The 144,179-nt window shown below is 37.2% G+C and overlaps 6 protein-coding genes across 15 annotated transcripts; 2 read left to right on the top strand and 4 right to left on the bottom strand.

Moving 5' to 3' along the window:
• Positions 1-3,432: 3,432 nt before the first annotated feature.
• LOC149925393 (uncharacterized) lies at positions 3,433-5,476 on the bottom strand. 3 transcript variants are annotated; one of them, XM_090160371.1, is made up of 5 exons: positions 5,130-5,476; positions 4,939-5,070; positions 4,544-4,865; positions 4,027-4,398; positions 3,433-3,965 (listed from the first exon to the last, which is right to left on the bottom strand). In XM_090160371.1, the coding sequence occupies exons 3-5, from the start codon at positions 4,785-4,787 to the stop codon at positions 3,886-3,888; spliced, it is 696 nt and encodes a 231-aa protein (XP_090016497.1). In that variant the 5' UTR covers positions 4,788-4,865; positions 4,939-5,070; positions 5,130-5,476; the 3' UTR covers positions 3,433-3,885. The 3 variants fall into 3 exon arrangements, with proteins under 3 accessions (XP_090016497.1, XP_090016498.1, XP_090016499.1); XM_090160372.1 differs by having other exon boundaries at positions 4,544-4,862; XM_090160373.1 differs by having other exon boundaries at positions 4,939-5,063.
• A 45,344-nt stretch (positions 5,477-50,820) lies between these two features.
• Positions 50,821-57,671, top strand: blp (mitochondrial import inner membrane translocase subunit Tim16). 4 transcript variants are annotated; one of them, XM_090159866.1, is made up of 7 exons: positions 50,824-50,905; positions 50,994-51,072; positions 52,872-52,926; positions 54,747-54,831; positions 54,904-54,992; positions 55,105-55,227; positions 55,396-57,204. In XM_090159866.1, the coding sequence occupies exons 3-7, from the start codon at positions 52,924-52,926 to the stop codon at positions 56,224-56,226; spliced, it is 1,131 nt and encodes a 376-aa protein (XP_090015992.1). In that variant the 5' UTR covers positions 50,824-50,905; positions 50,994-51,072; positions 52,872-52,923; the 3' UTR covers positions 56,227-57,204. The 4 variants fall into 4 exon arrangements, with proteins under 4 accessions (XP_090015994.1, XP_090015991.1, XP_090015992.1 ...); XM_090159868.1 differs by lacking the exons at positions 50,994-51,072; positions 55,396-57,204 and adding an exon at positions 57,490-57,671 and having other exon boundaries at positions 50,821-50,905; XM_090159865.1 differs by lacking the exon at positions 50,994-51,072 and having other exon boundaries at positions 50,821-50,905; positions 55,396-57,203.
• Positions 57,672-58,191: 520 nt separating this feature from the next.
• On the bottom strand, positions 58,192-67,340 carry wap (DDB1 and CUL4 associated factor wap). Of its 3 annotated transcripts, none has more exons than XM_090160908.1 (8): positions 67,055-67,129; positions 66,134-66,337; positions 64,313-64,513; positions 62,977-63,090; positions 62,097-62,229; positions 59,655-59,806; positions 59,460-59,577; positions 58,192-58,836 (listed from the first exon to the last, which is right to left on the bottom strand). In XM_090160908.1, the coding sequence occupies exons 2-8, from the start codon at positions 66,287-66,289 to the stop codon at positions 58,664-58,666; spliced, it is 1,047 nt and encodes a 348-aa protein (XP_090017034.1). In that variant the 5' UTR covers positions 66,290-66,337; positions 67,055-67,129; the 3' UTR covers positions 58,192-58,663. The 3 variants fall into 3 exon arrangements, with proteins under 3 accessions (XP_090017034.1, XP_090017033.1, XP_090017035.1); XM_090160907.1 differs by lacking the exon at positions 67,055-67,129 and adding an exon at positions 67,180-67,340 and having other exon boundaries at positions 58,193-58,836; XM_090160909.1 differs by lacking the exon at positions 67,055-67,129 and adding an exon at positions 67,180-67,336 and having other exon boundaries at positions 58,196-58,836; positions 66,143-66,337.
• A 12,124-nt stretch (positions 67,341-79,464) lies between these two features.
• On the bottom strand, positions 79,465-82,229 carry LOC149925390 (uncharacterized). The gene is made up of 2 exons (XM_090161364.1): positions 82,190-82,229; positions 79,465-80,298 (listed from the first exon to the last, which is right to left on the bottom strand). The coding sequence occupies exon 2, from the start codon at positions 80,291-80,293 to the stop codon at positions 79,895-79,897; it is 399 nt and encodes a 132-aa protein (XP_090017490.1). The 5' UTR covers positions 80,294-80,298; positions 82,190-82,229; the 3' UTR covers positions 79,465-79,894.
• A 9,628-nt stretch (positions 82,230-91,857) lies between these two features.
• LOC149925388 (Golgi-associated PDZ and coiled-coil motif-containing protein-like) lies at positions 91,858-129,959 on the top strand. Of its 3 annotated transcripts, XM_090160191.1 has the most exons (11): positions 91,858-92,049; positions 92,131-92,398; positions 112,666-112,830; positions 115,432-115,607; positions 117,443-117,608; positions 121,354-121,449; positions 121,525-121,689; positions 124,240-124,331; positions 125,448-125,684; positions 128,394-128,447; positions 129,421-129,959. In XM_090160191.1, the coding sequence occupies exons 2-11, from the start codon at positions 92,183-92,185 to the stop codon at positions 129,458-129,460; spliced, it is 1,407 nt and encodes a 468-aa protein (XP_090016317.1). In that variant the 5' UTR covers positions 91,858-92,049; positions 92,131-92,182; the 3' UTR covers positions 129,461-129,959. The 3 variants fall into 3 exon arrangements, with proteins under 3 accessions (XP_090016317.1, XP_090016316.1, XP_090016318.1); XM_090160190.1 differs by having other exon boundaries at positions 91,858-92,398; XM_090160192.1 differs by lacking the exon at positions 128,394-128,447 and having other exon boundaries at positions 91,861-92,398; positions 129,421-129,956.
• On the bottom strand, positions 101,218-106,852 carry LOC149925389 (uncharacterized). Its single transcript, XM_090160189.1, has 2 exons — positions 106,345-106,852; positions 101,218-103,438 (listed from the first exon to the last, which is right to left on the bottom strand). Exons 1-2 carry the CDS (start codon positions 106,448-106,450, stop codon positions 101,808-101,810), a joined length of 1,737 nt encoding a protein of 578 aa, XP_090016315.1. The 5' UTR covers positions 106,451-106,852; the 3' UTR covers positions 101,218-101,807.
• Positions 129,960-144,179: the final 14,220 nt, after the last annotated feature.

Here is a 144,179-nt window from a genome sequence, read left to right as displayed (position 1 = left end):
GGTACCGTAAAGGTCGGTTTCCTTAGCTACGTCAATTCGTTCAGTATTCTTGTTGGGATACCAAGTTTCCAAAACCGAAAATAATTTATGTGATCGTTCTAGCCATATATGCGAGATTGCTTTCGACGCAGTTTACAACTAGAATTAAAAATAGCCCTGTATCCAGAAACCAAAACTAGGGGGCGCTGTAAATTTAAAAGAGGCGTCTTTAAGGGTACCTTAAAATTTCAATAATTGAAACTTGACCATATATTTGGGAGCGTCTAAGTTTTTATTTGGGGGCGCTGAGCGTCCGCTTATATATGGGCCTATTTTGCACAAAATCTCACTGTGCTGTTTTGAGCCATCTATACTGGTACCCCAAACTACAAATAAGAATTTGTATAAAACTAATTATTTTATAGTACCTATATAATTCTTTGGAATTCTTAATAATTTTTTATAAAATCTTTAAAATCACAATATTTAAAGATAAGTCATATATATAAAATAATGTAATGTAATGTAATAATAAATTGTTAATATTCAATAGATTATTAAGTGTACTATAATTTTCGCTCTAAAACTTCAATTAGTTCCACTAGCAGTCGTTGATGGCGAGACGAGACACAAAGAAAATTACCCCTGTATTACCCCCTTTAGCCCACCAAAAGCGGACGATGCTTTTGATGAACCGGTAGCACTTATATGGAAGAGATAGGGGAGTGCTCTGACCTTGAGTTTTTGCTCCGCCATGGTTAGCTCCAAGGAAATGAGTCAATTTTTAGAGACGCCGCACGGATATATAACATCTGGGCAACTTGACTTCAAAACGGTCAAGTGTTCTCTCAGAATACCAATTCTTTTTCTTATAGAAGCTAAGCTAATAGCGAAATTGCATTAATAACCTTGAAATAAGAAAAAGAGACGCTCGCGCAGTGCCTTTGCAAAAACAGCGCAGACCCTTGCAGACAGGGCGGCTTTAAAGGAATATCTATGGACTATATTTCTGGACAGGTGCCGATAGCTTCGCAAATCGTCTGAATCCACGAAAATTGATGGATTTCACGAAATGAAAAACCTGGCGCCAGCGAGCCGCCGGAAGTGTAGTCGATTTGCTCACCTCCAATATCTAATGATATATCGATATATCTACTTATGATTTTCACGGAGAAGCCGTTAATGTACACTAAAAACGTGTGTGTTGGGTCTCTTCCGGGGACTCCGGGGAGTGTCGTACTGTGGTCAATATTAAAGATATTAAGTTTGTACGTGCACTCGTGTAGTCTAAAGCCTGGTTTTCACCACCGCCACGATAAACGGTGACGCAAAAAAATTGTATTATGTCTAACGATCGTTGTGGCATTTTGGCCAGAGTGAAAAGTTTAGGCTTATTGAGCGGAGACTAAACCATAAAGTAGAAGTAAGAAAAAGTATTGTAAAACAATTTTAAATTCAGGGGGTAAAGGGATTGACAAAATAAAGGTTTAAACACTGGTTTTTGTTTAGCAAGTGAAGCAGCGTGGTGACGTCAAAGCGCAATAAAATTGTTTAACATCACGAACCTTTGTTCAAGGCTTAAAGGGAATATAACCTCTGGTATTTCTGTCGCCCTCCGAGGGTTCCAATATTGTCCGCTGCATCCCATGGCTTTTCACCTTTGCGGCGCTGATAATCGCTGATTGTGAAGGGAATAAAGGAAATTTATGGGGTCTTCCATAAAGAACGCGTTGGAGGTTCTATTCCCTATAAGTTACAAATTAGTATGACACTTAGGTAATGGTTTTACTACATCCTAACTTAACAGTGACGCAGGGGCGGATTAACCCTTTCGGCGCCTCTAGGCACAGAAAAATTGGCACCCCTTGGCATTGTCTAACGGGTTGGTCAGCTAAGTAGGGGCAAGCCAAGTACTTCGACCGTAGAGCTTTATCAGTTTTGGCGCCTCTAGAAAAATGCAGCCCTAGGCACGTGCCTACTCTGCCTAATGGTTAATACGCCCTGCAGTGACGCCAAAAATATCTAAATAGCCCTACCCGGTAGTGACCTCGTGAAGTATATTTTTGCGCTCTGCAAACGCCTCCTTTCCTTCATGACCAAGCTTTACGAAATTTAAAACGCTTTGAAAATAAACCTACCGCTTTCCAAATAATGATGAATAATTGAATCAGAAAGTAAAATTTTATTCTTTTTACTTAAATGTCAACGGCGGATAAAGGTGGTAATCGGAAAAATGCGGGGAAAAGGTTAAAAGTGTCATACATATTAGACAGGTTAAGCACCCAACGAAAAAGTGTAGGGGGAACTTGTAGGATTGTAGACGTACCTGTGCGTGTGCAACCTGCAACTTCTACAAGTTCCGTCTTCACGTTCTCTGGACATTTTCTGGTGCTGGCTTAACCTCTCTATTGCTGTTACGTTACTTATTATTCACGACCGAAAACTATCGCTACTCCCCCTTTGGTTCGCCATTGAAAAGTAGATAGGTAGTGGTAGTGGCTATAGCAGACGCTATTAGTTTTTCCTCATCATTATTCGCGACCAAAACGATTCTAGGTGGCGTAACGGCGCTAGCTTCTCCGAGCTAGCGCCTATTCGCTAACGAAAACTCCGGCAGCGCCCCCTATCCACACTGCGTGTAACTGTATAGTGGTGATCAGCATTCAGCAAATAGTGGTGTGCTACTGATGAGATGGTGGTATTATATACGTTTTAACAGCGAATTAGTGTTTTCTTGGTAAGTAGGATTGAATGTCAAGTTTAAAGACATAATGTTTGGTTCTAATTATATACTGTCATTAAGATTTGAAGTCCTTTTGGATTTACTTAAAACATTGTTAGAATAGGCCTTGGAGCAATATTGTTCAAATAAAAGATGACATCTCAAAAAGGTATGCTAACATTTAATTGGTATTCTATTATATTATCCTATTTTAACCTTTATTTATTCCATAATAGTGAATCTCACCATGGTTGAAATTTGGAAATACATTGGGGAAAAGCCAAGAGCCTTAGAAGAAGGAGAACGGATGTTTAGAGAAAGCCCAAAAGGATCAAAATGGGAACAAAATGGAGAAAGTTGCTCGGGCCAAATTTTCGTGGCTTAAAAAAGTACAAGTATTGGAATATGGCCTCTTAATTAACTTAAATAATCCATTTCTAGCTTTTAGTCCAGATGGATTATACATGGAAAATGGAGAGATAAAATTACTCGAGATTAAGAAGAAAATATCAATTGAAGATGCTGTCGCTCAAAACAAATTTAACTTCTTGAAAATTGGAAAAGACGGAATTTATTTACCAACTAACGATTGTAGAAGCTACTATGCACAAATTCAGCTTGGCCTTTATGTGTTAAACATAAAAACATGCTCATTTTTCTTGTATTCTCCCAAGGGCTATCTTTTAATTGATATTCAAAGAGACGAAGATTATTTGAAACAAAACATAGTCAAATTGTGCAATTTTTATTTCAAATTATATTTACCATTACTAGTCAAGAGTAAGTGATTTTTAAAACAAAAAAGTTCCTATTTTGTACTGTGCCAATTAGTATTATATAAGAAAAGTAAAATGAATTTGATCAATTAATGTTATAAATGAATTTTTACTTGAAGTCTTATTTATAATAAAAGATTTTTAAACTTATTTGATAAAAATTAATAAAATAATCATCATCGTCATTAAATAAGATTTAAACTTAGTCATCAAATTTATCATCTGCTAGAATTGGTTTTAGTAAATTTACTAATCCACATATGACCTTCAGAATTTCGTCACAGTAGGGAACTAAATCAAGGTCAAATTTATCATTTAAAATTTTAAATAATTTGATTCTTTGAATGGCTATCTCCACGTGAACACGAGCTGATGCAATTTTTTTGATTTTTTACACTTTCTTCCTTACTAAACTGTTATTTTTCTCAAAAATGGAGGGATGTGTAGAGCTATGCCATTGGCCGCACATTCATCTTCAATAAGGAAGCCTAAATTTAAGTTGAATGAGTTTTAAAATATTTTTTTAGCATATTACACTTTTATGCATACCTTTGTCAACCATAATTCCATCAATAAATTGTTCACAAAGATTTATGACCCCACTCTCAATGGTGACTTCCTTGTCGCTTACTTTTCCACCCCAGGGGTCGCTAACGAGCGTGATCATGCCAGAAGGTGAAATTCCAATGAGAATTTTTATTGTGTGAGTTCCTTTATAATGGATGTAGGTTGCCACTCTGTCGTGAAATGTGTTGGGCTTCATCATAGGTACTTCTGAGCAGTCCAACACAATGCGAGTATTATTAAACTCTTTAAAACATTTAGGAAAGTTACTTCTGATATTTTCCATATCCGGCCAAAAGATAAATTTCTTCAAAACTTCAGCAAGGGCACAAAGGGTTCTTTTGAAATATGTTGAAACTGTTCGATTCGAAATGACAAATAATGAAGCCAAAGCGTCAAATGTCAAATTTGACTTAAGCTTCATTAGGGTTAACAGCACCCTATATTTTACAGGCATTAGAAAATTAGAGCTTGCTCTGGTTTTCAAGCCCTAAAACCTCACTTGAAAGGCTTTCAAATAGTTCTTTCCCAATGCCAGTAAGAGACACAAAATCAGCATTTTTCATTCCATTGCTTGAAATTCCAACTCTTGACCCAGCAAAATACTTTCCATGGTCCAAATAAACTTGAACACCAATAGACGCATTTATTACTCTAGATGGTTTGTGAGATTGGTCCTTTCCTTGAGCTTCAGTTGTTACTTCAGATAGCATAGCTAAGTTTGATAATGACAAAAACTTTATCATCCGGAGCTGGTTCACTTGCGCTTTCAACAACTTTTGGAGCAATGGAATCTGTTATTGGTGATGTTGAACATAGAACTGCTTGATTTAAAATTAAATTTGTGTTATTATTCTATTTATTATTTCACAAAAGTTTACCATAAAATAAGAATACCTTTAGAACGCTTTACGTAACGTTGAGCTCGTTCTTTTAATCTAACTTCGGTTGATTCTTTAATTGGCTTACATGGCAATTTTTGGGAGGGAATGGCGTTACATTTCAAACGTCTTCTTACAGATCTACCATCTATTGATGAGTTTTTCGATTAATTTATTTTAAAAAAATTAATATTATTTGCATCTCACCATTTCTTTCCAAGAAGTCATCAGCTGTAAAATGGGCGCTACAAATCTGAGCCCACTTACTAGGCCTTTTCCCCGACTTTATCTTTGTTAACCATACATTTAAAAGTTTCTTACAACTTGGGAATTTATGAAATGATAATCCTGGCTTTGGTTCTTAACTATTTTCTTCAGTTTTACGTTTTTTAAGCGCAGTATTATTGCAAAAAGGGACCGCACAACTTCTCCCACCTCTAGCGTTAATGTGAACCGCCATATTTCTTGGATTTGTTTTGATTTGGATCACCACTATACGCTGGAAAACCAAGCTGCAGGGGTAGCGACGGCAGCGCCACCTATACCCGTTTCGCTAGCGAATAGTCTAGCGTCTGCTACCGACAAATTAAAAAGTCTTAAGTACGTTTTATCTCAAATAAACTTATCAAAATATAAGCAAACGCCGGGAGTAGTGGCTCACTCCTGTAATCCCAGGCGTCCGGGAGGCAGAGTTTGTGGAAGGCCGTGTGAGGACGACCACTAATCCCCCATCGGGTGGTTGTCATACTTCCGCCACGGGTGTCCCAACCCTATCCCCAAGTATCCCCCCGTTGGCGTGGCCGTAACACATATCTCGCACCTGATTAATCAAGTGGACGAGCGGACTGTATTGTCCCACCCTTCACAATAAAAAAATATATATATAAGCAAAGATATATTACAATGCAAATATCATTATTTATAAAGTCGCAATGTAACCCGGCCACCCGTTTAAAGGCATTAAATGTCTCTCGATTACTTGGGCCTAAAGTGGTGTCTTGGGTATTAACCTAGCTGATTAGTATGCCTGCTTAGTGGTTTGTTGTTGAGGTAATCAATATACTTGCTGGGGTCTTTAAATATTATATAATTTATATATTATATCCTTCGCATATTACATTACATTACACCATATTATATAATTGATATATATTAACGAGAAGTTATTTATTTGTAGTAGAAATTTATAATAGAGGTTAAGTAGGACGCTCTAGAAGTTTGAACGACAACGTCGGGAGTAACTAGACATTCGTGAAATTAAATTCTTTAAAATCAGTTAAGCGTGCTTTCACTTTGACTGCTAAAGAAAACATGAACAGTTTAGCCAATACTAAAATGCGCCTTATGTATGGCTGTGAGCATTGTCTAAAGACAAAACATTTGTTTTCGCTATTAACAGCAAACACAGCACCCCACACGAGGAGAACGCAGTTCTAGCATTTAAAACGCTAACGCAGTGTTGTGTACAAATTTCATTGGACGAGCCTTTACGCTGAACGTTTTACGGAAAGGGGGAAGACAATTTCCGAATTTCCCCCTTCCGACGGCAGCAGGCGTTAAAGCGTCTAACCAATGAAAATTGTACACAAGAAAATGCATGACTTTTGACAGGTTGCTAAAACGCATGAATTGCTAGAAAAGGAACAACCTGCCATAATTATCTCTCGTTTAGTTGAGATAGAAATTGTAATATTCATTATTTTTATTTAAACGCTATATAAATTATACTAGGTGCAACATTAGCTCAACCGAAATATGACATCGTCTGGTCGCGAAAATGGAATTTCCCTTTCTGACCCCTGAAATTTCCTTTTTCGGACTAGCATTTTCCTAATTTTCCGCACCAAGACACTAAAAACAATGTTATTTACGTATAACAATTACTTGGGAAGTTGTAAATAATAATAACAAATGTCCTGAAGAAAAGAATACTTTATTTTCATCTCGCAATGAATAAAAACTAGGAACAATTTTACCAGTATAAAAATCGTAGTTTGTACTTGCACGGCCAACTTTGATCTCTCGCGCTACAGCGGCCAACCCATTCGTCGAAATTCCGTGATCAATGATTTTTCCCTTATAAACTGTACTATAAACTGTAGGAGTTCAGCGCCACGATCGTTTTTATATTGGCTTCAATGCAAAAACTATTCTAAAAATAATATTCCGCTAGGGGCGCTCAAACCATACACATATCTTTTGCTCATAGGTTAACATAGAAACTTCAACGAATGTGTTGGCCGCTGTAGCGCGAACAGCTCGTGATAAAAGTCGGTCGTGGTACTAGGGGTAGAGCGGATTCGTTACTTTGGGCCAGTTATTTAGCAGATGATTTTCCAAATTATCAACAAAAAAATTGCAGGGGTGCCAGCTAAAGCGAATTCGACAAATTACTTATGATTGTATTAGTTGACGCTTTCATAATAAGTAAATTTAATGAAAGTGTGCCATTTTTTATGTTAGCTTTGAATAAAATTTCCCTAGATTTAGGTAATTTTGGGTCGGATTTCCTTTTTCCCTTTTTACCGTTTTTAGCGGTTAAAATTTCCCTAGATGTGGGAAAATTCCCTAAATCTGGCATCACTGTATTAAAGGTTCCGACTCCGAACGTGGCCCTTCTATGATCCGAAGCATAAACGCGAAAATAAAACAATTAAGAATAATCACGTGACTCTCGACGTTGTCGTTGAAAATTCTAGAGCGCTCTCATACGAGAGAAGATAATTCTAGGTCATTCAAATGAAAAAAGTGTACCTTCGTAGGGTCCATTTCTTCGCTTAAAGAACACAAAATTTTAAAAATTTCGCTGCGTGAGGATATTCACTATTAATAAACCATATTTTATCGATAAAATAGTATTAGAAAATCAATATAAGACGGCCTTCGCCTGGTGCTATTTTTGAAAAATCAACGGCAGTCGGCGTAGGTACATGTTTCAATTGCAATCCCTAGCCGGGTTATAATTATTATATCATCCGCTTACTAACTCATTTTCTACAGCGTTTAGTCATTTTTAATGGAATATAGTCCTTTCAATAAATGATCATTCAAAGCCGATTATAGAGTTTGTGTTGCTGCGACTGGACATATAACTGGTTTGTCTATGGTTTCTCTTTATACTGCCAAAGCTGATGATTTTCTATGCATATGTCTGGCAGCATTTTGCAAAAGGAGGGCAAGACAGTCAGAGAAGGGGTTTATTTAAGCGCCTATTAGCCTAATACATTTACGTCATTCCCAGAACAACAAAGACGTCATTTGATGCGGAAAAGCCGAAAGAATGTCTGAAATTCGGCGGAATTTATAGCAAAGGCGGAATGACCCCGGGCTAAATTGCACGAAAAAGAAGGCGAAAAGCCAAAAGGTTATTAGCTGTCATTCTTGACCTCGTATAAGTCCTTAACAGAAACGCGCAAAGCGAACTTCTTCACGGTTCGGCGAGCAACAAATCGCGCTTGTAATTGAGATATGCAACTTCTTGGCCCAAGTGTAGTCCGGACTCCAGAAAGGTCTTTTCTTTCGACTGCCGCTATTTTATGGAGTCAGCTTGAAGGCAGACGCGCTCGTTTTGACGGATGAATATCCTATGGCGCTATTTCGGGGCTGAAATTCGAAATATTGATCCTTTCTCGAAATTACGCTTTGATACGATTTTTACGATAAGAATTCGTGGCCGTCTTTCAAATAACGGATAAACGCTATGAAAATATTCCATAAAATTGGTTAAAACGGAAATTATGAAATTTCGATGAACCTTCGCGGGCTTCTCTGAGAGTACTTTTCGGAATAAAAGTATTAGGGAAAATATGGTTTTTATATGCACGCGGAATATTAGAAGCCGTGTTTGAGGCCATACCTGCGAAGGTTCATGTTTCATTTTAATGGCTTACCTCTAGTAAGAGGTATCTTATAACCACCTGGTTGAAATAAATTCTTAGATTGGTAATAATCAAAATTAAAGATGCTAGAAACCTCGATTTACCAAATAATGTGGTTAAGATTAATCCTCTATAATAATCAGCTAAGCCATAAGTAACATAATAACAATAAGTATCACAATTAACGAGATTGCGTAATCAAGAGGTTTTCTCAGCACAGAGCCCTCTAGTGTCTAAAATACGCGAGACTTCCGCTAAGGCGAAATATCTGGTTTCCGATAGATAGGCGGAATATTAGGCTAAAATGATAAAAATTAAAAAAGTTTTTATCGGAGCCACGAGCTCATGTTTTTTTTATCACGCGTGATTCGCACGTGGGCTTCGAAACAAAACCAAAGCCCCTCGCGACTCCAGAACGTGCTCTCCGATATTAGGCTTAAATTTTTATCGAAAAGTAGTCATCCAAAACGGTAAGTCGCGAGTCCAAGTCACACCTTGAAGAGATTATCAGTGCCGAAAAAAGGTTCGTTTAGAAAATTAGCATTAAAGCAATAGGAAGTGTCATACTTATTGTTATTATGTTACTTATGGCTAAGCTAATACCCAAGGCATCGCTATAGGCCTACAATGAGTAGGAGGGAGGTAATTGTAAGCCCTGCATGACACGACATACAACAGCTCCCTACACTCACTATTACCGTTAACCTCCCCATGTTTTTATCCGCTTGTTTACATTTCAGTCAAGGCTTATTGAAATATAAACGAATTTAAAAGTAAATATAAGGTTTTCTTTGTCAAAATGATGAAGCATTATAAACACTCCAATAATAATTATCAAATCTATGACTTAAAAACGCATTTTTCGGTATCAAAATAAAGGTATTTTTATAACCTGCATTGTTTAAATAGCAGCGATATGGATAATGCGCTTAAGAAGTTGAATAATAATACATTTTTCCTCATTTTCAATTTGCAAAAGTCATTTATTAGTTGTTTTATTTTCAATATTATTATTCCTAAACCAATATTTGAAAGCCAAATGTTGCAAATTATTTGAATTTGAAATATTTGGTATTTGTCTAAATTTATCTCCCGAAAAATTATTCTAAGTTTTAAATATTCGAACCAATTTGCCGTGCTTTGCAAATAAATATTTGATATTAACTTCGAAGAAATGGTATTTGAACATAGTGGTCCTACAGGTTAATTGATCAGATTATTCAGGTCATAATTATCAGATATCTGAAAATATTTAGTTAGTCAAATCAAGTTTATCTTTTTTATTGTTCTGATATCATATTATATCTGATACATGGTAATATTTCCTCGGATCAGATAACGCAACTGTTATCTGAGAATCTGTTGGAAGAGCACACGCATTGCGAAATTAAAAAACTAGTATTACATTAATTGGTAATTCAATATATTAAAAGCCCACATTTTATGGAATTTAATATTGTAAGAGAATGTGATAAAATACCAGTAATGCAGTGATAAAGCGTTGCTTCGAAGCAGCTACCATCCCTTCGGAAATACAGAAATATATGGACTGTATAGTTTGACAACTAGCCAGTTGAAACACGAAACATACAAGAACAAATAAAGAAGAGGAGACACTTCTTCTATTGGGCTTTCAAGCTAGTCATTCAATTTCCGGTGACTCGTGTCCATTGTTCCGGGAACAAGACCGTTATTTGTTGTAGCAGTGTCATGTCCACGAAATTGCCTTCATTTATAGGTTCCTGACCAATTTCTCTTTCTTGAAACGACATTCAATTTCAACTTGGAAATTTCCGGTTATTAAAAATGACGCTGATTTTAGAGAGTTTAAAGGGAGTATAACCCCAATAGGGAAAGTCAGTAGCGTAATATGGCAACCATACTTCTATACACCTTTCTGCAGGATGGGAAATTGAAATTTGCTACTACATTCTAGACTGCAGCGTCACGAGTGAGTATTTACGGAAGTTTGTTCTTCCATGCTAACGCTCCGTTTGAATTTCAGTAATCGCTATCACCTAGGGGCAACAAACACAGCACCCCACCCAAGGAGAACGCAACCCGTCAAAAGTCATGGATTTTCTTGCGTACAATTTTCATTGGTTAGACGCTTTAGCGCCTGCTGCCGTCGGACGGGGAAAATTCGTAAATTGTCTTCCCCCCCGCCCGTAAAACGTTCAGCATAAAGGTTCGTCCAATGAAATTTGTACACAACACTGCCTTAGCGTGTTTAAGGCTAGCTGCGTTCTCCTTGTGTTTGTTGCTCCTAGCTATCCCGAAGAAAGGTAAATTTTTTAAATAATTCTGTGACCCTTTATCTTGGAACTACGGAAACTCGCAAATATGTTTATGACGATAAGGTCTTGATGTTTAACCTTTGTAATAATTAGTGGGCTTTATCGTTGACGTTACAGTGCGCCTTTTAACGTAATTAATTAAGACACGTGATAGCGCTACAAGCTTGCTTTTGAGAACAATTAAAAATTGACCCTCTGCTAACACTGGATACTTTTATGCCTAGATTTCAGTTCAGAATTTTAAAAGGACTTTACTGTGGCCAGTGAAGTAGGTAAGATTTTTTGGTAGGTAAGTTACAGAAATAAAAACCTTTCGGGCTATTATAAATAAAGTTGAATTTTTAAAAATTCGTTAGGGCTTATCTTTCTAAATCTGCGAGTTGGATATCTCGTTTCGAAAGAAGGTGACTTTGGTCAATTTGCAAATTAAGAATATCTAGGAACCCGCTAAAATATTTTCATTGGACGGAATTGGCCAACTGGTAAGGGTACTAAGGCCTAAGGTAGGCAATCTTTGCGGATCATTATCGCGTAAAAAGCCAGGGGCTACACCGCGCGGAGGAAGTCTAGGGGAAGTCTTTAGTGTCCGAGTGCGGTACGGGTACCCCGCACTAGGCGTTGAAAGGGCTCAGCCCATAGAAAGGGTTCGCTCTTCGGAGGCTTTCTCTCCGGTCGCTTTCGTAAACTCCGGGATGAGAAGCTAGCCAGTGTTTGCGGATGCTGGTGGATCGATAATTCCCAAAATAGCGCGCACCCTGGCCCGTTGCTTGGCTATCAGTTAGGCCTCACTCTCGTTCAGCGAGAGGCTTTTGAAAATCCCAAGGACGCCAATGTCATTCTTGCCTACATACATTTTGTAACACGTACGACGTGGCTGCCGCTATACTTAATGGGAGACAGATTTTTTTGCTCGCTTTTCGATGGGCTCTTTCGCTAAAGAATACTCTTCTCTGGCGAAAAACAGAAACCCCAAATTTTAACAGACCGGAGCGTGTATAGAAGGCACTTTATGAAAGTCGAGATGTAAGTTTAAAATTGTCAGTAGGGGGTGACGCAAAAATTAATGTTCAGAAAATTAATAGGGACGGAGGTCCGTGAGGGTGACAACGTGACGTTGCGTGTGCTGGAGATACTGGTGACACCAATCCTAGCGACAACACCGATAATTAGGTTAATTTAGGCAAATATATTTTTTCGTTGAAATGTTATACCGTATGGAGTTAATGGACAACCGAAAACGTGTTTATTTTTACTTAGGGATAATGACAATGGTGAGACGATGGTTCAGCGTTGCTCCCAATCCCACCTCACGCTCTAGCAGTAGAAGTGTGCAAATAACATTTCTTGCACACATATTTAGTTTCTATCCAGGTCAAATACCGAAACGAATATCAAATACGTAGAATAGTGAATTAAAAAACAGGGCTATTTAACCGAATAGTATTTCAAATATCAAATAATTTGACGTAAATTCCATCGCGCCCTGCTATGATGACCTGGAAATAAAGAAAAACCGCGAGACCTTATTTCGCTGAAGTAAACTTCGGTTCTCATTATAAAGCTTAGTTCCCAGTTGGCGAATTTTCGGTAGTTTCGCGACTAATTTAATTTTCGCCGTAGCTTTACTCTTTAGTAAATTTTATTCGCAAACGGCAATTCGTCTCGCGAAAACTGAATTTCGCGCCAAGTGGGAATTAGGCTTTAGAGCGTTTTAATTTCAAATAGGCCTTGGCCCCAAGCGAAAATTAGATGATTAAGGAGATTCCTCGCTGACGCTACCTAACAGTCGCACAGAGCTAATTTCATAATTTATTCAATTTCATTTTTCGTTTTTCCGTAAATATTATAATATCTGGAAATTAGGTTTCTTGTCGGCTCAATGTTCATTGGTCTTTATTTTTTTCCCCAAATCTCTAGAAAGTAGGTATTTTATGGTAAATTACGTGAAGATATTACGAATCAAATTGTATCAATGCTATAATGAACTTTTAACCATATATAATTTAACTGCAGTATGCGGCTCCATGTTTATGGTGGCTCACCAAATTTCACATTGCTGTATTTTAGTCTGCTAAGCAGACGCTTTTGTGTTTTATCGCCTGCTTAGCAGACGAAAATCTATGTGCACTGAAAAGGCTAATTCAGTAGGTTGCCGGGAGTAGTGGCTCACTCCTGTAATCCCAGGCGTCCGGGAGGCAGAGTTTGTGGAAGGCCGTGTGAGGACGACCACTAATCCCCCAACGAGTGGTTGTCATACTTCCGCCACGGGTGTCCCAACCCTATCTCCAATTATACCCCCGTTGGCGTGGCCGTTACACATATCTCGCACCTGATTAATCAAGTGGACGAGCGGACTGTATTGTCCCACCCGTCACAATGGCTCATAACGAGCAAAAAAAAAATAAAAAATTCAGTAGGTTAGGGCGATAGTTCATTAAAACTATTCTCAGTTAATAATTAAGATAGATCAGATATCAGATCAGTTGAATGGGTCAAAATACAATCACGATAATTTAAGCCCGAACCTAATCCGAATTCATCTTAAACCGTTAAAACCGACAGCGGATGGCAAAGGCCTCGCGGTTATCGATTTTACATATCTCTTTACTAAATTCCTTAAAAACTTTTAATTTCTGTTTATTTTATTTATTTCCAGAAGATTATGTATATTTTAAATGTAGAAATGTGAAAACTGTTGAGCTAACTACTAATGAGTTTAATTATTGCAGAGCAGTTTAGATAGGTTACTCAGGCGGCTCAGGCCCATATGGGAGGGGAAGTGCCAGAGGATGCTCAGTGCCCCAAATGAATATTTGAGCATCCCCAACCCGATCGACCCAAAAAAATCGATTGCTCAACTACCAACTAATATCATATAACATCGGTTACCTGTATTTTTAATAAAATATTCTGTTTACAACGAAGTCGAAGTTTATTATTTAAAAAATTAACAAAATATAGCCAATTTCGGTACATTTACTAATTTCAAGAGTGGGAGTTAAAAATTACGATTTTTAGTGTCAAGGCATTGGCGCCACCCAAAAAAATTGGCGGCTGGTTACGAACCTGAGGTTACTTAAGATATAATTAATCAGGGGGGGGGGGTATAAAAGATTGACGTGATCTGCATGACTGATTAGCTTCAGATATCTGAAAATTACGAACTGAAACACCTGATCAGTTGGAACATAAGTGTATAATATTGTTACATAAGTGTGACACTTCCTATTCTTCACATGCAAAGGTTTTACTGAGAGCTATTCACAAGACAGACTTAGTGGCGTAGCTGATGGTCCGCAGGGCCCGCTGCGCGGGGGCGGGGGGTCCCCGAGATCAAGGGGCCCTGTTCACCTTAAAAAAATTGAAAAGGGGGCCTCCATTGAGATATTTGCGGGGGGCCCCTGAGTTCTCAGCTACGCCACTGGACAGACTGCATTACAGGCTTTGTCGCCGTTTTGCGTCCGTTTGCTAACGCGTCACACGTAGCCTTTGACACCGCATCACTAGCCTCTAGGGGGATATTTTCTTCTTGTGATGACGACACTCCGTTACAAGCTCTCAGTAAAATATTCCCCAAAGTGACAAAATTATTGAACAATATTATAGACTTATGGTTGGAAGCACCCTCCTACGCATTGTAACACGGCCACTGGAATTAATGGCCTTAAAAGTCACTTGATGACTTAGGCTTAGCAGATTATTATTATTATTACTATTGACGGCTTTTAAAATTCATTTTGCACGTGAAAATACCTCTACATGTTATGGTCAAAAAAGCACGCAAAGAAGACTGTGTGCCCAAACCATGTACCTGTGTCTCGCGCTAAAACGTTATTTCAAAATCCGTCAATTATAAGAAAAAATTGCCAAAAATTACGAAGAACGATGTCAGTAAGCCCACGGGGTCCGAAAATTAAGGGTAGATAATTTAATTTGACAATCCATGTCCTTATTAAATTCTTAAATATTTTACAAAGCTTTAATTTAATATTTGATGATTTTAGGAAATTAACGTAAGGTCTATTCCTAGGTTCCAGTTGGTCAAAATAATTATTGACAGCAATGTGCACCGTGGCGTGGAGTTGAAGTCATACCAAAAGATAAGCGCCTCTATAGCGATAAAAATACTAGTAACAAATTATGAAGCGCTACTGCTCTCTGCAAGCGCTAATTGTGACGACGAGGCAAATAACACTTTATTATTAGGGCAGGCTAGTCCATCAAAAATGCGTTGTCCCTAGTAAGCCTTTCTTACTAATTAAGTTTCTACAGTTATATAGTAGTAGCTCTCCATAGCTTTGGCCATGGCCGCCATTTTGGTCGCAAATTTGGTATGCATAGGACGTCACAGTGCCATTACTATATACTTACTTCTAAAGGAATACTTATGAGAACCTAATTGACGGATTTTGAAATGACGTTTCAGCGCGCGACACTACAGGTACATGTCTTGGGCACACATCCTTCTTTGCGTGCTTTTTTGACCATAACATGTAGAGGTATTTTCACGCGCAAAATGAATTTTAAAAGCTGTCAATTATACACTTATGGTAAAAGTTAAACTCGGCGGAAACTGCGAAGATTTATAAGAAAAAAATGATCAATCGTCTTGAGCGAATACGAAAAAAAGGGCTGAAAATAAAGAATGTATTTTAAAAATACATCAATCTAGCTTCGCGTTTTGCGTCCGCTAATGAGCGAGCGGTCCAATCCTGATGGGCTTAAGAAAATGCTCGTAAACTAAGCGACGCCATTATGTTTTATGTACAGGTGATTTACCCTTTCGATCCCCGTCTCGCTAAGCCTCGGCCATTTCTTGTTTCCATGGTAGCTCGCATCGAGCGGCCGTGACGTCCATCGCGCCGAAGGAGGCTCCGCTCCGAAGCGCTTATTTATAGACCAACACGTAGAGCCGGCTAAGAACGAGCTCTGAATGGCTAATAATGGCGCGGCCGACTTAAAACGGGAAAACTTTTTCGCGTCCCCTCGAGACATTCACCCAAGATAAATTAATATCTTTTCCCAGTTCCCGGGACGATCTTTAGAAGATTAATCCTTCTGGCGCGGGACGTAATCGGGTTTAGGACTGAACAAGAAGTTTCCCGAGTAACGCCAATTGTTGGCTGATTTCTAAAGGCAGCGCGCCAGAGATTGTCTGCTCTAATGAAACAAGTCACCCAAACCGCGAAGACACCGATAGTGCGAGACGGTTTTAGGTGGATCGACTCACAAGGAGAGTACCCGAGATGTTTATAGCCCATTTTATTCAAAGTCGACTTATATGAGGTATGAAATCTCCCAAAAGAAGACATTGCACTACCCATTCGATTTGCCATGACGAATGTTTTTGACTACTTAAATCAAAAAATCTCCATTTAAAAAAGCATGGGATTTTCTCGGTTTCACCTACGAAAATGTAAATTAAAAATAAAAATCACGAAATGGATAATTTGGACCACATTTAGGTAAATTTCATCAAGTTTGGGTAAATTGGAACGTTTTTGGTGTAAAATTGTAACACTATTTGGGTATAAAAAGAACTTATTTTTGTTTTAAGTGGTCAAAAACATTTTCGGTTTCCATGGTAAATCGAAGGGGTTGTGAAACCTCTCCTTTTGGGAAATTTCATAAATCATATAGGTCTACATTACGCCCGACTTTGAACAAAATCGGCAATAAACACCTCGGATTACTCGGGTACTCTCCTTGACAGTTCAGTGGCGGCTGAGTGCGGGGATACAATGTACGAATTTGTACCCCTCTAACATTGCAATCAGAAAAAAATTATAAATCACATTTCAGTCAGTGGCGTAGCCAGGGGGGGCACAGGGGGCACATGCCCCCCCGAAACGTATGGTCGTACGTACAAATATTTTTATTTTTTTACTTTTTTTCAATGGTGTGCCCCCCGAAACAAAATCCTGGCTACGCCACTGATTTCAGTCTATAATTTTTGAAATGAAAAACAAATTGACAAAGCAATTTAATCGATTTTAGTTATTTTGTCGTAAAGTAGGCTGCACGACGATTGTAACGGAGTAAATGTTTGAACAATACTAATCAGTGGATTTTAGTTATTTTTTGATTTTTACTTTTGTACCCCATTGACTAAGTTCTCGTTTTTGCCACCAGGTTTAGTCAGAAGCTTGGACGAACTGATGATACCCTTACGAAAATGACTTGATTCAAAGGAAAAATTTGGATCTTCTGAAATCCAGACACATCCAATTCTGTTTGGATCAAATAAATTTTGATAAAATCAGATATGACGCATTTTTTATTCAAATTTTGATCTAAGTACAATTTGGATCTGCCCAATTTTGAATGTAATTTTTAAATCAAATTTGATCCACCATAGTCGTAACCATGGATTAAATAACCTTACAGGGATAGTTCTTTGGGGTACAATATTTTCTCCAGATGTACCCTGGTGTCCAGAATTGTCAACGACCGGAAGTCTCGATTTACCGATTCACGGGGGAAAAATTGCAAAGGGGGTGCAATCGCGATTTCGTTTTATTCTGCTATTATCTGTACCTTTCAATACGCATGATTGATGAAATTGTTATTTTGGTAGTTTACAGTTTGAAAGCCTATATAGACCATTAAACGAAAAATTAGGTGATATACATAAATGGCTTAAAAACAATATCAAAAAGGTCGCTTACCGTATTTATTACCCACAATTAACCAGGACGATACAGAGAAAGTAAGGAAAATATTAAATTCGCCGAAAACCGCCGCGAGATGGCGACGTATCAAGAAATCTTGTTCCGGATTTGTATCGGTAAAGGGGGTAAAATTGAGGGGACGGCAAAAATATCTGGCAGCCTCGTTTGAAACAAACCTCTTCAATTCGTAGTATAGTAAAATGTATTAGAGAGAACTATCCCTGTAAGCATATGTAACATAATTACTCGTAAGTATGCTACTAGCTCTATTTCTTCACTAACGGTTTGTTTCACAGATATTGCGTCATCCGTACCCTACGTAATATTTGACGTCATATTTGATGTCATATTTGACGTCATCGAATCTCAAATGCCGATAATGGCGTCGCCCAATTAGCTCTACGTTTGATAAACCTACGGCCATTATTTTAGTAAACAAACCGGTTTCAACAAGCAAGGCTTAGGAGCTAAAATGAACTACAATATAGTGTCAAGTTCTGTTATTGTAATTAATTTGCAAATTAATGAAGTTCTCGGAGACTTACGTTCTAAAATAAATTTGCATTGTCAAATAAAAGAAGCAGGTTTATTGGAAAAAATTGTTGAAATTCAGGTTGAGCTTTTCTGGCGCATCTACAAGATTGGAGTCTTTTCAGATTTATTTGAGCCTAGACCTAACTCTTCTAGGCTTGATATGGGTTTAATAACGCTTGTGGAATATCCCACTTCGACGACTTGTTCCATTTTCACTTATGGGTTATTTTCCCCAACCTTTTATTTTTCTAAACTATTCATTATTTAACTTCATCCGCACAAACCGAGCGAGTTTATAAATTTCAATAAAGCTACATTGGGCTGACTAAAATTCCGACGCAAAAAATGCCTTATCAATTTAGAGGTTGTATATTGGCTTAAATACATATTTCAGTAGCCAATAGTGTGACTCCCAAAATTACTAGGATGAATAAAAAGGTTAAAAACTAACGTTGTCCACCTTTTTACTGGTTCGTGGTGAAACAAACCGTTAGTGAAGATTTTTAAATTGAATAAAGGTACAGTGGCATACTTATGAGTAATTATGTTACATATGATGTAAGGTTAAATATCCATGTCGTAACTATAGTTACGCAGAGTATTTCGGGCTTGTAAATTTGTTTTATTTCTAAACATTTTTTGAAAAATGAGCGGAGGCTTGCGTAGGTACCGGTTTCAAAATTATAACATTACCAATATCAGCTAGACTAATACCCAAGACACCACCCTAGGCCCCAGTCATCTAGCGACTTTTATTGCCTTTAATTCAGGTGGCTGGGTTAAATGGCGTAGGAGGATTGTGGCAAGCCCTTCTTGCCACGCGAGCCAACAGCGTCAGCTCCCTACACTTACTATTACCGTAAACATAACCAATATAGAGCAATGGATACTTCTATCTAAGAAATATATTATATACTTTTGCTATTACCTATCAGTTGAATGATCGAAATTTGCGGTCGGGTTGTTCTTTCGAAATGGTCCCGGAAATTGACGATGGCACTGAAGAATCATAATAAGACGAAGATTATTAATAACAAACAACTGATGAATCGATTAAATTTCTATTATCTGCCGGAAATTGTTTTGGGAAAAGTCCATCCAATTCCCAACAGCACTGCAATAACTATTAATTTTCAAGACGGGAATTAATGTGAATTGGTATATTAATAAGATTTCACAAAATGAAAAAGTTAGTCAAGCCTTAATAAAAGTTTCACATCAAGTGTGTTTTTAGCCCAAGCTGGTTCTTAACTCAGAACCAAAAAGGTATTGTATCACTTTCATTTTTTACCCTAATGATCTCGGAAATATTAAATGTCCAAATTATAAATTGGTATTGCCCAAATTTATATATCACCTCGTGTGCTCGATATTTTCTATCGATTAATGTATCACTTACATCAGGAATTCATACCACTACTTGGAATGCTTATTAAAAAAAATCCCCTTTGCGCGCGCTCCCCTTTCACGTTGTTGTTTGTTAAGTCAACATAGTGACGTCAAAAAAACCGTCAGCCACATCAAGATGAAAATCTGCCGCGATAAGCATTACAAGTAGAGGTATGGATTCCTTCTTACATTTATAACTCCAGCGATCTCAGAGTGATCAAATACCCAACTTTGGGGTCCGGATTTGCCCAAATTGTTATTGCCATCCTGAGGGCTTAAAGGGCTTCCGAATGCTTGGAATTTCGGAAATAAAGCTTGAAAATTCCAGAATTTGATTGGTCGTATCTGCTATCACGAGATACTGAAGTGGAGAAGCTAGCTGAAATTGGGCCAAATTTTCACAATCATTCTATGGTCCTTTAATATTTCCTATCTAAGCATTAGCTCAAATAATCTCAATAGACCGATTTCAGAAAATGATATTTCTAAAGATTGCATATCCTTTGAATTTCTTATCCGAAGGATCCGAAAGGAAGCAAGTAGCCAATATTTGCGCCCCCAAAGCACTGAAGCAGCAAATCTTAACCAAAGGTTAAAGAGGACAGATTAAATGTCAACAGAGCCCCGCGGTACGTATGCCAGTACATTACAAACAATGCATTACCATCAGGGCCACTGATAGCGGGCCCGGGCCCTGGTAAATTATAAATTACGGGCCCCCAGAGAGCAATTACTATACTGAAGATAGCTATCCTTTTTCGGATTGAAACCAGAGAGAAGTATACCTCGTTTGTTCAAACACGGGCCCCCGATTCTACACGGGCCGGGTAATTTGTACCGGCTTCCCCCCTCTCTTGTCGGCCCTGATTACCACTACTACAGAGCATGGAATTTTATTCAAAGTTTAAGCCAACAGATGAAATGCGAACAAGAATATCACATTTGTACAAAAATTTGGACTGATAAAATAACCCTTTCACTCTTTCAGATTCTCAGACAACAGTTGCATCTGAACCGAGTTACTAAATACGATAGATTAGATATCAGATATATCACTCGGATATTATCGGATTAGATGATCAATATGGTCCAAATGCAACTAGGCAGTTTCAATCCGAAACGTATCTGAATTCATTGCAAACCGACATACATAATAAGTGGTTTCTTTTCGCTTGTTCTGGGATTTCGAAGTAGGATAAGAAGAGTAAGGCTATGACGTAATTTTACTCCGATTCTGTGGTGGCGAATAGCAGGGCCGGCGGATAATGTGGGTATGGTGGGTAGAAGTACCCACCCGGGAAATTCCGGGTGGGTATTTTACCCGCCCGGAATTGATATCATCAAAGTCGGTACTACGGGGATAGAGCCACGGCCATTGTCACAGAATAGCTAGGTTTCCACAATTTTCCAGGGACTACGTATTTTTCCTATCCCCTCCTTGATTAAGTTAATTCATTCAGTATAAAATCTGCAGAAGTAAATTTGTAAAATAGGTTATTAAATATTAGTTTTTAATTCTAATGAGACAAGCGTGTATAGTAAAATGCAGTCTTCCCAAAAGGGCAAATCACAACTTAAGCATAGACCTTTGACAAGTCTTTTCATTTCCTTCGCGTCCATCCCCTTTCTATTTCTGAAAATACGGTAAAGACTGACTTCTATCGGGAAGTGATGCGGAAGTTAAATACAACACTATCTTTATCTCATGCTTTAAATATCGGTGCTGTTGAAAACTTTGCACGCGGCACTGCCCCGATTGAAATAGATTAAAGTAAATCATCAAAATCAAAATTAAAAATACATAAAATGACAAAAGCATAATTTTCATAAGTGTATTTAAACGTTAATGTTTGTCGTCATTAGTCTCTTTGTATCAAACATTTATATAAAATAGTTATTAGCTACCTCCCGTTGTGAAGTAGGAATTATAAGTGCATATGCATACACTATAAATTTTAGAAGGTAAACGATACTAAATGTATATTACATATATGATATTGAGTTGATTATTTGGTTAGTAGTGGGCTCTAATGTAAGTGTTCAAAAAATAAATAACTGATTCTCCCTAAACTGCTTATTTGACACCAAAGCCATAAAGTCTCCATTTATTTTTTAAATAATTGTAATTTAAATAATCGGTGCCTAATTTTAAGGAACGAAGTCTTCTACCACAAATTGGGGTAGTAAAAGTGCCCACAGTTGTCAGTACTACGTTTTATAACGTTGTCTCTACCTTTCTATATAATTGAGTTTAAATATTAGTACTCAGATCCTTCAAACATCGTAACACGTAGTCATATGAATTTTAATAGCTACATGAAATCACGCGTCAAAATATTTGGAAAAACTGTTGAATCAATTCATTTCCGAAAATGCAAAGCGCAGTACAGTTTTTGCATTGCGCAATTAATACTATGTAATAATAAATTTGAATAATACTAAATATTTGTAGTTTTACCTCTATCAATTTCTCTTAATTAGTATTATAGGCAATACATCCGCCCCCCCCCCCCCTTCTTCTGACTACCCACCCGAGATTAACACGATCCGCCGGCCCTGGCGAATAGTTTGAATCGCAGTAAAAACATTTTTCCAAAATGGCTGCCTCTCGTCTTTTTAGCGGATAAATTCTGGCTATCAGACGACAAAATCCGATTTACTCCTTTACACCTCCTTTTCAGAAAGAGTAAAAAGAGTAGCCCTAATACTCCGGAACAAGCGAATAGTTTACGGGGCGGAGTAATTCTCATCCCCGGAACAGGCAAAAATACAACGTTTTAGGGTTAAAAGAATACACTTTTAGTCCGAGAAGAGGGGAAAAGAAGCAACCAAATGCGAGCAGATTTAAGATACCTCTTACTTATCGATGGTATTCTCTACGCCCCCTAGATAGGTAGCGGCTAAAACAGACGATATTAGTTTTTCCTTATCGTTATTCGTAAATTTTACAAATAATGATACTTTCATTTTAATATATATTTTTTACATCGTTTGCTTATATTTTGAAAATTTTTTTTAGGAAAAAAACGTTCTTATGACTTTTTAATTTGCCTGTAGCAGACGCTAGATCATAGGCGCAACCTCGGAGAAGCTAGCGCCGTTACGCCACCTAGATTCGTTTCGGTCGCGAATATATCCACCGATCAAATTCGATATGAAATTTTGATTACTTGATTTTCTTTCAAAACGTATATAACTGTTCAGATTGAATCTGGTCAGATGAACTAAAGCAGATCTGATTAGATCGGTTATTTGAGTTATAGAGTCAGATACAATTGTAGACCAGGATTTTGGGTGAGGGGAACATTTAAGTTAAATCATCAGTTATCTGAGAATTACTTTAAAAATAGATCTAATCATGTTTTTATTATTAAATTATCAGGAAGGTTTGTTTTCGCAAAACTTAAGTTTAAAGAAGAGTTTAAACTAGATTAATTATTTTTTTTACTTTAATTTAAAAACAGATTAAAATATTTTTTACTTAATTTTTTGAAGAAAAAATTGATTTTGCATAATTTATATTTTGTTCCTCTCCAAAATCGGGGCTATGCACAAGCCAGGATATTTATGCTTGTCTATAGAAAGGCAGTATTTTTTCTTGGGCGCTAGATATAATTTTCAAAAATATAGAAATATGATAAATATTATAATAAGCCAACATTGAGATATCGGTTTTGCATTATATACAAAAATTGTTTTAAAAATTTGGCCGATAAATGATTAGGTTTCGTATTAATTTAATCTAATATCAAAACGCACCACCTTAGACCCGACTCATCTGCGACTTTTAATGCCACACGAGTCAACAGCTCTCTACACTAACTATTACCATTAACCTCAACAAGTTTTTATACAAATTAAAAAATCATAAGAACGGTTTTTTTTTAATTAAGCTTATAAAAATATAAGAAAACGATGCAAAAATTATATTAAAATGCAAGTATCATTATTTAAAAAGACAAATATACCAACCAAAGCGGAAGAGGTAAACAAATAGATCCAATGGAACACTGAAGTTTTTATTCGGACGAAAACTGCGTCCTCTGTACAATAAACCAGCTAGCTTTCTGTTTTTCTTCAATTCCTTTGTAAGAACTAAAACCTTTCAAGACTAACGATCTGCGCTTTTTGTAACAAAAAACCCTCGCAAAAGATAGAGGGGCCTAATTTTTCTTTATATTTTTACCGTACTTTTAACAGTGTGCCCTGACTTCGATTGCGTAAAACAAATTTAAAATACAGTTCAGTGCCACATATTCAACATAATAATTTAAATATATCTTGCATGTTAAATTTAAATTTTGACAAATTTTTAATCACGCACTAAGCATTAACAATTAAAGAAATCTTACCAGAGGGAAAAATCCATTATATAACATTATTAAATAGTGTTGTAAGTCTGAAAATTTTCAGTGGAAAATTTCCCGCTCGGAAAATTTTCCGGAAAAGGCCTTTTTTCCGGAAATTTTCCATATTTTCCCGAAAAAAATAAAAAAGTTTTAATTCCATGATTAGTCTAATACATTGTTTTCATATTTAAATAAAGCGGAATTTTCACATAACTTTTTCGAATCTGAAAGTAAAACTAAACCTCTGGACTAGTTTAAACTGATTAACAGTGTAACACCATTAATTTTTACTGATATTAGACATTTTATATCGATGACAAGTTAAAAACATTAAAAACCCCTAAAAAGTAAATTATGTTTCAATTTTTTATTTTTCCGATTTGCGGAAAATTTTCTGGAAATTTTCCGCATTTTATTTTTCCGGAAAATTAACAACACTATTACGAAATAATTACCCTGTCCATTAATTATTAACAACATTTCAATCGCCGTAACCATCAATTCTGAACATTATTTCAATCACCCTGACCATTAATTATGAAAATTATTTCAATCGCCCTGTCCATTAATTATGAAAATTATTTCAATCGCCCTGTCCATTAATTATGGACATTATTTCAATCGTCCTGTCCATTAATTATGAAAATTATTTCAATCGCCCTGTCCATTAATTATGAAAATTATTTCAATCGCCCTGTCCATTAATTATGAAAATTATTTCAATCGCCCTGTCCATTAATTATGGACATTATTTCAATCGTCCTGTCCATTAATTATGGACATTATTTCAATCGTCCTGTCCATTAATTATGAAAATTATTTCAATCGCCCTGTCCATTAATTATGGACATTATTTCAATCGACCTGTCCATTAATTATGAACATTATTTCGATAGCCCTGTCCATTAATTATGAGCATTATTTCGATCGACCTGTCCATTAATTATGAGCATTATTTTGATAGACCTGTCCATTAATTATGAGCATTATTTCGATCGCCCTGTCCATTAATTAGGAACATTATTTCAATCACCCTGTCCATTAAGTTCTTTATTTAGATAATATAGCTATTTTTCGATAAAGGGAAACGGCAATCGTACAAAAATTATATAAATTAGCTATTGTCGGAAAAAAGGACTTTTGAACTTTTGTTTCTTATAACCTTTCGAAAATCCGAAATTCGAACAATTTAACTACATTTGTCAAACGCTAGAATTATTTAGTTTTCGGCAGTTAACTGCGCGTTACGATGGCGGAAGCTTCGGTACAAGATATAGATGAAGCTACCGAGGAAATGGGCCGCAACCTGGTTTCTTCAAACGGTACAAGTACCACCTGGTTTCTTCAACCGGTACAAGTACTACCTGGTTTCTTCAACCGGTACAAGTACCACCTGGTTTCTTCAACCGGTACAAGTACCACCTGGTTTCTTCTACAGTACAAGTACGGATGCCCACCCTCTCGAGACATTTATCTTTGACTCCAGGCCCTAGGCTATGATAGGGTCTCTAATTTTCTGGTCTGCAGATCTTCAAGACCAGTTCAGCCACTTTAGCGCGACACCTGCTTTATTAATTTGGTGGGTGTTCAGTATTTGAAACATAAGAAAGTTCTTATGTCTCCAAAGACTTCGTTTTCGTAACCCAATATTTAAGGGGAATGTGTCAAAGTACATACATCTTATTTAATTTCTAGCCTTTCTAATTTGAATTCAAAATCTAAGTTATGACGTATTTAAGTCTATGTTATTTGCTTTGAGCCGAAGAATATTGAATTTAGATCTAGCATTATTATCCGACTTTTACGATATATTTGAAATAAATTTAGTCGAGTAATACAGAATTTGGATAATTGCATATGTTTTTTTGTTCGTTTAAATTAGCATTATTTCTATTTGATTTGAAAAATATTTTTGATTAATTAATGACGGTAAAATTGGTTCAAAAATACAATGTTTTCTTTTCTCGGAAATATGTTCAATCTCTTTCTATTACGAACCTATAATCTGTTTGGTTATTTCTAAAAAATAAAATAACAGTTACAAAATTAAATAGCTCAAGCTCTTCGTGGTTTTTCGGGTAAAATATATTTTCGAAAACAGAGGCAATGATAAACTTATGTTTAAAAAACCAATTAGGTTTATATACATAAAAATTTAATCAGCTAAACAATATGAAATTTATTTGAACTAAAATGTCATCGGAGAAACGTGCAAGAGATTTATTCGGAAAATTATCTGTAAATTGTCCGATTATTTATAGTTCACTGAATCATCCGATCGAAATGATCAGAAAACCCCGAGCCCTAATTATGAACCTTATTTCAATCGACCTGTCCATTAATTATGAACATTATTTCAAACGCCCTATCCATTAATTATGGATATTATTTCAATCGCCCTATCCATTAATTATGAATATTATTTCAATCACCCTGTCCATTAATTATGAACATTATTTCAATCGCCCTGTCCATTAATTATGAGCATTATTTCAATCGCCCTGTCCATTAATTATGAACCTTATTTCAATCACCCTGTCCATTAATTATGAACATTATTTCAATCGCCCTGTCCATTAATTATGAACATTATTTCAATCGCCCTATCCATTAATTATGAACATTATTTCAATCGCCCTATCCATTAATTATGAACATTATTTCAATCGCCCTGTCCATTAATTATGAACCTTATTTCAATCGCCCTGTCCATTAATTATGAGCATTATTTCAATCGCCCTGTCCATTAATTATGAGCATTATTTCAATCGCCCTGTCCATTAATTATGAACATTATTTCAATCGCCCTGTCCATTAATTATGAGCATTATTTCAATCGCCCTGTCCATTAATTATGAACCTTATTTCAATCGCCCTGTCCATTAATTATGAACATTATTTCAATCGCCCTATCCATTAATTATGAACATTATTTCAATCGCCCTGTCCATTAATTATGAACCTTATTTCAATCGTCCTGTCCATTAATTATGAGCATTATTTCAATCGCCCTGTCCATTAATTATGAACATTATTTCAATCGCCCTGTCCATTAATTATGAACATTATTTCAATCGCCCTATCCATTAATTATGAACATTATTTCAATCGCCCTGTCCATTAATTATGAACCTTATTTCAATCGCCCTGTCCATTAATTATGAGCATTATTTCAATCGCCCTGTCCATTAATTATGAACATTATTTCAATCGCCCTGTCCATTAATTATGAACCTTATTTCAATCGCCCTGTCCATTAATTATGAACATTATTTCAATCGCCCTGTCCATTAATTATGAAAATTATTTCAATCGCCCTGTCCATTAATTATGGACATTATTTCAATCGTCCTGTCCATTAATTATGAAAATTATTTCAATCGCCCTGTCCATTAATTATGAAAATTATTTCAATCGCCCTGTCCATTAATTATGAAAATTATTTCAATCGCCCTGTCCATTAATTATGGACATTATTTCAATCGTCCTGTCCATTAATTATGGACATTATTTCAATCGTCCTGTCCATTAATTATGAAAATTATTTCAATCGCCCTGTCCATTAATTATGGACATTATTTCAATCGACCTGTCCATTAATTATGAACATTATTTCGATAGCCCTGTCCATTAATTATGAGCATTATTTCGATCGACCTGTCCATTAATTATGAGCATTATTTTGATAGACCTGTCCATTAATTATGAGCATTATTTCGATCGCCCTGTCCATTAATTAGGAACATTATTTCAATCACCCTGTCCATTAAGTTCTTTATTTAGATAATATAGCTATTTTTCGATAAAGGGAAACGGCAATCGTACAAAAATTATATAAATTAGCTATTGTCGGAAAAAAGGACTTTTGAACTTTTGTTTCTTATAACCTTTCGAAAATCCGAAATTCGAACAATTTAACTACATTTGTCAAACGCTAGAATTATTTAGTTTTCGGCAGTTAACTGCGCGTTACGATGGCGGAAGCTTCGGTACAAGATATAGATGAAGCTACCGAGGAAATGGGCCGCAACCTGGTTTCTTCAAACGGTACAAGTACCACCTGGTTTCTTCAACCGGTACAAGTACTACCTGGTTTCTTCAACCGGTACAAGTACCACCTGGTTTCTTCAACCGGTACAAGTACCACCTGGTTTCTTCTACAGTACAAGTACGGATGCCCACCCTCTCGAGACATTTATCTTTGACTCCAGGCCCTAGGCTATGATAGGGTCTCTAATTTTCTGGTCTGCAGATCTTCAAGACCAGTTCAGCCACTTTAGCGCGACACCTGCTTTATTAATTTGGTGGGTGTTCAGTATTTGAAACATAAGAAAGTTCTTATGTCTCCAAAGACTTCGTTTTCGTAACCCAATATTTAAGGGGAATGTGTCAAAGTACATACATCTTATTTAATTTCTAGCCTTTCTAATTTGAATTCAAAATCTAAGTTATGACGTATTTAAGTCTATGTTATTTGCTTTGAGCCGAAGAATATTGAATTTAGATCTAGCATTATTATCCGACTTTTACGATATATTTGAAATAAATTTAGTCGAGTAATACAGAATTTGGATAATTGCATATGTTTTTTTGTTCGTTTAAATTAGCATTATTTCTATTTGATTTGAAAAATATTTTTGATTAATTAATGACGGTAAAATTGGTTCAAAAATACAATGTTTTCTTTTCTCGGAAATATGTTCAATCTCTTTCTATTACGAACCTATAATCTGTTTGGTTATTTCTAAAAAATAAAATAACAGTTACAAAATTAAATAGCTCAAGCTCTTCGTGGTTTTTCGGGTAAAATATATTTTCGAAAACAGAGGCAATGATAAACTTATGTTTAAAAAACCAATTAGGTTTATATACATAAAAATTTAATCAGCTAAACAATATGAAATTTATTTGAACTAAAATGTCATCGGAGAAACGTGCAAGAGATTTATTCGGAAAATTATCTGTAAATTGTCCGATTATTTATAGTTCACTGAATCATCCGATCGAAATGATCAGAAAACCCCGAGCCCTAATTATGAACCTTATTTCAATCGACCTGTCCATTAATTATGAACATTATTTCAAACGCCCTATCCATTAATTATGGATATTATTTCAATCGCCCTATCCATTAATTATGAATATTATTTCAATCACCCTGTCCATTAATTATGAACATTATTTCAATCGCCCTGTCCATTAATTATGAGCATTATTTCAATCGCCCTGTCCATTAATTATGAACCTTATTTCAATCACCCTGTCCATTAATTATGAACATTATTTCAATCGCCCTGTCCATTAATTATGAACATTATTTCAATCGCCCTATCCATTAATTATGAACATTATTTCAATCGCCCTATCCATTAATTATGAACATTATTTCAATCGCCCTGTCCATTAATTATGAACCTTATTTCAATCGCCCTGTCCATTAATTATGAGCATTATTTCAATCGCCCTGTCCATTAATTATGAGCATTATTTCAATCGCCCTGTCCATTAATTATGAACATTATTTCAATCGCCCTGTCCATTAATTATGAGCATTATTTCAATCGCCCTGTCCATTAATTATGAACCTTATTTCAATCGCCCTGTCCATTAATTATGAACATTATTTCAATCGCCCTATCCATTAATTATGAACATTATTTCAATCGCCCTGTCCATTAATTATGAACCTTATTTCAATCGTCCTGTCCATTAATTATGAGCATTATTTCAATCGCCCTGTCCATTAATTATGAACATTATTTCAATCGCCCTGTCCATTAATTATGAACATTATTTCAATCGCCCTATCCATTAATTATGAACATTATTTCAATCGCCCTGTCCATTAATTATGAACCTTATTTCAATCGCCCTGTCCATTAATTATGAGCATTATTTCAATCGCCCTGTCCATTAATTATGAACATTATTTCAATCGCCCTGTCCATTAATTATGAACCTTATTTCAATCGCCCTGTCCATTAATTATGAACATTATTTCAATCGCCCTGTCCATTAATTATGAACATTATTTCAATCGCCCTATCCATTAATTATGAACATTATTTCAATCGCCCTGTCCATTAATTATGAACCTTATTTCAATCGTCCTGTCCATTAATTATGAGCATTATTTCAATCGCCCTGTCCATTAATTATGAACATTATTTCAATCGCCGTGTCCAAATTATGAACATTATTTCAATCACCCTGTCCATTAATTATGAACATTATTTCAATTGCCCTGTCCATTAATTATGAACATTATTTCAATCGCCCTGTCCATTAATTATGAGCATTATTTCAATCACCCTGTCCATTAATTATGAGCATTATTTCAATCACCCTGTCCATTAATTATGAACATTATTTCAATCGCCCTGTCCATTAATTATGAACATTATTTCAATCGCCCTGTCCATTAATTATGAACATTATTTCAATCGCCCTATCCATTAATTATGAACATTATTTCAATCGCCCTATCCATTAATTATGAACATTATTTCAATCGCCCTGTCCATTAATTATGAACCTTATTTCAATCGCCCTGTCCATTAATTATGAACATTATTTCAATCGCCCTATCCATTAATTATGAACATTATTTCAATCGCCCTATCCATTAATTATGAACATTATTTCAATCGCCCTGTCCATTAATTATGAACCTTATTTCAATCGCCCTGTCCATTAATTATGAACATTATTTCAATCGCCGTGTCCAAATTATGAACATTATTTCAATCGCCGTGTCCATTAATTATGAACATATATTTCAATCACCCTGTCCATTGTAGTTATGATCAATATTTCAATATTAAATTAATATGCGCACTATAACAATATGTGTAAATTTCGTAAAAATGAGCACTAATAATAATAATAAGCTACGCTAATACCCAAGGCACCACCTTAGGCCAAAGTCATCAAGCGACCTTTATAACCATTAATTCAGATGGCCGGGTTACAATGCGTAGGAGTGTAGTCGCAAGCCCTTCATGCCACGCGAGCCAACAGCTTCCTACACTAACTATTACCGTTAACCTCAACAAGTCTTTATGGAAGGGGAAACCGAAGAGCTCGGGAAACCAGTGGGGAGAGAACTTTTAAACTCAACGCAGAAGAAGTTATTCCGAGCTTCCACCCAGTGCCACAAACTGGGATCGAACCCGGCTTCTCTTGCTGCGAGGCGAAAGTGCTAACCACTCCACCAACCGACTTTTACTACATCAACCACCCTGTACAATAACTCAATCACCCTGTCCTTTTACATCATTAGGGCACAAAGAATTTACAACCGAAGAATAAATTTACCACAAAGAAAACTAAATTAAAACGCTTGCTCAATCCATAAGGAACCATATTTTAAATACCTTTTACATTATAATGCATTACGAACAATCAAAATCACCCTGTCATTCATCCTGTGAAAAATCTGTTTTATCAATTCATTGCTAAAAGCACCAAAAAGGAAGTTAAGGAACACCTCAATACAGTGAATAAACTGAAAACGTTCTGCAAGTTGAACGACGGAACTTGTAGGAATGTACATTGTAGAAGTTCACGTAGGCCCGTAACCAGCGAGGGGGCCTGAGGGGGCCTGGCCCCCTCAAAAATAATTTGTGCCCCTCAAAAAAATCTGAGTGCCCCGTGGTGCCCCCACAAAAGTCTCGGTGCCCCCTTAAAAATATCATTGTGCCCCTAGAAAAATTTCAAAGTAAGTAAACAAAATCAATAAAATATGTCCTATTAAATATTATATTTAGTTCAATCCAACTGTACAAAATATATTATTACCTTTCGTGTACCTCGCTTTACTATATTAGTTCCCTTCGACGTGCGCCAAGTTGAAAGTTTGAGCTGTAGCAGAAACAATAATATGGGACGTAATCTGGTACAAATATTGATTTGACTATACTAACTAAGGTTAATTTCCCGTAGCACTGTAGTCTAACTGCTAATGGTCGTCGTCGTCGTGTATTCAGTTTATCCAACTATTAATGGGGGCGTATTTCACTTAATTCCTTCCGTGTAGTTCTCACTTTACAACGGCTTTAAAAAAACACTGTCGAAGAACGGACTTACCTTTATTCGATCATGTTGGCAATTTAATCAGTATATAATATTAAATTACCAACGACGTAAGAAGTAAGCAAGAAAAGCAACTTGTTTGTTGTGAAATTAGTCCAAATCGAAAGGCCATTATGGAGATTTCTAGTTGTTTAACAGACTTTAAAAGAAGGAGCTCTTACTTTTATAAAGAATTTTATCAAGAATTCAGCATATAATAATAGGTACTAATCTATTAGGTGTCAGTTTCTGTTACTTAATATTTTTAAAGTTCGTAACAATCAAAACAAAACCCAAATTGGGGCAATCGATTGAAAAGTAAGTTTATATTTGTGCTATTGTTACATGATTATCGTTTATTATAAAAGTTATGATAGGCGATAGCAAAACTATTCAATGTGCCTAACATATTAGTAATGAAAAAAAAAACTAAGCCTTTCACGTTAGTTTTGGTAAAATATAACCAACGGTAAAATTTAGGAACAGTGTTAGTAATAGTCCTATTTATAAATAAAAGTTACAATTTTTAAAAACAGGACTATTATTGACACAGTTCCTAACTTTAAATAAAAGTGTTTTAATAGAAAATGTCTTAACGTAAAGCGAATGGCGATTATTATCGGAAAAGGAAAAGAGATGCCGATGTAGAGGCTTCTAAATCCAGTAAATTCATCGTGTTTAAATCATTTCTATTTATATATAATTAAAGTAGTGTGTAAAGAATACTTGTTCCTAATTTACTTTATTTGGGGCGCCACATTTTGAACCGGGCGCCACAAACCCTCGGTACGCCACTGAGCGTGCCAACTTAGGAATTTTTCAGGCCCCCTCAACCGAAAAATCCTGGCTACGGGCCTGAGTTCACGTTTTCAAGGGATGGCTTAACCTGTCAATTAAGACTACTTAATAGAAAAATAAATTATAACGATTTCTCGATGAAACATGTTCATTGAAACAAGAAATCACGGACATTTAAGTACACACAATTAATACCCCCGATGTATTAAATATAATTTAAATATTAAATTTAAATTTGAACAAATTTTCAATCATCTTGTACATTAACTTAATAAACCCATTAGTAATTTGATCGGAAATGAAGTTTTGGAAATACGGTGGCGAAACGCAAACGCCTTTTTTTTAGAGACAGCACTTTTCTAGTTACCTGGTTTTGGAAATAAGGTAGCGAAAAGCCTTAATTTAATTAAATTTTAGACAAACCGAATTTATCGAGTTACCAGGTTTTGGAAATAAGGTAGCGGCGAAACGTGAACGAGTTAGCTGGCGCCTGTATCAATTGGTACGAAATTCAAATATCACAATAGTGCGTATGCCGGTTATGAGGTCCCGCGAATTGGCCAGAAATCTCACTTCAATTAAAATTCAGTAATGCAACCAACTAAAAATTTAATATTCAACCCAGTCGGTCGGTCTTAATTTTAAAAAAAACTTGTAGATTTAAAGTCGAATATCGCCAAAAAGCACTAAAATGGGCAAATGACCAACTTGTGGACCCTAGATCTCCAAAATTCAAAACGGGCTACCGAGGGCATGATATTTCATTTCGATTCAGATATCCCTGGCCCTTCTAAAACTAATTCTTGGAGAGTCGTCTATATTATAAGGAGCGCTTGGTACGTTGGTCGTCGTAGTCCGAGCTTTCTGGAATGTTTGCTTAGTCTGTCATCAGTGTCATGAAGCCAAAAGCGACCCGCGGAACAGAGGGAAACCAAGACTGCCTTTGGCTTCGTTACTGAGGTGGTTCGACTATCTATTTTCTCAAAATCTGTCGCCCCTGAGATTTGGGACGTGTTTGTCCCAACCCGCAATACACCCAAAATTTTCTCTCTGTTTCCACCGCGAATTTCGGAGGGGGGGGGGGGGAGGATCGTTTGGGTTAGTTTCGGAAACGGGGAGGTGGGAGGCGGGGGCGGGGGGTTTCGGGGTCGTTCCGATTTTAAAGTCCCGTGGCTGCTTTCAACAACTCTAAAAAAGCTCAGCGCTGAGCTCAACGGTGCCATAATACCTGACATAAGTCATGGCGTCTTGAGTATATTCGTGCATATGGCGTGGTCCACCCGTGAAAGATGACGGTAGAATTACTGTGCGTCCCACTTTAGAAGCATTTCCGTCTGTAGCAATAGCATCTCTTAAATGTATGTAATCTTCGACTTTAAGTTTCATTTGATTTGTGCGTACAAAAAGAAGTCTTTCAGTTTCTATTTTGGCATACATATCAACGACAAACGGGTGGAAAAGTTGCCGGTAAAATAGAATGTAATTGAGGCATCCTGGCCTAATCATTAATCGGTACGCGTAAAAATCCATAGCAGAAACCTTTTTCCCATGGATTGGTTGGCCGGTATTTGATTTGACTTGAGGAATTTGGAAATGGTAGCCATCCTCGCCACGACAAAAGAGTAATGGGTATTGCAGCGAATCGTATGAGCGATGAGTTTCATTTACTCTTTGAAGTTCACTGTTTCGTTTGTGAATGATTATATCTCGTCTTTCAAAATCACAGCCAACTATGACAATAGCAACTTCTTTCGCAACAGGAGCGTTGAAGCGTCTTGGGTGCTGACCAACCAGCGTCTTATCCACTTTTATAATAACTTTGTAGTCATCGTTTGGCATTTCTTCCAGTGCGGTTTTAACATTCCTCACGTAAACATTATGTTCATGGAGCATGCGCTGCAATTGCAAGTTAATATCTTTATCTAAGTCAGGTATATTGCTTGTCCTCTGGTTGATTTCTTTTTCTTCGTCACCCATAAAGTAAATCTGAAGAAATTTGGGTTCTTCGTTTTCTAGAGGAAGCAATGATCCAGCGAGGTGGTAAACCTGACCCTGTACTTTAAAGGTTGGCATAAACCCCGGAGGCCGAATAATTTTCGTAGCGCCGAAGGACGTCATTTGGAAACTCGAGTTATATTTTCTGAGACCCGTGAGAAACTTTTTTGATTGTGCGGTATCGGCAGTGAGAAGAGATTTGAGTGGTTCTGGCGGCTCAAGTAAAGTAGGTAGGCTTACCTTACCCGATGAACAACACATGCCAGGAGTTTCGCCTTTCCATTTAGCAGCGCCGCAGAAATTACAAATGAAGGACATATCTCCTATAGAGAGCAATGTGATATCCTCATAACGTTCATCCGCTTGATATTTGAAAGCAGCTCCTTTCATGCAGATCCATGTTTTAGATCTTGAGATTGAAGTTCTATCTTGTTGAGATTGTAGCCGTAGTCGTCGTTCGGAAGACGTTTCTCGCGATCGCGAAGTCGCCGCTCTCACCCGTAGTTCTTCATGGCGCGATTGCGTCTGCGAAGACGTTTCTCGCGATCTCGAAGTCGCCACTCTCACCCGTAGTTCTTCATGGCGCGATTGCGTCTGCGAAGACGTTTCTCGCGATCTCGAAGTCGCCGCTCTCACCCGTAGTTCTTCATGGCGCGATTGCGTCTGCGAAGACGTTTCTCGCGATCTCGAAGTTGCCACTCTCACCCGTAGTTCTTCATGGCGCGATTGCGTCTGCGAAGACGTTTCTCGCGATCTCGAAGTCGCCACTCTCACCCGTAGTTCTTCATGGCGCGATTGCGTCTGCGAAGACGTTTCTCGCGATCTCGAAGTTGCCACTCTCACCCGTAGTTCTTCATGGCGCGATTGCGTCTGCGAAGACGTTTCTCGCGATCTCGAAGTCGCCGCTCTCACCCGTAGTTCTTCATGGCGCGATTGCGTCTGCGAAGACGTTTCTCGCGATCTCGAAGTCGCCGCTCTCACCCGTAGTTCTTCATGGCGCGATTGCGTCTGCGAAGACGTTTCTCGCGATCTCGAAGTTGCCACTCTCACCCGTAGTTCTTCATGGCGCGATTGCGTCTGCGAAGACGTTTCTCGCGATCTCGAAGTCGCCACTCTCACCCGTAGTTCTTCATGGCGCGATTGCGTCTGCGAAGACGTTTCTCGCGATCTCGAAGTTGCCACTCTCACCCGTAGTTCTTCATGGCGCGATTGCGTCTGCGAAGACGTTTCTCGCGATCTCGAAGTCGCCACTCTCACCCGTAGTTCTTCATGGCGCGATTGCGTCTGCGAAGACGTTTCTCGCGATCTCGAAGTTGCCACTCTCACCCGTAGTTCTTCATGGCGCGATTGCGTCTGCGAAGACGTTTCTCGCGATCTCGAAGTCGCCACTCTCACCCGTAGTTCTTCATGGCGCGATTGCGTCTGCGAAGACGTTTCTCGCGATCGCGAAGTCGCCGCTCTCACCCGTAGTTCTTCATGGCGCGATTGCGTCTGCGAAGACGTTTCTCGCGATCTCGAAGTCGCCACTCTCACCCGTAGTTCTTCATGGCGCGATTGCGTCTGCGAAGACGTTTCTCGCGATCTCGAAGTTGCCACTCTCACCCGTAGTTCTTCATGGCGCGATTGCGTCTGCGAAGACGTTTCTCGCGATCTCGAAGTCGCCACTCTCACCCGCAGTTCTTCAAGGCGCGATTACGTCTGCGAAGACGTTTCTCGCGATCTCGAAGTTGCCACTCTCACCCGTAGTTCTTCATGGCGCGATTGCGTCTGCGAAGACGTTTCTCGCGATCTCGAAGTCGCCACTCTCACCCGCAGTTCTTCAAGGCGCGATTACGTCTGCGAAGACGTTTCTCGCGATCTCGAAGTCGCCACTCTCACCCGTAGTTCTTCATGGCGCGATTGCGTCTGCGAAGACGTTTCTCGCGATCTCGAAGTTGCCACTCTCACCCGTAGTTCTTCATGGCGCGATTGCGTCTGCGAAGACGTTTCTCGCGATCTCGAAGTCGCCACTCTCACCCGTAGTTCTTCATGGCGCGATTGCGTCTGCGAAGACGTTTCTCGCGATCTCGAAGTCGCCACTCTCACCCGTAGTTCTTCATGGCGCGATTGCGTCTGCGAAGACGTTTCTCGCGATCTCGAAGTTGCCACTCTCACCCGTAGTTCTTCATGGCGCGATTGCGTCTGCGAAGACGTTTCTCGCGATCTCGAAGTCGCCACTCTCACCCGTAGTTCTTCATGGCGCGATTGCGTCTGCGAAGACGTTTCTCGCGATCTCGAAGTCGCCACTCTCACCCGTAGTTCTTCATGGCGCGATTGCGTCTGCGAAGACGTTTCTCGCGATCTCGAAGTTGCCACTCTCACCCGTAGTTCTTCATGGCGCGATTGCGTCTGCGAAGACGTTTCTCGCGATCTCGAAGTCGCCACTCTCACCCGTAGTTCTTCATGGCGCGATTGCGTCTGCGAAGACGTTTCTCGCGATCTCGAAGTCGCCACTCTCACCCGTAGTTCTTCATGGCGCGATTGCGTCTGCGAAGACGTTTCTCGCGATCTCGAAGTTGCCACTCTCACCCGTAGTTCTTCATGGCGCGATTGCGTCTGCGAAGACGTTTCTCGCGATCGCGAAGTCGCCGCTCTCACCCGTAGTTCTTCATGGCGCGATTGCGTCTGCGAAGACGTTTCTCGCGATCTCGAAGTCGCCACTCTCACCCGTAGTTCTTCATGGCGCGATTGCGTCTGCGAAGACGTTTCTCGCGATCTCGAAGTTGCCACTCTCACCCGTAGTTCTTCATGGCGCGATTGCGTCTGCGAAGACGTTTCTCGCGATCTCGAAGTCGCCACTCTCACCCGCAGTTCTTCAAGGCGCGATTACGTCTGCGAAGACGTTTCTCGCGATCTCGAAGTTGCCACTCTCACCCGTAGTTCTTCATGGCGCGATTGCGTCTGCGAAGACGTTTCTCGCGATCTCGAAGTCGCCACTCTCACCCGCAGTTCTTCAAGGCGCGATTACGTCTGCGAAGACGTTTCTCGCGATCTCGAAGTTGCCACTCTCACCCGTAGTTCTTCATGGCGCGATTGCGTCTGCGAAGACGTTTCTCGCGATCTCGAAGTCGCCACTCTCACCCGCAGTTCTTCAAGGCGCGATTACGTCTGCGAAGACGTTTCTCGCGATCTCGAAGTTGCCACTCTCACCCGTAGTTCTTCATGGCGCGATTGCGTCTGCGAAGACGTTTCTCGCGATCTCGAAGTCGCCACTCTCACCCGCAGTTTTTCAAGGCGCGATTACGTCTGCGAAGACGTTTCTCGCGATCTCGAAGTTGCCACTCTCACCCGTAGTTCTTCATGGCGCGATTGCGTCTGCGAAGACGTTTCTCGCGATCTCGAAGTCGCCACTCTCACCCGCAGTTCTTCAAGGCGCGATTACGTCTGCGAAGACGTTTCTCGCGATCTCGAAGTTGCCACTCTCACCCGTAGTTCTTCATGGCGCGATTGCGTCTGCGAAGACGTTTCTCGCGATCTCGAAGTCGCCACTCTCACCCGCAGTTCTTCAAGGCGCGATTACGTCTGCGAAGACGTTTCTCGCGATCTCGAAGTTGCCGCACTCACCCGTAGTTGCTCAAGGCGCGATTGCGTCTGCGAAGACGTTTCTCGCGATCTCGAAGTCGCCACTCTCACCCGCAGTTCTTCAAGGCGCGATTACGTCTGCGAAGACGTTTCTCGCGATCTCGAAGTTGCCGCACTCAGCCGCAGTTCTTCAAGGCGCGATTACGTCTGCGAAGACGTTTCTCGCGATCTCGAAGTCGCCACTCTCACCCGCAGTTCTTCAAGGCGCGATTACGTCTGCGAAGACGTTTCTCGCGATCTCGAAGTTGCCACTCTCACCCGTAGTTCTTCATGGCGCGATTGCGTCTGCGAAGACGTTTCTCGCGATCTCGAAGTCGCCACTCTCACCCGCAGTTCTTCAAGGCGCGATTACGTCTGCGAAGACGTTTCTCGCGATCTCGAAGTTGCCACTCTCACCCGTAGTTCTTCATGGCGCGATTGCGTCTGCGAAGACGTTTCTCGCGATCTCGAAGTCGCCACTCTCACCCGCAGTTCTTCAAGGCGCGATTACGTCTGCGAAGACGTTTCTCGCGATCTCGAAGTTGCCGCACTCACCCGTAGTTGCTCAAGGCGCGATTGCGTCTGCGAAGACGTTTCTCGCGATCTCGAAGTCGCCACTCTCACCCGCAGTTCTTCAAGGCGCGATTACGTCTGCGAAGACGTTTCTCGCGATCTCGAAGTTGCCGCACTTACCCGCAGTTCTTCAAGGCGCGATTACGTCTGCGAAGACGTTTCTCGCGATCTCGAAGTTGCCGCACTCACCCGTAGTTGCTCAAGGCGCGATTGCGTCTGCGAAGACGTTTCTCGCGATCTCGAAGTCGCCACTCTCACCCGCAGTTCTTCAAGGCGCGATTACGTCTGCGAAGACGTTTCTCGCGATCTCGAAGTTGCCGCACTCACCCGTAGTTGCTCAAGGCGCGATTGCGTCTGCGAAGACGTTTCTCGTAACCTCGAAGTTTGCGCTCTTAGTTTTTCATTATCACGGCGGGATTGTGATATACCATGGGCCAATAAAAGATTTCATCCAGGACATGACTCCTCTATGCTTGAGCGTACAAACGCTTTCACCTCTCTAAAAAAACGGCCTCCCTATATCTGAGGGGTGGAAATAAGGGGTAAACCGGAATTTAGAACAGTTTCCGGCGCTCTTTTCCGGCTAAACATGGACAAGGTTACGTGGCAAGACAGGGTCACGTGGTTTGTTCTAGATTTCCGCTTTCTTTAAATTTAACCGATAGATCGCGCTAGTAGTGGCGGTTTTTCTTGTTGGGTGATATTTCCCGGTTTATCATGTCCTGGATGAAATCTTTTATTGGCCCATGGATATACTGAATGATCTCGAAACAGCTGTCCTTTGGCGTTGCTCAGCTAAACGTATTTCCGTTTGCAAAGGAGTTTCACGTGACTGTAAAGACCTAACACGTTCGAGTCTTAATTTTCTTGCTTCGTCACTTTCGTTGTCCCTTTATCTTTTAGCGTCCGTAGCCAAAGATGTATTTCTACCCAAATAAGGCTTTCTTTTAGGTGGCATGGCTATATGAAATAAATGAGGGGTCATAGTAATGGCTATATGAATTAAAACATAATAAAAGAAACAGAAAAGTTACCATTTGTCCAACGAAAACCGAAGAGCAGATGGGCGAGTAACAAACGCAGCCGAAAGAACTCTGTGGCCCGGGCAAAGTGACAGAGATAGAGAGGAAGGGGGCGGGGGGAGCGAGAAAAAAGAACGAACTCAAACAAAAAGGGTCGAAGGTCGCGCCATGCAGCAGTTAAATGAGGCAGTTAGGCCCGGGCAAAGTGACAAAGATAGCGAGGAAGGGGGAGGGAGGGCGAGAAAAAAGAACGAACGCAAGCAAAAAGGGTCGAAGGTCGCACCATGCAGCAGCTAAATGAGGTAATTAGAACCAGAGGTCCCGAGTCGAGGAGGGCGGGGGGCAACTGAATGTCAGCGTCTCTTTACAGCGCGAGGTCAGGGGTTTCGGCCTTGCGGTCACCGGTTATTGGTCCCGTGGTCAAAAACGACGAAGGTTAGCAATCTCAAGACACCTCTATAACCTGACGCCAAGGGCCACAATGCCACAGTCCAAATTTCGTGCGAATCGGACAATTATCTTGGGCGTGCATAGACGGTAACAAACCAATATATGTATATACAAACATCAGATTTTATTTATATAGATTATTTTAACATGATCCTGAATTAACCGTTTAAAATCGTAAGAACCAACCAGGGTGGACCGTGGACGTTTCTCAAACGTGACATATTTTAAATGATGTAGTAGGGTGCACGACCACACAAGACGAAATAATAATTTGTTTAGGTAATACTAATATACCATGTTACCGTTATACAGGGAGTTTTGAATTGTTCTGACTGGGCATTTTTTGAAAAAACAAGCCATCCATAGAGGCAAAGAAATAACGTTAAAAGATTAAATTCCTTAAAAAAGTACATGTAATTTACCAAAACGCCAATTTAGGCCTACAGTAGCCTAAAAACGTATCAGTAGGCCAACTACGTACTAAGGTCAAGTTTTCAATTAGTATTTCATGTGAAATCTTTTTGTTTTCAACCATTCCCTAACTTTATTGCGTCTAATCAATATGCCACTAAATTATCCTCGTAATCTGCGTGCTTTTACGATCGAGTTATTTTAGGGTGTAGCCAACCGTAACGCGCATAGGGTTAGTGAATTGTTCACCGTTCGATATCCAGAGAGAAGACGAAGCCACAACACCGTTCTTGGAGCTGTTCGTAACTTTCAGACTTACGGAAACGTCAATCCCAGATTTCGTGGACCAGGTCGTCAAAACATCAACATGGAAGACACCGTTCTAGCCTACTTGGTTGCGTATCCTCGAGCAAGCGTCAGAGGTACAAGCAACGATCTCGGATTATCGACGATGTGTGGACCACTCTTCACAATCACAACTTCCATCCGTATCGAGCGACCCTCCACCAAGATCTGCGCGAAGGAGATATGGAACGTAGATTTGATTTATGCAACTGACTAATATCCATGTCTAATGAGAACCCAAATTTCATCAATCAAATGCTGGTGACCGACGAGTGTTCCTTTGGGAGAGATGGGCCTGTCAACCATCAAAACACCCACATGTGGTGACAAAAACCTCACTGGGGTTTTCTTCACCATCATCAACAACAACTCCGACTGAATGTTTGGGCGGGTTTGCTCGGGGATCGAGTTATTGGCCCAATTTTCCTCCCAGCTCGTCTTAATGGACAACGCTACTTGCCGCTTTTGCAGAACGAAATAGCAGACGCTTTAGAAGATATTACGCTGGAAGCTTACAGACAGATGTGGACATGTGGTACCAACATAACGGCGCACCACCCCACATACCTAGATGTGTAGTGGAGCATCTTTATAACGAGTTCGCTCAGCATTGGGCTGGCAGGAACGGTCACGTTCGATGGCCTGCGAAGTCTCCGGACCTAACTCCGATGGACTTGGGAGGGTTGAGAAGATCGAAGATTTACATCACCGAATCATTGCAGCCTTCGAACTTGTCACTCCTGATATGATCAGACGCTCGTTTCAAAACATACTTCATCGTGCCCAAACTTGTAAAATTCTTATGTTTATTTGAATAAAATGTTCAATTAAATCTTTCAGACACTTCTTTCATTTACGTACGAAATTGACCCTATGGACAGCTTGTTTTTTCATCAGCTCATTTCTTCGTGAAAAAGTGTTATTTTCCAATGAAACCAATTTCTTTGAACATTTTTGATAGTACTCTACAAATTTCTCATTGAAACGTTTTTCTAGCACCTACCGGTGAAAAATAGTTTTTACAAAAACCCGAAATTATTTTATTTATTGAAAATAATACTCTGAAAATTTTGCAACTCCATCTCTTGCAGTTTCTGAAAAAAAAATGCCCAGTCAGATCAATTCAAAACACCCTGTATTTATAACCAGTTCAATAAGAATTAAAAAAATATATTCCAAAAGACTGAAAATCATTTAGACCTGTAACAGCAGAAGTCTATAATATTTTAATAATAAACACCTTTAGGGGGGGAGGGTATAATAGAGTTCTGATCAAAGATTTTGGCGCCCTTAGCTTTTCCCGCCCGGTGCGCCTTTTGATGCCCAGTCCGGGCCTGTCCCAACTTATGATTAAAGATGATTTGTTATAGTTCTAACAACTATTGAATTGGCAAGATTTTCCCATATTTAGTTTACACCTTGGTAAAAAAAAATTCCAATCAGTAAAATAAAGAAAATTTACGCTTCAAATCAAACTGGGTCGAAACCTCGGGCCGCGTCCTCCAGCCCCGACTTTTTTTTTGTTAAGACAGCCAGCACCGACCCCGGATACGAGATTTAAGACTGAACCGAACTGAATTTTTCAGACTTTTTACCCCCACGCGAATACATTGCCCCCCGCAACTAGGGAATTATCACATGGGGAAAAGGGGGAGGAAGGGCCTTACTGGGGTACCCCGGTAATTATCACATGGGGAAAAGGGGGAGGTGGGTACCACGGTAATTATCACATGGGAAAAAGGGAGAGGTGGGTACCACGGTAATTATCACATGGGGAAAAGGGGGAGGAAGGGCCTTACTGGGGGTACCCCGGTAATTATCACATGGGGAAAAGGGGGAGGAAGGGCCTTACTGGGGTTCCACGGTAATTATCACATGGGAAAAAGGGGGAGGAAGGGCCTTACTGGGGTACCACGGTAATTATCACATGGGAAAAAGGGGGAGGTGCGTACCCCGGTAATTATCACATGGGGAAAAGGGGAGGAAGGGCCTTACCGCGGTGGTTCGACTATGGGGAAAAGGGTGGCACGGAAATTATCCCATGGGAAAAAAGGGTTGGGGGGGGGGGGCGTACTGGGGTGGAGTGCCTCGAAAAATATAGTTCAACTACGCAGTAAACGCCAATAATAGTGAAATGGCTTTAGAGATATAAACTTGATGACGAGGGGGTAGTAACTTAAATAATCACTTGTACAAATCGTAGGTAATCACGATAAATCACTGACAATCACAGAAAAATTAAAGAAATCAGTAATCAGGTGGACAAACGTTTTGCGAGTGACTACCCCCTCGTTTGTTAAATCACGAAACTGGAGCTGCCCTAACTGAACAGGATTTGCGCAAACGCTCACTTCTATAACCCTTTCCGTTGAGGAGTTTAGTAAAATACGTCCAAATCACAAATATGGCAATGCCAGAGTACCCCTTCCCCGTCCCTGAAATTAATATTGGTATTTGTCCAAATTATTTTGTTATTTTCTATATTGCTAAGGCTATAGTTTTCTATTCCTAACGATGATGTTTAATAATGTTTGGTACACCTTTCAAGAGATGGCGCTCGAGATCTAAAATGGAGCTATAAGCGTAGTTCCAGGTTTATCCTTGCGTATCTATATATTTTGGCGGTACCACAAAGAAGCATAAATACATCAATGACGAGCACAATCTTCTTGAAAGTGCCACTGGTAGACTCCTACTGAAAAAATGAGTGACGAGCTTAAAGGGACACACCGGCTTTTCAAAATATTCGGCCCGGATTTACCACGTGATAGCTGATACGACCAATCATATAAACAACCGTTTGAAATGGTTAAATTCAAACGCCGGTGTGTCCCTTTAATCACGGTTTATAGAATTTACACAGGTTGGAGCTGCCTGTACCTTCGTACATGCTAGCGATTAGGTCCCCTTATTTTCTACTGCCTGCCAACCCTGTTCCAGACTTAGCTATCTATCCGCCACCTGTATGTTATAAAGAGTACTAATGTACTTTATACACAATTTGTTAAAAAATAATTTGAAATATAAATATAACCAAAGCTTCACCTGTTTTTTTATTTAATTTATATTTAAATTTTTTATTTAAAACCATGATTATAGAGAAAAAAATCCACGTGTCTAAGTACGCTAAGGCCTAATAATAATATCATATTTTTAACGGGAAGCTTAAAACACATTCCAAAGTACAATTTTGAAAATTATAAGGTGTTTTAGGATTAAATAATATTAAAAATAAAGAATTAGTATAAACAATATATTTACCTTAGTTAAATATGAAATTAAGAAAACCTTCCATGAGTTGGAGCTTGGATGAAAAATATTTTTCATCCAAGGTAGGAGTCCCGAAGCATTCAGTAAAATTAAATCACTAGTTTTCGCCAGATGACGCTTTCGGCGGGAGTAGAGAGTAAGTGGACCCTCCCATATCCCAAGCGCCCCAACCTGTGTAGATTCTATAAACCGTGCTTTAATATACGACTGTTAAAATTTATCATCATCATCATGTGAAAGCAAAGATAATATGAGCCTCGTACCCTAGATCCGAAATCATTGTCTGGCGCGTAGTCAATAACGTTTACCAACTTCCTACCGGAACTCCGAAAAAATAAGCTCCATATAGCTACCATGGTAACCAAATATAGATAAGACTAGGGCCGTTATAGGATTATGGCAGCTAGGAGTCACAAACACAAGGAGAACGCAGCTAGCCTTTAAACAAGGCTGCAAGTGTCATACTTAAGGGTATTATGTTACTTATGTTTATAGCAAGAATCTATTTATTTTTACTTCCAAGGTACCAATGAGGTTTTATTGTTCAGGGGGAATCAGTAACAAGCACAAGGAGAACGCAGCTAGCCTTTAAACACGCTAATTTTTTGAGTGCCTATAAGCAGCCAGTGGCAGCTTTGGTGCGTAAATAAAGAAGAAGAAGAACGCATGGTTGTGTACAAATTCCGTTGGACGAGCCTTAACGCCGAACGTTTTACGGGTGGGGGGGGGGGAGACAATTTCCGAATTTTCCCCTTCCGACGGCCGTCATTGGCTAGACGCTTTAGCGCCTGCTGCAGGCGCTAAAGCGTCTAGCCAATGAAAAACGTACCCAAGAAAATCCACGAGTTTTGACGGGTTGCGTTCTCCTTGCGTGGGGTGTTGTGTTTGTTGCTCCTAGATGGCAGCGACCGACGGAGGTTGATTTTTCGTAGGTCACGTGCCGAAAGTGTGTAAACGCTTCGTTACAAAACCGTCAATCAGAATTTCAGAAAGCTCTCAGCATTCAAATCTAGGGTACGAGGTATATATTATCTTTGTTGAAAGCTCGGTTCGGCTACAGTCGCTACACAAGTTTAGGAAGCAACGCGAAGAGGGTTCGGCGGGTGGTTACAACGCAAGGACGTATATAAGGGGGGGGGTTTAGGGGGTTCAAACACCCCCTTAGGACTCGATTCCTTTCTTACGAAACGAGCGCAATATTAAGAAATAAACAGTAAGACGTAAAAATGAATTGAAATATCCGCAACGCAGCACAGTTAAATATATTAATATATTAAATATATTAATAGGATCATTAACTAAATATGTTTTAGGACTAACTTGTACATGTTATAACTAAATAAAGAACAGAGAACCACTGTTGTACAATAAACTTTAAAACTTTATTAAAAAGCTATGCTACGGCCGTTTCGGCGCTAAAACTGGCGACGTCGTCAGGCAAAACTAATCTAGATACAATTTTTGGCCGAGAGTTATTGAGAGAAACAGAGTAAACACGGTTCGAGTGTAGGCACAAGAATAACAACAATACATTTTATACCAAAGCAATATTCCCCTGGTTAAGTAACTGTAGATAGTGCATAGCAATCTCCTGGGCGGGGCCATCAATGTTGTTAATAAGTCGATTAGCAATTTTTAATTTCACAATTTCTATAGACTCTCTAATGTTCAATTTTATTGGGTTGTTTTCTTTGGAGATTAGTTTTGCATTATTGGTGTCTATAGTGTGTGAAACCCCCCGAACATGTTCAACAATGGCTTTGGGCCTTTTTAGTCTAAGATCCGCATTGTGGTTGCTCTTTAGCTTGCTATACGTATCGTCATTTAGAGTTTCGTCAACCGCTTTTTCCTATTCACCTTTATCCAAAATGACTGTACACCCCCCTTTGTCTGCTTTACATATTATAATTGACTTATCATTTTTCAGAGACTTGAGAGCTGGAAAAACACAGATCGAACCAAAATAGCCCAAACTTAACACCAGGTTAATTTGCAGCTCTCAAGTCTCTGATAAGTCAATTATAATCTGTAAAGCAGACAAAGGGGGGTGTACAGTCATTTTGGATAAAGGTGAATATGAAAAAGCGGTTGACGAAACTCTAAATGACGATACGTATAGCAAGCTAAAGAGCAACCCTATAAATAACAAATATAAAGAGACAACTTCGGCCATATTGAATAAAGCCGCCAGGAGCCCGGGACGTTTTTTAGGAAAAAAATCCCTTCGATTTCCTGGCCTTCTCTAATACAGCCGGCTAAGTTGGGTGGCGGATACAGCATTTTCTCGCTATTTGTACGATAATCCAGGGAACACGAAAACGAAATAGTGGCTGGGTTCACTAACGCTCAACGGACTCACCGTTGAGTCATGGATTAACTAACTAGTTAGTTGAGTAAACTGAGCGCAGTCAGCGATTGGATACAGCCATAGAAATCGAAGAAATAACTAGAACGATTTTTATATTTCGGTGCGCGCCGATTAGAACCGTTGTCTCGAACACGACAGTAACGCCATCTCCACATCGTCTAACTAAAAACTATCTCTCCAAAAATACCAAAATAAAATGGCGGTCTCAAGCTCGTCGCTAGACGCGTATTATTGGAACCCGAAAACGAAGTTTTTTTAAATTTTGTAACGCGGTTTTTTAATAAAAGTTGAGTTAATGGTTAAAAACTGTGTTATTAAATCTTGTAAACGTAATTTCTCAAACCCAAATATATCTTTTCACAGGTTAGTGTTAGAAATTCTAAATAAAACCACTGGACTAAAATTAGAGAATGTGAAATACTTATTTTACTATAATTTTCCTAATACTCCGATTTCTTGAAGTTTTCACCCCTGCTTCCTTATAACAAAAGATACAAATTAAGCATTTTATTTATTTACTATATTTTTCGATTACCTGATAATGTTTTTATAAACTTAATTTAAGCAAGCTTTAATAGTTTAGAGAGAGTTACTTGAGATTCAAAAGAATTAATATATTTTAATTATGAAACTTTATAGTTTGGTTTATTAAATAACAATGGTTTCATATTAAAGGGGCTCCAAAGTTCGGTGGCAAAAAAAAAAGAAAATTGAGCATACTTTTCACCCCCCCCCCCCAACCCCTCACAGGCGGGCAGAGTCGACCGTAAATTTCGCACTTTACTGACTTTACACACATTGTGCCACCGAACTTTGGAGCCCCTTTAAATTGGTATGGGTGACTGTCAGTGGCCTTAATAGCGCCCCCGCAGACCTCGCGGCGCGGGGGGGGGGGGCGAGAACTAGGGGCCCCCAAACGTGTTTATGATTAAAATCGGTGCTATTTAAAAGGGCCCCGAGTTGTTTGTCGCGGGGGGGGGGGGGGGGCGGCGTTCCTAGTTATGCCACTGGTGATTGTGTTTTATCGAGACTGAATTTGCTGTAGACAGTTTAAGGGAATATGCCAGTGTAATATTACTACGACACCCCCATTAGAACAATATAATTTAGCAGCCTGTAGCCCCGGTTTTCGGAATTGAAAGTTGAAAATTCAAATTACTGTTTGCACAAGTAACTTACTAAAACAGAGACCGGCGACGCAAAAACTGTATTAGCGTGGCAGGCCTAGTCCTAAACGAAAGTTTTGTTGTTGCCGCGTAAGTTCCGGCTTCTTAATCATTTGAACTGTTCACATTCAAGAACTAGTATGCCATTTACGTTATAATATAATATAAATATTTACCTATTATCTCTTGTGTGTTCGGAGTTGAAGAAAGGAGTTAGAGAGAGGGGCTTCGGAGTGACCTTAAAGGGAATATAACCTCAGGTATTTGGTGTGGAACACCAAAGTTTGCAGCTCTGGCCGCTCTTACCTTTGGCTTTAAAAATTTTGGCGCCACTGAACTTCGAAATTTTAAGAATTGAAGGGGTCTTCCATAAAGATTGCTTTGAAGGTTATATTCCCTTTAATTTGTACGCAGTTACAGTGCAAAACAGCGTTTGGCGAAATTGAGTTTATTTAAAATTTTATAGACTTAAGCTAAAACGTTGGGATAATGTGTTTAAAGAATGTTTCGTGATATCATCCTTTTCATTTTTTCTTGTGCCTAAAAATAGCTTTCCTTATTCAAGGTTTTGTAAAATACGCTTGGATTCTCAAATCCCACCATAGCTAGTTTACTTCCTACAACTTTCAACTAATTTGATGCGTTCTACATTTAATTGACTCCAAGAATGCATTTTGATATCTAAAAATATGGGTAGATAGTTTAAGTTCATCTTCATTACTATTTTGCCAATAATAGTCTTTTCAATTTTCATGGCAATCAATCATCTCTATACAGGGTGTCCACTAAAAATGAACCAGGGCGAATATCTCAAAATCTGTTTTAGGTACGATTTTGAAATTTTCAAGTCGTATACAAGATGTAGAGGGAAACCTAATGTCAATGACCTTGAACCATGTATTCAAGGTCATCCAAAAACTAACTCGAGAACCGTAAGTGTTAGAAAGTTGGTTCCAATTAGAAAAGTGTTCCACGTGACGTTTTAAGTACAAGTAGGTTCAGGGTTGGCAATTTTTTGATTTTTTAAAAAAAAATCAAATAAATCGATTTTTTTTATTTAAATCAGATTTTTATTGATTTTTTTGATTTTTTGATTTTAATTAAAATTTCAAAGTTTTATATAATTAAGTATCATAATTTTACCTAAAACCACTATGTTTTAATTTTTAAAGACTTAATCTATATATATGTATAATGAATTTATTAAATTTAAGCTAATAATCATATCGAAGTTTTTATTTTTTAAAACCTATTTTGGTACTTTACAAAAAAAATTCGGCAGAATCTCCACCCACAGGTAGAATCCAATGCAACATTAGGGGGAAGTACAAGAAAGATTATATTTAAACCCAAATTATAGCAATTGGCCAGGTTTTTCTTTTTCAAAAATACTATATAAAAATTGATTTAAATCAACGATTTTTTTTGAAAAAAATCATTGATTAAAATCGCGATTTTAATCGTGATTTAAATCAAGTTGATTTAAATCGGCCAACCCTGAGTAGGTTTGACCTGATCGGATTTGACCAATAGGAAGCCGAAAAATGCTAGATGAAAAACAATAAGGTCGTTAAGTTGATAACGTGTCGAAAGCGTGGTTCGGGAGCTGATAACTCTAAAGATACTCGTGTTAGAGTACTGAAATTTGCTACACATCCTCATGAAGATTGAGGGTCTTTAGTTTAAAAATTTCGATGACCTTGAACCATGTCTTCAAGGTCATCCAAAAACTAACGTGAGAACCGTAAGTGTTAGAAAGTTGGTTCCAATTAGAAACGTGTTCCACGTCACATTGTAGGTTTAATTAGCTGAAAATTTAAGAAAATGAACTTCCAAGATGGCGATACTTTCGTCATCCGCCAATTCGAATGATCGGTTTAGAAATTTCTCCGATTTCTATGGTTATAGCAATGGTAAAAAACTTATTATTGAACTGCACTGCATGTTTTACTACTTCGTTCTCGTGTATGCTGCTTTATCAAACAATTCAAGCATGTCATCCTAGCCAATACCATTGTTTTTATAAGGCTTATAATTACGAACTACCTGGCATTGGAACCGTTTTTAAAAGCTATATTTAAAAGCAATTAGCCGCATTCACGCGAACCATATGAAACCTTGCGAGCGGGCTCCCACAACATTTCGATCAAACTGCGTGAACAGTCAACGTTCGTGACCAAGCGTTCCAGATCCCTTCACCGACCTGTTGGCAGCGCTTCGTCATCGCATCCGCCCTATAATATTTGATCTGACATAATTAGTCCATACCTTGATCGAGAGAGAAATTAATCTTTCGAAGATTTGGGCACATTATTCTTCAGCAGAAAAAAAAAACACAGTAACACACGAAAAAATTTAATCTGAGCGGACTTAGTGCGTTGCAACACGCAAAAAAAACTTGCTTCGGATCGGTTTAGAAAAAAAAATGGTGTACGTGATCGGTGCACGTAATACCAGCTCATAAAGTATTCTTATTAACACCTCGCAATGATTTCGGCGACCACCAAACACGGAATAGATTTCTGATGCGAATGCGCTACCTTTCAAACTTTCGCCGCTTCGCTGAAAAAGATCGTAGCGATAGATTTCGATTGAAAATAGTCCATCTGTACCAGGCTACAACGATGAAAATATTATATTATGTACAGCCCCCTAAACCGTGGGCACTGGAAACATTTCTGCTATGATTTCTGCTATTATATAGCAGACGAAATTGTGGTTCTTGGATATGGAGTTGGTTCATTTCATAATTTTGTGATTTCATACACAGGTGATATTACATAATTAATATAAGGTAATTTTTCTGTTTTATGTACTTCGTTAATGTTATTTGTTTGCTGTGTCACAAGGCCAAAAGCGAAAATTCTATCTTCCTTGTTTAGAAATAACCAAGTTGCCCTAGTTACTGAAGTGGTGCAGTAAAACAATTTCAACACGCCAAAAAAGTGCTATTGAAACCAGGTCTTTTTTCGCAAATTATGTTGAAGCCAGTAATTCTACTGCTGGTGTCCAGTCCACACACGTTAAGAAAGACCAGTGTGACTGATGAAAATTGTTTTGTAGCATATGGTTGACCTTTTCTCTATACCCAAGTAGAAGTGAAAAATGTAAAGGAGCTTACAGAAATTTCCCCAGGAGAGCACACTGAAATTGATTTTCAACTAGTGAAGCTGTGTAAATTTTAATGATTAAAAGTTTCGAGCTGCTCTGAGTCAGAACATGAAGTTGCCAGCTTGGATTAATAATAGTAGTTCCTACCTGGATATATTGCTGGGAAAAAAACTTGACCAGCAAATGGCTTTTGCGACAGCAGCGCCGCTTTGGTTAAGTTAAAGGAATTTCCAAAACTCCTGTAACACTTAGCCTTCTACTAGGCAGAACCCGTAACAAACACTTAGCAAATGCACGCGGAACGCTAGAGTGATATAGCCAGGTAGGAACTACTATTATTTATCCAAGTTGCCAGTGGTTATAAAAAATATGGCCACGAGCTACTCTCAGGTTGCCATTAGAATGTGGAATCTTATACTGAGTACAAAAGATGTATTGGGATAAGAATGATGTCAGCTAATAGTACCACGGCCAACTTTGATTTCTCGCGCATCTCTCGCGCTACAGCGGCCATCTCATTCGTTGACGTTTCTGTGTTAACCTATGAGCAAAAGATGTGTATGACGTCAGCGCCCCTAGCGGATTATTTTTTTTGTTTAGTTTTTACATTGAAGACAATATAACCACCGAGCGTGGCACTGAACTCCTACACATTATAGTACAGTTTATAGGGGGAAAATCCTTGCTCGCGGAATTTCGACGAATGTGTTGGCCGTAGTAGCGCAAACAGCGCGTGATCAAAGTTGGCCGTGATAGTACCTTTGAAATAGTTTAAAAAATGACCAGCCCCTACACGCTAAATCTAATAAAGATTTAAAAGACCTGATATTGAAACCAAACGGTTGGTGACACTACTAGTGTATCATATTTTTAATTAAAGTACTTTAATATTTCACTACGGAACTTTAAATCTTATTTTGTAGAACTTTTAGAGTTAATTAGTTCATTAGATATACTCTTATAACTATTCTGTCAATGGTTGTATTGAATATTCAAATGGCTTTCTACAGTTTCATCCCCATTTTTGGAAGAAGATAAATGTAGTGCTTCTTACAATAATATGTTTGTTTAGAATTCCTTCTGCTATTTCCATTAGACGATTTTACCAATAACATTTTTTTCTCCTCTAGTGAAAGGAAGTAAAACAACCTTAAACAAAGCTATTAATAACTATATGAATTATACAAAGATTTCAAAGGGTAACTTGTATTAATTATCCCAAGGAGCTCTAGAAAGAGAAATCCCCAATCAAATAAAGTAGTTTTGAGGAAACCAAACTATTTTTGAGTTTGACTTTGCATTCAGTGACATCTATATTCTATGATAGCTTTTAATAAGTATTATTCAAAATCATTCAGAACAGTCCTTTATATGCGTGCAAATCCCATATCCCCCCCCCCTCTAGACATGGGCCTGATTCAGAACCATTCCATTGTTATGGTCATTTTGAAAGCAGTGATGACTCATGAAACCAATTTCGGATTTCAATTCCTCTCCCTCAAAATACATCAGTTAAAATCGTAAATTAGGATCCTAATGGGTTTGAGCTTTTTGGGATAAAGCAATAGATAATTAGACATTCTAAGAGTATTTCTCTATTATTTTCTGCTAATAGTAACCTTTACTATTTATTTCATATTTTGAAACAGATAAAAATTAGTTTCAATTTGGCAAAACTTGGAATTCAGTTTTAACTCTTATATGGTAAGTTTCTTACTTTGAAGGAAATTCTTTTTTTAGTAATCCTAAAAATTGTTGGGGGTCTTCTGTAAACAACGTTAAAGCTAGGAGCAACAAACACAGCACCAGTGGCGGCCTAAGGGGGGGGTGGTCCGCCCCGGGTACCAGGGCAGTAGGGGGTTCCATCGGAGAAGCTCGAGGGGGGTGCAAATCAGAACGATTAAACTTGAAGAAGACCGACCCGTGAAAACGTCTGCACGGTCCTGGGGGGTGTCACAAAACACTGCCGCCGCCTCGGGGACCCAGCCTTCTTAAGCCGCCACCGCACAGCACCCCACACAAGGAGAACGCAACCCGTCAAAATTCGTGCATTATCTTGTGTACAGTTTTCATTGGTTAGATGCTTTAGCCCCTGCATGCCGTCGGAAGGGGAACATTCGGAAATTGTCTTCCCCCTTTCCGTTAAACGCTCAGCGTTAAGGCTCGTCCAATGAAATTTGTTTGCTGAGAGTATTAAATTCCAATCATAATTGAAAAAATTAATTTAAAATATCTCATTTTCAAATGGACAAATTGCTGTATAGCAGCATTTTTTAATTTTGAATGAAATTTTTTTATTAACCAATTGCCTATTTATATTTGAGGAAGTGTGCAATTTGTTGGAGCTACAAGTCTATAATTATGTTCCATGTATGTGGCAGTCGTTTAAATTTTAAACGTAAATAAATAATATTATTTACACACATTTATAACTATTACATCATGACAAAGGCTCAACACACTCTTTGTGTGAGATGAGTTTGTACACTAAACAAAGCAGTGGGTATCTATAAGTTGAAGCATCACTAAAATTCAAACTTAAATATCAATAAATAAAACAATTATTTTGTTCAAATTAAAAAATTAAACTTAAACAAATTGTCATGTTGTCGTATAAATTTCCACTTGAAAATATCAATCCCACTTTTTGTGCAATATCAGTTTATATTTAAAAGGATCTATTGACAAGGTCTACTTTACATTATTTGCTATGGGGACCTATGATAAATACAAGTTTTACCAGTAAAAAGAAATTTGCTTCATATGAACATTTGGTTTTTTGAAATGCAGATAGTGTCAATGGATTATTCAGTGTAATTTTGGGTGGTTTTTGTTCCTTATTTTCCTTATCTCCCATTTGTAAAGGAGATTTCATTAAAATAAATTAAACTAAGTTTAATGCCTAAAACCTACTTAAATTAAACAAATTTATTTTCATTACAACAATAATTACTATGGCTTTGTTTTAAAAAAAGGGGTTTAGAATACTCGAGTAATTAGATTTGAGTACCCAAATGGTTGGCTCAGCTCAAGTACTCGACTCAATACTCAAAAGAGTACTTGCACATGCCTAAAAACTACTTTTAAACCGTTTGTCTCTGATAGAAGCATTAAGAGGTTAGTTTTATGTATGGCAGCTCTATCAACAAAAAAGGAAAATAAAAGTTTACAAAAATACTTTTAAAAGCCATTCTGGGTCTTAAAGTGAAAGGCGAGTTGTTTGCCATCTATTGGCTTTCCGAAACCACATGTTTAATAAGTTACTAATCACGTGATTCCGAAAAGCCAATTAATTCGAGAAGCTCCCAATTTGCCACACCTGTAGGCTAGATTTTGATGCTTACTCAACTTGTTTTGATTATTACGATAATGAAATCTAGTGCGAGCGAATGCAACTAGACAGGAGCCGCCACTTGCTTAAAAATATTTGTTATAACCAAATATTTTAAATAAAATAAATATTTAGCTTTTTTCAGTAAATCTATTTCGTTTTCTTGTTTTTAAATAATTATGTCAATTTCCAGGCCAAGTATATAGCGCAGATTATAGTTGTTGGAGCGCAAGTGGTTGGCAGAGCTTTTGCTAAAGCACTGCAGCAGGAACTTGCAGGTAAGAATGCTTAGTTCACAAACTTTACAGATAATTTATTACATGTGTAATGAAATATTTGTGTTCTTATAGCCAGCAGGACTGCCGCATCGAGGGGAGGCGGTGGCAAGAGTGGAGCAGAGCGTGCGGCAACAAATAGCAGATTAGGGATGAGTTTAGAAGTAAGATTTGCAAATTTTCCTAGTAGTTTTGAAAATTCCACACGTTTAAATTGTCATAGTAAATAGTTAAAATTCAAATAGTAAATTTTTTATGTTAAATACATTTTCATAGGAAGCCCAGCAAATATTGAACATAGAAAATTGCGAAAATCTAGAACAAATACAGAAAAACTATCAACATTTGTTTGATGTTAATGATAAAAGCAAAGGAGGTTCCTTTTATCTACAGTCTAAAGTAAGTTTTCTTCTATAAATGGCAATTTTGTTCTATAGCTGTAATTTTTGCTAAAAAATGTAACAGTTTCAACTCAATGTAACCTAACCAAATGTAACAGATAGTTTTAACTCAATGTAACCCAGCCATGCAACATGAATCGGTTAACTTTTTCTTTCCAAAACTTAGATTATGCAGAACCGGTACAAGGGTACTTCTGGCAATATAGAAGAAAAATCACCAAGCGTTAGCACTTGCCATCGGGCAGGGATGCGGTTGTTAAATTTAAATAAATCTGGTTGTTCTTTAATGTATTCTTTAAGACAATTTAGTTCGGCAGTAAATAGCATGTTTTCTATTGACAATAGAACACTATGTTTAAAACGTCTAAACGAAATGAGTACTATCCCAAATATTGAGGAACTTAAAACTAGCAAAAAGCAGTCTGCGGTGTTAATTCCATTTTGCGAGATAGGAGGAGTACCATCTCTATTATTAACCCAAAGATCCTCGAAATTACTAAACTACAGAGGTGACGTGAGTTTTCCTGGTGGTAAATGGGATAACCTTGATAAAGACATAATTGAAACAGCTCTCAGGGAAACTAATGAAGAAATTGGTATTTCCAGGAGTAAAATTAAGATTTGGGGTACCAGCCCACCCACACTAACAAGGTCTAGTGATTCTCTAGTCACACCAGTCTTAGCCTTTCTAGAAATTAATGATTTGCATGAACTAAAACCAAATGAAATGGAAGTTGAAAAGGTTTTTGTTAGAAGCATTACGTCCCTTTGCGATGAGAAACGTTTTGGTTATACGCAATTCAGAGTTGGCTATACATTGCCAGTGTTTTATGGTTGTGATGGTGAGCCTGTAATTTGGGGGGTAACAGGTCGAATTCTTTACCATGTTTTGCTATGCCTCATTCCCGAAACTTTTAAATTAAGGTTAAAATATCGCAAATTACTATTGCCCCAGAAACAAAGAATATCTGATTTTGACTCTCATAAAATAATTTGAAGGGATAGTTCCAGGTGTTGAATATTATCGCTACAGCTTTCTACTTTATAACCACTTATGGAATTAGATTTTCTTATTATAGTTTAAATTAATTAATCATAATTATTAAAGTTGCACCTCTCTCCTATTTAAAATTTCCATACTGATGTAGCTGTTTCAAAAAGTTTAATCATGGAGCATGAGTGCCATCTATTAAAAGTATGAAATTATACATCCTTTTTATAATTAAAACCCTAATTTGTAATTTTAAGCACAGATGTAAATAATGGTATAAATTTTCCATGGATACTATTTGGAATCTAGAATCGGTGACAGTCCATAATGGCCATCAGGGAAGGATACAAACTAGCCTCCAAAAAATTATCAATTATCCAATTGGGATGTTTCATCCTATGACTATAATGATGATCTGCAGTGTGGGCAGACATAATGAACTATGTAAAATGTACAGTTTAAGTTTTTTAGTGCATCTAATCACAATGTTAAGGTTTTTATGTGGTATGTGGAACTAGGCCTCTGTATAACATTTCCGTTGAAAAAATTATAATGAGACTATGTTTGATCCTGACAATAATTGAACCGAAAAATGTAAAATTCTTATAATTCATGTGCTATTGAAAAGGTTACCATAGAAACAATCTCGCAATTGTGAGGCACGAGTTAAACTATAGATTTTAAAAGTTAGTAACACTGAATTCTGTCAGTTTTCAATATCCATTTCACTAACTTTGGTTTTCTTTGTCACTTAGCTGAAAGTGATGTGATTTGGCATGTTCCAAGAACAAGGATTAATTAAAGAAAACTCATTTACATTATACTTAAATGATTATGCTGACATATGCTTTATTGCTACTTTGTTTTTGAGGTTAGCTATATTTAGAGGTTCAACACATGTTAAGTAATAGATAATTTTATTAAAATTAAATAAATTGGTTTTGTTTATGAAGTGTGCCTTGATAATATTTGGGTAGTCGTTCAATACTCAAATTGGATATATATCAAAATATTGTTAATGTATCTATTGTACAAACAATATTCAAAATAAATATTTTAAGTTTAAAGTTTACATTGTATTCTTGGAAGCGTTATTCTTTTATTACACAACCAGTACTTGTATGTGTTGTATGATCTTTTTGTGATTTATGATATCAGGAGAGTTAAATTGAGGGAAATACATATAATGAGAACTTTATCATGTATCACGCAATTATTAAATCTTTTAAAGAATTGAACTTAAAAAGGTACTTTTTATTTAACACATAGGTAGTACGTGCAAAGGAGAGGATAGAAGAAGAACTGCAAATGATTCGGAATAAGCAATCAAACAAATCATCTAATCCGAGAGATACACAAACTTAATATTAATTTATTTATATTTGTTGCTTTAATGTTTAGTTAATATTCTTGTGATTGTATATTTTTGAAATAAAAGTAATGTATATTGACCTCCTTTAATTATTACAAAGAAACCAAACATTACGAATTTTATTGTGTATATAGGCTCTTTTGAAATAAAGCATAATCAACTAGTTAGCTTATGCCGACTATAAGGGCTTGGATCTTTCGCTTCGCAGCAAGAGGAGCCAGGTTCAATCCTAGCTTGTGGGACTGGGTGAAAACTGAGCAACTCTTTCTACGTTGAGTTTGCAAGTACTCTCCTCACAGGTTAAAGGAGTTATAATAACCCAGTATTATCCCTTGCCTTAAAACTTGCAGAGGTTAGTGTAGGGAGCTGTTAGCTCTTAACTTTAAGGGCTTTCCACCACCTTCTTTTACAGTAACCCAGCTACCTGAATTGATGGCATTAAAAGTCACTAGGTGACTGGTGCCTAGGGTATTAACTAGTAGATTATTATTTGTGAAAAATCACCTGATTTTTTTCTCAAATTTTAAAATAAAGATTTTAATTTGCTTGAATACATTATTTATTAAAATACATACTGAATGTGAAAATTATGTACAGCTGCAATGTTTATGATTATGAAAATTTACACTGTGATGAGATTGTAGAGCACAATTCAAAACCATTATATCAAATTGTCAAAACCATTATATCAAATCCATGTATTGTCATTTGTTGGTTATTGAAGAAGACAATTAGAGATTGGTACCAAAATGGTACTACATATGAGCTAATTACAAGATTACTACATCATATTTTCCTCAACTTAAAAGCAAAAGTTGAACAATAATGTAAATCAAATGAACACATGACTATTTACACTCCCGAACTCGCACTGGTTGGTATAATTATATCATAGTTGTATAATTATGTCTTTTAGATATAATACATTCAAAAGATGTGGAATTATAGTGATGGTTACTATGTACCTTTGCTTCTGAAATCCCTCATTGTATATTTTGCAACAATACCATCAAAGCTAAGTAGGTTTACTACCGATAGTTCATTTTGGTTAAGTTGCATCTTCGGTCACTGTCACACCCTAAGTATTTCTAGGCAGTTGTTGTAGCAAATAGCTATCCAATCAGGTTGCGTACTGGCCCACTGAATTTGATTTATTTCTCCCTCCGCTGTGTATGCCAAAATGGGATCTTCGATTGCTCGTGGCATTTGTTGAATATCCCATATTAGAGCTTGGTGATCGTCAGCTGTAAAACAATCATTTCTGGTTAAGAGGAATAAGGGGGAAAAAGCAAATTTTATATTTGACCAAAGCCATTTAAACCTTATCACCCACCCTTTGGGGCGGATTATCTTTTAGTGTTCTTTGATTTAAAAAATTCAATCATTAGTTCATTTTAAAATTCAACGGGCCAATTTCTGTTTCAAAGAAACCATATGATTTTTTATGTTGGTATAAATAATTCACTAATTTTTGTTCCTTCAAATAAAAAAATTTAAAGTTTTAATATATTTCTTATAAAAACCTTTTGAACCATCCTGTCTCCAAGACTTATGCTGTTTGATATTTACACTTTTACGTTAATCTTAGGTTTTGTTACTTAGGTATTATGATAATTTTAAACATAATCACTGTAAATTAAAATTTCATGTATGATACATGAAATTATACACTACAAAATTATTAGAACTTTTATTTATCAGTTAAAAATACTGCTAATTCAAAGAATTTTCATAAGGCTTCATAAGGCAGGGGCATTATAAATTTTTATGAAACATACCATTTAATATCTATTTCCTCGAAATAGATAACAGATTTAATAGTGGCTCAAAATCTTGTAATAAAAACCAAGAGACTGAATTAACTTACCTGCCGTACATATATGACAGGAAGAATGTGGCGCCCATGCTATACCATTGACACAAGCTCGATGGTTATTTAATCTAGCAACTGGTGTGCAAGGAACTCTCACATCCAAAATAATAACCTGTTAATTACAACAATAATTCATTGAGCATATTGTAAGCAAAATTATTATGGGTGTATGACAGAAAAATTTCTTACTTCACACGCATCCATGGCAAATGTGGACAAGTAATTTGGATCTTGTTTATTCCATGCAAGACGAAGCAAAGGGTGGTGTTGTGGATCTTCATATATAATTGTAGAATGTTCCAGGTGACGGAGATCAAACATTCTCACAGAACCATCAGCTCCTAAACACGGAATAAAGAAACCAATTTTAAGCCCACACTATAAAATTTGTAGGATTGTAAACAATCTAATTATTTTCTAAGGCGGGCTTAACCGATGCATTTTACACAAAGATTTAAGTTTACGGCTGATTTTATAGCACCTGATATTGGATTATTCAAAAATTGCTAATAAGCTTTTTCGATGGCAGGGAAAAAAAACTGACTTTTTACCAAAATTTAGTGTTTGAATTCGTCAAGCGTTCAGCCTAGTTACTATACTGTTCAATAGATGTTGCTAGCGTCGAAATCAAAAAGGCTGTACTTATAGGTATCCCTCGTGTTGATAGGATCATTTGTAAATTGGTCAATAACATAAATTACAGCAATTATAAACAATATTTTTACATGGGATATATAATATAGGTTAAAGCTCACTAAATAGAGCATAAGTTGTTAAGCTATAATACTCTACAAAGATTCTCTGAAGACATTATCATTTGGCTATTTAAGTTTTTGCTTCCTTTGACATAAATAGATGGCACCACGCTCTCCAGTAAAGTGGCGTTTTTTGAAGAGTCGGATAGATTCATGGCCATCTCTAATAACAGGGGCCTTTTCATAATACAGTTGGCAATGATATAGCCGACAGTTGCTTTAAATAAAACTAGGTCTTTTTTCCACATTTCTATAATCTTACAAGGAGAGTACCCAAGGTGTTTATTGCCGATTTTGTTCAAAGTCAGGCGATATGTAGACCTATATGAGATATGAAATTTCTAGAGGTGTGCAAAATATTTGGTTAGGCCAAATAATTCGATCGAATACCAAATCGAATATTCGATTTGTCGAATCGAATAGCACTTGGGAAAGTTGGCGAATATTCGTTTTTCTTGATCAAATAGTCGAATATCCGAAAAGATAGGAAAAAAGTATTTGGTATTTTCAAATAGTTTGCAAACTGGTCGAATAACCGCGGGTCTTTTTCTAATTTGTTGAGTTTCAAGGCCATCAGAGGAGAACGCTGTGAAATTTCCAAACTAGTGATTATTTCTGGCACCTCTCTTTAGGCCACAGCGGCAAGGACCATATAAAGAGTAGCTTGCACGTCCATTATTCATACCGTGTATTAAAACTTCTTAGCGAAAGGCAGAAGCTGTTTATTCTAGCGCCTATTGGCTAGATTATTAGCGTGTTCTTTGTTATGGAATTTTCTGGAATAGCAAAGTAAAACTAAAACGTAAACCAAGTTCATAACTAATAACTGGGAGAAAGGTTGAAGTAAGTAACTTTTTGGATTTAACTAAATTATTGGTTTAAAATTGTTATAAACTAAATTAAATATTTTTTATTTGTAATAAAAGATCTGCTCCTTCGTGTTTTACATATAGGCCTATTTAAAAACTTGAGATTTTAATGTAGTTTGCAAAGCATGAAAAATATAGCAGATCCTTTGATTTTAATTGTAGTTAGTACTAAACAATTTTGAAAAAGTTAAGTATTATAGTTTAAATTTATTAAATAAAATAAAATATAAATTATAAATTTGGTTTAGTATTTTACTATTGCAAGTAAAATGAACAGTGATTTCAATTACTTTTTTATTTTTTTGACAAATATGCAAACTATTTGGTTATTTCAAAACCAAATACGTCGTATTATTTGGTATTCGAAATACTATTTGGTATTTAATCAGTTAACTGGCTTAAAATTTTGCTCTAAAATATTCGACCAAATTATTCGACGTTATAAATATTAGATTTAGTATTTGACGTGCCTTGAAAAAAAATATTTGATATTCGATTCGATCCCCAAAAAATAGTATTTGCACACCTCTAAAAATTTGCCAAAAGGAGACGTTGCACTACCCATTCGATTTGCCATGGCAACCGAATATGTTTTTGACCACTTAAAACAAAAATTAGATTTTTTTCATTATTTTACCCAAAAATGTTCCAATTTACCCAAACTTGATTAAATTTACCTAAATTTGGTCCAAATTACAGATTTCGTGATTTTCAATTTAAAAAAAGTATCCTGTGAAACCGAGAAAATCCCATGCTTTTTTAAATGGAGATTTTTGGTTTTAAGTGGTCCTAAACATTTTTGGTTGCCATGTCAAATCGAATGGGTAGTGCAACGTCTCCTTTTGGGAAATTTCATATCTCATATAGGTCTACATTACGCCCGACTTTGAACAAAATTGGCAATAAACACCTCGGGTACTCTTGTTAGTGTCAGTAAGGGAAATTCCGCATTACATGTCGTTTAAATGTGTTTAAAGTATTTAAAAATTATCATTTTGAATCTTTACCAACACTGGCAAACATGTCCCTTCCACCACCAGCTCTACTGAAGGCAATGTCATACACCTCTTTATCATGAGCAATTAATTGGGTTTTCACATGTCCAGACACAAGATTTACTCTTCCAAGCGATTGTCCAGTCTTAAATTAACAAAAAAACATTTGTAATATAAATTAAAAAAAGATGTAATATAAATTAAAAAAAGATGTAATATAAATTAAAAAAAGATGTAATATAAATTAAAAAAGATGTAATATAAATTAAAAAAAGATGTAATATAAATTAAAAAAAGATGTAATATAAATTAAAAAAAGATGTAATATAAATTAAAAAAAGATGTAATATAAATTAAAAAAAGATGTAATATAAATTAAAAAAAGATGTAATATAAATTAAAAAAAGATGTAATATAAATTAAAAAAAGATGTAATATAAATTAAAAAAAGATGTAATATAAATTAAAAAAAGATGTAATATAAATTAAAAAAAGATGTAATATAAATTAAAAAAAGATGTAATATAAATTAAAAAAAGATGTAATATAAATTAAAAAACGATATTTATTTATATTTAGGAAGAATGATTATGTTGCGACAATCACCGGGCGTTTGATTACCATCGCGTTAGATGATGTAAATTTTAAGCAGCCAATGAAATACCGGGACTATTCGTTTTATTTTAAGTGGAGGAGCGTACTGGGGTGACCAACGGGTGGATTGAGAGAAAGGTTAAAAACCGTCTTGACATAGACATTCTCCCTAGGTATAAATAAATACATTCTTGGTAATATATATTAAAAAAAAGATGTAATATAAATTAAAAAACGTATATGTAATAAATACCAAGTGCAATTTATTCTTAAATTTCAAAATGAGATAATACTGTACCTCAAGCCCCCAGATTGTACAGGTAGTATCGATACTCGATGTCCCAAGCAAGTTTGGATCAACTTCATTCCAGTCAAAAGACGTTAAAGGTGCACAGAAATCAGAATTTTTATTCTGAAATACGCATTTAATTTCATCATTATTTCAAATAAGATATAACACTCCAACAAGCTATGCAATCACTTTTTGTTGAAATTAGTTCAATATCTACTTTACATCCTTTGAATTTTGAAGGTGGGCAACAGAATCATGTGTTTGGGGAAAATGGAAGGTATTCCAGAGTCATGTGACAAGGAGGGGAGGAGCTACCTGAAATTCTGACAAATTTTTTTAAACGATTCTTAAGTCCATTACTCCATTAACTGTATAGCAGTGCTTAAAATATTTTACATATAGATTCCAAATTGGGGTCCTATATCTGCATTTATTATCTTAAGTCATTTAATTTTAAATATATTGAAGTAAAATAGGTAAGTTAGAACAATGAGTAAAAACAACGATATTTAAAAGTGCACAAAAATTTGTTTATTGGAAGAATAAATTTAAAACCCGACTGCATTATCACTCCGTCATCAGGGGTTAGGACCCCTGATGACGGAGCGATAATGCAGCCAAAACTAGTCGGGTTTTAAATTTATTCTTCCAATAAACAAATTTTTGTGCACTTTTAAATATCGTTGTTTTTACTCATTGTTCTAACTTATAACTTGTGCAAGTCGCTAAATAATATTAAATATGTAAAATAGGTAGTTTAAATTAGGGATGCGCTGATATATCAACCGATATTAACAAAGTTATCTATCATAACAGTAGTGTATATGATAAAATCACTATAAAAGACGGTTCAGTGCACTGTCATACCATTTAATTATAATTTTTCATTAAAAGAAGTTTCCAAGAGCATATCCGAATATGCCTCTTTTAATTTTACATAATACATATTTTCTATCACAAATTGAATAGTTAGTTAATTGAGAATTTTCTTATACTGGTATTGCGTGATATTAGAAAAATAGTCCGATATATCGGTGCATCCCTAATTTAAATTGGACAACCTCGTAGTATTTAATTATTACAGTACTATCACTGAGGTTTCAATACTTAAATAACCAAGGTTTTTTTAATAAGAAGTAAAAGAAGTCACCAATTTGGCTTACGTATGGGTTGGGTTCTAAGTAACTCAACCCTCGCCCTATAATTAAAGTTTTAGCCTGAAACCGATACAAACATATATGCTATCAAAACTATATTAATTTTGGAAGTAAATTAAAATATACTACAACAACAACATTTCAAAAAATTTTCTAAATCATACAATTCTTACTAGTTCTCTTACATTATTTAAGAGGCATTCCAGTCTGGTTTCGCTTTCTCCAGATCTCCATACACGCAAGTAATCACCACTCGTAGCCAACAGATCTGGGTAAATGCCTTTAGAGTCGGGAATCCACATTAACTTTGTGGTAGGGTATGGATGGTCAAATGTGCTTTTAGCTGTGAACTCAGAAGTGTCTTCATCTAGAGAGACAATCTGAACCTAGGGTAAACATTTCCAAATTACAATAAGAGTGCAAAGCTTAATTAGATCAGAGAAATGATCATGGGCGTAGTTCCTTAAATTAATGGCAGGGCTTGAGCAGCCCAACAATAAATTGCTAATATTTATATACAAGCGCATAGACAAAATGGGGATTTGCAGATTTAGTTGTAGATGCAGTTTTAACTGCACTAAATTTTTACCTCCTTTTTAAGAAAAAGGTTGATCCCCCCCCCCCCCTTGACAAATTTCTGCTCACATTACTGTTTATATTTTTTATTGAAAAAATGGGTTATTAGCCTACATGAAGATATCATATATTTCAAATAAATAAACCCAGAAAATCTGCTAAAACTATATAGAATTGAATAGGTGTTTGACATAGAGCTTCTACTGGTTTTTGGAATACTTATTCTTACAAGTAAAGGTCATTCTTACAAGTAAAGGTGGACTAATGGCTGGAAACAAAAATGTTTTAGGGGTACATCTTTATAAAGCTGTTAATACTAAACGTTGGGTAATTTCATATGTAATATAGTACTAGAATACTTAATTTATAAGTTTTATAGTTAAAATAATCAGTTTAAGTATTTAAGTAAAAAAAATTTAAAATGGTAAATTTAAAGGTGTCAATTTGTTCTGGCCGCATTGCTATTACTCTTATGACATCATAAGGGTAACAAATCCCCATTGGCTGATAATTTTTAAAGTTCAGAATAATTTTGTGTTTCAGCTGAAACTTCAAATAGACTGTGACAAACTTTACTTATTTACATCTACAATGATTGATTTTAATTAGGGCTTGGCGTTCGAATAGAAAATTTTCTGTTTATTTCTTTTATATCCATATCCAAAAATTATCTGAATAAAAACTTATTTGTTGCATATTAAATCGTATAATAGTTGTGAATATTATCCAAAAATAAACAGTTAATAAAAATTTTTATGATTAATTGAAATTTTGGCGGTTAATTTATCCGTTTCCCCGAGCTCTAATTTTAATTATAAATTTGTATTAATAATAAAATATAATTACAAATTCATGGTTACCACTAAACTTACAGTTAAATCAGCATTTTGTTAGGCTTTTAATTTAATTTTATCAAGGTCAGTTCGTTGGATAAACGGTTGAATCAGAATTAAAATTCTAAATGGGAGGAGGCCGTTACAAAATAAACTAACGAGGAGACTACCCGAGGTGATAATCACCAATTGCAATGGGCATTAGTTTTGCCATGGCAACCGAAAATGTTTTTGACAACACAGTATGTATATTTTCTCATTGAAAATAACATGGGAATCTGAGCACTTCTGTGAAAAATTTCAAAAAAAATTTAAAATTCAAAACCAAAAAAAAATAGATCAAAATTGACAAATGAAATGAATTTTATGATATTTTGATGAATTTTGGTCAATTTGATCAAAATATGTAAAAATTGATCAATTGTTATTTTCAATTGGACAATATACAGACTGTGTTAATATTTATGGGCATAATAAATTGAACTATGGATAAATACAATTATCTACAAGTTGGGTCAAATTGAAAGAACAAAAATGAAAAAAATTGTAAAATATTTAAATATGGTGATTATTAATGGTAATATACTAATCAGTTACAATGCAAACCTTGTTGTTGTATTCTTCAATAAAACTTCCAAGTGCAAGTCTGAAACGTCTGTCAGGGCGTACACTCCAATTCATGCTATAAACTGTCCAGGGTGCTTCATACTTATAAATTTCCTTCCTCTTGGGAGGTCCGGAATGTACCGCCATTTTATATCCGTGTGAGTTGTTCACTCAGAGTAGCTTGGATAATTGATTCTGTAAATTGAGATATCTTAAAATGAATTTCATATTTCTCAAAGCACTGAGTAAGAACATTTATGAGGGTGGAGGGGGCAAGACTGTAAGAGCTGTAGGACTGAATTCTTGGACTTCGAAATAAATTTAGTAATGAACATGAACTTTCAAAATAACCATAATTTTTTTGCACATTTGACTCTACAGTTTAAAACAAATTACTATGTTTTCTAATTTATTTCAAAGATCTATTTGGTGTGATGGGGAATACTTTAATCTCATCTTAGTGGTTTCCTCAAAATATCTCATTTTTGCAATTCATTTGTTAATAATTTACTATTATTTAAGAAATTTAAAGTGAGATTTCGAATGTGATGCTTACGAGATACATTATTGTTATTCAAAAATCGTCGGAAGTTATTAATGAAGCACCGATTTGAAAGAAGGATTTATTTCTTTGATAATGGATTCGTCTGGATAGAATGCACCTTTAAGCTGTACATTTCGAATTTGGAGTAGTTTCATTTTAAATACCCATTTCATTAGCCCAATTGGAACTCTTCTAGGACCAAATCATCTTCAGCTAAGCTAGTGGTAAAGCCCACATGATAATTGCAAGTGCTCAAATTTTTCATAAGGTGGTAGAAATTGAGGCTCCAAGAGACTTTTCACCCCAAAAGAAAACAATTAATAACATTCCTAGTGACAAAAACATCGATCTACCATGAAACATCTTACTTTATACTCCCTTTTAGGAACACATAATCTAAACATGTACTTCTACCATTCTATCAACACTTTCTCAGAATAGCCAGAGTAACAGAGATTCCCACACAAATAAAACTAAAATTTCTTCAACGTACTATAAAAATTCGTCAATATCTGGTACAGTATCAGTTCAACATCTCACGGTATAAGCCAAAAAAGGTACGTTATAAAATAATTATCGTTAGCAGAATGACCGTAAATGGCACATAAGCAGCAAGATTCTAATATCAAGACTCAAACCTAATTTCCCGACACTTATAATGTTTGAGCAGCGACTTTACCCTCTCTGGTTTGAGTTAGCTCCGTCAGAGTCCGTCTGTCTGCCTAGACCATAGAAATCTCATAGGTAACTAGAATGCTGCCGTGTAACTGGCAAATGGACCAAACGCCGTGGCAGACGATAGCCAGATCTCAGCCAATCAGAGCTCAAAGAGTGGTTCTGCCAAGAATTTAATGTCACCAGAGAGAATGACGTCACTTAGCTCCCGCGATAGTAGCGGAACCACTCTACGGCCTCTCATTGGCTGAAGGTTCAAAACGAACTGGCGACAAGCTCGGCCGTAGGCGGCAGCATTCTAGAGATTTCTATGGCCTAGACACGGCCCCCTGCTCGCGACGATAGGATTGTTGTCAGGAAAATGTTATAAAACTTTCCTATTCCTTTATTTGAAATTTAACCCAAATCGTCCACAAAATGGTGCTCTTAAAAATATTCGCGACCCAAACGAGTCTAGGTGGCGTAACGGCGCTAGCTTCTCCGAGGTTGCGCCTATGATCTAGCGTCTGCTACAGATAAATTAAAAAGTCATGAGAATGTTCAATAAACTTATAAAAATATAATTAAACGATGCAAAAATTAAATTAAAATGCAAGTATCATTATTTATGAAAAAAAAACGGTATTGACCCTACTTGTTTTCCCTAAAATTACTGCTTATCTAGGTTCTGCATAGTGGCGACCTCACAATTTTGCGGCCGCTTTTGTAATTACTTTCAAGGTTGGAGAGGGTGTCACAGTGGGATCTGATAGTTTGGCTAGAGGGCTGGGGGGCAATTCTGTAAAAAATCGACTGGGAATTCGATCTCGATACCCTATACCATGTCGAAATCCGAAATCGACTTCGACAATTTGCTTTGATTTATGCTTATTCGAAATCTTTAGCGAATACCATTCGTCGAGATCTCGAAGTTCGAAATCTAGTTTTCGATCGAAAATTGGATTTCGAATATTTACAGAATAGGCCCCTGAAAATGGGGAAATCACTGTACTCAAGACTTCATGGAGAGACCCAATGTGGCGGTTGGTATGTCTGCCTCTGGTGCGCTTGGTGTGAACTTCACACCAAGCGCTATATACACCATTCTCGTTTTTCTGTCCCCCCCCCCGAGACCCCCGATGGGATATACCCCTTTCCATTCCCACACACTTGCCCCTAAATTCGCTTCGTTTAGATAACTGTTTTTTAAAATTAACGTGAGAAATCGCTTCGTGTGGGATCGGGAAGCAATTCGTCCAAGTCAGTTTGCTTAGAATCGCTTTCAAAACGACAAGGTGGGGAAGTAAAATTGCTCGTATTTTCAAAAATAATGGAAATAAATTTCAAAATAATGTCCAATAATATTACTGTATGTATAGTAAACATGATTAACTATTTGTTTTGGGATACAATTTAGTATTTTCCAAATTCTGGCCATAATTTAAAATGGCGTTAAGCCTTGGCTATAAGCAAATCGGGGTGAAGCGATTTCGCACGTGTTTATAGGATGGGATACGCTTAATCAAATGTCAATTCCTTCAACTTTGCCCGCGTCTCCAACGTCATCCCCGGAGCCCGAGAACCTCCCAATTTTCGGGATGTTTCATGACACGTGGATCCGGGTCCTCTGCATTTGCCACTCGTTGCAGCTGGTGGTTAATAATTCCCTCAAAACCATAGTAAGAGCGGAAGTGATGGTCAAGCGCGTCAACGACTGGGTGACGTTCTTCCATCGCTCCTCCAAATGGAGCGAAGCGTTTCGGAGGAGGTCACCCGGGGGCCTGGACGTCAAGGCCATCGTCGTTACTCGGTGGAATTCCATCTTTATGGCTATGGAGCGACTCGTTCAAGTAAGCGACATTTTGAAACCAAGGTCGTGACAGGGTTTCACTAATACTATGTCTTTTTTTCCCTTTTTTACCCTGTTACTGTAGGATGGAATGCTTGCGGCTCTGAAGAGTACCTTCATCGAGGCCGAAGCGTTTCTCGAAAACCTGCCAAGCGAAGATCATATCTTCCAGATGAAGGAGATACTGAGGTTGCTAAGGCCCATAAAGATCGCCACAGACAACTTCCAGAAGCGAGAGCCCGTTGCTCATCTGGTAATTGGAACGCTTCTGGATGTTTTTGATCAGATCTCGGCGGCGAATGCTCCTTACTTTTTTGATTTTCGGGAGGAGCTGCTGTGCAGATTAAAAACGCGCTTCTTTGAGGAAGTGGTAGACCCGCAATATGTAGTTGCGGCGTTGTAAGACCCTCGAGGGAAAACTGCATTATTTCCCGGTAAGATAAAGCAAATCATATTTTTATCCCACTCCCAGAAGCTAAATGAATGATAAAATTCTACAGCATCGAATGCCATGGACGATGGTTCAAACATTTTCCGGTCACTTGGAGAGAACGACGCGATTCGTCATTTGTCGGAGTTTGCCGCTCGCATAATGCCCGAGGAACAGCATCAGCAGCAGGAGGAGCAGCCTAACAGATCAGGGGGACTCTGGTCCAGGGTTCGAGCGGCCCGTACTTCAGAGCAGCCAGCCACCACGCAACAGCAGTCATTCAAGAGTGAAATCACTAATTATTTGGAGGAGCCCTTGCAGCCGGAGGATTGCCAAGTGCTCTTTTTTTGGAAGACTTACCGAAAAAAGTACCCTGTGCTATCAGAATTGGCTAAGAGGGTGTTGAGTATTCCTGCGGCAAGTGCCGACGTTGAAAGAACGTTCTCGGTAGCGGGTTCCATCACCCGCTTCCGAAGAAACAGAATTTCGATGTCCAACGTTGAGTACCTCCTTTTATTCAAGGAGTGGGGCGTTTTTGAGTGAATTTCTGTAAGTGATGGTAATTTAGTACATCAGGTGTTATCATCGTATTAAGATTATCTTACCTTTATAGGTGAGGTGAGGTCAAATGAGACGAGGTGTAGTGTGCAGTACACCAAAAAAAACGGTCCTTTTCAGGACCATTTTCATTTTTGAGAAAAGGTCGCCATAAAGTGTATTGGTCAATGGAGTTGAAAGAAGCCTACTTTATATAGATATATCAAAATTTGTCGTGCGCCATTTATGGTGGATTTAATGAGCGAAGGCATGGAGACGTCACTCTCCACAAAAACATTCCTTTCATTACGACAACAATCCGTTGCATTTCAAATTTTGTTATAGGTGTACAGGTCCGCATCCAACGGGGCGTATGAGAATGCTGATCATTCGCAAATCAACAGTGCGCCCCCCCCCCCCTCAACCCTAAGAACTGCACTATTTTTAAATTTAGGGTAAGGTCATTGTCGCCTCTTAAAAACACTGAGAGCGCCCCCGGTTTCGGGCGCTGTATGAGATGCATATTTGGCCAATCTAATTTCTTTTAATTAATTAATTAATGGAAGTTGTTATTTCACTTCTCCATTTCGTTCAATTCCCAAAAATGGGAAACATTTATTTTGAAATCATTTCTACACCATTAGGCCTAAAAATAAGCGTTTTTGATCACACGAAATTTTGCAAGCAGATATTAAGAGGGTTTATTGGTCTCTGGATAAAAACAGTGAACGGAAAAGAAGGACGCATCAACTTTTGGACCCAACATTAATAAAATTTAAGTAAGAAGTTACGGAAAAGGTAAGTATTAACTTATGTAATTACTGGAAAATAAAAAGTATTTAAATTATTTATGTTTATTAGTGTCTCTTAATTCCATAAACAATAAGCATATGCTTCATCAAAATAATTTCACATACATGTAAATTGTTGGAGTAGAAGCTCCTGCGCCGGGTGCGCCTACTATATATCTTCACGATGCCTATTTGTTTAACCCCTCAAAGTTATTTGTTCCGTAGGTATTATATTTCTTGGTTTAACGATGCTTTGATTTCAAGTAACTAGGTAGAAAACCTAATATCATAAGAAACATACTAACAATAAGTATGACAATTAACGAGGTTTACAACAAAACTTATTTTCATAGTTATTGCGTAATCAAGATGTTTTCTCAGCACACAGCCTTCAAGTGTCTAAAATACCAGAAACTTCCGCTAAGCCGAAATTTCTGGTTTCCGATAGATAGGCGGAATTTAAAACATGAAATAATAGTAAATAACAAAATATAACTCACCCAGTTTTCCTATGTACTTCCTAGCCCTGATTACGCGGCGCAGATTCAAGGCGCTTTGATTAAAACCATTACTGGGTGTAATTTTTCTTTTATAGTCTGATGTTTTCTTCTAATAGTCTTTTTATACCTTTAACTCGATAATTGGAAGTTTTCAACGGACCAAAGATTTGGTGGATTTGGGGAAATTACATAATTAAACTTTTTAAAAACAACATGAAATGATTCATTGTACTGTTTAAGTTAGGAGCGTGTAGTTTTTTCAGACAGCGCGCATCAAATCACGCGATCTCTTCACTGAAATATTAAGAAGCGCGCTCCAATATACAAAAAAAAATACACATTTTTAGACTCGCGCGACTAAAAATAATGGGGATAAAATTCTAAATAATGTCAAATAATATTACTATATGTATAGTAAACACGATTAACTAATTGTTTTTGGATACAATTTAGTATTTTCAAAATTCTAGTCATAATTAATGGGGTGGCGGAGTGGTTAGCACTTTCGCCTCGCAGCAAGAGGAGCCTGGTTCGATACCAGCTTGTGTCACTGGGTGAAAACTCGGAACAACTCCTTCTGCGTTGAGCTTGCAAGTTCTCTCCCCACTGGTTTAAGGGGTTTTCCCTCGAGCTCTTCGGTTTCCCCTTCAATAAAAACTTGTTGAGGTTAACGGCAGAGCTAAGACCGCGTCAAGGTCGAAAGTGGACTGTCATGAATACGGTCAAAAACGAGTTTTCTCAGAAGCTCCCCATAGAGAACGAACTCGGGATTTTCTAAAGTTCGTATTTCCTACCCTCATGAAATAGTTGGTGTAGGGAGCTATAGGCTCGCGCAAAGAATATGAAGCCCCTTCTTTGGATCGCGTGGCTTGCACTACCCTCTTAGGCATTGTAACCCGGCCACCTGAATTAATGCCTTTAAGTCGCTCGATGACTTAGGCCTAAGGTAGTGCCTTGGGTATTAGCCTAGCTGATTATTATTATTTCATCATGAAAATGCGAATTTCGTAAACGCGAACGTCTAGAATAGATTTAATAAAGCAGACGACGAATGAATGTTATGGCGTTTTTCTTTGGACTGCTCCGATTGCTGCCGAAGTTTTCCAAACATCCATGCGTGTCACGTTGGGTTATGGCTTTGTCAGAGAAAGATTATAAATATAAAACATTGCTCTTCCTTTATTTAAAATTTGACAAAACATGTACAAAACATTTTTAAATTAGTCTTTCAAATAACGGGTCTCCTAATATCCATTTCTACCTTTTCCCGTTCAAAAACTGATTTTTCTCTAATAAGTTTATTTTATCGAATAAATTTACCTGAATATAATTATATAACAAGTAATTTTATTTATTCCAACATAGTTTGTACAAAAATATTGTATAGAAACATCAAAAAAGCCTTTTTCTAAAGCAGTAAGATTTACTCACACTTATTTTAATAGCGCGATAACAATTTGCCCTTGGTCTAACCAAAGATAATATTATAACAAAAACAGTTCTTCGAACTGAAAAAACAGTTTAGAGCTCGTTAAATGTGCAGTCTTAAAGGAACATATATTATTTTTTATTGTTGATTAATATGTCAAATTTATTTAAAGTATTAAAAAATATTCCTGTGAACAACAGAACGACGTCATTCCACCTTTCAAATCACAGTCCACTGCTCCTCCAATTTTTAACACAAAATCTTTGATCCAATTTTGCCCACAAAGGTATCCATATATATATTTATTTTCTTCCCTACACATTTAACATAAAAATTTTAAAATGTATTATTATTATTATGTATTATTTATTTATTGCAATAATCTGCAACAAAAAATAATATTAATAAATTTTAAATTTCCCAAAACGTATTCCGCGAAAGGGACATTCGTTAGTGTTTTTGTATACCCCTGCATCGTAATCTAGTACATAACAGGGGTTAAAGATAAGTATAAAATGGAGAGTGTGTAAAATGGAAAAAAGATAGAATAAGTCTAGCAAAACCACAGTCAAGAGAAAGCACCAGAGCAAAACCAGCGAAGAGAGAGGACCCCGAGAGGTCAGACTCTGCAAGAAGACACGAGAGGCGAAGCACAGGCAGAAAGCCGCCCACGACCGCTGGAAAATTTATTATGAACAAATATATGATTAACCTTTTACAAATGATGAAAGAGGCCTCAATTAAAATTAACGCATACAATGAAAAGTTTTTTTTTTTTTACAGATGATGAAAGAGGCCTTAATTAAAATAAACGCATACAATGAGTACATGTGTGTGAGGTTGCTTTTTTTTTTTTTTTTTTTTTAGAGATTATAAAGAGATCGTACCTAAAGCGAGACGCGTACAAAGAGTAGCTGTTTTTAACTATTTATTATTTTTTTTTTTAGGTGAGGAGAGAGGCCGTAGTTGAGGAACTTCACGCATCCGACGAACAAATGTGGTGAGTATAGTTTTTTTTTTTTCCGATGGTAGGAGAATCCGTAATTGTGGTAGTTTACACGTCCGATGAAGATATGTGGTAAGTATGGTTTGTGCAGGTTTTTTTTTTTTTTTTTTTTTTTTTTTTACAACAAATTAATTAAATAAAATTCAAAAAGAAAAACAGGAATTAAGTTAAAGGCGAAAAGTTTCGAAGTGTTCCAGGATGAGACGCGTACAAAGAGTAGCTAGAGTAGTAGAAAGGGACACAGGGGTTCCGATAATTCGCAGCGCGGCCAACTTTGTTTGTGTCAAGAGTCTTTTAAGATAAGTAAAAAAATGAGTTGGGGTTCCGCCAGAATTAGGTGGATAATTTAGGGTTCGAAAGCAAAAAAAATGGGAACCGCTGTTCTAACGAAGTGAAGCGAATACCTTTTTCTTTGGGCTACCCCATAGATATAGGAAACGTATATAAAGGTCTAGATAAAATATTTCAAAGGGAGTGAATACGGAGATGACAGCAAGGAGGATAGGAAGGGAGGCGAAGTAGGAGGGATGAACGCGCCAGCATCCTTGTAATAAGTTTAGCGCGAGCTCGGCGGGAAAATTTCGGAAAAATGGCGGCAACACGTAGCGTATAGCGGCCGCAATCTCGCCGCCATTTTTCCGAAATTTTCCCGCCGAGCGTGCGCTAAGCTTCTTACAAGGATGCTGGCGCGTTCATCCCTCCTACTTCGCCTCCCTTCCTATCCTCCTTGATGACAGCTGGCAGAAACGCGTAATTTCTGCAGGCTATCCTTATAAGACGCTATCTATCGGTAAGAAAGCTCGTGCTATCGTCGCGAGAGCCATTGTCTCCTGCTTAAAAATGATACTAAAAGTCACCAACAGATGGTGTCTAAAGACTACCGCCTGCGGAAAGGTCAAGCACTTAGTACTAAAATGCTAAGAGAGCTCGCGCTCTTGGTCACGTGCCTTCCTCGGTGTCTGCTAGGTGTCAATTCCGTATTTTATGTTAGGCTTAGACGCCCCGAAATTTATCTAGACCTTTATATACATTTCTTATATCTATGGGCTTACCCCGAGATTGCTCTAAATAGTCTCAACTTTTACGAGTGACGTCATCATTCGCGCGAGAACGATTTCCAAATGCGAAACACACTAGGTGAAAACTATTCGTAAGTCCAGGACCGTCCATAGAACTGATTCGGACCAAGCTATGACGTGGAAAAAACGAACAGTTCAGAGCTTGTTGTACGAATAGTCTGAAATTCCATCCTAAAAGAACGTATTAACTAGTCTAAAAACTATTTCAGACGAATTTAAGATATAAAATTTTAGGTATAGTGTTTTGGACATTCCTGGGGAAGTGGCTTAACACATACGATGTGGAACTTATATTACCACCGGGATAACTTGTTGTATCTGCATCAATCATCCTATTTTGCAAATCCACGTGATGATTTAGGATAATTACTTGGCAAAACAGTATTAGTACCATCGTAAGTAACATAAACCTAAATTTAACGCTTAATATTTCGCTAATGACCATAAAACACATTACCGTAGATAAAATTGTTATAATTAAACAAATAATGGATTAACAATTAGTAATATCAGGAAACTATAGAGGTATACACTTGGAATGTCTAAGGTTCCATTGGGACGGTGATACGAAAGCGCGTCGAGAAAAAGGCGGGGCTTAACTAATAACTACGTCAAGGACGTAACACGACAATTCAAATTCCTTGGCTCGAGGTTTGAAGTGAAAAGAATGCGTCGTCATGGTAACAAATAGGCGATCTTCCCGCGCAAAAAAGGCTTATAAAACAATGGATTTAAAAACCTCATTTTGTTATCGTACTTAATATTTTGAAGTAATTATAATGTTCTTCGCGAAAGAAGTGTAGTGATACCTAATTTCGGGTATTTGTATGGTTATAAAAGAGATAATCAGGTAAGCCACTAATATAATAACCTTGACTAGGCTTAATGACGAGTTTTCGTCGAATTAGGGTAGCAAGGCGCGAGAGTTTTTCTCGTGAGTTTTCCCGCTTTAAGACACGCCCGTTTCTACGAGCTTCATCACGGCCGTAAAAAATCTTCCTTAGACATTCCAAGTGTATACCTATATAGTTTCGTGGTAATATTAAAATATTTCTAATCAAATTCAAAATTGTGCTTCATTTCTGGCTTCAAAGGGGAAGGTATTTTGTGGTCGGCGCATGAATACACGCAGATTTTAGTATATATACCAGTGAAGCGTTGTCAGCCAATCAGGAGACTGAAGGAAATGACGGCATGCTCCTCACTCGGTCGGAGCAGATGTGATTGATCACGTGACTTGATAAGCCCAACCCAAATTTTAGCGGGAGGTTAGAGAGGCTATTGCTATTGTATATTCATAGCTAGATATATTCATGGTTGTAGGGGGTGAGCTGAGAAGTATGCCTGTTTTTCCCATTTTCCTACGATGAGTTAAAAGAGCGCCAGAGAGCTTCAAAGTGTGGCCTACTAGCCCCTGGAAGTAGGCTGCAACAAGCGCCAAACCAGCAACAGGGACCTTAAATACTGTTTAAATTTACTTTTTTTACGCTGGTTACATCGATTTGTGTACAAAGTCTTTTTTTACCTATCACACGAACCCAAACCTTAATGTTTGCATTTCCCTGCTGCTTGGTTTTGCGCTTGTTGCAGCCTACTTCCAGGGGCTAGTAGGCCACACTTTGATGCTCTCTAGCTGGCGCTCTTTTAACTCATCGTAGAAAAATGGGGAAAAAAACCGGCATACTTCTCAACTCACCCCCTACAACTTACGTTACCTTTTGAAATACACGGTATATACGCTGTGCATTAACACGGCCAACTTCGATCATGTGGAAATCACAGTATAATCAGAGGCGTACCGAGGGTATATGGCGCTTTTCATTATAAATAGCTTTGATATTATAAAGGGAATATAACCTCAGGTATTTGGTGTGGAACACCAACGTTTGCAGCTTTGGCCGCACTTGCCTTTGGCTTTAGAAATGTTTGGCGCCATTGTACAGGGTTATTTGAAAAATTGAAGGAGTCTTCCATAAAGATTGCTTTGCAGGTTATATTCCCTTTAAATATAGTAGCGTTTTTGGCGCCCGCTACGTGAAAGACAGCTTGAACCCCGGTTCAAAATGTACCCCCTCAACCCGGGTCGGTATGCCTCTGGGCCCTAGGTAAAACGAAAAGTAGAATATAGTATGCGTAGCCTAGCCTTGGTGCAGCCGTTGAATAATAAAAAGGAATATAATATAATGTTATATTTTAAATTTAAAGAAAACTTTCATCAGAGATACACATTTCCTACATTTTAAACCACGGTCACACTAGAGCTTAAAACCCAGTTTAGGTCGGTTTGAATAGAGTAGTATCGCTCTGTAGCTTTGGGCTATGGCCGCCATTTTGAGGCCAGTTTTTTATCTATAGGAAAAAGCATGGGTGACGTCGACATACGTCCCGCCGATATTACTCTATACCAGTTTTGACCGCCGAAGATAATTCTTGCTTCACACGTGCAAAATCGCTTCACCCTGGTTCGCTTATAGCCAAGGCTTAACGCCATTTCAAATTATGACTAGAACTTTGAAAATACTAAAATGTATCCCAAAACAATTAGTTAATCATGTTTACTATACATACTGTAATATTATTTGACATTATTTAGAATTTTATTCCCATTATTTTGGAAATTACGAACAATTTTACTTGCCCGCCTTATCGTTCTGAAAGCGATTCTAAGCGAACCGGTTTGGACGAGTTGCTTCCCGAACCAACATGAAGCGATTTTTCACGCTGGGTTTGAAAACGAGTTATCTAAAACGTAGCGATTTTAGGGGTAAGTGTGAACATGGCTTGATAAATCTTTGCCAGTAGATGGCGACACTTCTGGAAACCATTTAAACTACATAGCTTACACAGCTGACCGAAGAATAATTGAATTTCCTCGCCAATGAATTAATTATTATTAAAGAATAATTATTATACTAGTACATATGCAAATTTATTTTTGGTTACATGATTAATAAGACACGAAAGTGCTACTTAATTTGTGGCGATATCCATGGAATACCATACCAACAAAAAACTTGTTTCAAAAACGTCACATTTCTGTTACTTTTGTGTTTTGAAACTTAATTGCAAAGATTGAATAAATACATTCTTGATACAACCTTAAGCCAAAATTTGTTTTCCCGATTTTGAACTCTTTGGACATTCTCAAAAAATGTCTTTAATTTTGAGTCCTTTAAAATGTTTTGATTAAAATAAACAGTATTACGATTTCAAATTATAATGATAATTACATTTGTTAAATCATGGTTGCCATGGTAATCATTCTTTTTTTACACGTAAAAAATATCCCATTTTCAATATAAATGTTGGAAACCATTTATGAATACACTGGGAATGTCTAAGGACAACAATGGTGCTCCTAAGATTATCATAGAAAAGGGCGTGGTTTACAGCAGAGATTTTCAATCTCCAGTGGCAGGAATCCATACCTCTACTTAGAATGCTTATCCTGCCGTAGTTGTTTGTTAAGTTAACATAGCAACGTCAAAAAACAACTTCAGCCACATCTAGACGAAAATTCCTGCCCGTGGTAATAAGCTAAAATAGGCGCTGCTATTCCTATACGACATTAAATCTTGTATCAAAAAGAAGTTAAAGGGAATATAACCTTCAAAGCAATCTTTATGGAAGACCCCTTCAATTCTTAAAATTTCCCTGTTCAGTGGCGCCAAAATGTTTAAAGCCAAAGGTAAGAGCGGCCAGAGCTGCAAACTTTGGTGTTCCACACCAAATACCTGAGGTTATATTCCCTTTAACTTACTTTCTGCGCAATTGTTTTATCATCTAAATACGTGATTTAAAGGGAATAGAACCTCCAACACGTTCTTTATGGAAGACCCCATCAATTTCCTTTATTCCCTTCACAATCAGCGATTATCAGCGCCGCAAGTGTGAAAAGCCATGGGAGGCAGCGGACAATATTGGAACCCTCGGAGGGCGACAGAAATACCAGAGGTTATATTCCCTTTAACGCGGAACTAGACCAGTTTCGTAGAGAAAGTTCTCCAGGATCTTCAGCGTGAGTTCTAAATTAGTTTTCTGATAAGTCTATGTTTCTAGAGAGTGGTCTGAGTGCAATACATTTTCTTTCTTACATTCCGCAAAGTGTCAATGGAATCTTAAAGATATTCCTTGTGTCAAAAGCGACATAAGACTCAAAAGTGTGCCAGATCGTTATATTATCCATTGAGAACTGGTAGTAAAGACTACGGCATTAAAGCAAGTGTCGGCTCCTATTTTAAGGTTAGTATCATTGACGAGCGAGAGATATGTCACTTACGTAGAGATTAGTCGAAATTGAAACAAGTTGAGCAAGCAAATTAATCCCTCAAAAGTAGGTGCCTCGACGTACCCCTTCCTTTGATTGGCTTTGCGTAATCACGTGCGCAGTCAACTTAGCTTGGATTGGCTTTTCTGCAATCACGTGTTTCAATCACGTAATCGTTGACTTTCAAATAAATGACAATACGTTTTTGAAAGTCGATAATAGATGGAAGCACCTTCCCGGCGATCTAAGCAATCATAGCCATCTTCGTTACATAGACCCAATCAAAAATACAGAGGGAAAAGATAGAGCCGACACTTGCTTTAAAATTAAAAATGTTCGCCACTCCCGCGCCACCAAGTGATTAGTCTCTCCTTTGTTATTTTGACCCCCCTCTAAAGAGACGAGAGAAAATCGCGCCAAACCAAACAAGCCCATAGACCAAAGAAAACGCCTCCAATACATAGCCATCTAGTTGGTTTTGTAGTCGATGGTGAGACTAGCTCACTTTATTATACCGTGCTCTCAGTAAATATTTCAAAAGTCCCGTTCGAAGGTAGAGCGGACACACTTTTGGGTTTTATGTAGCTTTTGCCAGGGTTTACAGATATAGTTTCCTGATAAATGCGATATTTTTTGTAAATTGTAAATGTAGCTACACGAGCCAATTTATTGACTCCAAACACCAGTCATAGCCTTCTGAGCGACGTCTTCGGAATCTTCCAAGTCATCCAAGAGGTCCCCGTAGACCGCTCCTTTCTTACGGTATATTTTGCCCAGGCCTTCTCGCACCAGAAGCACCGAAACGTTTCCTTGGTCCACGTGCACAGAGCCCAGTGTCCTGCCGAAGCGGTCGAGCTGGTACGCTATAACGGTCACCGTCTTATTCAGCAGGAGTTCCCTCAGTCTGTCCCTGGCTTCGATGGCGAAGGGTTGATTGCCTCGAATCTCAGGGGTGTCCACTCCGATCAGCCGGATTTTCACCTCCGAACCCGACCTTGGCTTAATGGTAAAAGTATCGCCATCATAAACGCTCGTCACTGTGCCAGTAATCCTGCTTTCCCCCATTGAATCTGAAAGTTACGAAGTTTCATTTTGAAATTATTCGTCTTCGTATTTGAATTAGGACAAAGTCGAAAAACAAACTCCGTTAAAAGGGCATTAAAATACGTTGTTGTAGTGTCCCGCCAAATAGTCTTTTCATTTTGCATAGATTCACGTAACGGTCAACGCGAGAAGCTTATACAGGGCTGCTATTTCGATCGTTACGCGGAGCTAAAAATCTCGTTGAAAATTAAAATTTCTTGATACAACTATGAACGTAGGTTCAATCAAAAGAAAATCGCCAAAAATCAATATATGGGTAAACGATCAGCTTGCGGGATTGTGTGTTAAAAGCGCTGGCACTAACAAGGAGACGACCCGAGGTGTAACGCAGCGATTTTGTTCAAACTCGGGGGTTTGGTAGACCTTCATGTAACTTGAAAAACCCCAAAGGGAAATGTCTCCAAATAGGCAACCGTTTTGCCATGGCAACCAAAAATGTTTTTGACAACACAAAATGGAAATTTTCCAATTGATTATAACATGGGAATCTGTAAAAATTTTAATCAATTTCGAACTTTTTCATTATTTATTTATTTTATTTTTATTTATATTTTCTAATTTTAGCATTTTCAAAAATTTTAATTTTTAAAATTCGTCAGATACCCATGTTTTATTCAATTGAAAAATTTCCATTTTGTGTTGTCAAAAACTTTTTGGTTGCCATGGCAAAACGGTTGCCTATGGAGACAAAATATTGGCACACCCTTCCAGCTCTATCGGTTAGAGCATGGACTGTAAATTTTAGAGGACGAGTAAAGCGTAGCCTTCCCCTGTAGAATTTTGGTTTCCCCGAGCATCAATCACTTCGAACTAGAGAGAGAGAGAGAGTCCGTCAAGGTCATTTGTACCACGCATAGAGATAGACCCCCCCCGCATGTTATCTGGAAATCGGGCCGACCGAATGACACGCGCTTTAGTTTTTTTTATGACCTTGAGCGACTCCCGTCAGCCTGATCGGTGAACGGGGCGTAAAATACCTCGGGAATACCGGTCCTCTAAAATTTACAGTCCGTGGTTAGAGAGTTAAGTACCATAATATTAAGGCGACATCGGTGCGAAATCTAAAAAAACCATAGCGCAAACGTTCAGGGCCACAATCGAAAAAATGATAAAAGTGCGGCGTAGGTGGGGACATTTCCAATCGTTTGATGTATCATCTACCATTTTAACCCTATCGGCTGAGGAGTTTATTTGAATATCACGAAATCACAATTATTGGCACTGACAAAATCAATATTAGGCTATCGGAAATGCTCTATCGTTTGACGTATCATTTACCATTTTAACCGAACCGGTTGAAAATTTATGCTGCGTTCAGTGCTGGTGCTAATAAAATTCACCAAAAATCACATCTAAGTGGGCATATGACCAACTTCTGGGCCCCAGATCACCGAAATGAATATTGTGCTATAGAGGCTTGGCAACGCACTATCGATTGTCGTATCATTTACCATTTTAATCCTGATGATTAAAGAGTTGTTTAAAGTCTGACGGCGGCAACGCTCAGTGCGAAAATAGTACATACCACTCCCTGTGGGATTGTGCGTAAAATGGTGTGCCCATTTTTAACCATAACCATTCCATCTGAATTCTTTGATGAATTTTACTCGCAATTTGAACCCACAAGCAACACCTATCCTTTCGGGATGCTTTTCCAAAATGTTTTCAAAGTAAAATCCTACGTTTTTGACTGCTTCAAAGCTAGTTATGAATTACCTCTACAGGTATAATTCTACTCGATACTATCATAAGTGCATAATATTTGGTTACTTATGAAACTATTATTTTTTCTTCGGTGTTATATCACAATTGCCTTCTCTACCTTGATAATAATTTGTGAAAAGATACAATACATACCAGTTGAAGCAGAAGAATGAAATATCTTTGTTCTGGTCTTCGTGACAGATATGTTGCGTGTGCTAAATTATTATTTGAAATGATTCAATTCTGTAGAAGTATGGTTTATAGATGTTGGCATCCATCCGTTGGGAAATAGCTCCTTATCGCTTTCCGTCAGTTATTCTGTTTCCTTTCAAATTGTAGGAAACCAACTTTCACAATTGCCGGACTAGTTTCTTAAAAAATTATCTTTACGCGCTGAAGTACAAAGTGACTAAATTCCTGTCGATAATATATTATAAACTTCTTGGCAATTATAAATTATTTTTAAAATTTAGGATAATTTTATTAATTATACTCACTTACCTATATATGTAGAGTGTCCAAGTCGAGCCATAGCGTGACCAGTGTTATGGGACGATAAAAAAATATTTATCCATTAAAGGAAATATAACCTCAGGTATTTGGTGTGCAACACCAACGATTGCAGGTCTGGCCGCTCTTGCCTTTGGCTATAAAAATGTTTGGCGCCACTGTACACGGAAATTTTAAAAATGGAAGGGGTCTTCCGTAAAGATTTATTTGCAGATTATATTCCCTTTTTATGGCTTAAGTAATAGCTATGACAGCGTACAATTTAAAACATTTCATGGCTCGGAAGTCTATTTCTATATCTATCAATTATATTTAACTGTATTCCTATACATTTTAAGATTGCTTTCAATGCTCAAATAGAACCGCTAACGCGTTCTTTTTGGACGACCCCGGCTGTATTAGCGACTACCCCCAAAACAAACCACTTGCACTACCAGCGCCCAAAATGTCAAAAGCCATAGGAGGGAGCGGACAATGTTCGAACCCTTTGGAGAAATACTAAAGGCAGAATTACCAGGAATACATACATCGAACTAGGAATGGTTATACTGCCGTATTCCCTATGGTAATTATTAAGATCTTGGTGACCGACTTTCTCGGCCACGTCTCCCCTCTTTAGGTTTAGGAGTTTTAACCCTGCGCAACCTCCCGTTTTTATAACTGTAGTTTTGTTTTCGACTATACTCGGTAACTCTGGAGAGTCCAGGATATTTTTGGTATAGGAGATTTTTAAGCCAATGAAACTCGTAAGAAAAAACACATATGCACTGACGCCCAAATGACTTAAAAAAACGGTCCCCTAGATAAAGACGGAAATCAACCGAGATAACCATTCCAAGTTCGAGGTATTTATTCATGACATTACCTATAAGCTCGCACTAGAAAACGAGTTGGGTGAGAGTGTAGAGAAACAGTCTGCGCACAATATGTCTACGTCTAAAATCCTACGCTATCCTCCTACGTGTTTTTATAGTCTAGCCTGTCGAATATTGAGGGCCCTTAATGGGTCAGAGTATGCAATAACTGGGGAGTCGGGGTCCGTCTCTTGTAACCCATAAGGGCGGAGATGTTAGCTCTGATCAAATGGTCCTATCTCCACCTCCGACTTCGGTCAGGTATGGGCTGGAAACTGGGCTTCGGCTCAGGCTAACGGAGAGGGTAATAATAATATAGCTCTCTACCTACGTAGGTAGGGTGTCGGCTGGAGTTGCTGTAACATCGACTCTCTATCGCATAGCTGTGCGTGAAGTGGGAACTGGTCGCCCCATTGCTGCGCCTTTTGTTGGGATGAGTGGTGAGACCATCAGTAGTAGGGTACTACTAGGGTTCGGCGTTCGGATAAAAAATTTCCGTTCATATATTTTACATCCATATCTGAAAATTATCCGAATAAAAACTTATTTGTTGCATATTAAATCGTATAATAATCGTGAATTATTATCCATAAATAAACAGTTAATTGAATTTTTTATGATTAATTGAAATTTATCCGTTTCCCCGAGCTTTAGGTACTACTACCCATGCTGGATTTGTCACCTGTCCGGGATTGTGGACGCTGGCATAGGGCATTATGATGAGATCACCGGTGTAGTAGGCTTTTTGATTCGCTTGGAGCACCGGTACATAAATTTCTGACCCAATGTCGAATATTGACCAAATTTCAATTATATTTAGAGCATGAAAATGCAAATGATACAAATGGTCAAAAGACCCGAAAAATTTCCTTTATTATCTCCGTAAAAAACCACTGAGTACCTCCGACAATGTTAAAAGTCATAGCAGTCTACGGACAATATTGGAACCATTTGCGCAGAGCGACCGTAAAATTGAGGCTATATTCCCTTTAAGTTAGATTACGGTTTTAACCAACTGTGATTTTTTTTGGGAATACTTTCAAATATTCAGTAAACTTTGCAATGGCATGGTGATAAAATGTAAGGATTTATTTACATTTAGGTATCTCATCCGAAATGTATAAAACAGCAACCACCATTTTAAATGAACTTAATTTGAATTATTGGAGTAGAGAACTGTTGAATGGAAGATAAATGCGGGTTTGCAATGTGTTAAACTAAACATTGCCGAGAAGCAATTGCGATTCAGTAGGATTGTCTAGCGTCGTCAGTTCTAAAGTGTACGTAATTTTACAGAAAATCTGTAAAAAGTGAAACTTTTAATATTAAATTTTCTTTTTAGCCAATTTTTTCAATAGGTGCCACTTCTTGAAATGTACCAAAGCCACTAGGGGTCACTTACACTGTTAGAAAAAACTGGCCAATATTGCACAAAATCATGTGCAAATGCCTGACACCCACAGGGCACAGATTTTTGCATAAATCTGCTCATTTTTTTAAAAAAGCAATTATGCACATATAGTTAATCGACCAAATCTGGCTAAAGTTTGTGCACGGAAAACCGTTCAAATCTGGTCGGAATTGCGACCATGGTTCCATGGAAAACCGGTCAAATCTGGTCGGAATTGGACCATGGTTCCACGGAAAACCGTTCAAATCTGGTCGGAATTGTGACCATGGGGGCAAATTTGGATAGAAGCGAGCAAATTTGGCACGGCGTATAATTAGTTAAATTTCAAACGGAGTGAGCAGATTTGTCAAGTTAAAAATGGATTTTTGCGGAGTTGGTAGGTTGCGTTCAAACTTGCTATACCGATTTTCTATTTGTGCACACTTGGCAGATATTGTGCAAATTTGCCCCCCCCCCCTTGTGCGATTTTTCCTAACAGTGTATAGGCACTCAAATGTCTTTCGAATTTGCTTTACGAAGAGTGACTTAGTGTTTACAAATATTAAATTTTGAGGGAATTACACGGCTTGTAAAGTTATTTTTTCGAAAAGCTGTATTCGTGCGTGGAATAAACAATTTTTTGTCGTGACCTCTGGTGCAGGTAATTGATGCTTGTTCAAAGAAATCTTTCTCGTTTAAGGATTAAGTTATAAGATTGTAGTCTCTTTTGAGTTGAGGCGATCATATAGGTGATGCAAAGTCAAGCAGCGGAAGGAGAAAAGCATTGAATATAGTTTTAATGAGTTTAGGCGGATCATCGGACTAGCCCTGTAAACATATTAATTTTCTTCGCCACAACGTGACAATGTTCCGAAAACGATACACGCTCGTCCACCTGAACACCAAGATCGCGTACACAGGCAACAACTGGTGGAATGGCTTGCCCGGCAATGGAGTAGGTAATCCGAGTATTGTTTCTTCCCAGGTGAACGACGTTTGATTTGGACGCAAGGCCAGATTCGTTAGCCCAGGTTTCTACGTGAGATAGATCGTCCTGAAGCTTAATCGAAGAATCAGTTGAGCTTAGAACTGGAATTAATTTAATATCGTTCGCAAAAAGGCTAGGGAACGCATGTAGAATAGCAGATGGTAGGCTGTTTATATATATATTGCAAAAAGTAAAGGAGCCAAAACAGAGCCTTGTGGTACTCCGCTAGTAATAGAACAAGGCGGAGAATGGATTCTCCTCATGACAACGCGCTGAGCACGATTCGTAAGGATGGCCTGAATCCAACGAAGGGGATGACCGTTGTCCAGGGCTTTGGTCCAGATGTTAGTGGCTTCTAAGAGATTTGTAGTGCACGAATGTGAAGGGAGAAAACCATGTTGGATGGTGGTGAAAAAGAACGAGTCCAATAGATTTTGTCATTGATAATTGATTCGAGAACATTGAACACTTGGGTGGTTAAGCTAATTAGCCGATAAATTTGTGGTAATGTAGGATCACCCTTTTTTGGGACTGGGGTGACGCCAGCATTCAGGAACGTCGCTTGTGGTTAGACCAAGGTTAAAAATATGCGTCAGAGGTAGGGCAATGTGATTAGCCGTTTGTTTGAGCAAGTTTGGATGTTTGTTGAGAGCCCCTTCAGCTTCATGAAAACTTCAAGCTTAGTGATTGTAAATGAGTCATCCAAGTTGAAAGGGGAACATGGATTTTGTTGCTATAGAGCGGAGTAAAAACAGCTCTAGGCAAAATATGAGTTCAGTGAAGTGGCAATTTCTAGGTCATCGGTTATCGTTTTTCCATTTATACGAAGAGATTGAACGCCATTTTTCGATTTGCGTTTTGGGTGGATGAATTTAAAGAATGCCTTGGGGCTGGTTGATAATTGGATGTTGTAGTTCGCTCTTACGCTTGTCTGGTTTTTCTTGAGAGGTGAGTTAGTCTGTTCCCCGCCTGTTTGTAGTTGTCATGATAATCTTTAAGGTTCGGGGATTTTAATTTTCTATGTTTTCGGAATGCTTTCCAAACTTGTTCTTTATCTCGTTTTGCTAGACGCAACTCCTACGAAGGAAATGTTTAATACCTACATATCTTTGAGAATAGATGAGCTTCAACTGAAGAGAGTAATTCAGTCTTGAAGATTTTCCAGTCAATACTTGTGAGGTGTTGGTTAAGATTCGTGTATACAATCTGAGTTGAAATAGTAAATTTTCTATGTGGGGGTTTGCGAGAGCGGTAATGGAAGACGCAGTTGAAAGGACACTATGTTGTGATCGCTTTTACCTAGCGGTGGTAGGAATGTGATGTCGTATATAAGTAATGGGTCAGTCGAAAGGACAAGATCAAGAGTGCTCTTCCGCTGTTTGGATAGCCGAGTGGGTCCAGAGACAAACTGGTGAATTCCATAAAGAGCCAATGTAGAGAGAAAATCGTCATCCTCATCGTTACTAGCGTCTAGCGATTGGGTACTCCAAAGAAGTCCATTTAATGTAGGTATAATTTAGATAAGTGAACAAAGACTTTTGGTTGCTGCATAATCATCGATGTGTTTGAGTAGGTGTAGTAAATCTGGTTTGTTATTAAAAGAAGGTGAGCGGTAAAAGCACACAACAAGGAACGGGGTAGGCGCTATAGAGAGTTCGATAACAGGACCATTGTAAGGTTTAGTGGAACATGGACAATTCCGTGTGAACAATGTTCGGGAGATTACCGCAGAATGGTATACGTTCGAAACATAATTTCCTGTTCAACCGCCAAATTTTTTGACATCAAGTATGTTTTCATCAAAGAATGTTTCAGTTATGAATATAAGTATGGATTGTTTAGTGGCGGCTAATAGAGAGCTTTTATCTCGTTTTTCTTGAGAGCGTACGCTTTGGGCAATGACAAGTAGACCGTTTGGTGTTGGTAGATAGTAATTCGAAATGTTGGTTGTGGAATAATTTGGAAAATTTCGGAATGAGTAAATTGGTTTAGGCTGGTGAGGGCTATTATGTAGGTTATATAGAGAGACGGAAAAAGAATTGTTATGAAGAGTTTTTGGTGCAGGTTGTTGGAATGGTTTCGAAGAGTGAAACAAGGGATCATTTGGAAAGTTTGTGGAGATATAGTTCGTTGAGGAGGAAATTGTGATTGAAGAAAGTAGATAGTTTCGAATAATGAAGGAAGACCAGTCGAAGGTCAATATTGTATGGGATTCCGGCCCAAAGGTATAAAGTAGGGAGATAAGGTATTTCAGGACGGATTATACTGTGGAGGAGGATGTGAATGGTAGTTTTGTGGTAGAGTTGTGTCTTACATAGAGTTGAGACATTGGTTGGGGGGATCACTGTGGGTTTTGCTGGTGAGCTGAATGTGTAAGTAAATGTATCATTTATGATTGTTCTTTGAACATAAATTAACCATTATACTCATTATTAGTGCTTAATCTAATACTTAAATAGTCAAATATAATGAGACGGTTTTAAACTTTAATGGCTGTCATAAAACCGACTGCCAGGCAGTCCTAGAAGTCTTGCCTATCATATTTTACAATAGGTGGTGACCCCTAGTGGTAATAATTTTAACTAATAATAATATTGCTACAGTAAAGGTGGGTTTTTTCCGTGGAGAGTCGTTGAAGAGAAACTATTGTAGATATGTTGGTTTATGGGGCACTTCGGAAGTGCGCTTCGGTGCGACGAAAATCTCTTTGGGATAGCTCCCGTGCTATAGGTGTCTGAAGGAGTTGGAGTGAGCCCCATCGTACCATTTGAAATTGCCTGTGGTGCAGTGGTATGGGTAGTGATTGAAGGACGGGCCATTAGAGATCACTTTGTAGTTCTGAACGTAAGGTTACTTTCACCATTGTTGAGGCGTCGCTTTAGCTTATTAACTGGTTCATAATACAAAGATAGTTGTTTTCTAGTTCTATAAAGTCTGGTGTATATCACGAAATTTTAATCTTGAAAGGCCTGGGATAGTTGGTTTGAGAAGCTTGATTGCGAGGTAACCTGAAGAATTTTGCGTGAGCGGAGAGACTTGAGTGCAATCCAAAGTATTATCAGTCTCATTGGTTTCAGGATTGTTGAGGAGTAATACGTTGTGTTTCCGAAGGTCTGCTTGACGTTTTTATTCAATAGCGTCAACCTTTGCATCAATTTTTGCCATATAATCAGACTCACCCGTTTGGAGTAACGGGTCAAGTTTGGCTAAAACGTCATTTGAAATATCAGAGGCTCTAATTTATTGTCAACTTGTCTGCAGGCATCAATGCGTTGTTGGAGCAATGGTTCGATTTTATCAATGACTTCATCTACGATGGTGGATGCTTGCGAATTGAGTTTTATGGTTAGGGATTCGTGGCTTGATTTAAAGAAAGTGGCGGCTCTATCATTGCCAACTGTATAATGAAAAGACCCCTGTTAGTAGAGATGGCCACGAATCTATCCAATTCTTGGAAAAACGCGACTTTACTGGAGAGCGTTGTGCCATCTATTATATGTACTATGAAGCTAAAATTTAACAAAGCCAAATGAAAACGTCGTCAGAGAGCCAATGTAGAGTATTATAGTTAGACAACTTATGCTCTATTTAGTGGGCTTTAATCTGAATTATATATCCCATGTAAAAACTAGGGCTGTGCGAGTCCTCTTTTTTGGATTTCGAGTCGAGTCCGAGTCCCAAAAAATTGGACTCACCAATTTGCGAGTCCCACTTTCGAGTACTCATTCGAGTCTTCGAGTCCCTAAGAATTAGCCACGAGCAATATTCGAGTCTTAAATTTCCGAACGAGTCCAGTATGAGCATTAAATTTATTCTGAATCCAATTCGAGTCTTCAATTTATTCGCGAGTCCAATTCGAGTCATAAATTAATTCAGAGTCCCCAATTTGCAGTTGAGCCCTATCTAAGCCTTATATTGCTAAAAAGTCAGAATCATCCTAAAAATTAAATCAGTAATTAATATTTAAAATACTTAATTTACTTATCTACAATTTTTATAATAAGAAGTAATTTTACTAATTTATTAATTTAAGTAATTAAAATTTTCTTCAAAAATGTTTTAATATCTGGAATCTGGATTTTTTTGGTTACTAAAACTTACTACAAGAACTATTCACCATGTGAGTCATGTGACCTCTGACTAAACAAACTGCGTTAACGCTACCGCAGCGCCAATACGGGACTTTTACAAAAAAAAATAAACAAATAAAAATGACGGCTCGCAAGTCCATTCGAGTAATAAAAATTAAAATATTCGAGTCCGAGTCCGAGTACTCGACTCGGACTCGAGACCGAGTACTCGCAGTTTTCGAGTACTCGCACAGCCCTAGTAAAAACATTGTTTATAATGGCTCTAATTTATGCTATTGACCAATTTAAAAACGATTCAATCAACGCGAGGGGTACCTATAAGTACCACCTTTTTGATTTCGACACTCGCAACATCTATTGAAAAAAGAGCTACTTCACTTTGAGCCGCCACTTGCTTTAAGAGTTATTAAAGCTTTCCATTTCTCAAATATATAATTGCAACCAAATTTAACGCCTAAAATCCGAAAAAATTCAAATTCACCGCCAATTCTCAAATATAATTATCTTGCCTATTTGTAGCCCCTTGCAAGGCCGCCCAAGCTTTATGGTCATATAAAAGGGCTGTGTTCAGTCACGGCCAACTTCGATCACGCGTGCTGCGCTTTAGCGGCCCCGTCAATCGCCTGAATTTACCGTGTATATATTTTCCCACCAGGGTTTCGCTACGACCAAAATTTAACGTTAGTCAGATAGGAAAAATCCACAATTTTTTTTTTCAAATAAATTAAAAAAAACATTGAATTAAACCGAATGTAGGTTAATATTTAACTATTAGTATAATATTTTTTAATGATTCTAATTTTTAACGGTGTTTATAAATTATAAAAGAGTTAAACAGAAACCAAGAACATCCTCTAGATGCTGCCAGCAACATAGTATTATTGTTTAATACTTGAAACGCAATTATGTAAATAAATAAATAAAACAAAAAGTGAAAAGAAGATTCACTGTAACTTCAGGGTAAATATATTATTTTAACATTTTTTATTAAATAATATTAAGTTAAAATATATTATAAGCGCAATAAATTATAATTTTAGGTTTCAACAAGTTTTTAAGCTTTCGCCTTTTTAAACCTAGAATAATATTGTATATTTAGTAAGGGCCGGTTTGTAATTTTATCTGACTGAAATATTTTTCCATAATAAAGGTACAAACCTGAACAGAAATCATCCTCCTTGAAATGCAGGCTGCAGACCATCTATCTTTTACCTATTTAGTTCCAAAGATGTACCTAAGCATCTTTTATTATCTTCAATTATATTAGTTTTAAGATTCTTACTCTTAAAACTAATTAGATTTACAGAAAATACTACCTAAGAACGGTTATAAACTCGTGAATTTGCTATATATATATATATATATATATATACTATTAATAAAGATATGTTATTATTAAAGATTTATAAATTTTAAGCGATACATTATTTACGCGTCAAAACGCTCTACACACCTCTACAGCTTTCGAAACTATGTATTCTAATATGGCGCCTTCGCGTAAAAAACGCGTCTCTTTTTCTTCATTTAATATTTATGAGGTAATATTTTTTTAAATTTTGAATTATACATAAATATATTGCGAAAAGATAGTTTAACTTATTATACCTTGTTTTTTCTAAATAGAAAAGTGGAAAACCGAAGAAAAAACATTTTTCCGCGATTTCGCTTGTATTCCCCGCCTTTGGTGATAGTAGGTTTTTGGTCGTATGTAGCGCCCCTATCGGGATTATTCATACACGCAAATTAACATTAGATGCGAGTTGATTGACGGGGCCGCTAAAGCGCGGTACGCGTGATCGAAGTTGGCCGTGGTTCAGTAAAGCTCAACAGAGTGGGAACAAAATTTAGCTATTTCCTCAACGAAACCTAGGATCCTTTAGCTGAACGCTTCGTAGCCCACGTCAGTTTTGTGGAATTGCGCATATCTCGAAGTTTAAAAAAAAAGATTTATCTTCAGAATCGTTGTTTAATTTATCAAATCACTTGCTTATTTAAAGCCTCTTAATGGCAAACTGCAGACTAGAGTCGTCTGCTAAATTATGACTGTCCTTGCTGGTTTTAGGTCTAAGGCGAACTACATAACGTAATTTATTTCTGACGTGTGAATTTTTGACATTTGGCGATTTGTATTATATTTCTGTCAGTATTATAAGTCATGGATTTGTCAAAATACTATCGTGGTTAGTATTCACAACAGATAATCTCAATGTTAAGGTTCATTCGTAGTTAATTGGTTATTTCCAACGTATTGTAATTGTCAGCCTACTGGGCCTAGGCAACGGCTGCAGATTTGCATTAAATTAGACGTTAGCCATGGCTACATCTTCAATTGGAATCAAATGGCTTGATATATTAGAAAAGGAGTTTGACAAAGCTTTTGTGGAATTAGACACTCTTCTTGGTGAAATTGATGAAGATCAATGTGAAGTTACATATGATGGGAGACAAAGACTGACAACTCTTAGTGCAGCATTTGCTCAACTATGTCATAAAGCACAAACTGTTTTTGAAAACAACTGCAAATTTGAGGTAGGTAGTTTTTTATAGAGTAAATTTTATTGTAAGATAATACCAGCACAAAGATTATTTCAAAACAGTCAAGGGTCCCAAAGTATACTTCATATTATCTCATTATAGAGGCTATTGAACCACCAACTTATAATTTAAAAACTGGACCAAGTGTATAATTGGTGGCTTTTTAACCACTAAACCTGTCTTACTATTCTAAGTCTGCTAAAGATGAATACAGGGTGTTTAAAAATTTACCAATAAAATTTTGCCCCTAGTAGAGGCTGAGGAGCTTATAACTTTGAACTTGCGCAGTAAGATTGAAGATTACATACTCCTTACAGTCATTGTTGTACCCCGATTCAGCCCTTCCATGAACTCTCACTTGGATTAATACTGCGTGTAGTGTGAAACCATTATCAAAATCACTCGCTATCAAACTCACACCCAGATGTCTAAAGAGTTTGTTTGAAATTTATTGCATTGATTGTGCGGAAAATTAAATCAAAATCATCTTTAAAACACCAATAAATTTAATTTGAAATTCTCATGAAGAATATTTTGCCAAAATAGAATTGCCTTTTGGTTTATACTAACATTCAGTACTTAAGAATAATTCATGGTAACCTTATCTTCCATATTTAACATTTTTTTCCTCTATTTTATTTGTTGTGATTTTTTTTTACTTGTAGCTTCCCATTACCGGTTTTTCTATGCTGTTTAAAAAACCAATTAATAACTACAAAGTTGAAAATAATTTTAACCAAAATTACGGCAGTTTTACCATTGCAGATTAAAGTGAAAACATTTCAACCCTATTGATCACATTCAATTATTCAAACCAATTTCCTTTAAAAAAAGCATGTTTTATAACTTCATAAATGTTATTGTATAATTTCAACAGATTTTTAATTTCCAAACACCATTCCTGTAAAATCCTATAAAGCCAATTTAAAATTTTTCGTGAGGGGTAATCACTTAAGTAATAGCATAGGATGTACGAATTGTAGGTAATCACTGGAAATAACTGTGAAATCTGAGGAAATCAACGAATGATTTTCGAAAATCAGTAATTAGGTGTACAAAGATTTTACGAGTGAAGCTTTCCTGTGGTCTCCCTTTAAAATTTCATGTACACAGTTTCAATGACACAAAAAACATTTACTTGGAAGAAACCTAGTTTTCTTCAGTGACAAAATTCGTCAAGGGGGGGGGGGGACACTGTGTAGAAGTTCAAAGAGGGTACTTTAGTACATTCAAAGTGGGGTCTAACCCTGATTGATATTAGTTTATTCTATTTAACAATGGCAGTGCCTTAATAATCTTGGTTCTTGGCCCTATCAAATTGGCATTTGGATTATCCGAAAATGTTGAAGGCAAAATTTTAAATGATTAATCAATCAGATAATAAAATTTTTTATTGTCAATTAATTCCATAGAACAAACTTTATGATAATCAACCCATGGTTAAAGGGTTTTCCCCCAAGTTCTTCGGTTGCCCTTTTCCATAAAAACAAGTTGAGGTTAACGGTAATAGTTGGTGTAGGGAGCTGTTGACTCGCGTGGCATGAAGAGCTTGCCATCTGAATTAATAGCATTAATAGTCGCCGGTTTGCTTGGCCCTGTTGTGGTGCCAGCTAGGAGCAACAAACACAAGGAGAACGCAGCTAGCCTTTAAACACGCTAACGAAGAGTTGTGTACGAATTTAATTGGACGAGCGTCATGAGCCTCTACGCTGAACGTTTTACTGGCGGGGGGGGGAGATAATTTCCGATTTTTCCCCTTCCGAAGGCAGCAGGCGCTAAAGCGTCTAAGCGGTAAGATTTTACTATGAGTGTTAACACCAGTAGAGGGCGCAATTTGGTCATATTAATACATTTTGATATTCCGTAGGGTACACGAAGATACAATTATTATATGTAGACAAAACTAATGAGTTTTTTTATTATATTATAGTGTTTAAAATTTAAACGGATTTTTCATGTGTTTTTTATATAATTTTTTTGATTTTAGACCAAAGTAGAAGAATATTGGGATATATCGTAGGTTTCATAGGTTTTTGACCTACAAAATCGATTTCGACTATGGTGCTTTATCGTTCTGCGGCTTGTTCTCTTTTATATATAACACATTATCCCACGAAACTAAGCACCGTCTCAGGGCCTCTAGGCCAAGAGGACATGTTGGATCTGTTACGCTCTCGAGCGATTCGACGGCTGTTCTGCTCAGCGGTAAACGTAGTATCTGTCACGTTGCAGAACGCCTCCACAGCCGTTTTGTTAAAGATTATTTATCTAAGTTAAGCTTATATCAGTTTACTATTGGGTAGATTTTAGCTGGTTAGGTTAGGTTAGGTTGGGTAAGGTTGGGGTGGGGAGGCGCCGCTCGCCCCCAGCGCTCGAGCGAAGTGAGTGCGCGGCACCGTCAGGTGCCAATAAGGAAAACATTATTTTAAATTAATATACTTATATCATATTTGGGAAAAAATTTATCTACAAATATTTTATGATTGGCGAAAATATCTCCAACTGGAAGCCATTTGCAATCTTGGTTTTTGCCAAACATGGACAAGTAACAATAACTTAAAAACAACAACATCCACTTCTTGTACAATAAGAGGTACAAGAAGTGGATGTTGTTGTTTTAAAGTTATTTTATGTACAAGTAATTTTAACAAGTAACAATACTCTGATAAGTATTGTACCACAAATTTACTATCCTTGGATGAGTTAATATTGGATTTTGCCCAGCGATTGTTAATTTCCGCAGAACAAGCCGCAGAACGATAAGGCACCATAGTCGAAATCGATTTTGTAGGTCAAAAACCAATGAGACCAACGATATCTCCCAATATTCGTCTACTTTGGCCTAAAATCTAGCATATGATCAAACAATTGCACGTGCATCACGTGCTCTACGTGCTCAAAACGCCAAAAACCAAATTATTGAGGTACTAATAATATAAATATTAACAAAATCAAGTCTAAAATATTGGTACTCTCGTCAAGTACCCGTTTGTACCCTGAATTTTCATTTTACAGTAAATTGAGAAACAAAAACGCCATCTAGGGGGGGCGACACTCATAGTAAAATCATACCGTCTAAGCAATGAAAAATGTACACAAGAAAATCCACGACTTTTGACGGGTTTTGTGTTTGTTGCTCCTAAGTGCCAGAGTGTTCTTGGCTGATTACTAAATATCAAGCCTTATCGGTCGAAAATCAGTTTTGGAAATCGGGGGCGCTTTCGGCTTGTCCGTAATAAGTGAAGACTTTCTGCCTCTCCAAATGGGCGAAGGAAAGAATTTTGTTGATTTGTTAACAGCTCCGTCTATCGAGGATAAATAAAAGCTTGTAATAATTAAGTAAATAATGATGGCGTCGATTAATTCTGAAAATCACTTAATAAAATGTATTTACTTTAATAACTTACAATTGGGTCATTCCATGTGAAATCGACCAAAGTCCCCACAGCACCATCTCCGATTTTATTGAAACTCCATACACAATTAAAATGAACATATTTAGGGAGAAATCCAAAGTTTTAGGTCCAATCTTCTATAACTTTTGGAGAAATGGTCTTTTGAAATTTGTTAGTGCACGTAACTTTTTTTGCGCCGTTTTAAAGTGCGATGTTTGAGCCTTTATAATTAATTAATATAAAGGAGTACATTTATGAAAAAAATTGTAACATTTAGAGACTTGTTGGAAATTCGCTTAAAAATATTAGTTTTGTACTGTGTGATATATATAATTTAAAAAAAAATGTCAAAGTCGGCGTAATTTTCACCGAAACTGCAAAATGAGATAAGCTAAAAGGTCAAGATTTAAAAAAATTTTCTTTACGGTTACTATAAAACTTTGAATATTTTTGCTAAAGGATGCCTTTCACCGGAAAATACATTAATATTCAGGATCTCAGTAAAACTTTTCCAATTTAACCTCCTTCAATATAGACGTTTTTACCAAAAACGTGAAAACGTGGTAATACGTTTAGTGTTATATAGACTGTTGGGAAACTAAAAATAACATAAAATCTGATACCAATAAAAAGGCAAGATTTCTATCTACAACATGTAAAAATAAAAATGTTGACTATTAAGGTTTTTCTGGTCCAAATTTAAACGTCAACTTTTGACCGTTTCTCAGATATTTATTTGTTGTAAAGTAAAATATTTTCGTGATATTCGGAAACTTAATTTGAACCTTTTTTAACATTTTCCCCAAAAATGCGTGAACGGTATTAGCATCGTGTGTCAAGCAGTTAGATATTATACACAAATTGAAATGATTCAAAAGCCTCGTATCAGAGTTCTTCGCCACCTCACACGGTAAAAAACCCTTGTGACGGTATCGGTGGTACAGTAAAACGAATTATAGCTAAAGCCAGTTTACGAGCGGTGTTAAACAAGTCTCAAATTCAAACACGTGAAGAAATGTTCCTTTGGTGTTGTTTGAACATAAAAATCATTGATTTTGGGTACCTTTCCAAAGTAGACGTTGCCAACCATGTGACAGAGTTCTGCCTCAACGAAAGGCACATTGGTATTAAGTCTATTCCGGGAACGCGATCACATCACGCTTTTATACCATAGTCTGAGAACGAGATTAATATCAAAAGAGTATCTGCCGATAATTTTGGTACAAAATTTGTAATATTTCGTCCAGTCGTCTTTCAACTAACATCATGGGAAGATTGCGTACCAGGGGTTTTCATTGCTTGTACCTATGATGAAGAGTGGTACGTTACGTAGGAAACGTTATCGAACGATCAGAAGAGCAGAAAGATGTTTCGGTAAACTGCATGAAACAGAAAGGGCTTTCCACGCAGAATGGATGTATGTTGGTTACCGTCACAGAACATATTAGCAATTCTTGCTCCGCAAACGACTTCAGATTGTAAAAAATACGTTCTAAAAAAATTATACTATGACAAAATAGTATCTTTGTACCAAATCAACAAATAAATATCTGAGAAACGGTCAAAAGTTGACGTTTAAATTTGGACCAGAAAAACCTTAATAGTCAACATTTTTATTTTTACATGTTGTAGATAGAAATCTTGCCTTTTTATTGGTATCAGATTTTATGTTATTTTTAGTTTCCCAACAGTCTATATAACACTAAACGTATTACCATGTTTTCACGTTTTTGGTAAAAATGTCTATATTGAAGGAGGTTAAATTGGAAAATTTTTACTGAGATCCTGAATATTAATGTATTTTCCGGTGAAAGGCATCCCTTAGCAAAAATATTCAAAGTTTTATATTAACCGTAAAGAAAAAAATTGAAAATCTTGACCTTTTAGCTTATCTCATTTTGCAGTTTCGGTGAAAATTACGCCAACTTTGACATTTTTTAAAAATTATATATATCACAAAGTAAAAAACTAATATTTTTAAGCGAATTTCCAACAAGTCTCTAAATGTTACAATTTTTTTCATAAATGTACTCCTTTATATTAATTAATTATAAAGGCTCAAACATCGAACTTTAAAACGGCGCAAAAAAAAGTTACGTGCATTAACAAATTTCAAAAGACCATTTCTCCAAAAGTTATAAGAGTTTGGACCTAAAACTTTGGATTTCTTCCTAAATAGGTTCATTTTAATTGTGTATGGAGTTTCAATAAAATCGGAGATGGTGCCGTGGGGACGTTGGTCGATTTCACATGGAATGACCCAATTGTTAGAAAAGTAAATATTTTCCTAAATATTTATTTTAAAATATGGCTCAGTGAAATTAACCTAGATGACGCTCTCGCTCTATACCGATAAAAAGAGGGGGAATTTGAAGAAAGGAAGTCTTGACTTATGAGCGCCATTCGATAGCTTCCGTTATCAAACCTCTTGAAGTGGAAAAACCCTGCTTGTGCCGCTTTCAGTCACGGACTCACCATGAACTACAGAAGTTTAGTTCGTCCATGTATACTTACCGTTTAGTAAACGGTTTATATTCTTACTGTACACCTTTTCGTGTTTGAGCTGGAGTAGTCGGTTTTCCCGATGAGTGACTGCACTGGGACTATCGTAACTATTTTTGTGAATACATTGATATAGGCTTCATATTTTTTTCCAATTCAGTAGCCGTAATTATTTTATATGGTACAATTTTAATTGATGGTAGAATAAATGCGGGTGGGATTTTGAATCTTCGCGGCTTCTTCATAACTATCTAGGGAGGGAACACTGGAACAGCGGATTGGTTGATATTTGAGCATGCGCAGAGATCAAATTTTGCCTGTCGCCTAGAAACAAATAACTATTACAATGCTTTGGCCATCATGGTCCCATGGACAGGTAATAGGCTCTTAAATAAATCATCTTCCAAGGAAATCGCCAAGAAGTAATATTTCCGAGAGCCAGGACCGGCAAGGTATTGTTTATATAGTGCTTGTGGAAATAATGGAAACGTTTCACCTGTACACAGAACGTCATGTTTTTGCCAAGCCTTATATATGTTCAAAAAAGCTACCTGGTTAAAAGGGAACGCCATGGGGAACGCTTGTTGCTGCCGTAAAGGTGAAAAATTTCTATTATTTTAACCACGGCCAACTTTGATGTCGCGCTTTAATCGCCAACACATTCGCCAAAATTCCGCGAGCAAGGCTATAACAAGCCTGTCCCGGCACTCATACAGTTTTTTATATTGGCTTCAATGCTAAAACTATTCTAAAAATAATATTCCGCTAGGGGCGCTCAACTCACACATATATCTTTGCTCGTAGGTTAACATAGAATCTTCAACGAATGGGTTGGCCGCTATAGCGCGAGATCACAGTTGGCCCGTGTTTTAACAAACACTATATAAACAGTGACTGGCTGGTCCTGGCTCTCGGAAATATAACTTGTTGGCGATTTCCTGGGAGGATAATTTATTGAATAGGTGATTCTGAAATATAATATTGACAAAAACATGTAAAAAAGAGTTAATTTTTTGGGCACGAGTTCTTGATGTATTAGTAGATTGTGGCTCGCGCCATTTTGGACGCGCGTTGTAAATAGAAAAAGAAACGCGCGCTCAAATACACTAACCATACGACAGAAAATAACCAAATCATGTGACCACCGATCTTTTTTAGAATCATCTATTGAGCCGTCCATGTTAATACCCTTCTCCTTATTTGTTAATTTTTATCGTAATGAACAAGAGAGTCGATGTGAACAAACAAAATGGCGGAGCTGAGAGTTAAATAGGAGCGCTAGCATACTTGGTTAAAGGTGCCCTTAAGGGGTTGGAAAGTGCTATAACTGGTGGCTTTACCGGGGAGTCGGGGTCCGGCTATTGTAACCCATAAGGGCGGTGGTGCACTGGGAGATGTTAGCAATAATCAAATGGTCCTATCTCCACCTCAGACTTCAGTCAGGTATGGACTGGAAATTGGGCTTCGCCTCAGGCTAACGGAGAGGGTACAGGCAAACTGGCCGCCTCGGAGGATTGGGTAGTCTGCTGTGGGGCGGCGGTTTCCCGTATGAGGCGCAGTGGTCCTGTTTCCCGGCCTTTTGGGGCAACACCGGAGTCCGGTGCCAGCTGTGCCGGGTAACTTGGGCCGCTGTGTGCCCGTCGTTCCCCTTTAGGAGCTCTCTCCAAAGGGTATGACTCTTTACCTACGTAGCTAGGTTGTCGGCTGGAGTTATTATAGCATCCACTCTCGATCCCACAGCTGTGCGCGAAGTGGGAGTTGGTCGTCCCATTGCTGCGCGTTTTGACGGGATGAGTGGCTCGCGTCGAGGGTGAGACCATCAGTAGTAGGGTTCTGCTACCCATGCTGGATTTGTCACCTGTCTGGGCTTGTGGACGCTGGCGTAGGGCATTCTGATGAGAGCACCGGTGTAGTAGGCTGTTGATTCGCTTGGAGCACCGGTATATAAATTTCTGACCACACATACTTTGTTAAAGGAATCCATTTTATCGCCTAAATCAACGAAGTTTTCGTTTAACTTTCCCTAAAGAGAGAGGAGCGTTGCCTACTTTATGCACGCAGTTACAATTGTAAAGCTGACTCTCGCATAGACTCGCAAACGTGAGGTCACGGTTTGTCTACATCGACTCCCTTTGGCTCTGAATGCGCGGAAAAAATACATTTAAGGCGCCATTTAATCGAGGCAGTCTCTCGTCCTGGTCCCAGGATGTCCGTGATGGTCAACTCAAACCCGGGGTAGCGGGTCAAACGGCCCCTATATACAGGGTTGCCACATGTCAGGGAAATCAGGGAATTTAAAAATGGATCTTTAAAGTCAGAGAATTCAATTTTATCTTGACACTTTTTGAAGGTAATTTTACTCTAGATCTACGATTATTTATTTCCTTTAAAGTTTGGGTAATTTTTTCAACATTGCAATAATCGTTTTACTAAAATATAAGAAATATATATCTTTTAGCTGTATTTAAGGTTATAATTAACGCAAAAATATGATAATTTAGTAAATTGCAAGTGGTTAGCACTCTCGCCTCGCAGCAAGAAAAGCCAGATTTGATCACAGCTTGTGGTACTGGGTGAAAACCTGGAACCGCTCTTTCGCGTTGGGTTTGTAAGTTATCTCCCTGCTTGGGTTTTGGAACGAGCACTTCGGTTTCCCCCTTTCCATAAAAACTTGCTGAGGTTAACCGTAATTATAAGTGTAGGGAGCTGTTAGCTCGCTTGACTTGAAGGGCTTGCTTCACAAGTCACTAGTTGACTTAGGCGTGTGTGGTACTTTGACGTAAAAGGAGCCATTAATTGTTTAGAAATCAATAAATTTTATAAAATCTAAAACCCTATTTAAATAAAAACATGGATTTTATTTTTATTTAAAAGAAAATCAGAAAAGTGGAAACTCTGATTGAAATAGAGGGCTGACGTAGCTCCACCTAAATATTTGTTTACCTGCTATACAAAATAAATTGAAGACCTATACGTCCTTAGATAATCCTGGTTTCACAAATAATTTAATCTAACCGTAACTTAAAAACGATAATTATTTTAGAAAACTTTCAAAAACCTCTTAAAATCTGTAATTTTTTTGATTTCGACCGAAATTTTGTTTCATTTTACAGTGTAACTAGGAAATTATATATGTATACACTCGGAATGTCTAAGGATGTATTGGCTCCGTGGTGCGAACGCGTCTGGAGAAACGGGTGGGGCTTTAACTAGGTCGAATGTAAGACGCTGCAGTCAAAATCTCGGCTCTAAACCATGAGAATCATCAGGGCCACCATTGTCTTACTTAGACATTCCTAGTGTATGCTTTTGTAAATTCCTAGTGTATAACTGTATATTTTTGTAAATTCCTAGTGTATAACTGTATATTTTTGTAAATTCCTAGTGTATAACTGTATACGTATTTAAATTCCTAGTGTATAACTGTATACGTATTTAAATTCGTGGTGTAATGATTGGTGTTTTAAATTTAACTCGTTGAAAGAAATTGAAAGTACTTTTGAAGTTTACGTATCGAAATATTCGGCTTCTTGCATTTGGTAGTCTGGATCGTAGTCCAGCGTAGTAGCAGCCTGCAGGCTGGGAGCAGGTTTATCCCGAGACTTCCGACCTGGGTTGCTATCCGTCGATATGTCTTCGTTCAAAATCTCCAAAGGCTTCGCTAATTTAGAATTCGCGATCGTTTCGGGTACGTTACCTAACAGTTTGGACCGTAAATTGTCAAAATTTTGCAAAATGTCGTTCGATTCTCGCGTACAATCGCAGTTGCAACTTGGCGGGACGACGATTTTCCGCGACAACATCAGATCGACGATTCGATCGGCCGTTTCGTTGCTGGACATGAGGATAGTCATTAGGATAGTTTCTAAATTTTGCGTCAGAAAGTGACTGTGATTTTGCAAGTTCCGGGCTATCGCGTCCATGTCCACTCGGGAACGCATTCTCACTTCTCGGACCACTTCACTGACGGCTTCGTACACTTGAGTTTCTTCTTGCTGAATTCGTTGGCACGAGTTGATGAAGGTGTTCTGCGCCGTCAGCAAGATTCTGAAATTGTTGTCCACTTTGGCCCCTAATTCGTACAGCCTTCGGTCCAGACTTTCACCCACACCGGCCACTTCCGGTTTCATGGTGGACAGTAGTTTAATTTGATCGCGAAGTTCGTCGAAACCGCGTTGGATGATCTCTCTCGTGATGTTGCCGTCTTGGAAAATGTCGCTCACGAAACCGCTCAGCTGGTCCGAAGATTTGCGCAACTCGTGGATGCTGTTGACCACCTTCCGGCTGTACGATTCCACGTCGTTGTCCAGTTTTTTGAATCGGTCTTCGTTGAAACGCAAAGATCGTTGCAAAGTCGCCGTAATATCTTCAATTTTTTCCTTAGTCTGACTGTTGTAACTGACGAAGTCGTAGTCGTTGAGAATGGTGCGCAACCGGCTGTCGGAGGTGTAGTTAAATTCCAGACAGTTTTCTTTGAGATAGTCCAGCGAGTCGAGAATCATCGCGCTTTGGTTTTTGCTTTGGTTGATCTCGGACTCTGGTATCGACGATTTCTTCGTGTCATTTAATAAGTTATTCTCCATCCACGCGGTTAATTTATTAACTAAGTTTAGTTCATTATGTTCTTCGCGGATTATATCTCTTAACGTGGTCTCGAGCGGTGGGGAATTGAGACGCGATTCGAGAAGCGATTGTCGTTCGTCGCTCTTGGCCAGTTTCTCCAAGATGTCTTCGCCGTACACTTGAACTTCCCTCTCCAACGCTTCAATCTTTTGACTAACTCTGTCCAGCCTCATTTCGATTTTGGTGTCCAGCACGGCGAATTTGTGGTTGAATTTGTCGTTCAGGCTGTCCATTTGGCGGCCTATTTGGACGTTCGAGAATTCGTCCTTGCGTTCTTTGTCGTTGACGACGTCTTCGACCTTTTCCAGCCGGATCTCGAACTTCGTTTCCATTCGGCTCAGTTTGGACTCGATGTTTTCCAAGCGTCTGCCCATTTGCTCCAACGAGAATTCGATCTTCCCCAGCTTGTGCGGGGAACTATACGAGTCCAGGTTGCGCAGTTTCTCGTCGATGGAGAGTAAGACGTCGTACACGTATGCCGGGATGGACGCCGGATTCCCGAGTTGGGTGCTACCTATTAGCAAAGTATTTGGGATTAGCCATTTTGGAAGTTGCATTTTTAACATACTGTTCGTATTTAACACTGTTAAGACCCCCTTTGAATAACGGTTGAGACCCTACTTTGAATAACGGTTGAGACCCCCCTTGAATAACGGTTGAGATCCACTTGAAAAAAATAATTAATTTTGAAATTTAATAATAATAATGGTATGTTTCTATTTGATTTGAATCAAGTGATGTTTCTATTTGATTTGAATCAAGTGATGTTTCTATTTGATTTGAATCAAGTGATGTTTCTATTTGATTTGAATCAAGTGATGTTTCTATTTGATTTGAATCAAGTGATGTTTCTATTTGATTTGAATCAAGTGATGTTTCTATTTGATTTGAATCAAGTGATGTTTCTATTTGATTTGAATCAAGTGATGTTTCTATTTGATTTGAATCAAGTGATGTTTCTATTTGATTTGAATCAAGTGATGTTTCTATTTGATTTGAATCAAGTGATGTTTCTATTTGATTTGAATCAAGTGATGTTTCTATTTGATTTGAATCAAGTGATGTTTCTATTTGATTTGAATCAAGTGATGTTTCTATTTGATTTGAATCAAGTGATGTTTCTATTTGATTTGAATCAAGTGATGTTTCTATTTGATTTGAATCAAGTGATGTTTCTATTTGATTTGAATCAAGTGATGTTTCTATTTGATTTGAATCAAGTGATGTTTCTATTTGATTTGAATCAAGTGATGTTTCTATTTGATTTGAATCAAGTGATGTTTCTATTTGATTCGAATCAAGTGATGTTTCTATTTGATTCGAATCAAGTGATGTTTCTATTTGATTTGAATCAAGTGATGTTTCTATTTGATTTGAATCAAGTGATGTTTCTATTTGATTTGAATCAAGTGATGTTTCTATTTGATTTGAATCAAGTGATGTTTCTATTTGATTTGAATCAAGTGATGTTTCTATTTGATTTGAATCAAGTGATGTTTCTATTTGATTTGAATCAAGTGATGTTTCTATTTGATTTGAATCAAGTGATGTTTCTATTTGATTTGAATCAAGTGATGTTTCTATTTGATTTGAATCAAGTGATGTTTCTATTTGATTTGAATCAAGTGATGTTTCTATTTGATCGCATTTTATTCGGTGGAGTAATAATAAATTGGGGATTTTTTAACAATAGGTACTTTTATTTTGGTTTGTTATCTGTCAAGGATTACAGTAATGCCAAAAGATTCAACCGCAGTTTATTATGTAGAAAGATATGATCAATGTAAAATTTTTACTTGCCAGCAATTTCTACCACGGAAAATACGACATATTTCGAGATTTTTCTACGTGTTGGATGAGGTAGGACTGATGACGAAATAGATTTAACAGCAAGATATAACTAAATATAAGAAATATTGAATAAAAGAGAACGCACAACAACACAACCCCAGTGAAATTTGGACAAGGTAAAGTAACCGAAAGCAAAAGTAAAACATAATTTCTGTGTTTAAAGAAAACTACCACCGATAAGCAAGTTCCAAACTAAAAGTAAAACTGGACTCGTAAACGAAGTATTGGCGCCTGACGGCGCCGCGCACTCGCTTCGCTCGAGCCCCATTCGTGCTAATCAAGCTGTGCCATCTCTAACGCGACCTATAGGACAGTACCTAGTATAGTCTTTTGGGAGAGCGACTGAGAGATTATTCGATCCCACACGAAGAAGTTTTCCTTCCTCCTGTGTGCATATATTAACCCCACCTACGGACATCGTATCCAGTGAAATCGTACCTTGTATCTGGCGAATTGAATTCTACGCAAAAAACTCATTTTCGGTTTGCACACTTTTTAAAAATTTAGTAAATCTAATTCGTCATCAGTCCTACCTCATCCAACACGTACAAAAATCTCTAAATATGTCGTATTTCCCGAGGTAAAAATTGCTGGCAAGTAACAATTTTATATTTATCATATCTTTCTAAATAATAAATTGTGGTTAAATTTTTTGCATAACTGTAATCCTTGACACATAAAAAAAGAAACAAAAAAAAGAAAAGTACCTATTGTTAAAAATAGCCATAAAGGGTCAAAACTAAGTCCCGGACCAATTCGGATACCAAGCATATTTGAGTAACTAAAATATTTAAAAAAAAACTAAATTTAATTAGGATTAGATTATATAACCGATAGAAGCGAAGAAAAGCTGGAAAGATCTAATAATTGTTTTAACATATCAATAAAATTCGATTTAATTAATAATTAGCAAAATAGTGTCAACCGTGTTTAAAATCAAATATTTGAGGCACAAAATATCAATAAAATTCCCATTTGAGGCATAAATTATCAATAAAATCCCCATATTTGGGGCATAAAATCATCAATAAAATTCCCATATTTGAGGCATAAATATAAATAAAATTCTCATATTTGAGGCATAAAATATCGATAAAATTGCCATATTTGAGGCATAAAATATCAATAAAATTGCCATATTGTAGGCATAAAATATCAATAAAATTGCCATATTGGAGGCATAAAATATCGATAAAATTGCCATATTGGAGGCATAAAATATCGATAAAATTGCCATATTTGAGGCATAAAATATCAATAAAATTGCCATATTTGAGGCATAAAATATCAATAAAATTGCCATATTTGAGGCATAAAATATCAATAAAATTCCCATATTTGAGGCATAAAATATCAATAAAATCCCCATATTTGAGTCACAATGTATCAATAAAATTCCCATATTTGAGGTATAAAATATCAATAAAATTCCCATATTTGAGGTATAAAATATCAATAAAATTTCCGTATTTGATGCATAAAATATGAATAAAATTAGATTTAATTAATACTTAGCAACATAGTGTCAACCGTGTTAAAAATCCTATATTTGAGGCATAAATTGCGTACCTTTTGATCCTTTCGTGAAAGTGTTCTCGGCGATGAGATGGTCTCGCAGTTTAGCCGCGTCCAGCAGCGTCCAAAGAGACAGCCACACCAGTAGCGACAGCTTCATCGCGCCCGTTGCTTCAAACTACTAGATCCTCAAAAACAATGTCTTCCGCTGATCTTTAACCCAGCCATAAGTTTTAATTGGGCCTTATTAAAAATTACATTTCAAACTATTCATTATTAGTGTACAAGGTCCAATAAAGAGTAAAAGCACCTAGAAGGGATATTGGTCGGAGAAGCACCCGACGTCTGCGGTTCACTATGGCACTGACATTTTTCGTGGCTTCGTTGCGCGTGTGTCTCTTCTCCGGCCGTAGTCGGCCTTAAAGCAATAACGCGCTAACTTGCATTTGGTTTTTATATTCATACATTTTGGAAGAATCTACTTATAGAGATGCTAAGCAGGGCACTCTACAAGTTTGAACAACAACGTCGGGAGTCACGTGAACATTTTAGACGTTTGACTTTTCCCGTTTGTACTTCGGAGTCAAATATTTAACAACTAATATATTTATAGTGTTTAAATTCAAATACTGATCAATATCATTTTCTAACTGAACAAATCGAGACAGAATTATGACAACCAGGACGCGGCAGATTCTCGTCTCGATGTGGCTGACGTTTTTTTGGACGTCACTAGGTTAACTTAACAAACAACAACGTGAGAGGGGAGCGCGCGCAGAGGGTATTTATTTTCTCTCGTTGGAGGGATCAAAGCCGTTAGAGTTATCTTACCAAACGCGGTACGGCAGGATAAGCATTCCAAGTAGAGGTATGGATTCCTGTGACAACTTATTATTTATATAGCAGCGTACTTGTTAAAAATTGTAAATCCTTGTTTGAATTGAAATACGCCTAGGCCTTGGACAATTAAGAGTATAGAAAGAGATAAATTTGCGGTACACCCGGGAACACGAAGAAACCAATAGTTGTATTTCGACAACACTCATTCCCGTAAATAAGACCTGTTTTAGTATTGTTCAAACGACATTTTTAATTTTTCGTGTACTCTGGGTTAGCGACAGGTGCGCAATTTGTTAAAATTCGATTGCAAACGTACTTGATTGCGTTAGCGAGAGGGGTCAGGAAAAACGTGTACTTCAATCGGGTCGGACATGGTATTTATCCCAAAATTGGAAATTTCTACATCCATAATAATAGCATAATTTATCATCCGAAGAGCTTTGTGAACTGGTCCAGTAGGTGGGGCTAGTCTTCCATTTTCCTGGGCGGCGCTATTGAAAACTATCGGACTTGGGACTCAAACTGACGAAGATAAAATTATTATGCTAATTTATATGGATAAATGAAGACGTTTCTGCTCAGTTGCTAGTCTTTGGTTATATATTATTTAATAACAGGCTTGCCACGTTATTTTTAACGAACGTAGAAGAATATTTGAAACAAGACGTACGACGGTCAAAATACACACAATCCTCCTGATGTGTTAAGTTTGTTTGAGCTATTCACAGCAACCTGCAACGCCGGTGACATTACAAATATATATCCACGGCCATACTTATTTGCACTTACACTTATTTGTTAATTCTGGTCAGACGTTGAGTATCACATTTATTTGTTCCTTGTGGTCACAGGTTGAGTGTCACTCTTATTATTTACTTATGGTCACACGGTGCGTGTCACATTTATTTGTTACTTATGGTCACACATTGAGTGTCACTCTTATTGGTTACTTTTGGTCACACGTTGAGTGTCACATTTATTTTTACTTCTGTTCATACGTTGAAAGCGCGGCGCGAACGTTCTTGAAAAATGCGAGAGGGAAACTCACGGGTACAATGTCGGAAGTTGCGGGGGTCCGTATACGCTGTCCAAAAAACCTTACTTAGAATTAAAATTAAGCAACGTATTTCTATGTTATAACTCTCTTGAAAATCGGACTTAAATTAAGGAACGTTATGTAGACTTTTAGGCGAAAATATAAAACCGCGAAAATTGGGGTCCCGTAAATTACCCTGGAAACTACACTTAAATTTAATATTTACTGATATAACCGAATCCTAACCTAATCAAAAATTTTTTTAACGTTATCGGACTTAATTTTAAATAAAATATCTACCACACAAAGCGAAACCACCGAAATTAGTAAATTGGGCATTTGCCCAACTACTAGGGCTCCTATTTCAAAAATTTATGAAAGGCTATCGATGCCGAGGTATGTACATTCGAACGAGATATCATTGACTTTTCTAGATCTAACTGTTGAAGAGATACGCGCGACACGGCGGCATCGGCATCGGCTACACTATACGTGAGACTAATACAAACAAATCCCTAGGATTGTGTGTTAAAAGGACTGATTGGGGATATTTGAAAAATCGAAGTGGCTGTGCTCTCGGCGAAAACGTCGTTTCTTTAACTTAGCGCGTTTTCGTTCTAAGACGGAGTGTTATCTGATAGAACTTGAGTCTTCGGCTCTTATGTCGGCTGTGCGGGTCGTGTCACTTCACATCTAAGACGCCGCGGACGAAACACGAGCCATGTGTTTATTGTCGCTCTCGGCGACTGCCTCAGTTTCTTCCAAGTTCTACAGATTAAATACGAATATTCTAAGCGGCGATATTAATGGCTTCATTTTTTTTCTCTTAGTATTGATTTTATTATTTAGAATAATCGTGTTATCTATTTTTATAGTTTTATTACGTCTGTTATTTTATGATATCTTGTTTATATTCGATTTCTTTAAAATCGCTTTTTTAACGCGAGAAAGGTTTGAAATAAAAAAAATGATCTTGCGACTAAATTATTAATAGTAAGAGTACTATGCAGGGTTGGCTGGCTTAAACCACACTGGTTTAAGCCAAGTGATGGTTTTAAAAAACCAATGGTTTTTTAGTGTTGTAAGTCGGAGAATTAAAAAGGTTTTCAATCCATGATTAGTCTAATATATTGTTTGCAAATTTAAATAATGCGGCATTTCGCCTCATTTTTTTCGAATCTAAAAGTAAAACTAAACCTCTAGACTAGTTTAAACAATGTAACACTATTAATGTTTGGTAGTATGTTTACTGATACTAGACATTTTATATCGGTAAAAAGTTAAAAAAAATTTAATGTTTTTATGTTTTGAATTTTTTATTTTTCCGCATTTTATTTTTCCGGAAAATTAACAACACTAGTTTTTTTTTAATAATTTGGCTTTTTTAATTAAAAATTATTCCAAAATGTTTGTACAGTTTCTTACCGAAATGTTTACAATTCTAAAACATTTTCAAAGTGACCACATTTCCTATATTTTCTTAGGTTTTCTCACGTAGTACACATTTTGTTTCAAAAGGTTGTGCAAAAATGTGTATGCGTGTTTTTCCCCATTTCCATACGATGAGTTAAAAGAGCGCCAGAGAGCTTCAAAGTGTGGCCTAATAGCCCCTAGAAGTTGGCCTCAACAAGCGCAAGACCAAGCAGCGGAGAAATGCGAACATGTGATAGGTATAAAGTACTTTGTAAACAAATCGAGGTAACCAGCGTAAAAAAGTATTTAAAGTCCCTGCTGCTTGGTTTTGCGCTTGTTGCAGCCTACTTCCATTGTAGGCCACACCAGACTTGGAAATAGCGGGAGTCTTGGGGCCAATGGCTCTTAAAAAAATCAGGTGGCCCTTAAAATAAATCATTCGAACGGGGGTTGCGGGCCACCGTGGCTCCCAAATTAAATAAAAAATATTTATTACAAATATCATGGACATTTCTGGAAATTAATTTTTTTTACGCCGCTTCTGAACCCCCTTGGGCCAGTGGCTCTCAATAAAATAAAGTTATGGGGGGTCGGGAGCCCGTATAACCCCTGTTAAAAATATCACTATTTCCAAGTATGGGCCACACCATAGAGAAAGAAGGAAGGCCACACTTTGAAGCTCTCTGGCGCTCTTTTCACTCATCGAAGGAAAATGGGGAAAAACAGGCATACTTCTCAACTCAGCCCCTACAACTCCATAACATTTTTGCTTAACAATTTAATTTGAAACACCCTGTATAACCCGAAAACACCCCATCGCCGTGTACCCTTCACTTTATTTTATCCGCGGTTTTTCGATAAGAATTATTATTTTTGCGAATAAAAAGGCAAGTCAGACTTCTGGTTGTCACAGTCTCACAGATTTGTTTCGTTTCTGTCCCGTTGGTTTGTGGCTAAAACCAAGACTGTTTGTACTTTGGGAGAATGACTATTGTTATAGCACGAGGTTGGGTGGTCAATAATCGTCTCATAGCTATTTTCCCCAATTACAAATATATACATTATTGGCAGGGTTGCCACTTTTTGGATTTTTTATTAAAAATTAAATCAATTAATTTTTATTATTTAAATCGGATTTTATGGAATTTATTGATTTTTATACAATTAATGGCTCATTTCCTGTATAATTAACGGATATTTAACTTTTATGAGTTAGCTAATCTTGAATTAAATGAAATCTTAATTGAATTTAATGACTATTTAATTAAACGGTAATTGAAGGATCACGGAATCGCGGGTCTACCGCGTCAATTTTCGGAAATAGGGTGGGAAAATCGACGTAATATGATTGGTCGGATCTGCTATCGGGAGGTTATTATTATTATTAAAACGGTTCTGAAATAAAAATTTAAAATTTATAGTGTCTGTAAGAATGTATTTATTTATTCATAGGTAGAATGCCCATGTTGAGATGACTTTTAGCGTCCTAGTCATTTTCCCAACGTTCTAAATAGTTCTTTTTATAAAGTAACGTGGCCTTCTTGTTCTTACGTCCAGGGGCGTAGGAACGTTCTAGAAGCTGGAGGGGGCAAAGAAAACGAAAAGGGGTCTGGAGAATGGTTTTGAATTTTTAATGGAGTGTAGCTTCTCCGAATGCACGTGTACTTGTTACTACTATGTAAATTGGCGGGAAAAGACTGAAATTTAAACACAGTTGAGGTTCTGTAAGCTTTATATGCTTTTAAAATGATAATTTGAGCCTTTTGAAAATTTCAATTGACCAAAATGTTGGAGGGGGCAATAACATTAGTTGCCCCTCCCAGCAAAATTCTAGGGAGGGGCATTGCCCCCCCCTGGTTCCTACGCCCCTGCTTACGTCACAGTCTCTTACTAATAAAGCTGGGCCGTGTGACGTAAGAGCAACATATTACAGGGCTGCCACACGTCAGGGAAATCCAGAGAATTTTAAGAATTTGTTAAAATTCAGGAAATTCAATTTTATCTTAATACTTTTTGAAGGTAATTTTACTCTAGATCTATGATTATCATTTATTTCCTAATTTTTTCAACATATGCAATAACATTTTTACTGAAATATATGTCCATTTAATTTTACTACCTTCTTATAAAAGTAAAATATAACATAAATATTTTGGCCTTAAAAAGTCAGGAAAAATTTCTTAAAATGGCCAGGAAAACATGGAATAGTCAGGGAATTTGAATCTGAAAATTTTGTGGCAACCCGGTATTATATTTTTTTAGTTTTTATTCATTTCATTTTATTCTTGACCGAAAACTATCGCTACGCCCCCTTTTGTTCGCCATTGAAACCGAGATAGGTAGCGGCTAAAGCAGACGCTATTAGTTTTTCCTCATCATTATTCGTAAATTTGACTATGAATAATGATACTTTCATTTTAATATAATTTTTGCATCACTTGCTTATATTTTGATAAGTTTATTAAAAAAAAATGTTCTTATGACTTTTTAATTTGTCTGTAGCAGACGCTAGATCATAGGCGCAACGTCGGAGAAACTAGACTCGTTTCGGTCGCGAATAGAAACAACTATAGGGACGTAGATAATACGTCACCCATGCTTTTTCCCTTTGGATAAAAAGCATACCAGCATGGCTGCCATAGCCAAAGGTACGCCGTGACGTCATGCTTCCAGGTCCCTACAGAGTTCGTTCACCACCTGGAAAACCTGAAAAGGTCATGGAATTTGAAAATGTTTCCAAAAGGTCAGGGAAAAGTTAAGGAATTTTAAAATGACCCCAAAAAAATCAGGCAAATAAATTTTTGAAAGAAAATATTTTTCAAGATTTTTACCTCAAACTATTCATTTATTCTACAAAAATGGTCAGGGAAAATTTGGCAATTTGTTCAGGGCAAACCTGGAAATGTCAGGGAATTAATTCCGGAAATTTTTTATTAATACAATATTGGCGTCTGGGACATCGATTTTCAGCATAATTAATAATCGAAATGATTAAAAACAGACATTTGTTCAAATAAGATTTTTAGTATTAATGGTCATTCTAGTGTAGATTTGACAAATTAAGTTGACGTTTCGTACGTTTGTAGAGAGAAGTTGAGGAATTGCGTCAAGAATTGTGTGACGCCAGGGCTTCCCGCAACGTCCTCGAGAAAGAACTGCAACACCTGCTGCTGCAGCTCCACGCCGCTCAACTGCAAGTCAGCGCCCAGATGGGCAAAACTGAGGACTCCGCCATCATCAAACAGAAGCTGGTCAGTTCAGCCTGGGTTCTCTTAAGGACAGTTTAATAGGGGGTTTCTTTTCGTCTGTTCCGTGATATCGGAGTAGTCGGATTAAAAAGATTTCCCAGAGTAATTTCCATCCCCGGAACAAGCGAATTAACCGCAGGCCTGATACTTTCAAATTAATCACTTTTCTCACTTAAAATCACTTTTTTTTAAAATCTGTCACTAAAAGTCACTTTTCCTAAAAAAGTTACTATTTTCACTTATATAAATATAAACAACTTTCAATGGCATTGAACGTTGTAAAACTGTCTTACGACCCTTTTTTTTACAAGTAATAAAACCATAGACAGTATATATCCCTTAGGGATATATACTGTTTATGGTTTTATAAAACCAAATCTTTTAAGTTTTGAAAAGCCCGCCAGTTACTTGAATAATTTGCTCATTTTGGCGTTGCTGTACAAAAAATACGTCTGCTCATTTGATTTCGTGGGTATTTCGTATAATTATTATTATTATAAAAAGGCGTAATAGTAATAGTTACTATTTTGGTTGTGTAACTAGTCAAAAAACGCAATAAAACAGTGTTTTTTTACCATTTTTGGTAAATTTTCAGTGGCTATTTAGTCACTTTTCGGTAACTTATTTAAAATTATTATTCACTAAACTCTACTGTGTAAGTGAGTATCAGGCCTGTAAACGGTACACTTTTAGTAAGAGAAAGTGTTAAACGAAACCTCCTAATGTATTCTGAAAGTTGGTGGCAGTCAAAGCTGGTTTGTACTAGCACAACAACGCCACGACGGTAAGCGTCGACGCGAATAGATTAGGCTTTAAAGGGAATATAACCTCGGGTATTTCGTGTGCAACATCAACGTTTGCAGCTCTTACCTTTGGCTTTTGAAATGTTTGGCGCCACTGTACAGGGAAATTTGAAAAATTGAAGGGGTCTTCCATAAAGATTGCTTTGCAGGTTATATTCCCTTTAAGCTTGGTTTTCACTAGCGCGCGTAATAGTGCGTCTTTCAATTTTGGGACGTACAATCGTTTGTATGCGCGTAAAGATAAATACATCATGACGCGCCCTAGTGGAACCAAGCTTTATGCTTGTTTTCCACCGAGTGGCTGACCACTATCCGTAATCGGTGTAGGGTCGGTTACAAAAGTTTTCATTCCCCCCAACCCCTCACTCGGCCTTGGCAGAGGCGGGCAGAGTCAACCGTAAATTTCGCACTTTACTGACTTTACACACATTTTGCCACCGAACTTTGGAGCCCCTTTAAATTTTATCGAAACGTGTAAACGATAGAAAAATGAAACCATAAGCAATTTTTAACTTATTAATTGCCATAAAACCGAGTTATTGAGTGATCGACGACACTCATCTAGTGGATTAAATCTATATTAAAGCAAGTGGCGGCTCTATCATTTCCACAGGTCTGTATTATGAAAAGGCCTCTGTTATTAGAGATGGCCATGAATCTATTCTATTCTTCGAAAAAAAAGCGACTTTACTGGAGAGCGTGGTGCCATCTTTTTATGGAAAAGGAAGCTAAAATTCAAAATAGCCAAATGATAACGTCGTCAGAGAGCCATTGTAGAGTACTATAGTTAGACAACGTATACTCTATTTAGTGGGCTTTAATCTAAATTATACATGTATATCTCATTTTAATATAATGTTTATAATTACTGTAATTTGTTATTGACCATGGACCAAGAATTTAAATGACTCACTTTTGCTGATATTTTGACACGGTAGGCGTGGCCTAAATCGGAAGGCTTACTGAGGTACATCAGCCGCTTTGAAGCGCCTTAAGAATTTGTTCAACTATCACTGCGAGTTCGGGCTTAAGAGACAGTACGTGCGAGAAAGTTAGGTTAGGCTTAGTTCATTAAATTTGTTAAGTTTAGAAATGAAATGGGTTCCAATAAATTTGATTAAAAAACCTCAGCCATACGCGGCTTACTGGTTTTTTACTTAACACAATGATTAATTACTATTACTTAATATTTTAAAGGCCCAATTTAAAAAATAAAAGGTCAAAAATTTACTAAGCCTAATCATTTAACCGACAACAACGGCGCCATTTTGTCCAAATTGAACGTGAACGCTCCAGCTTCTCTATACGAAACTACATTTACGCCGGAAATCGACTTCAGCACATTGAACTAAAATTAACCGTTATTTTCCTATTCCCAGTATTAACGGGTGCTTTATAAAGTATAAACAGTGAGTCCCTTTAGATTCTTGGTCCATGTATTGACCAAATTTACCTATAATTACCGCCTTTTTGATTTCGACGCTAGCGACCTCTATTGAAAAAAGAGCTACTTCACGTCGAGCCGCCACTTGCTTTAAGAGATGAGTGTCTTTTCCTTCTTTAGCTATCCAGGTCAATCTGGTAGCCGACCAGCCGGTAATATTTCATTCAACGATCCCCTTTTCGCCACGCAGGGTAGAAGTAGAGACAGTGAATCTTTTATTGAATCACGTAATTTTTGCGTATTCGTGCCTTCGCGAAGACACGTTTTCAAGTCTAGATGGGTAGTTCTGTCTTAAGGAATATTCTATTCTTCCGGGGAAGCGACTGTTATTCTAAAGAACCTTTTTTGGTGTGTTAGGAATCTGAAATGGAGAGATACCGTCAAGATGCTCAAAGGGAGGCGTTCTTGGACGCCGAAGTGCATCAACTGAAGAAAGAGAACTCCGACATCCGACGCTACGTGCTCTCGTTGCAAAGCGAGTTGTACGGAGCTCGCCTCGCCGCCAAGTATTTGGACAAAGAACTGGCTGGAAGGTACGTTGAACGGTCTTCCTTCCTTTATTATCGGAAGTAAATGAACCGCGGAAATTAGCCAGCGATACTTTTTAACAAGGACGCTTAACTTCTTGTTCTTCGCTTCGTTCTCTTTTGCAAATAACTCACAAGGAGACTTCCGAGATGTTTTTCAAACTCGGGGGTTAAGTTGACCTTCATGTACCTTGAAAGCTAATAAAGGGAAAAGTTTCAATGGACATCTGGGTTGCCTTGACCACCAAAAATGTTTTTTTTTCAACTCAAATTTAAACTTTCTCTACATAAAATAGCATGGGAAAATTGCGGTTTGTATACATAGTTTGCATCCCTACGTCATCAATGACGCAGTTCCAAGTATAGATATAAGAACCAAGAATAAATATTTAATTTGAGCAAGAATGAACGGTTCTATGCCGCCATTTTGCCGGTGTAGATTTCTTAGTAAAACGGGAGGGTTAACAGTTTCAATCGTCTCTTTGCGGATTTTAATTATTTTCAAATGATTAAGAAATTAGTTTCACGTTAAAAATGGTTATCTGCCTGGTTAAAAATTGTTCGAGTAGTTCAATTACCAAGTGAGAGCGAAAATTGTTTATTTTATTCGATAGCGAAGGTAGTTGTAAAAAGGATGACCACAAAGGCCTAACTTTGATAAGCTTTGTCAACTTCTTTTCGTAGATATTTCTGTCGTAATTTGATATTTTATTTAAATAACCCGGCCTTAGAATCTTATCTGGCTTTGTTTAGGGCCCATTTAAAATTTTAAAGCATAAATCTAATTAGTTTTGTAGCTTTGACGAGATTACCAACAAAATGGCTACCTATTTAGTAGCTATGCGCGAAATGGTTTGAATTTTTGATCGCCCTCTCAGTTTCCTTGGAGACCATACGCCCCTCCCTTCGGTGCAAACTATGTATTTAATTGATTTTATCCAATTTTACCAATTTTATAGATTTCATCCAATTTTATCGATTTTATCGATTTTACCTAATTGTTTTGAATAAATTTAAGTTTGAAACTTTTCCCTTTAGGAGCTTCAAGGTACATGGTCTACTTAACCCCCGAGTTTGAAAAACACCTTGGTATGTCTCCTTGTTAGTAGGGGTCGGACTAATTCCTTAGTATTGGTGTGACATTTTATTTTTATTTAGTAGCGGTGTGACAAATTACTAATTAAGGGTGTGAGCAATGTGTTAATAGGCGTGTGACAAATTACTAAGTAAGGGTGTGACCAATGTGTTATTAGGCGTGTGACACTTAGTAAGGGTGTGACTAATTCCTTAGTAAGGGTGTGACCAATGTGTTAATAGGCGTGTGACAAATTACTAAGTAAGGGTGTGACTAATTCCTGAGTAAGGGTGTGACCAATGTGCTAATAGGCGTGTGACAAATTACTTAGTAAGGGTGTGACCAATGTGTTAATAGGCGTGTGACAAATTACTAAGTAAGGATGTGACTAATTCCTTAGTAAGGGTGTGACCAATGTGTTAATAGGCGTGTGACAATTTATTTAGTATGGTCTTATTAGGGGAGTGACAAATTACTTAGTAGCGGTGTGACAAATTACTTAGTAGCGGTGTGACAAATATTTTAGGGTTTAAAAATTCCGGCTAGCTAACTGATCAAGTAGCAAATTGTAATTCGAATATAGAATAACTTACAGTAGTTAGGAAAATTTGCAATAACACCACTGTAAATTCTTAATAACAAACCCATTATACGAGCAAATTTGAAATGATTTAAAGTATTTTATAGAAAACTGACCTAGCATTCCAGGCCTACGGTAGATTCCGTCAAAGATTGTCTCTGTTAATTTTCGTGTTGAACGGAACAGGATTCAGCAAATCCAGCTTCTGGGACGAGACATGAAGGCGAGAGACCACGACCGCCTTTGGAACCAGCTGGAAAGCGAAATTCATTTGCATCGCCACAAAACAGTCATCAGAGCCTGCCGAGGCCGACTCGGAAGCGCGGCTAGGCTGCCCCATCCGCCGGGACACGTGAGTTGCCACTCCTTTCACTCCTTTTGACCAAGTGCACTCTTCCTACCCTTTCGTGCTTTAATATTGTGATGAGGTGTGGCCGTATCTTTTACCCAAGGCACCACCATAAGCCTAAGTCATCAAGCGACTTTTAAAGCCATTAATTCAGGTGGCCGGGTTGCAAACCTGAATGAATGAATATTTATTTTCTTCTTTTCCGAAAGTCCCTTTTATAACAGGGAGGAATCTAATTTAAATAGAATTCACAAGCAGAGATAAAGATAAAAATAATGCGTTATACACTAATATACTTCTCGATATAAACGATAAACTAGCGGAAGCGTAGTAAATAACCGAAGAATGTATAGCTATTTACAATTTACACAATTTTAAATTACATATACAGGGTGTTAACTAAAAAATGGACCAGGGCGAATATCTCAAAATGTCTTTTAGCTACGATTTTGAAATTTTAGGATGTTATAAAGCGCTCAGGGGGTCAACCAACTATGAACATGTCAATGACCTTGAACCATGTCTTCAAGGTCGTTCGAAAATTAACTTGAGAACCGTAAGAGCTACGAAGTTGGTTCCAATTAGAAAAGTGTTCCCCGTCACATTTTTTGGCTAACTAGCTTTGATTCGATCTGATTTGCGAAATAGGAAGTCGAGAAATGTTAGGGCAAAATCAAGAAGGTCGTTAAGTTGATAACGTGTTAAAGACGATGTTCAACTGATAACTATAAAAGTACTCTTGTTAGAGTACTGAAATTTGTTAGACAACCTCATCGTGGTTGAGGGTCTTTAGTTTGAAAATTTCGGCCCCCAAAACTCGTCTTCCGCACGTTATCAACTTAACGACCTTCTTGTTTTTGGCCTAACATTTCTCGACTTTCTATTTCTCAAATCAGATCAAGTGAAAGTTAGTTAGCCATAAAATGAGACGGGGAACATTTTTCTAATTGGAACCAGCTTCGTAACTTTTGCGGTTCTCAAGTTAAATTTCGAACGACCTTGAAGACATGGTTCAAGGTCATTGAAATTTTCATAGTTGGTTGACCCCCTGAGCGCTCTATAACAACCAAAAATTTCAAAATCGTAACAAAAACACATTTTGAGATATTCGCCCTGGTCCATTTTTTAGTTAACAAATACTATTTACAATGTATAAACCAGTATTCGAAAAACATACTAACTAGTTGAGCGCTTTAAGCGCAGGCCACCCCAGCGACCGAGGAGCCACCTAGGAGCAGCAAACAAGTAAGGAGAACGTAACCAGTCAAAAGTCGTGTATTTTCTTGTGTACACTCTGTTAAATAAGTCTTCGGCCGTTGGGATTTTGGCACTTATTTGCGATTATCTCAAAAACTATGAATGATAGCAAGTTGAAACCAATTTTATTTTTAATATTTTACTAATATCTTTCATACCTATGTCTTGATTCACGAGTAGCATTTCCATATCCGCTGGAAACGCCAAATATCGTTTTTGACAACTTTTTTAATAATGATGTTACACCCCTGAAACCTGATTTTTTTGGATTCCGAAGGGTCGATTCATATTTAGAAAGTGCCATTGTTATCCGGCTACGTCGAACGGCTGCTAAGATATGGCCTATCGAAAATTCGGGTATCATTCGGAAAATTCGAAAATGCCTAATTAATCAATATTATTAATCCGGCATATAACCACAGCGTTCCAACAACTCGTTAAATCAATATATATATATGCTTATTGTGTTACCCACGATGAAACGACGAAAGTTATTTTTGCTCAACAATAAGATATTATTTCTCGGTCGCCTCGAGCATTTTAGAATTTTCCGAATGAGACCCGAATTTTCGATCGGCCATATCTTAGCAGCCGTTCGACGTAGCCGGATAACAATGGCACTTTCTAAATATGAATCGACCCTTCTGAATAAAAAAAATCAGATTTCAGGGGCGTAACATCATTATTAAAAAAGTTGTCAAAAACGATATTTAGCGTTTCCGGCGGATATGGAAATGCTACACCTGAATCAAGACATAGGTATGAAAGATATTAGTAAATATTAAAAATAAAATTGGTTTCAACTTGCTATCATTCATAGTTTTTGAGATAATCGCAAATAAGTGCCAAAATCCCAACGGCCGAAGACTTATTTAACAGAGTGTACATTTTTCATTGGTTAGACGCTTTAGCGCCTGCTGCCGTCGGAAGGGGGAAATACGGAACTTGTCTTCCCCCACCCTCCTGTAAAACGTTCAGCGTAAAGGCTCGTCCAATGAAATTTGTACACAACACTGCGTTAGCGTGTGTAAAGGCTAGCTGCGTTCTCCTTGTGTTTGCTGCTCCTAGATGCCACGCGAACCAACACCTGCCTTCACTAACTATAGGTATTTCTCAGATTGTTTTCAACTAATCATAACTAACGTCTGGAGTAACTAAGAAATACCTCATCTTCCAAAACATTTGTAACTAAACGTAGATACAGTTCTTAACTTCCATTGGTAAAAAATCCTCTAGGTAGCCCAAAGTAATTTCTCAACTAAAAACCTTAGTGTTTGTATAATAACCTAACCTTAAACTGAACCATACAATAAGTGGGTTTGAAATTTCTATTTCAACTTAACCTAACCTATGTTAAAGTTAATAAAAACCACCTATGGACTATAATGCAGTTGACATACGCGAAAAGGTTGAAACGTCCATAATAAGAAGGGGGCAAGAAAGCTAAACCCTAACATATTTAAAGTCATGATAAAACTGACGAAATATTCGGACCTAGAGGTCGGCGTTTGAATAAGAAATTATACGATTGTTTATATTTATCCATAACCGAGAATTATTCAGAAATATTCGAAAAAAATGATTAATTTTGCATGTTAAATCGTTGTTTAATCGTATAATTTATTCGTATAAAACAAATAATACTAATTTTAATGATTAATTTAAATTTTTGCGGTTAATTTATTTGTTCCACCGACCTCTACTCGGACCAATAGTTGTTCGAGAATAAAATTAAAACTCGAAACTCGGACTAAATAGATCTGCGAGACAAAATCAAATTAAACAAGTTAACCTAATCTAACCTAGCCTAATTTAGTCTTAGTTTATAAATTACACATTTCGAGATAAATCGATTTTTGTAATTCTTATGAAAAATAACAATACTACGGTATTTAGGTAACTGAATACTAGTTGTTGGGGGTTTCTTTTAGTCCGCAATCTAAATATGACGATGACTATCGCCAAAATTAAGGAAATCTCAGAATAATTTGACATAATGCGTTTTGTACGTTTATATTTGGCCAAAACTCTAGGCAGAAACGCATTATATGACTGTTACCCTGGGGATGCAGCTGAAGAAATTAGAGCAAACGAAATTATACGAAATGAAGACTTATTGGTTAATAACGACATAATGCCTTTCTGCAAATTTCCGACGGTCGTTAATGCGTTTCTGCGGAGTATTTTCGAAACTTATCGATTTTAATGCGTTTTTGCATTTTCACATAAGCGCCCTAAAATTAGTACGAGGAGCATTGAAACTCAAAAGGTTAACGGTAATAGTGGGTGTAGGGAGCTGTTGGCTCGCGTGGCATGCAGGGCTTGCCACCACCCTCTAACGCATCTTAACCTGCCCACCAGAATTAATGACTTCAAAAGTCGCTTGATGACTTAGGCCTAGGTCAAAAATGGTCGATAAAGCGTTCCTGAAACGTAGGGCAGTAAGGAAATGACTCCGTTATCCTAATTCTGTGTACGCGTCTTTTCGCAGGATATGGACTGTTTACGGAAATCGCAGGGAATTGGAGAAATTCGGCAAGTGCACCTCGTGAAAGAAGACAACGAAGGACTGGGAATATCCATTACAGTTGAGTATTGCTCTTGTCATGATTGAGACGAGTTGGCCCCTTTACTAAACAATCTTAATTTCTTTCGGTTGAAGGGCGGCAAAGAGCATGGCGTTCCCATTTTGATCTCGGAAATCCACCCCAACATGCCCGCTTGGAGAAGTGGCGCTCTCTTCGTGGGCGACGCCATTTTGACCGTCAACGGAGTGGACCTCAGGGAAGCCCGGCATGGCGAAGCCGTTCAAGTGCTTTCCAATCAGGTATTCGGGGACGTGGGCTGCGTTTGCTAAAAGCTTGAGCGCGGGAGCCAATATTGCTGGCCAACACGTGTCGCAAACCGAGTTTCTCCGTGCGAATGAGAAAACATTTGTCCAACGTGTTGGCCACGCAAAAGTCTTGTTGGTCAAGTTTTAAACCGAGTTGCCACAGGCAAGGAAAAAGTCAGGGAATTTGAAATTTGGCCTACAAAGTCAGAGAAGTTGAATATGAGAAAAGTCAGGGAAATGTCACGGAATTTAAGCTATAACCCGAAGAGTCACCAACACTTAAATAAAAGCTGAAGTAAAATGATTGAAATCAGATAAAAGTAAAATATTAAGTTCCAAAATGAAAAATTTGGGCCTTAATAATGGTCAGGGAAAATTTATAAAATTTTTCAGGGAATTTGAAACTGAAATTTTCGTGACAATCCTGTTAAAGATAAATAATGACCGAGGCTTAAAGCAAGGGGTGGGGGCAGAAGCACAAGATTAGATAGAAGGTGGCGTATTTAGCATTGAGCCTTCACACCATGCGTGCCAGATTCAAAATAGAACAAAATGGTAAAATAAAAAAATAAAACACTGATAGCTAACCATATCGAACGATGCAAGAAAATGAAAATACAAACATAGATTAAAATACACAACAAAACAAAAACTAAAAAACCGAAATAATAGTCAGAAAAAAACTTATCAAGTCCGAACAGCGTTGGGAAGTATGACTCAAGTGGCTGAGATGAGACCGCTTTCAACACACCCTTCAGACAGACGGAAAGAGCACTCTTATGGAGAGTACTAAGAAGACCTCTACGTGCTGCAACTTGGGATGGACAGTCGAAGAGGATGTGCTCCGCGGTATCCACCTTCCCCGCACTTAGATCAAGAATCCGAGTTACACAAATTGAAGCGGAAGAGAGTCGCTTTCGTAAGAAGTCGTCCGCAGCCGAGAAGCGCCAAAAGAGTATCATACCACCTGTGAGAGCCCGGATTAGGTTTCACCTCCCTGAGCGCGTAGGAGGAGGAGCGCGCCTGTCAGGAATCCCAACAAGCAGTACTAACCACTTTTACTGCACGCAGATTTTGATTCAGACAGCGTAGCCTGGAGTAAAAAGTCCACCTTGGAGGGGCGCGGAAGACTGGTGACGTCCGCGAGACCGTCCGTCGTTTCATTGCCCACCACGCCGACACGGGTCGGACACCACAAAAGAGTCACCTTGTCGCATAAGTCATGAATATCGTTGACTACTAGATAATTAGAACGTGTATAATAATAATAATAATAATAATTATCAGCTAGGCTAATACCCAAGGCACCACCTTAGGCGTAAGTCACAAGCAACTTTGAAACCCATTAATTCAGGGGGCTGGGTTACAATGCGTAGGAGGGTGGTGTAACATCGTAAGGGCGCTTTTGGAGTCGGAGCAGATAACTACTGAACTTGCAAGATTGATGGAATCATATGAAAGGGCCAGTTGATTCGCCCACAGCTCTATCCTGTTGATGGGATGGCCGGGATCCACCAAAGACCGAGCACCGACCACTATAGATGGAATGGCGAAGGCGGCACCCCGAGTTCAGGGCGAGAGACCCGTCAAAATAAATAACCGTCGTGTCTATGGCGTAGAGGTCGAGCGTCGCGAGGAACAATTGTCTCAGCGCGTCCGAGCAGAGGTCACCTTTTCCGGAAGTTAGCCATCGGGAAATGACCATCACCGTGGGAGGTTCCCAAGGAAGGGTTGACACGGGAGGGAGATGACCCCTGGAGGAATGAAAGAGCCAGGATAGATGGTGTTCCCTAGCCAAGTTCCACGGCCGGAGCAGAAAAGGAATCCGATCCGGAACGAAGCGATGTTCCATGACCTCCAGTTTAGCCAGGTTGTCTCGCAGAAGAGATGGATAAAAGTTAGGGGTATCCGCTGCTCCGCGCGTACAACAATGAACATGTTAATTTACATTTCAAAATGAAACGTTATTCGCCAATTGTGATGTCCTTGGTTACATGTTATTTAAAAATGATTTGTCATTCGCTTTTAATGTCGACGTGAAGTAACTCTTTTTTTCAACAGATGTCGCTAGCTTCCAAATCAAAACCAGATGGTAAAGCTACATTTTGACCCAAAATTCGGGACATAAAAGTACCCTACGCATTGATTTGCTCGTTTGGAAATTTCACAATAACTTAATTTTCAGTAATTTTATATGGGATATATAATTTAGATTAAAGACCACTAAATAGAGTATAATTTGTGTAATTATAATACTCTACAATGGCTCTCTGACAACGTTATCATTTGGTTATTTTAAATTTTAGCTTCCTTATACATAAATAGATGGCACTACGCTCTCCAGTAAAGTCGCGTTTTTCGAAATATCTGATAGATTCATGGCCATCTCTAATAACAGGGGCCTTTTTATAATGATAGAGCCGCCGCTTGATTTAACTAAAAGTATTTGTGTCAAATACTTTTCTTACACATTCTTTCAATTACATAAAACTAAATCAGGTTTTGTTAGAAATTATCCGAATGCTAATTGATTTTCGTCCTTAGATTGGAGAAATTGACATGGAAGTGATATACGTAGCTCCCGACGAAGATTCTGACAGCGAAAGCCAGGATATAGATGTTGAAAATAATTTTAGGTACGCTTTGATTTTGGTTTAAAGGAAAGGTTGAAGCTGATAAACATTTTTCGCCATTAGAAAGACTTTGAGATATTAGTAATAAATGCAATTGAAACTGTGTTTCTATCTCTAACCTCTGCAGAATTACAATTCAGTATATTTTTGTTCTCACTGAGGTTTAGTATTTATTATTCAGAGGTTTTCTCATCTATTTAAGTTTCTGTTCAGAGTGAAACCGCGTGGTTTAAACATTTTTGAGCGTACACTTTTGCCTAATTTGATTCTAAACGATTTGACCTATAAGTATAGTAATAAGTTTATGATACCTCGAAATAGTCAAAAGTCCTTTCCAGGTGGAATCTTTGTCTAGAAAACGTGATGTCAAACCTTTTCTCTTCGATTCCCGCAAAAATGAATAATTAAAAAAAATATCGGAGCCAGCGTTGCTGGGCGGTCAAGAATGAAACTATATGGGGAGGGGCTAATTTTTCTTGGCGGAGCTTAGGGAGGTGGAAGTGGAGAGAGGGTTCTTTACTATCATTTTAGTGTCGTCTGCTCGCGTGGAGGAAGAACCGTCTTTCTCTTCATCTAGTGGGCAAGAATGGAATAAGGAAGTTATATTGACAGGGAATTAGAGAGCCGGAATACCGCATTTAATGAGAGATTAAAGATTAATTATCTATATCTGTATGGAAAGTTTACTTACCAGTTGTAAGACTCGGCTCTAAAAACTACCGCTAGCGTTTGAGTGCCTTTCTTTAAAGTTTTTACTTTCAAATCGACTTGAGATGATTTTTCCCAACGCTTCCCTTTCAATACCATCCCTATTTCAGCTGCAAGATTGCACTGAGTTGGTTTTACACACAAATTATCCATAATAAAATTATTATAACTTGGGAAATTTAAACTTCTAACAAATCATATATAAACATCGCTCCCATTCGCTCGTTAAAACTGGTATTTTCATTAGCCAATAACCATGACTTTTTAGTTGAGTCACATGAGGAGAATAAACCAATAGAGAAAAACGATTTTTTTCCGATGCAACAGTTTCTGTAGAAAATATCCGTGGTTGTGTAATACTTGGTGGCAATGGAAAGTGTCTGAAGATTCAAATGTTTGGTTTTTATTTAGGTATAGGTTTTATGACCCGGAAGCCATAAGTCAGCTGAGCATGTCGGAGCAAGATTTTGAAAGGTACAATTTTTCCAAGTTCAACCGAGATGGTTCCGTCTGTTTAGACAGCCTAGACCAACAGTCAACGTCTTCCAAGGTCAACGGCTTGAACCACTTTAGTCCTAGCAAGAGCCACTCGGAAAATATGGATAATGTCAACGGATTCCAACAGACAACTGAACTCATTCCAAATCGGTAGGTTTGACGAATTAGTTATTCCTTTTAAAAAAGTGTATCTCTATTATGAAACGGCTGACTGTATTTAGGAAGTAATTTCATTTCTGGAACTGTTTGTAGAAGTCCCCGTCTCATTTTGATTGATCTGTTACGGTAGCCAACTTTGATTACACGCTGTTACCCTGAGTCATTTTAATTTAATAAAAACTTATAGCTATTTAATTTTTAATTTTTGTGCTATCCCAGTAAATCATACTATTCGCCTGTTCTGGTGTTGAGAATTATTGTACACAGAAACCGTGGCGTTGACAAGGGGAGGGTTTCCGTGTCCCAACCGCCCTTCGGTGAAACTTTGGCAGTACTCAAATTTAACCCCCTTCTCGACCCCTCTCAGGTATTTTACATAGAACCCCTCCCTTAAAGGATTTCTGGCTACGCGACTGCACAGAAAGCCTTTGGCCAAGGCCAGCTGGGATTCAAGTTACATTTTATCTTTCTTCTTAAAAGCAAGAGTAAAAGAATAGTTGTTTTTAACTTAAATACTACCAATTATTTTTGGATTCGGTTAGACGTGTTGCAGAAATCTGCTAGAATCTGCTCAAACGGCCCAATATCAAAAAAAGTAGCATTCCAGCTCAGCGCCGGCCCTAGGGCGGTGCGAACGGTGCGACCGCACCGGGCGCCATTATGTGGGGGGGGGGGGGGGGGGTGCCGAAACGGGATCGGGACGACGGGACCAATAACTTTTGACCGCAAGACCGAAACACCACCTGAAAAACTTGCTGGGGCCGCTACAGATCCAGCTCCACTGGTGAACTCCCTCAGAACAAGAACCGGCCACAGTTTCATCCTTTTCATAGATTCACATTGTCATTTTGAGTAGTATCTGTCATATAGGAGGAACAAACACAAGGAGAACGCAGCTAGCCGTTGAACACCCTTACGCAGTGTTGTGTACAAATTTCATTGGACGAACCTTTATGCTGAACATTTAACGGGAAGGGGAAAGACATTTTCCGAATTTTCCCCTTCCGACGCCAGCAGGCGCTAAAGCGTCTAACCAATGAAAAATGTACGCAAGAAAATAATAGACTTTTGACGGGTTGCGTTCTTCTTGTGTAGGGTACCGTGTTTGTTGCTCCTAGCTGCCACATACCCTTTAAACATAGAAGTTTAGACTATCTTTAAAGTCAAGTTTGGAGCGGCTCTATGGGATGAGGCAAGGGAATAGTGGTACTGAATGAAAAAAGTTGAAATAGTGTAGCTACCGACAGCTTAGGGCAGTCGAATGGTTTTCATCCTAAAAATCTTTAGTATCCACTTCTTATATTTTAAAAACCTTCTTACTCCGGCTATATTATACCAACCCAAACTGTTCGCAAGTAGATAATTGGAGTAAAATAACATCAAAGGACTTCCCTAGCTCAGCTGCCATTTGGCCAAACCTAGCAAACTGTATTTTCAAAATGTTTGAGTTAGAGGTAAATTTAAGTCTTATGAATAATTTGACATCCGTAAAAAATTCAACAAAAAATATATTTCTTCATGAAATAAGTATAATAATATTTGGAAATAAACCACGTTTAAACCTAGGATGTGCAAAATATTTCGTTTTAGCATTGGAGCATAGAATTACCACGTTAAAAACCTATTTTCTCCACTTTTGCCATGTATTTTTGCCTTTTGGTACATGGTGTTTGCAGCCCCATTTTCCTTGTATGCTCCCCGTTGACTTGACGTGGTGGGTCATTGACCTTTTGTTAAGCTAATAAAGAACAAAAGCACTACTAAATGTGCTATATACGTGGTTTCTCCATGGGAGTATTAAACATTTTTGTTAGGGAAAAGCAAAGCATATCCCACTTAACTAATTTCACCATGGGAATATTGAAGATGCTGCTCTGGCCAAAGAAGTAACATTTAACTTAATCCAGTTGCAAACTTACACCACATTGTGGAAATATTAAAAATTTTGTAAATTTTTGAAATAAAAACCCTGAATATATGGGACTATAGATTTTTGTGTTGCGAAAGGGATATAATTCCCACATAGTAGGTTTTACCAGGAAAAAAAATGAGATTTGTATTTTTTGTATTTGCCACGGTAAAATCAATTTATCGAGGGAGTTAATTACGTAATTAACACAAAATTGTTTAAAAATCGCCTGACTGTTTTCTTGCGCAATTGCGATCTTTTATCAGATATTATTTTGTAAGTATTTAAATGTGCTACTTAACAAAACCTCGAAAATATCTCAAATTGTAATTTTTAGCGTTTGTAAGATTTTGGCAAATGAGAACTCGGCTACCTATCCCAGTTCAGGCGAAAAGAATCACGTAATCGAAGTTGGCTGTAATCATACGTGAAAGGTCTCGGTCTCATTCTGGTAGCCCGAGTTCAATTTGAGACCGAGATTACGCAAAATGTTTAAGGTGAGCCCGAGACCGAGCTTAGGTGTGCAATTACGGCTGTAATAACGTCATAAATAATAGTTAAGAGTAACTTAATAAAGGTTAATTCAAAGTTCAAGTTAAGCGATCAATTATCTCTTACACGACTTAATATTTCTTAAGACATGACATGTTGAGATAGGTTTCCTAAGGTCCTTAAAATTTGACACAACAAAACCCATAAGCGAACATCACAGTTCTTCGAGTACTTTTGGAAACCTAGACGAATTATTTTTGCTAAATGCTGAAGTGATATTTTTATATCATTTCAAACAGACAGGAATTGCGAAAAATGTGGTTTTCTTTGATGCAGAAGAAAGCGGTCGAAAGGTACACTTTGCTGCTCATTTCTGTATATCACTTTTCATTTTTTGCTTGAATGCTCGCACTTTTTATACGTGTTTAACTTATTAATGTAATTAATGTGCAACAATTATCAAAAAAAACTAGCGGGTTTCGCGACAGGACACCGCTACCAGATGACCATTAGACACAAATTATGTAACAAAATGGCGTCTCAATTTTGATACTAAGATATTTTGAACCTAGTGCAGGCATTATAGTAATTATATTCACAATGTTCTGAAAAAATCTATACGGTTTGAAGAAACGCACGGTTCTCAAAGTAATTTCTTGTAAAATATGGCGTAAAAATTGGTAAAACGTGTTTTTTATCGACCATTTTCTAAAATGGCGCCGAATGCAGTCCTGTCAAATACCAAGAAATTATGATAGGACGTAGAATAAGTTAGAGACAAGCGAAAATCAACTACAATAAATAAAAGTTAAATAATGGGGTAGAGTTCTAACCTTGAAGAGATGGGTCCCCTCCAAAACTAAATAACTGCCATTTTGGATTTCATTTCAATTTCACGCTGATACGGCCATGCATAGATGTACATGTAGCATACAATTAAATGGATGGTAATATTCTGCTTTACATTCCGGAAATACAATAAAAAGATATTCTGTTATATAGAAAATAAAACCTATAATGAAATACATAGTCTACAAAATGCCTTATAACCAGCCTACCAGGGCCGGATCTACTATCAGGCTCAGTGCCTAGGGCCTTACTGATCAGTCACATCTAGCAATTTAAAGATCGAAATTAGGCCCACAATCATTATTGGAAACAATATATCTATATACTCCAATCCTAGCAAATTTCTTCAAAGATGTTGTCTATAATGCCTGCATTAATAATTAAGAATTTTATTTGTAAATTCTTGCTGTGGCGCAGCTTATGTCGGTACGCGATTTGGCAATCAATAACTGAATCCTGTTTGCGTTGATTTCTTAGAGCTTCGAGTAACGAGTCGGCCACCCCACCTAATTCCTGATTGACGGAGACCAAACTGATCACCTACTTTGCACAAGATTCTGACCAAAGCGACGACGAAGATAACCATGATCTGAATGATATGACCATTTTTGGAATACCACTGATAATATTCTAGTCATTTTTTTTATTGTTCGTTCTGTTTTTCAAATGAGAAAATTTATTATTTTTCGTGTATATCATATCAACAAGGGCCAAACAGAAAATTTTTATACATTGATTATATATTTTTACTTTTTGGGAGAAAACAAACTTATCGACACTATAAGCAAACTATTTTTTAATATGGCGCGCCTTTCAAAATAATTTTTGCAGTATTTAAATCAAAAATTTAAAAGAATATGACACTGTGCAATTAATATAATGTTGATGTACTTATTATTTACTCGTAGAACGTGTAGCACATATCCGTGGGACATTTTAAATAAATATATATTGTGAGTCACTATAGGGTGATTTATATACACTATGTATACCAATTCAAAAATTAAACTTTCGAATGTTGCAAATGATTGACGTGTTTCAGTAATTCCTTTCTATGATTTGCTGTTCACCATCTTAATCCACTTGTATTTATCTGTCGAGTGTATTCGATTTTGTTCAAAGTCGGCTGTAATGTAGACTTATATATGAGATATGAAATTACCCAAAACGAGACGTTGCACTACCCATTCGATTTGCCATGGCCACTGGAAAAGTTTTTAACCACTTATAACCAAAAAATTGAGGTTAACGGTAATAGTTAGTGTAGGGAGCTGTTGGCTCGAACGCGTGGCATGCAGGGCTTGTCACCACCCTCCTACGCATTATAACCCGGCCACCTGAATTAAAGGCTTAAAAAGTCGCTTGATGACTTAGGCCTAAGGTGGTGCCTTGGGTATTAGCCTAGCTGATTAAATCTCCAGTTAAAAAAGCATGGGATTTTCTCGGTTTCACCAACGAAATTTTTTAAAAATATTTTAAATAACGAAATGGGTAATTTGGACCGCATTTAGGTAAATTTTATCAAGTTTGGGTAAAATTGTAACAATGTTTGGGTAAAATAAGGAAAACATCTTTTTTGTTGTTGTAAGTGGTCAAAAACATTTGCTATGGCAAATCGAATGGGTAGTGCAACAACTCCTTTTGGGAAATTTCACATCTTATATAATTGTACATTACGTCCGACGTTGAACAAAATCGGCAATAAACACCTCGGGTACTCTCCTTGTAAGTTCGACTTTGCAACTATTGTACAAAGCCTATTGTGTGTGTGTGTGTGTGTGTGTGTTTCGTATGTATTCTACTTTCCAACGTCTATGTATTGACTTTTCGAACGGACCGAATGCTGAGGGTCACGATAAACGTCTCAACGTCCATAAGGCAGGGTTTCCACCAAATGTTCACGGTATACGTCCTATTATCAATTTGCGATTTATTGTCGCCGGCCGGGATCGAACCCAGGTCTGCTGCGCGAAGAGATTTACTCTAACACCTCAGCCACCGACGCTTGTTGAGCTTCGGTGTTTTTCAAAAACAGCTTTGGCGAATGTTTTTATGCTGTTATAAAGTTATTAGCGTCAATTTATTTTACACCATTTTATACATTGTTAAAATATATTAAACTTACAATTAATTAATTATTTTATCTTAATTTATATTATGAACGCGTCAAGGAATCGAACCCGGGTCCTTCGGGCAGGAAACGGACATCCTACCGTTGAGCCATTGACTCTCAAGTGACTATAATGAAAATACAACATGTCATAGGCAAACTTTTGAAGGAAAAATAGCGATTAAAAAAAGGCCGGTAAAAGTTCAAATCTAAATTTGCTTTTTATATTTGGATGTGGATCTAATAAAATGTTAGGCCTGGGAAAGGACTTATTTTACCTCTGTTGACCTTTGTTTAATGATCCAGATAACGATTTGTTTTATTTTCCATTTTTTGATATGATTGTTTTTTTTCAGCTATTTTATTAAATTGTAAAGCGAATTTATTATTTATTATTTTTTAAACGTATTTAATTTTTCAGCGAAATAACTGATTTTTGCAGAAACATTCTATTTGGCTACTTCGTTATTTTTCCAGTTATCTAATCGACTTAAAATTTGTGATAAAATTTTATTTTAGCGGCGAAGCGAATTATTAATGGTAAGATGTTTTTATTGAAGTTGGCTTGATTTTCAAGTATTTGAATTAATGTGCTGCTTGATTGCGGTGAAGAGTCACGCTGCGGCGATGATGGAGGAACTGAGCTTTGGCGTCGTTGAGCGTGGTAACGACCAGAAAAGTTGTTTGTGTGTGCTCGAAAGGTATCTTAGACTGGACGATCTCCATGGACTTGTTTCTGGGCTTGAAGATCTCGTCGGCCTTGCGAGCAGAATGGATAGATATCGACTACCAGCCAACGTTATATCATCTTGTATTTCTCGATCAGTATCTTGGTTCCTGGTATCATGTTTAATTAGTGTTGTAAGTCGGAAAATTACTGAGACCCTTTTTCCGCAAAAATTAGTTAACGATTTTCACTCGAAAATCTGCTTTGTGGCCCCGTCAAAAATGTCCCTCTGTACTCTCGAGCGACAGGGGCTAAACTAGGAAGCCCTGATTCTTACAATAATAATTGATATTTTAGGCTCCTATATAAAATGATGCTATTTTACCGCGTCTAGTAATTCGGAAATAAATTATGGGACGAGTCTTGATTTGATCTTTATACAGGTCCGTTGGAAGGATAGGGAACTGAGAGGCAGTTAAAAATAGATCCTGAAAAATTTCGATGTAGCCTTAGCTGCCGTCCTCGAAAATTACCGTGCCCCATACGGAAATAAAAGAAACTGTTCTAAATTGGGTCAGTTTGTGCGTTAGTGATGACTCCTTACTAACGAAGTAGTTGATTGGTCAGTTTGTGCGTTAGTGATGACTTCTTACTAACGAAGTAGTTGATTGGTGAGTTTGAAAATTTTGGTAAAAGTGACATAATTACCAAAAGTGTGTCAATCTGGCCTATGTTTTAATGAATGTTACGAGCGAAGTAAAAGTTAAGAGGGGAGAACGGAGGGTATGCCAAGATATTTTTGTGGATTATAAATAAAATATTTAATTTTGACATCTATATTTTATTTCATTTAGTAAGTAACTGGTACGACGCTATCGCTACGGTGTACACGGTAGATCGGTTTTAGCCTCGCTCCACGTTTTATACGGAGTAGTGTTGCACCATTGAATTACCGACTCATAATATTACAACGATATTTAGAGAATCACCATAAGTAACAAACATAATTAATTAGCAGCAATGGGATAAAGATCTCGTAAATTTATCGTGGTAAAATATATAACCCTTACATAATATTTTTAGACTTTTGGCCAGTTGGCTCATTTCTGTTTTTGTTGTGGATATTTGGATATCTACGATTTCTAACGCAGTCAATGATTTCCTGGGTGCGCGAGTCATTATATGATATTGGAAATTGGATGGTATTGGTCTTTTTCATGCGGTATGTGTCACCTACTAGCAACAAACACAAGGAGAACGCAGCTAGCCTTTAAACACGCTAACGAAGGGTTGTGTACGAATTTCATTGGACGAGCGTCACGAGCCTTTACGCTGAACGTTTTATGGGCGGGGGGGAAGACAATTTCCGAATTTTCCCCTTCCGACGGCAGCAGGCGCTAAAGCGTCTAGCCAATGAAAAACGTACACAAGAAAATCCACGACTTTTGACGGGTTGCGTTCTCCTTGTGTTTGTTGCTCCTAGGTGTCACAACGTCAACTGGAAGTCTACGAATGTTGAAATAAAATGAGCGTTAAAGATGCGGCAAGTATTTTGTAAGCGAGAAAAATACAAATACCATCTGTAGATATTTCTTTCATTAAAATTTGCTTCGTATTATATTCAACTGATAAACATGTACTGTAAAAAGGGTTAAATTAAATTGTGCATTGCTTTAGTAAATCTAACTCGCTGTTGTAACTACTTAATTTATAATATTCTGAATAAATTAAACTCGGTTGTTTCGTCTCAATAATTTAAATTAAAATTAAAACTTTATACCGGGCAGGGATTGAACCGAGAATACGTTTTTCGTAAATGACTGAATTGCGGAGACATCTTTGGGGGTCGTGTCGAGATATTATTACCACTATGGACCATTCTTCCGAGGAGAGGTATATTTTGGCTTGCCAACTTGTTAAAAATACATTTATGATCAAAATAAATCAACAAGTGAGTTTCTAAATTTTGGGGTTTGGAGGCCATCCTAAATTGCCTCAAACCCACGAATGTACGTGCCTCATATCCATAGCCAACATGGATGCTTTAGTCCCATTCGACCGAAGGCGGTTTTTGAGGTGTCCCATTCGACCGAATTCCGCCGAAACGTGCGGTTTTTATGTGTCCCATTCGACCGAACGCTTTTATGTGTCCCATTCGAGCGAACGCTGCTATATAAATTGGCTTTTGCTATGTTTTCAATTTAGTTACTGAAGTCGTTTGCAATGGAGCGGATAGCTAATAAAGGAGGGTATTTATACATCAATAATAAGCCATTTTAATATCTTTGTACTATGCATTTATTTGAAAATAAAATGGAATGAGCATGAATTATATTTTTATCTTCACCTAGTCAAGAAAAGTAACTGAACCAAAACTGAAATAGTAAACTTAACCAACTCTAACCTAACCTAACCTAAACATGGATCTTGGATAGTACATACCTTATAAATAAAATACCAAATCACCCCGCCAATTGGGCTACATTTTAAAATTCTTTCGGTCGAATGGGAATAAACGACATGGATACCTCTTTCGTAAGAGATATGTTATAAACTTCTGGTAAAAGATAAGGTCGTTGTGGGAAGGTTAAAGGCAAGAATACACAAACAAGATGTCCAACTTGATATAGCAACTGCAAGATAATAACAATCAGATAGGCCAAAACCCAAGGATCCACCTTAGGCCCAGGTCATCTAGCAACTTTTAATGCCTTTAAATCATGTGGCTCGGTTAAATTGCGTAAGAGGGTGGTGGCATGCCGTTCATGCCCCAAGAGCCAACAGCTCCCTACACTCGATATTCCGTATCTATTGATGTTTAATTTTACTTTCTATCCCTAATGGCTCGAGGGACGGCAGCTAATGCCCCGTGCTTGAAACCCAAGGACCCAAAATGAAGACAGTGACAGCGATTGAGCAATGTCCAGGTGACCACACTTATTTTATAATTTTTTCTATACTTCGATTGTCTTCCTAACTTTTTTAATCTTCAATTGATATTAAAATCACAATAGTATTTATCCGGTTTGTTCCGTTCCACGAATTGTTTTAAAATCCAACTTAAAACGAAATGTTTTGATGCAACTACAAACACAATTGACGAGGGCTAACTAAAAATATAATTTTCAATCAAATCGAACTTCATTTAATAAATATATGTAATTTCAGGCATTTTGTTCGAACACTATATTACATAGAAATGTGAAATTTTCAGGATGTGCACTATCGGGGAAGATCGTTGTCATGATTTTTCTGAAATTTGTAAATAAGATTTTTCACGGTTTTGCAATTTTTATTTTTAAAGCGATACTTGTTAGATGAAAACTGTCAAAGAACAAGTTTTGGAGCATACTAGAAAACCTTAAATGAAATTGGTTTGGTCGGAATAGTTCAATTGGTCATGAAAAATAACAAGTTGGTAGTAGGTGGCCTAAGCCTTTTCACAACTAATTTCAAAAGAAACCTATGTTTGTATTTCTGCTAAAAATAAACTTTTTTAAACTAATTTATTTATTGGTAATTAATTTTGAGGAAAAACATAATTTCTGAAAGTGTTACAAAATTTACAAATATACCAGTCTTATACTAAATGAGGTTCAATAATTCCGCCATCCGCTGCTTCACACGTTCGTGCGCGATACAGCATATTTTGAAATAAACCATGGACCATAGCTGGAGTTAAGAGTCGAAACGCTGCCATAATTCCCTGGCGCAAGTCTTCTTCGCTAGTGACTGGCGTCTTATAAACTTCCTCCTTCACGAATCCCCACAGGAAAAGGTCCGGCGATGTTAAATCTGGGGACCCAGGAGACCATCGCATTAGACCGTTCCTTCCAATCCAACGCCCGGGAAACTCGGTGATATTAAATTGTACTACACCTCTTTGCTGGTGAGGAGGCGCACCGTCATGCCGAAACCAAAGGTGTGGGATGTCGATCAAAGGTACATGTTCCAACGCTTCTGCAACTTTATTCTGTAGGAAGGACAAGTAGTTATCTCCATTAAGCCGATTCGGTAGAAAAAATGGTCCAATTACTCGATTTCCTAGTAGACCAGCCCAGACGTTGAAACGACATTTAACCCGGCCACCTGATTTAAAGCAAGTGGTGACCCGACGTGTAGTAACCCTTTTTTCAATAGACGTCGCTAGCGTCGAAATCAAAAGGCGATACTTATAGGTACCCCTCGCGTTGGTTGGATCGTTTGTAAATAGGTCAATAACGTAAATTACAGCAATTATAAACTATTTTTACACGGGATATATAATTTATGTTAAAGTTAACTAAATAGAGCATAAGTTGTCTAATTATAATACTCTACTACGTTATAGTTTCACTATTGGGAATTTTAGCTTCCTTTGCCATAAATAGATGGCACCACGCTCTCCAGTATAGTCCCGTTTTACGAAGAATCGGATAGATTCAGGGACATCTCTAATAACAGGGGCCTTTTCATCATACAGGTGGCCATGATAGAGCCGACAGTTACTTTAAGGACATTTAAAGTTGCTAGCTGACTTGGGCCTAAGTTGGTGCCTTTAAAATTTCAACAAACCTTTGTAACACGTATCTGATTGTAATTATTTACCACTTCAGAAAATATCCACCGAAAAAGACTCAACATAAGGCTATTATTTTAAAACCGAAGAATTCTCACTGAAGTAGCGCGATATATATTTCTTGTGAAGGGTGTGGCCTAGGGACAATTGTCGGACATTTAATTAACTTTGCATTAAAAAAGATAAAAATCAACTATCTAGATAGTTTTTCAACGTAAAACGTATTGAATGTTACCAGAAATACACAACTGTTATTTAACGTTAGAGCATTAGTGTCAAGGCAGTGTACGCCCCACCAAAAAAAAATTAATAGGTTAAAGGAGAAAGCTCAGAAAGGGGGAAGGTACCAAAGACAAAACTCCGTTGCCCGCTTGTGCAGTATAGATTAAGGCTATTGTTCGCGAATCGTTTGGACCAATTGTTTTGGGCCAATTCGACTCCGTTTGGAGAGCACGATCTTGAACCTTATTGTCTGGGAATTACTTTTTTGGGTGTGTGGCTAAAATTTTTCGGAGAAAAGACATCAAAATATCGTAAAAACTGCCAAATGAAAGTTTTGTCGTAAAAATGAGCGGCAAAGCGCTGGCTCGATTGTCGAACTGGGATAAAGAAATGTCACCCGCGTGAAAAGTGTTGATCAAATGTGGAAGTATCAATTATTTATTTCAGTCTTAAATGATTATTCATTTAAAGTATGGTTAATCCGTTTATTCATTGAAAAACTTGGAAATAATTCCCACCTCAAGAACGAAATTTTTTAATGGTTGGATAATTTAAATGGATTTAAATCGCGATTAAAATCAAAATCAAGTGATTTTATAAAAAAAAAATATTTAAATCACATAATGTATTTCATGGGGGGAAAAATTGCCAAAAAATAGGTTCTTAAAAATTAAAATATTAAACAGTACCTACAAGTTAAAAAATTGAAAAACAACGTTTTTTTGTAAAATATTAAAATCAGTATTTGTAAATACTAATTTTAATGTTGTGTAAAATAAAAAACCGTTATTTTTTCTATTTTTTATCTTGTAATTTATGCACAAGTAGCCTAAACCAATTTTATTATTAAATAGTAATTGAATTTAAATAAGGTTTTATTTAATTCGATTTTAGCTAACTGATAAAAGTAAAATGCACGTTAATGAAAGAGCCATTATTTGTATAAAAATCAAATTTATTAAAAAAAATGAAGTGCCAACCCTGTTAAAAGGCAAATATTTATATCAATCCTTATTTGTCTCGTTAATTTTTAGAAACTCGAATTTTATAGAAAGAAAGACTTTATATTCGCGACCGAAACGAGTCTAGGTGGCGTAGCGGCGCTAGCTTCTCCGAGGTAGCGCCGATGATCTATCGTCTGCTACAGACCAATTAAAAGGTCATAAAAACAATTTTTCTTAAAGCAAGTGGCGGCTCTATCATTGCCACCTGTATTATTAAAAGGCCCCTGTTTTCAGAGATGGCCATGAATCTATCCGAATCTTCGAAAAAAATGACTTTCGTGGAGAGCGTGGAGCCATCTATTAAAGGGAACGGAAGCTAAAATTCAAAATAGCGAAACAATAACGTCATCAGAGAGCAATTTAAGAGTATTATATTTTGACCACTTTTACTCTACTTAGTGAACTTTAACCTAAGTTACATATCTCATATAAAATATATTGTAAACAATTATTATAATTGAAGTTATTGACAAATTTTAAAATGAGCCAATCAACGTGAAGCATACTTTTATGTCCCGCCTTTTTTGTCAAAATGTAGCTTCTGTTGAAAAAAGAGCTACTTCACTTAGAGCCAACACTTGCTTTAAATAAACTTATCAAAAAATTAGAAAACATGCAAATATCATTATTTAAAAAGTAAATTTTTTTGAAAATCGATAAGGCTGCTTTAGCCGCTACCTATCCCGGTTTCAATGGCCAACCAAAGGGGGCGTAGCGATAGTTTTCGGTCACAAATTAATTAACATAAACCTCTTTGACTCTTTCGCTTTTAACTTCTCCAATTTTATCAAAATTTTCTAAAATAAATAAAACCGTTTCTTGTTTAAAGTGCTTGCTCGAAATAGAAAAAAATAATTTTGACCGAAATCCTCTGACGAATAATTTCTGACGGTGTAATTTTGTTGTATTTTCTATATATTAGCCAAACCCAACACAGCGTTTCAGTTCTTGTAGAAACGATGAGAAAGTAGACTGCAATTGAGACCATAAGTATATAATTACCTTTCACATTAGTGTGCCACTTTCTTTTCACGCGCAAGTTCCATTATTACTAATAGCCATTTATAGAATAACCCAGACATTTTTTGGTGGATTTCCGACTAAATCTTTTCGGTGTCGTCATAGTGCAGGCAGCTGTGCCGGATCACTTGATCATTTGTTTTTAAGGTTGAGTATTGTTCTTGGAAGATGCTCATATTTATTTAGGAGTGACGTCAGTTCTATGTCACTACACATTCTCTTACCTTCGTACCAATCAGTAGCGTTTTCCCCCTTTTAAGCGCCACCGATGAGGATCGAGAACGTGGTTTTAATAAATAAATATAAAATATTTTTGTACAAAAATGGATTTTAATTGCTTAACATTAGTTTTTTTTTTCAGGTTCAGTTGCTACCTATTGATTTATTGCAAAATCGATTTATTAACCAAATTTAAATTGAAAGTTTTAGATGTGACACTTTATTTACCTACCTTTTTGATAAGAAGAGGTATTTCCGTGCTCAAAATAAATTTGAAAAGTTGTCAAGTGTTCCTTATTCGCGTAGGAAGACGTCAGTTTCATGGAACCAACGAGGTTTATTTTTTTAATGAGAAGGAGATAACTTTTCGAGAGCGAGGGGGGCTAGCTGGAAGCAACCGAGGGGGCAGCCACTTAAAAAAATTCTCTAGATTTCCAATATTCCCGTTTATTTCTCTAGATTTCCAATATTCCCGTTTATTTCTCTAGAATTCCAATATTCCCGTTTATTTTTCTAGATTTCCAATATTCCCGTTTATCTCTCGAGATATCCAATATTCCCGTTTATTTCTCTAGATTTCCAATATTCCCGTTTATTTCTCTAGATTTCCAATATTCCCGTTTATTTTTCTAGATTTCCAATATTCCCGTTTATTTTTCTAGATTTCCAATATTCCCGTTTATTTCTCTAGATTTCCAATATTCCCGTTTATTTCTCTAGATTTCCAATATTCCCGTTTATTTCTCTAGATTTCCAATATTCCCGTTTATTTCTCTAGATTTGCAATATTCCCGTTTATTTCTCTAGATTTCCAATATTCCCGTTTATTTCTCTATATTTCCAATATTCCCGTTTATTTTTCTAGATTTCCAATATTCCCGTTTATTTCTCTAGAATTCCAATATTCCCGTTTATTTTTCTAGATTTCCAATATTCCCGTTTATCTCTCGAGATATCCAATATTCCCGTTTATTTCTCTAGATTTCCAATATTCCCGTTTATTTCTCTAGATTTCCAATATTCCCGTTTATTTTTCTAGATTTCCAATATTCCCGTTTATTTTTCTAGATTTCCAATATTCCCGTTTATTTCTCTAGATTTCCAATATTCCCGTTTATTTCTCTAGATTTCCAATATTCCCGTTTATTTCTCTAGATTTCCAATATTCCCGTTTATTTCTCTAGATTTGCAATATTCCCGTTTATTTCTCTAGATTTCCAATATTCCCGTTTATTTCTCTATATTTCCAATATTCCCGTTTATTTTTCTAGATTTCCAATATTCCCGTTTATTTCTCTAGAATTCCAATATTCCCGTTTATTTTTCTAGATTTCCAATATTCCCGTTTATCTCTCGAGATATCCAATATTCCCGTTTATTTCTCTAGATTTCCAATATTCCCGTTTATTTCTCTAGATTTCCAATATTCCCGTTTATTTTTCTAGATTTCCAATATTCCCGTTTATTTTTCTAGATTTCCAATATTCCCGTTTATTTCTCTAGATTTCCAATACTTCCGTTTATTTCTCTAGATTTCCAATATTCCCGTTTATTTCTCTAGATTTCCAATATTCCCGTTTATTTCTCTAGATTTCCAATATTCCCGTTTATTTTTCTAGATTTCCAATATTCCCGTTTATTTCTCTAGATTTCCAATATTCCCGTTTATTTTTCTAGATTTCCAATATTCCCGTTTATTTTTCTAGATTTCCAATATTCCCGTTTATTTCTCTAGATTTCCAATACTTCCGTTTATTTCTCTAGATTTCCAATATTCCCGTTTATTTCTCTAGATTTCCAATATTCCCGTTTATTTCTCTAGATTTCCAATATTCCCGTTTATTTCTCTAGATTTGCAATATTCCCGTTTATTTCTCTAGATTTCCAATATTCCCGTTTATTTTTCTAGATTTCCAATATTCCCGTTTATTTTTCTAGATTTCCAATATTCCCGTTTATTTTTCTAGATTTCCAATATTCCCGTTTATTTCACTAGATTTCCAATATTCCCGTTTATCTCTCGAGATATCCAATATTCCCGTTTATTTTTCTAGATTTCCAATATTCCCGTTTATTTTTCTAGATTTCCAATATTCCCGTTTATTTCTCTAGATTTCCAATACTTCCGTTTATTTCTCTAGATTTCCAATATTCCCGTTTATTTTTCTAGATTTCCAATATTCCCGTTTATTTTTCTAGATTTCCAATATTCCCGTTTATTTTTCTAGATTTCCAATATTCCCGTTTATTTCTCTAGATTTCCAATACTTCCGTTTATTTCTCTAGATTTCCAATATTCCCGTTTATTTCTCTAGATTTCCAATATTCCCGTTTATTTCTCTAGATTTCCAATATTCCCGTTTATTTCTCTAGATTTGCAATATTCCCGTTTATTTCTCTAGATTTCCAATATTCCCGTTTATTTCTCTAGAATTCCAATATTCCCGTTTATTTCTCTAGATTTCCAATACTTCCGTTTATTTTTCTAGATTTCCAATATTCCCGTTTATTTTTCTAGATTTCCAATATTCCCGTTTATTTTTCTAGATTTCCAATATTCCCGTTTATTTCACTAGATTTCCAATATTCCCGTTTATCTCTCGAGATATCCAATATTCCCGTTTATTTTTCTAGATTTCCAATATTCCCGTTTATTTTTCTAGATTTCCAATATTCCCGTTTATTTCTCTAGATTTCCAATACTTCCGTTTATTTCTCTAGATTTCCAATATTCCCGTTTATTTTTCTAGATTTCCAATATTCCCGTTTATTTTTCTAGATTTCCAATATTCCCGTTTATTTCTCTAGATTTCCAATATTCCCGTTTATTTCTCTAGATTTCCAATATTCCCGTTTATTTCTCTAGATTTCCAATATTCCCGTTTATTTCTCTAGATTTGCAATATTCCCGTTTATTTCTCTAGATTTCCAATATTCCCGTTTATTTCTCTATATTTCCAATATTCCCGTTTATTTTTCTAGATTTCCAATATTCCCGTTTATTTCTCTAGAATTCCAATATTCCCGTTTATTTTTCTAGATTTCCAATATTCCCGTTTATCTCTCGAGATATCCAATATTCCCGTTTATTTCTCTAGATTTCCAATATTCCCGTTTATTTCTCTAGATTTCCAATATTCCCGTTTATTTTTCTAGATTTCCAATATTCCCGTTTATTTTTCTAGATTTCCAATATTCCCGTTTATTTCTCTAGATTTCCAATACTTCCGTTTATTTCTCTAGATTTCCAATATTCCCGTTTATTTCTCTAGATTTCCAATATTTCCGTTTATTTCTCTAGATTTCCAATATTCCCGTTTATTTCTCTAGATTTGCAATATTCCCGTTTATTTCTCTAGATTTCCAATATTCCCGTTTATTTCTCTATATTTCCAATATTCCCGTTTATTTCTCTAGATTTCCAATATTCCCGTTTATTTCTCTAGATTTCCAATATTCCCGTTTATTTCTCTAGATTTCCAATATTCCCGTTTATTTTTCTAGATTTCCAATATTCCCGTTTATTTTTCTAGATTTCCAATATTCCCGTTTATTTTTCTAGATTTCCAATATTCCCGTTTATTTTTCTAGATTTCCAATATTCCCGTTTATTTCTCTAGATTTCCAATATTCCCGTTTATTTTTCTAGATTTCCAATATTCCCGTTTATTTTTCTAGATTTCCAATATTCCCGTTTATTTCTCTAGATTTCCAATACTTCCGTTTATTTCTCTAGATTTCCAATATTCCCGTTTATTTCTCTAGATTTCCAATATTCCCGTTTATTTCTCTAGATTTCCAATATTCCCGTTTATTTCTCTAGATTTGCAATATTCCCGTTTATTTCTCTAGATTTCCAATATTCCCGTTTATTTTTCTAGATTTCCAATATTCCCGTTTATTTTTCTAGATTTCCAATATTCCCGTTTATTTTTCTAGATTTCCAATATTCCCGTTTATTTCACTAGATTTCCAATATTCCCGTTTATCTCTCGAGATATCCAATATTCCCGTTTATTTTTCTAGATTTCCAATATTCCCGTTTATTTTTCTAGATTTCCAATATTCCCGTTTATTTCTCTAGATTTCCAATACTTCCGTTTATTTCTCTAGATTTCCAATATTCCCGTTTATTTCTCTAGATTTCCAATATTCCCGTTTATTTCTCTAGATTTCCAATATTCCCGTTTATTTCTCTAGATTTGCAATATTCCCGTTTATTTCTCTAGATTTCCAATATTCCCGTTTATTTCTCTAGATTTCCAATATTCCCGTTTATCTCTCGAGATATCCAATATTCCCGTTTATTTCTCTAGATTTCCAATACTTCCGTTTATTTCTCTAGATTTCCAATATTCCCGTTTATTTCTCTAGACACCCAATATTCCCGTTTATTTCTCTAGACATCCAATATTTCGATTAATTTCTCTAGATTTCCAATATTTATCCTGCATTTCCATTATTTATCCTGCATTTCCAATATTTAACCTGGATTTTCAATATTTAACCTGCATTTCCAATATTTATCCTGCATTTCCAATACTTATCCTGCATTTCCAATATTTATCCTGCATTTCCAATATTTATCCTGCATTTCCGATATTTCCTATATTTCTTGGGGATTTCTAGATTTCCGGAAATATGTCTATTTCTCACTGTTTGTAGACCAGATTTTCTAGCCGAGATATTGGAGAGATCGGTTTGGTTACATCGTCCATATATTTCGCCACTTAAATTTTAAAGTTTAAAGAATAAGTTTTAAAAATATTTATTTTCTTTTCTTTATAAGAGGCTAACCCGTTCACGTATAAATCTTCGATAATGAGGGTTCTAATTTAAAGCCACTGAAAACAGCGGCGGTTCTGACTGAAATCACGAGAGACTACGCGAGCTTTTCTCAAACTAGGGCAGCTACGGAGAGAGTAACGTTTCAAAGAGAAAGTGAATGAGAATAAGAGAGATTTATAATATACTCTACAAATTTGACCAGAACCGGCCTCGGGGGGTGCGAAACGGAGGCCGAACGGAAAGTGTTCTTGAGAACCGGGTAACCGTTATGTTCATTTTCCCTTTTATACCCTATCTAAATAGTTGCGAGAAATATCAGAGCCGGCCACCATTCTTATTCGAGACTTCGCTTATCGATGACGTTAGAGCAGCTTGACCCATCGCCAATTTACTGATTTCAAAGACGGATTCGTGTATCAATTACGGTTTTTAATACTTTTAAATATTTTAATTATTTTATTGTAAAAAAAGTGGAGGGGGTTTTAATTAACCAGTGTTTTAAGCCGAAATGGAGTTATCAGTGGCTCTCGTCACCACATTTTTCATGCTCAGCTTTTTTGGTGAGTACATCGTTTTTCAGATCATATATTATATTTATTTTATAATGGTAAATATATCACCTTTAGAAGTCGCCGTAAAATTACCATT

Source organism: Leiobunum rupestre, chromosome 10 (assembly GCF_980474605.1).
Source record: "Leiobunum rupestre chromosome 10, qqLeiRupe1.1.hap1, whole genome shotgun sequence".
In the NCBI taxonomy this organism is placed as follows: domain Eukaryota; kingdom Metazoa; phylum Arthropoda; class Arachnida; order Opiliones; family Sclerosomatidae; genus Leiobunum; species Leiobunum rupestre.
Note: the sequence above shows the minus strand (reverse complement) of the source record. Positions and strands in the feature narration are given on the sequence as shown.

Bases quoted from the DNA above. Each gene is read 5' to 3' on its own strand.
- LOC149925389 (XM_090160189.1), bottom strand. From the start codon at position 106,450: ATGAAGCTGTCGCTACTGGTGTGGCTGTCTCTTTGGACGCTGCTGGAC. The intron at 103,439-106,344 runs GTACGCAATTTA...CTTTGCTAATAG, and splicing joins TTTCACGAAAGGATCAAAAG to GTAGCACCCAACTCGGGAAT.
- LOC149925388 (XM_090160191.1), top strand. From the start codon at position 92,183: ATGGCTACATCTTCAATTGGAATCAAATGGCTTGATATATTAGAAAAG. The intron at 117,609-121,353 runs GTGAGTTGCCAC...GTCTTTTCGCAG, and splicing joins TGCCCCATCCGCCGGGACAC to GATATGGACTGTTTACGGAA. The intron at 128,448-129,420 runs GTACACTTTGCT...TTGATTTCTTAG, and splicing joins CAGAAGAAAGCGGTCGAAAG to AGCTTCGAGTAACGAGTCGG.
- LOC149925393 (XM_090160371.1), bottom strand. From the start codon at position 4,787: ATGATAAAGTTTTTGTCATTATCAAACTTAGCTATGCTATCTGAAGTA. The intron at 4,399-4,543 runs GTGAGGTTTTAG...CGAATCGAACAG, and splicing joins ACTATTTGAAAGCCTTTCAA to TTTCAACATATTTCAAAAGA. The intron at 3,966-4,026 runs GTATGCATAAAA...ACTTAAATTTAG, and splicing joins TGGAATTATGGTTGACAAAG to GCTTCCTTATTGAAGATGAA.
- wap (XM_090160907.1), bottom strand. From the start codon at position 66,289: ATGGCGGTACATTCCGGACCTCCCAAGAGGAAGGAAATTTATAAGTAT. The intron at 64,514-66,133 runs GTAACTGATTAG...TGTTTACCCTAG, and splicing joins ACAACAACAAGGTTTGCATT to GTTCAGATTGTCTCTCTAGA. The intron at 58,837-59,459 runs GTAAGTTAATTC...ATTGTTTTACAG, and splicing joins CTGTCATATATGTACGGCAG to CTGACGATCACCAAGCTCTA.
- LOC149925390 (XM_090161364.1), bottom strand. From the start codon at position 80,293: ATGGGGGAAAGCAGGATTACTGGCACAGTGACGAGCGTTTATGATGGC.
- blp (XM_090159866.1), top strand. The intron at 54,832-54,903 runs GTAAGAATGCTT...GTGTTCTTATAG, and splicing joins ACTGCAGCAGGAACTTGCAG to CCAGCAGGACTGCCGCATCG. The intron at 55,228-55,395 runs GTAAGTTTTCTT...TCCAAAACTTAG, and splicing joins CCTTTTATCTACAGTCTAAA to ATTATGCAGAACCGGTACAA.